This window comes from Pelophylax lessonae (genome assembly GCF_965119305.1).
Source record: "Pelophylax lessonae genome assembly, chromosome: 4".
Lineage (NCBI taxonomy): Eukaryota > Metazoa > Chordata > Amphibia > Anura > Ranidae > Pelophylax > Pelophylax lessonae.
This window is the reverse complement of record NC_138771.1, coordinates 482,535,577-482,679,755: the sequence shown is the minus strand read 5'-3', so window position 1 is coordinate 482,679,755 and position 144,179 is coordinate 482,535,577. Positions and strand designations below refer to the sequence as shown.

The window sequence follows — 144,179 nt, the reverse complement described above, 5'->3', positions numbered from 1 at the left end:
CTCAGTCTCTGACCATCACTTGTATCATGTCCTCAGTCTCTGACCATCTCCTGTATCATGTCTGCGGTCTCTGACTATCTCCTGTATCATATCCGCAGTCTCTCACCATTTCCTGTAGCATGTCTCCAATCTCTTTCTCCAACTTGAACACATTGCTTGCTAATAGTATTAGCTATCTAATCATGCCGAAGGTAGGACTGTGCAGGGGAGGCAGAGAGTGTAAAAGGGGGCACTGTGATTAGAGAGACAGAGGAGGGGGGGCACTGTGATGGGGGGCTGTGAAATTTGTGCAATAAATATTCTTGAAAAACATTACACATTTTTGTGGGTGTTTTTACATTTTAAAGTTGGGGGGGGGGTTGCCAGATATAGGATCTGCCCCGGGTGCCAAATGCTGTAGGTATGCCACCGAGGCCAACCTGTTTTGTTTAGTTCAATGTGATTTCTGCCATTAGGGGGCAGAGTTTTAAGGGGTATTCCCTTAATAAGCGGGGATTTCTTCTACCTTCCTTTTTGGCTATGGGACAAGGAAATGAAGGGAGCTCTCAGCAATGAGACACAGACGGTAAATAAAATTCTGGTGGGTTATAGCCCTCCCATGCTCTATCCAAAATGAAAAAAAAAAAAAGGTTTGCCTATAGTTCTACTTTCATTTCACTGACAGATAATGTGAATAACCTTGATTATTGTGTTACAATGGCATCTGAATGTCAGTGGGATGTATTAGGCAGCAAATAAAAAGGAAAATATAGCACCAGAATGCAGTATGGGAAGCAGGCAAGCTGGTAAAGGCAGTGCGGTGCTTTGGGGAAACCATGGTCCTGCCATTCATGTAGATGTTACTATGACATTTACCACCTACCTAAACATTGTTGTTGGCCAAGTAAACCCCTTCATTGAAACAGTATTCCCTGATAGCAGTGGCCTTTTTCAGCAGGATAAGGCACTCTGCCACACTGCAAAAATGGTTCAAGAATGGTTTGAGGAACACAACCACAAGTTTGAGATGTTGACTTGGCCTCCAAATTTTCCAGATCTCAATCCATCAAGCATCTGTGGGATGTGCTGGAAATCAGACTTGTATAAAGTACTCGAAATTTCTACTTGAGTAAAAGTACAAGTGCTCGATCAAAAAGTGACTTGAGTAGAAGTGGAAGTGCTCGCAGAAAAAGTTACTTAAGTAGAAGTACTAAAGTATTCAACATTTTTTTTACTTAAGTATTGCAAGTAGTTTTTTCAAAAAATTTGCTACTTAAGTACTAAAAGTAAAAAGTACCAGTAGTTTTGAAAAAAAATTTCTACTCAAGTACTGAAAGTAGAAGTACAAGTACTGTGTTATGTAGTTATTAAAGAAAGAAGTCAAAAGTTTGAACATCATATTGTTTTTTATTATTTCAAATGATTTATTCAAATGATTAACCTGTGTTTGTTAGTAGTTTCTTGATGCACTTTAAGCGCTGTAGCACCATTTATTTGTTTGTTTCATATTTTCTTTTTATTGGAAAGATTTGGTATAGCAGCTTTTATTATACACAGCCTTTATTTTCGTATGCGCTGATTTACAAATAACATTATACACATTTTTTTGAACTTCATGAAACCTGCCATCTACTGTTCTGGCAGTGGTAATTTTTTTAAAAGTAACGAGTAACTATGCAGCACAAAAAAAAAATACTTGAGTAGAAGTATCGAAATCATCGAAAAAATGTAGTGAAGTAAAAGTAGAAGTAGGAGAAAAAAATTCTACTCTAGGAAAGTACAGATACCGCATTTCGGTACTTAAGTACAGTACTTAAGTAGTTCTACTTCGTTACTATACATCTCTGCTGGAAATACAAGTCTGATACATGGAAGCTCCATCTTGCAACCTATAGGATCTGCTACTGACAGCTCAGTGCCAGATACCACATCATTCCTTCAGTGGTTTAGTGGCATCCATGCCACAACAGGTCAGGTCTGTTTTCCGGGCAAAAGGGAGACCAACTAAATATTAGGTGGGTCATAATGTATGCAGTAGCAGAAGATTTTAGTAGCGGGCAATAAAGTGTCATAAGCATACATTGCTTTAGGCAAAAAGCTGGACCATCACTGGATCTCTGTGCTTCTCTATGCAATGCAGGCAGATCATGGCTAGTGGAAGGGGCCAGCAGAATTCTCTACATGCCAAGGTTTACTGCAAAGATCACAGCACTCCTCTCAAGGGCCCTCATCCCTGATGCTAACAGTGTGCTGGCTCTTTTGAGGAGTTGCGCAAATATGAAAATGCCTTAACCACTTTACGACCACACACCACACATATACTGTGGCAGGGCAGCCACTCTGCGTAGGTACGTGATCCGACACATCCAGGTCTGGGGCGCACATGCGTGCCGCCAGCAACACACTCCCGATGTAATTAGATGTTACATAGGCGGTCTGCCTATGTAAAAAAGGAAGATTGCTGTCAGTAGGGAAGGCATTGATCCTGTGTTCCTGCAAAGCAGGAGCATAGATCAATGCCTTCCCCTAGTAAAAGCACCTCCCCCACAGTGAGAAAACACTGGCTAGGCACACAGTTAACCAGTGTCATTAGTACAGTGACAGTGCATATTTTAAGCACTGATCACTGTATTAGTGTCACTGGTCCCCAAAAAGTGTCAAAAGTCTCATGTCCTCTACAATACCTTCTTTGTTTCTTCTTTTCTTTTTTTCTTATGGTTTCCTGCCAGAGCCTTCTTTCTTTTTTTTTTCTGCCTTCTGGATTTGTGTTTGTATAGCTAGTTGTTATTGTCAGCATATTTTGCAAGTACTGTGCCCTCTATGGTGAGAAACATGATGGCTTCCAGTATGCGGTTTTTTCCTACTGTTTAGTTAGCACTTGATATTATGTTGGTTATTTTATATGGCTGACCATGTGTTAACTTTTCTTGATTTATTTTCTGGCCTTGTAAAATTTAAATAAACATTTTAACCACTTAAGCCCCGGAAGATTTTACCCCCTTCCTGACCAGGGCCTATTTTGCGATTCGGCACTGCGTGACTTTAACGGACAATTGCGCGGTCGTGCGACGCTGTACCTAAACGAATTTGACGTTCTTTTTTTCCCACAAACAGAGCTTTCTTTTGGTGGTATTTGATCACCTGTGCGATTTTTTTTGATCATGCGCTATAAACAAAAAAAGAGCATCAATTTTGCAAAAATAACAATATTTTTCAAATTTTTTTTATATGAAATTCCCCCAAAAAAATGTAAAAATCAAAATTTTTTAACATTTTAGGCCAATTTTTTTCTTTACCATATGTTTGGTAAAAAAATCGCAAAAAGCGTATTTTGATTGGTTTGCGCAAAAGTTATTGTGTTTACTAACAAAGGGAAAGATTTTTGTCATTTTTGTTGTTTTTTTTTTTTTAACGCGTAATGGCGGCGATCTGCGATTTTTTTTTTTTTTTTTTTTTTTTTTTTTTTTTGCGGGACTGCGACATTGGGGCGGACAGATCGGACCCTTGACTGACATTTTTTGACATTACTACAGTAATCAGTGCTATACATATGCACTGTTACTGTAAAAATGACACTGGCAGTAAAGGGGTTAACTTTTTTTGAGAGGGAGGGGTTATGTGTGTCCCTAGGGGCGTGTTTCTAACTGTGATTAGCTGTGGCTTGATGTGTAAGAACAGAGATCAACGGTCCTACATAGCAGAACTGTTTGATCACCATTCTTACACAAGGGAGAATGACAGGCGGCTTTGTTTACATTAGCCGCCTGCCTTTCTCCAGGTGTAACGGAGGATCACGAGTGCCCGGCGGACATCGGGTCCGCCGGGCACACGCATGGAAGAGTGCCTCCGGCTGCGCGCGCTCGCTCCCTAGAGCCTCACAGGCTAGCAACGTAGCCCTACGTCCCTTTGCCTGTGAGGGGCTGACCGGCGCCGTAAATAGTCATGCAGCGGTCGGCAAGTGGTTAAATGAAAAAAAAAAAAAAAGTGTCAGAAGGGTCAGTTAATGTCCCGACTGTGTGCCGCAATAAGTCTCTGATCGCTGCCATTGCTAGATAAAAAAAATCCCATAGTTTGTAGACGTGATAACTTTTGCGCAAACCAATCAATATACGCTTATTGGGATTTTTTTTAATAAAAATATGTAGCAGAATACATTTGATAAAGAAATTTGATTTTTTTTTTTTATTGGATATGTTTTATAGCCACCATTGGGGCTTTTTTTTTTTTCAAAATTGTCGGTGTTTTTTTGTTCAGGGCGCAAAAAAAAAACCACAATGGTGATCAAATACCACCAAAAGAAAGCTCTATCTGTGGGGAAAAAGGAGATACATTTTGTTTGGGTACTGCGGCACGCGACCACGCAATTAGCAGTTAAAGTAATGCCGTATTGCAAAAATGGCCTGGCCATGAAGGGGGTGGGGGGGGTAAATCTTCTAGATTAATGTGTGGATGTCAGTCTGAAAGAGGTGGAAGCTGCATTTGCAAGTAGACTATCCTAAGGCCCCTTTTCACACTGTAGATTCCAGTGAGAATAAAAATGACAAATCACATAAAGATCCTTATCCATGTTTAAGATTTTGTGAATTGAGCCTATACCCGATCTGGTATGGTGGTACCCACCTACCATACCAATTTCTACACTCAGCCATATAAAAAACTGATAGAAAACATTGATTCTGAATTCCTGGTTCCCATTGGTGAGATTTCTGAGGTTTTTTTTTGTTTAAAACAATGACTACGAGGAAGGATAGGTGACAGTGACATATATTGGAGGGGAGTTTATGTCTCAGTTGGACCCTGTAGTAGGTTTTTGCCACCGTCCCAGAAGATTCTAAAATTGTGGTGGATGTGGGTGCCTCAAACCCAGGTAAGGGGACTTTAAGGGCAAGAGTAGGTTAGAAAATAACGTTGAAAAAGAAGAAAATTTATTGATAATAATAATAACAGATTACATATTAAAGATGGGATGACCCATAGACAATTGGTGTATGGGTAAAGCCCATAGTGTGAAGTCATATAAAGTATGGAAAAATTGTGACTTGAAAACGGTGATAGAGATCCACCTATTTTACTGTTTTTATTTTCCAGGTTGGGGATAAACAGAATCCAAAGCAAAATAAGGGAAAAGGATCTTGGGTATGATCCTAGTAAGTCCTACGCGTTTCAGCCCTATGAGGGCCTTTCTCAAGGATAAATCACCAATTATGTTTTTAAGCCCAAATGTTGCATGTCAATGCACCTTTCTTTGATACTCAAACTGCAGCGGGAACCGTATGCTGCTAACAGGCGGCGTCACCCTCTTTTGCAAAGAACTGTGTGATCCTGGTGGATTTCATCAGTTTGCATAATGTGTCAGAGGCTTCAATCCGTTGACTGAGTACGTTTTTGTGTATCCAGTGTTGAAAATCCTGGTTACTTCGACTTTTTGTTACATCAGCAGAGAGATGCAAACTAGTTGTCCACAGCAGCATCTACTTCCGTGACCTCACCGCTCCCTCTGTTGGCAGCTTTACCCATACACCAATTGTCTATGGGTCATCCCATCTTTAATATGTAATATGTTATTATTATTATCAATAAATTTTCTTCTTTTTCAACGTTATTTTCTAACCTACTCTTGCCCTTAAAGTCCCCTTACCTGGGTTTGAGGCACCCACATCCACCACAAGGTGACAGTGACAAACCCTCAACAGAAGAAAAGGGAAATATGTGTGCTGAGCTCCCGATCATCAGAACCCTCGAGGAGGAAAAGATGGCGCTTCTGTCTGACGGCAGAGAGGAAAATCAGCAGCACTTATCAGCCTGGAATTAAAGACACTTTAAGGAAATGGCAGAGAAATACTGTAATTATAATTTGTATCAGATGTTTATTAAGTGCTTCAGACAAATCTTCACCTCAACTTTCTACTTCACTAATTATATACGGGCGAAATTCAGTTTGAACATTTAGAAGGTAAACACGACTCTTGAGGAATTGAAGATTTTCAACCTTTACTAGAAAATTCAAGTTTTGCCAGAGCTACAGGTCAGCGAGAGAGAGAGAGAGAGAGAGAGAGAGAGAGAGAGGGAGAAAGGGGAGGGGGGGGGGGGACAGGGAAGGATAAGAGGGGGCAAGGGGGGAGGAAGAGGGGGACAAGGAGAGAGGGTGGAGGGGGCAAGGAAGGAGGGAGGGGGGGGAGGAGAGAGAGGGGGCAAGGATGGAAAGAGACTGGGGGCTAGAAGGGAAGGAGAGGAGGGCAAGGAGGAAGGGAGAGGGACGGATGGCACAGGGGGTGGGGAGAGTAAAAGGGGGGCCAGGGAGGGATATAGGGGGGCAAGGAGGGAGGGATAGAGAGGGACAGAGAGAGAGAGAGTGGAGTGGGAGACAGAGGGAGAGGGACAGATGGCACGGGGGGGAGAGGGAAAAAAAAAGGAGGGCAGGGAGGGACATAGAGGGGGACACAGAGAGAGTAGGAGACAGGTGGAGAGGGACAGATGGGACGGGAAGAGGGTGGGAGAGAAAAAGGGGGGCAGGGAGGGATAGAGAGGGGGGCAAAGATGGAGGGAGAGGGGGGGCACAGAGAGTGGGAGACAGAGGGAAGGATGGCATGGGGGGGAGAGAGACAAAGGGGGGGGATAGAGAGGAAGGCAGAAAGATAGGGGCAGGAGGGACAGGCAGAGATAGGGAGGTGGAGACATAGGGAGAGGAAATTAGGGGAAGAGAGGGGGACAGGGAGGGATAGAGAGAGACAGGAAAGCAGATAGATTGGAACAGGGAGGGAGAGAGAAGGAAAGTTAGTGAGGGGGGAAGAGAAAGGGAGGGTTAGAGAGGAGGGTAAGGAAGTAGAGTGGTAAAGGGGAGAGAGGGAGACAAAGAAAGGGACTTGGGGAAGGAGCGAAAAAGAGGTAGATATATGGGAACAGGGAGGGGGACAGGGGGAGAGAAAAGAAGGCAGAGAAATGGAAACAAGTAGGGAGAGAGGGGAACTGGGAGAGATAGGGAGCCAGACAGATAGGAACAGGTAGGGAGAGAGGGGGGGGGGGGGCAGAAAATTGGGGATGGGGAGAGAGAAAAGGGGGCAGTAAAGAAAAAAGAAGGAAACATGGAAGGAGAAAGGTGGACAGGGAAGAAGGGAGAGGGGAGACAGGGAGTGAGAAAGAGAGTGATAGAGAGGGAGATAGGAACGGAGAGGAAAAGAGGGGGATAGAGAGAGAATAGAAGGGAGAAAAAGGTAGGCAGAGATGGGACCAGGGAGAGGGAGGGAAAGAGATGGGGACAGGGGAGAAGGGACTCAAAGAATTTATTTACAAGCAAACGTCAAATCTTAAGTCCAAACAGTTTTTATTTCAGCATGATCACATCAAAAGCTATAAAGTGCAATGTTTCCAAGTCACGCAGGACCCCTTCTTCAGGGTGGGAGGGACTGGGCACACTGAGGGAGAGAGATGAAGGGAAAGTGAGGGAGCCGAGGATAGGAGGGCCAAGGGATGCAAGCAGGGTGGGAGAAATGCAGAGGGAAGGGAACAGGATGGGATTGAGCAGTAGGCAGCGAGACAGGTAGGGAGTGAGATGGAAACAGGCAAGGAGAGAGAGGGGAGCAAATAAGGGGGCAGTGAGAGACAGAGAGTGGGGGGACAGGAAGGGAGAGAGAGACATAAGGGCAATAAGAAACAGGGAGGCAGAGAGAGTGGAGTTGGGAGAGAAAGAGAGATAGATGGTGTAACGGGGTGTTATAAGAGAGGGTGTCCATAGCAATTTCAATAGGCATTACTGGATGTTACTGTTTGCCCTGGTTTTGTCCTTGTGCAATTATATGTGGTTCCTTTTATAAATAGTCCCAACGGGGGGTTGCTAAGTAGCCTTAATGTTTTTAAACCATGCTCCATAGGAGAAGAAAATAGGGCTTGGAAGAAGGTTTCAGAGAGTCCTTGGAAAGAGAGATGTGGAAGACACAAGATCATAGGGAACTGTGTTCTAACACACTTTACCCCAAGGGAGAAAGCACTGGAGAGTGAGATCCCCTAGGAAGTGATAGAAGGTAAACAGTAGTTATTCGTCTTTGGCTGCCTGTATCTTATGAGTAGTGATGAGCTGCATATACTTGGGTTCAGTTCATCGGAGATTCACTAAACCACCCCCTTAACATCCATACCATACCCTTATCAAAGCTAACAGTCTGGTATTGATTTTGGAGGGAATGCATGCTGTATTTTGTCATTAAACAGCAATATTTTTCTAAAACATTTTTCATTGTAAAAAGAAAAAAAAAACTGGAGGTTCCCCCCAAAACCCACACCAGACTTCACCCCTGGTCTGATATGGACTTAAATGGGGTATTTAATGTGAAGAAAAAAATGTAGAGTCCCCCCAAAATCCACACCAGATTCTTATCCATGCATGCACCCCTTTTCCCCCTTTTGTAGCATTTCCCACCTGTCTTCAGCATAGGGAGGGTACCTTTCCAGGGGGTACCTCCCTGGCAAAGCATCCTTTATAGATGCCCTAAAGCCGTCTGTGAAGTGACACAAGTGACATTTATCTGTTCAGGCTGCATGCTCAGATAAGGTTCTAGTAGGGATTTTGGGTAACACCATATTTTACATTTTTTGTGGGGTCCTACTTAAAATCCACACCAGACCCTCATCAAAGATAAGGGTCTGGTATAGATTTTTGTTATTTTGTCATTTAGCAGCAATATTTTTTTCAAATATGGAAAAAGTACCTTTTCCTCACGTTGCCACAAGGATTGATGCCTGCCTACTTGCTAAAACATGCCAAAACCTTTACTCCTGATGACTGCTCTCCGCAAACCACAGCTCCCAGGACCTTTGCAGAATGTAAAGAAAGGGGTCGGGTTATGCCCATATTTGATCAATGACTTTACTAAGGATACCCCACCCTTTTGTTTACATCCTACTGTCGGCTGAGGAGCTGTCATTTACTCAGGATACCCCACCCCTTTGTTTACATCCTCCCGTTGGCTGAGGAGCTGTCATTCATTATGAGTTTCCACCAGGAATGTATGTGGTTTCTTTACTTTTCAACTTTTATCTGTGAATGAGTAACCAGGCTAACTATATGCCTCTTTCTCATTCACATGGAGGGCAGATATCTGGGGGCCTCCTTATTTTAAAGGGGGCTATCAGATTCTGATAAGCCCCCTCAAACTATCCCCACAACCACAAGGCCAGGATTGTGGGGAAGAGTCCCTTGCCCTCATCAACATGGGGACAAGACACTTTGCCAGGCGAGGTTCCCTCTGGCAAGGTGCATTCCCCATGTTAAATGCATTTGGCTTGGTATGTATAAAGAGGGGGAAGCCAGACACCACAGTGGAAAGTATTAATTTATTGACAGTAGTAATATTACTTTTTTTTTTTTTTTTTTTTTAAAGCCCGTAGCGTGTGCAACACACTCAAAAGACTCCACCCGGTGCATAAAAAAGTGCACACACACAAGGTGAGAACACAAAAAAGCACAGGGTGTGCGAAATCGAATGGTTTTCCCTCCGAAGAGGTAGGACCCGAAACCTCAATCCCCCGGGGCGCAAGACTCCTGACAGGGACATAAGGTACTCATGGTCTGTCTGGCCAAAACCAGACAGACCCCGTTCTTCAGGGGGACTGCCGAAACAGCCCCCACCGAGTACTAAGTAGGGCTCCCCCGAAGGGAGACCCCATGGGAGAGGGCGAACTAAGCCAAAAGGCCATATCCACCCCCTCCCAAGACTTAAGGCTGGGCCCGAGGACCCACACACTCCAGTCTGTGCAAATAAAGAAAACAAAGGTGACAGTGCAGGTGACGGACTCCAAAGAAAAAGACAGACAAAACAAAGAAGTGGGGAAGGGGTAGTGGGGAAAGTGCTTTGGTGCCATGTGGAGAACCAAGGCAGGCCTTCCAGCCGGAATAAAAAATTCCTCTGGTGCAAGCCAAAAGGCCTGTCCCAAGAGGCAGGTGCGAAAAAGGTGTGCATAGTGCAGTGACCAAGGTGCCGAAAAAACTCACAGCGAGCTGCCCCTCACCAGTGAGAAATTAAGGCACCCCTGGGCTGCCACCCCAGGGGCACTTACACTACGGGCTTTTTCAATCTCAGCCCCCCTCAGGACTCTGAAGTCTCAGGACTTCAGGGTCCTCAACCTAGGTACCCCCTTTCCTCAGCTAGCTGGCACTGGATCCCAGAACCTCTTCCGGAGTGGTCCCCTTTAATTATGGCAGACCCCCAGGGGCAATCCTCAGTACTCACGACCTGTGTAGGCTTTCCAGGGACTGAACCCCCCTCTCTCTCCGTAGGTTCTCGGCACACCGGATTCCTTCAGCTTAACTCGGCACTCTCTGGATTCTCAGGCGACACCTCGAGACATCCTTTTTCCTCAGACAGGAGGAGAGACAGCCACACTCTCCATCCTGGGTCTCTGCTCCCGCCAAAGACATCATGTCATGTGCCACCCCCAAACTTATACCCACTCCCAGAATCCTTTGCAGCACAATTTGCCTTCTGGGGTAGTTACAAGCCTGGATGTGTCCCCTGGTTTGGCTTCCTCCACCGCCCTATGAGAAACCTCTCACAGGAGCCAGTGGGGAGACTCCCCCTTCAGCAGGCACACCTGGAAACCATGACACCCTGACTGAATAAATCACAGCCCTGCTGTTAGGCAGACAAGGCCCACTATATCTTTACCTAGCACCTACCTGTAGGGTGCTACATACATAACAGCCAGTCATGCAGTGTGGTACCTGGTGTAGGGGACAGGTCCTCTAGTAGATAGGTGGTTGGCTCACCCAAAAGTATCTGAGACCAAACCCATGGTATCGAGACCTCATGAATCTGGCCACATGGTACTGGAGGATAAAAGTTGAGTGAGTACATGCATGAGGTCCATGCTTGGTGCTTGGTGGGATCCCATTCTGTCACTGGGAGTGAGGTGGCAGAGATACGCTGGACTGGTGGAGAGGGCATAGGCTCAGCCATGTCCCTCCTAAATGCAACATTCTACAAGCACAGTGTTTAGTGACAGTGAACAGCACCCTTACAGAAGGACGCTGTACTTTTATTTGTGCACACTGTGCACAGTTCACCTCTAAGCTGGGGAACCACCATAATGTTTCACATGTCCACACCATGGTCCCAGGTATTGATGAGTGCGTACACACATGAAAGGTACCCCCGTATGCCGGGCGAGTAGGCCCTGCCCAAATACTTCCTATCCTCTTTATATTATCTCATACCTCTGATAATTTCCCACAACTCACCTCCCTTTCCCCTTTATTATTATCCTTTACCCTGATAATATCCTGGACTCATCTCGGATTCCCTTTAAATTATTCCATACATATGATTGATTCCCTAGGCCTAGACTAACCTCATACCCCCTTTACATTATATTATCCCTTACCCTGTCCCTGGACTTATTTCTTCCACTCCCCCCCCCCCACCTTATCCAATTGCTTGGCCAATGGAAAAATGTATTTGGTCCTGCCAATAAAGATTATTTGAAGAGGAACATACACAGAAAGAGAGACACCAAGGGCTGAAGAGAAAGTGATACCAGTGCGGGCAGGGGAGGAGAGATAAAGAGGGGGCGAGAGAGAAAGATGGAGTGGGTAAGGACACACCCACACTATAGCACCCCTAATTTATCCCAACATAAGGCCTTAGGGGCATTGAAGCCCAGGACACAACCTGCACCCTGCCACAACTCACCACCAAGGATCAGGGCACACCATGTACCCTGTCACATTTCACCACTGAGACCCAATACATGCTATGCACCCTGCCACAACTCACCACAGAGACTAATGAAACACTATGCATCCTGCTACAACTTTTACCACAGAGTCCAAGGACACCCCATGCACCTTGCCGTAGCTTTCACCACCGAGTCCCAGGGTGTAGAACACCCCCTGCCACACCTCCCCAAAATCTCAAATAAGGAAGCAATCTTTAGGAAAAGTATATCAGTGAGAGGAGTCATGAAATAAACTTCCAGAGACCATTCTTTCAGACCACTTACCAGTCTCTAACCTGGAAAAAATTACTAAACCTAAAGACCAGAGTTAGGCAAACAGTTCGAGCCGAGCAAACGTTCGGCTCGAACATCGTCTTTTTTGGGCAAACACCTGAATTTGTGGGGTGCTTGGTGACATGTTCCCCCCCTGCCAAAAAGCACTCTCCTCCCCCCTCATGTTGAGGGCATGAGGCCTGATATGGTTCTGAAGGGGTGGGCTGCATGCTCGGATAAGGACGTTTTTTTTTTTTTTGTTTTTTTTAACATTTTTATATTGCCAGCAGTTTAAATATCATTTTTTTTTTCTATACACGATGCACCACTTTACAGGCAGACTAAGGAAACTCCCCAGGTACTATATTGAAAGGAATTTTTGATTTTATTGTTTCACTTTAAGCTCCTATAAAAATTATCTTTTTTTAAAAAAAAAATTGCATTGATACATGTCCCCCGGGGTAGTACCCAGGCCCCCATACTCTTTTATGGCCAATACCTTGCATATAAGTCCTATAGACTTTAATAGGGTTCGGGTTCGAACTTTTACGATGTTCGAGAGTTCTGGCGCGAACCGAACCGGAGGTGTTTGGCCCAACTATACTAAAGACATATTCTTAGCCTGTATTTGAAGGGCCATCATTCAATCTTTGTTTTTTGTAGAACTACTATTCCCAAGAAGCCCTATCAGCAAACCTATGCATGAGGTCACCAACAGAGCATTCTGGGGATTGTGGTTCTACAAAAGACAGAGATTGGATGGTGGCCCTTCAAATAGTAGAGCAGTTCTGTGATTTGTAGTTCAACTGTGACTAGAGGCTTTACGGTTAACCAGTGCATAGGGGGTGATATTCATAAGATGTCATGTGATTCTGGCTCAGGATTGTTCAGCTCCTCCTTGGTTGAGGTCACGTTGTCTCAGAGATTTTAGGTGTATATGGATCGAGGTGTGAATTGTTTCCTATGATTGTAATAATGACATTATAGAGAGCCATGGAAGTAATCTCCAAGATTTATTTTCTCCCATACAGACAAAACAACCTAATAGAAAAGAAACAACCATGATTTCTGTATGTGTGGCAATATGGGATCAGCTTTAAAAATAGGAGATTTTGCTCAGAATTGCATAAGCCATGGAAACATTGACAAGTAATCCGACGAAAAAGGTCAGTGCTCGACTTGGCTGTGGCAGTGGTGTTAGGTAGGAGATTGTGTGCAGAATGCGAGAACCGGCAAAGATGCGGAAATGTAAAAGTGCGGTAGATAATTCGGGATTACTGAGCACATAGACTAGACCAAGTCCCACAAACGGTACAATGTTCTCAATGTCGTTCAGATGACACCTGTAAACATGAAAAGAAAAGCTGTCACCTCCCTGGAAGAGCCAGATTTAAGTTCATACCAATAAAGCATCATTTTCCCTAGATATTTAGGAATCTATACAATGTGATGGATAAATCGATATGATGTTATGGCGAGGAGCTCTGTAGGATTTGTGATATTTTGGGACGCATTCTGCGTGATAAACTGGATGCAGCTTTTCCATTCTCCGCTGTCACAATGAAAGAATAGCCGCAAACACGCTGTAATGTCTTTTCAAATAAATGTCGACGTTGCCCATATAACCTGCTTAGTGGCTGTAATATTTTTACACCTTTTGCAAGTAAGCTGGGAGCAAAGCTCAAAAAGCAACGTCCTATAAATGGTGGAAATGCACTGCTTTTATTGTGGCGGGACCACCAACTACTACTGTACAAAGATCTGGGAGAAGCAAAATAATCAGACAAAACAACAGATTTTATCCGGACTCATCTGCTCTAACTGCGTGACATTAAAACACCACTATATTTTTCCTAATGGGTATAGTGCTATTCTGTGGACTGGTCAGTGGGGGTGGCACCATTCTGAGGTGCATTTAGTGGGGGTGGCACAATTAGCGGGACTAGTCAGTGGGGATGGCACCATTGTGTGGACTGGTTAATGGAGGTAGCACCTTACCTATGAACTGGTCAGTGGGGGTGGCTCTATTCTGTGATCATTAGGGGGGAATGGCACCCTTCTGTGTAATGACCAATAGGGAAGTTTTTTTCTGTATATTAGTCAGTAGGAGTGGCTCCATTCTGTTGACTGGTTTGTGAGAGTGGCAGTGGCACTGTGGACTGGTCACTGGAGGTAGATCTAATTTGTCGATCACTCTGTGGAGGTGGCTCCATTCTGTCTACTGGCCAGTGGAAATGACACCATTCTCTGTAATGGCCAGTGGGGAAAATTACATTCTGTATATTAGTCAATGAGGATGACTCCATTCTGAGCCTAGTCAAAGGGAATGGCACTATTCTCTGGCCTTATTAATGGAGGTGACACCACTATGAGGACTGGTCAGTGAGGATGGCTCTACTCTGTAGAACACTCAGTGGGGGCAACTCTTGTCTATGCAGTGGTCAGTGGAGAAGTTTAATTCTGTATATTTGTTAGTGGGGGTGGTTCCAACCTCTGGGCTGAGAGATGGTGGCACCATTCTGGGTGGTCATTGTAAAAGGTCATTTGGAGTAGTCTACTGTGCTAGTTCAATTCAGTGTAGAGGATTGGGTTCTCCCCCTTTCACCTCTCAAATATGGGTATACATGATTCAGTAGATAATAAGTTCTAACAAATTGGAAGTGGTCACATACATGTCTTGGCTGAGGAGCAGACAAGCATTCTCAATGCTGCAAACATTTCAGGACTGGGTTGCTCATACTTCATACTTGCGGTATCCGATTTGCTGACACTGGGGATGGTTACATTACCTGCGTACTCGCTCCACACGTTCATCTGTTCTGACAAACTTCTTCACATCTCCCCCCTTGGCATGACTAACAGCATCCTCTGGATTTGCAAAGACCTATACACACACAAGGGATGACAGTAGAGCGAGAGTCACCATCTTTATCGGACATCACCTTCTACTAAGTAATAAATTGGCATAAATCGATTTGGTTCAATTCATAGTGACATGCAGTCACACAGTCTGATTTTCCCCAGAGTATTAAATATCCTGTACATTTATATCACCAAATATGCCCAATTGGAGCCACTTACCCCACGTGTAATCCTGTAGTAGGCGGTGAAAGGACTCATTAGCATCATTTTCAAGAGGACAACAGCCACATATGTAGCAAAGGCTCTAAACACCTCACTGTCATCGAATTGCTCTAAGATGGACATCCTGTCTGCAGATAATAGGAGAGGTAAGCGGTATTAGACTTTCAGATTCTATATGAAGCCTATTCCATTTCCTGGTATCCATGTTCATGGAGAAAATAATCCTAGAGGCTCATTCAGATCGGTGTTACAGTTTAATCTGCTGAGTGTCATCATATATCAAAGAGTGATATAATCAAGGAATCCTGGGGGTCTACTCCCCAGAGTTCCTATATGGGACCCACTCATTTCCAGCTGCTGTGTTTAGCATATTCGGAGCTGCGGGGAGGGGTTTTACCAGTGAATTAAAAGGCCTCATGCACACAGGATGTTTTTTTTTTTTTTACTTTGCTAGAAGCCAGCAGCGTTTTTGGCAGAAAAAAAAACTCCTGATGCTTGTAAAAGTATATAAAATGCTTCTACAAGCATTTAGGCGTGTTTACAGGTGTCAAGCAGTTGGGTGTTAAAGCCCCGTACACACATACTGATCGTCAGCCGAACGATCGCCGTCTTTTTTCCAGGGCTGTCGTGTCTGTTGAAAACTGCAAAAGACTGCACACGAATTTTGTTGGCCAACAACAGCCGACTGCAGAAGTGATGTCATGTGATGGTTAACTTTCCTTGTCTTTTTTCTTCTCTGAGCATGCCCAGTCTTGCTAATCTGCTGTCTGTCGGCCGAAATCTGTACTGACTGGCGAACAATCGGCCGTTCTGGTGTTGGCCAACAAAAATTTTAATGCCTGCAGGACAGATTCTGTTCGGCCGAAAATGCGCTGTCGGCTATCGGGAGCATCATACTAACAAGCCTACAATCGGCCGATCGGTCGTCGGCCGAATATTTACGGCCGACAATCGGTACGTGTGTACGGGGCTTAACTCATTTCATTGGCCAGAATAATGTATTCTGAAAGTATCATAGTGTGTCTGCGCTGATAAAAAAAAAAAAAAAAGCGTCACAAATAACAGAAAATGATATAATATACTGTATATTGTTGCACTTTTTTTTTTTTTTTTTTTGCAGCGCAAACACACACTTTGATGTGGGAACACATTTAGTGTTTGAAGGAGCTAAGCAATTTTGCTGGATTTCTTTTTGGGGCAGCACACAATAATCATTTGCTATTCACAATAATTTATTCTGACCATTGAAATGAATTAACGCTCAAGCGTTAAATACGCCTAGTGTTAACACGCGTTTAGGCACGTTAGGACGTGTCAAGCTATTTTCTGCTGCTCCTGGACGCACTGGCTGTTTTTTTTTTTTTTTTTTCCTGCCTCAAAACGCTGCTAAAACGCTGCTAAAACTATTTTTGTACCTGAGTAGTTACCCCTCCTGGAAGGAAATAAGAGAAACCCACCTAGCTACAATTATTTTGTGCCATGTTTTCTTGAAAGTAACACTGCTGGTATTGGAGTGTGTAAACAGGAGACAGGCTCCATTCACACCAATGCGTTTTCTCGTGCTTTTTGCAGAAACGCAGGACATTATTTTAAACATGGTTTTCTATAGAACACGTTCACATCAATGCATTTTTGTGCCTCTGCATTTCTGGGAAGGGTCAGGGACTTTTTAACCAGTTGCCGACCGCCAGCAGTAAATATACTGCAGCAGATCGGCTCTATTGTGCGAATCGACGTACCTGTACGTTGTTTCGTGCAATAGCCAGTAGGGACAAGCACTGATTGGCTAGAGGGGGAGCCATTCAGCGCACTTGGTGGACACAATGTCCGCCGGCCACCCGCGATCGTTCCCCATAGAGACAGAACGACGGTCTGTAAACAAGGCAGACCGCCGTTCTGTCACAGATGAACGTAGAGATCTGTGTTCCTGCTATTTAGAAACACAGTTCATCCAGTGAGTCCATCTCCCACACAGTTAGAAAGCACCCCCTAGGGACTCATTTAACTCTTTGATCGCCCTTGGTGTTAACCCCTTCCCTGCTAGTGTCATTAGTACAGTCACAGTGCATATTTATAGCACTGATTACTGTAGTATTGTCTCTGGTCCTCTCAAAAGTGTCAGTTAGGCGCCCAATCTGTCCACCACAATGTCGCAGTCCCACTAAATACTAATAAAAAAAAATTAATAAAATGGCATAAATCTATCCCCTAGGTTGTAGACGCGATAACGTTTGTGCAAACCAATATACACTTATTGGGATTTTTTTTTTACCAAATATATGTAGCAGAATACATATTGGCCTAAAATGATGAAAAAATTTGATTTTCTAATTTTTTTTATTGGATGTGTTTTATAGCAGAAAGTTAAAAATATTGTTTTTTTTCAGAATTGTCGCTCTTTTTTTGTTTATAGCGCAAAAAATAAAAACCGCAGAGGTGATCAAATACCACCAAAAGAAAGCTCTATTTGTGGGTAAAAAAAGACAAAAATTTTCTTTGGGTACAGTGTCGCACGACCGCGCAATGGTAAGGTAAAGTAATGCATCACAAAAAATGGTCTGGTCATTAAGGGGGTAAAACCTTTCCGGTCCAGAAGTGGTTAAAATGCAAAACGGTGCTTTTTTTGTTTCAATAGACTTCAACGTCAAATTTGGCATAAAGAAAAATGCAAAATGCATCAAAAACATGTGTTCGAAAACACGGAAAGCACAGCAAAAAGCAAAGCAGAAGCGTTTAAAAGCAACATGCATAGATGGGAATGGAGCCAAAGCGAGAATGCACACAAAACAAGTTTTTCAAGCCGGTCCCGAAGTTTTTCTGTATGATACCAAACAGTACTGTAGGTTGCAAAACACTCACTATTCCTGCTAGTTGACTTGTGGATATTGCTGAAATAAAATTTCTTGACTTGGATATAAAGAATATTTTATATTAGAGATATTATGAATAGGAAGGTATCTATAATACCTTGGGGTGCTCTTCCTAAATTACATAAGACGAACGTGTTTGAGTTGGCTAAGAGCTTGATTATTTTCCTTATTACTATAGTCAGCACACCCAGAAGCCCCAAATAAGATTCAGGAGATTTTATAGCTGTAAATGTCCAAGATAAATGTGATGAATCAGACAGAGCCAGAGCACGTTTAAAAAGTAGCCAGTATCCAGTCTGGACGAGAGACCTTAGCTCTGACTTGGGAGACTTTGTGAAATACTGTAGGATAAATCTTTCCCCTTTTTTTAATAGATAGCGACCTTCCAGGCTGTTTGTGCGCTCTTAGTTACTTCTTCAGATGGAAATTGTATAAGGGCCGGTTTAGACTAGTGTGATGCCAGACATCGCATGTGATTCGCACCGCATTGGTTTGCACATCACATGCGATGTCTGTGCAATGCAAATGCTGATGAATGGCTGAATTTGCATTGCATTCGGACCAAACTCATGCAGGACCCTTTTTTTGTCTGCACCGGAATTGGATTGCATAGGTGTGAACACCAATGCGATCCGATTCTGCAAATTGCGCTACGTTTTGCAAACTGATTGCAAGGTGTTGCATACTTAACATACACTCCATAATCAGTTTGCCTGAACAGGTTGCGATTTTGATGCAGTGCAGATTTGCAGCAAATTTACACTGCATTTGGGTGAACCAGCTCTAAAGGCCCATACCCAGGATAAGAAGATCGGAAGAAAAATTTAGTATGACGAATGATTGGCAGATTATCTGATCATTAGTATGGTGCTTTTTGACAGCTGATTCCGTGCATGCCGTGACAGCCGTGCATGCTATAAAACTTTTATTATACGTGGACGCAACTTCAGATTTTTGTTTAACCGATTGCCAACCGCCGCACGACTATTTACTGCGGCGGTCAGCCCCTCACAGGCAGAGCGACGTAGTACTACGTCGCTAGCCTGTGAGGGTCTAGGGAGCGAGCGAGCGCTCCCGCCCGCGGTCGAGGACCCCCCCCCCCGCGCGTGTGACCGGCGGACCCGATGTCCGCCGGTCACTCGGCGATCGTCGGGTGGAGAGGGAGAAAGGCAGGCGGGTAAAGTAAACAAGCCGCCTGTCATTCTCCCCTGTGTAGAAACAGTGATCATACGGTTCTACTATGTAGGACCGTCGATCACTGTTCCTACAGCTCAAGCCACAGCCAATCACAGTTAGAATCACGCCCCTAGGGACACACACCACCCCTCCCTCTCAAAAAAAAGTTAACCCCTTCACTGCCAGTGTAATTTTACAGTAACAGTGCATATGTATAGCACTGATTACTGTAGAAATGTCACTGGTAACCCCAAAAGTGTCAAAAATGTCAGTCAAGGGTCCGATCTGTCCGCCGCAATGTCGCAGTACCGCAAAAAAAAAAAAAACGCAGATCGCCGCCATTACGCGTTAAAAAAAAAACAACAAAAATGACAAAAATCTTTCCCTTTGTTAGTAAACGCGATAACTTTTGCGCAAACCAATCAAAATATGCTTTTTGCGATTTTTTTTTTTTTTTTTTTACCAAACATATGTAGCATAAAACAAATTGGCCGAAAATGTTAAAAAATTTAGATTTTTACATTTTTTTTTTTGTTGAATTTCATATAAAAAAATTTGAAAAATATTGTTATTTTTGCAAAATGTACGCTCTTTTTTTGTTTATAGCGCATGATCAAAAAATCGCACAGGTGATCAAATACCACCAAAAGAAAGCTCTGTTTGTGGGGGAAAAAAAAGGATGTCAAATTCGTTTAGGTACAGCATCGCACGACCGCGCAATTGTCCGTTAAAGTCACGCAGTGCCGAAACGCAAAATACCCCCTGGTCTTTTAGCAGCCAAATCCTCCGGGGCTTAAGTGGTTAAAAGACTGCTGATGCTTTTGTGTATATATATATATATATATATATATATATATATATATATATATATATATATATATATATATATATACATACACACATACATATACACACCGTATCCTACAGAAGTGAATACACTCCTCACATTTTTGTAAATATTTTATTATATCTTTTCATGTGACAACACTGAAGAAATAACAATTTGCTACAATGTAAAGTAATGAGTGTACAGCTTGTATAACAGTGTAAATTTACTGTCACCTCAACACACAGCCATTAATGTCTAAACGGCTGACAACAAAATTGAGTACACCCCTAAGGTAAAATGTCCTAATTGGGCCCAATCAACCATTTTTCCTCCCTGGTGTCATGTGACTCATTGGTGTTACAAGGTCTCAGGTGTAAATGGGAAGCAGGTGTGTTAAATTTGATGTTATCGCTCTCACTCTCTCATACTGGTTGCTGGAAGTTCAACATGGCACCTCATGGCAAAGAACTCCCTGAGGATCTGAAAAAACAATTGTTGCTATACATAAAGATGGCCTAGGCGATGAGAAGATTGCCAAGACCCTGAAACTGAGTTGAAGCACAGTGGCCAAGACCATACAGCCGTTTAACAGGACAGGTTCCACTCAGAACAGGCCTCACCATGGTTGACCAAAGATGTTGAGTGCACATGCTCAGCATCATATCCAGAGGTTGTCTCTGGGGAAATAGAGATATGAGTGCTGCCAGCCTTGCTGCAGAGGTTGAAGGGGGGGGGGGAGGGTCAGCCTCTCAGTGCTTAGACTATATGCCTCACAGTGCATCAAATTCCAGAAGGAAGCCTCTTCTAAAGATGATGCACAAGAAAGCCCGCAAACCGTTTGCTGAAGACAAGCAGACTAAACACATGGATTACTGGAACCATGTCCTGTGTTCTGATGAGACCAAGAAAAACGTATTTGGTTCAGATGGTGTTAAGCGTATGTGGGGACAACCGGGTGAGGAGTACAAAGACAAGTGTGTCTTGCCTTCAGTCAAGCATGGTGGTGGGAGTGTCATGGTCTGGGGCTGCATGAGTGCAGCCGGCATTGGGGAGCTACAGTTCATTGGAGGGAACCATGAATGCCAACATGTACTGTGACATACTGAAGCAGAGCATGATCCCCTCCCTTCAGAGACTGGGCCGCAGGGCAGTGTTCCAACATGATAACAACCCCAAACACACCTCCAAGAAGACCACTGCCTTGCTAAAGAAGCAGAGGGTAAAGGTGATGGACTGGCCTAGCATGTCTCCAGACCTAAACCCTATTGAGTATCTGTGGGGCATCCTCAAACGGAAGTGATGTCGTCATGGAGGAGTGGACGAGGACTCCAGTGGCAACCTGTGAAACTCTGGTGAACTCCATGCCCAAGAGGGTTAAGGCAGTGCTGGAAAATAATGGTGGCCACACAAAATATTGACACTTTGGGCCCAATTTGGACATTGTCACTTAGGGGTGTACTCACTTTTGTTGCCAGCGGTTTAGACATTAATGGCTGTGTGTTGAGTTATTTTGAGGGGACAGCAAATTTACACTGTTATACGAGCTGTACACTCACTACTTTACATTGTAGCAAAGTGTCATTTCTTCAGTGTTGTCACATGAAAAGATATAATAAAATATTTACAAAAATGTGAGGGGTGTACTCTTGTGAGATACTGTGTGTGTGTGTATATATATATGTAGAACCCTACAGGTAGGTGCTAGGTAAAATATATATTGGGCAATGTCTGTCTAACAGCAGGGCTGAGATTTGTTAGGTAGGGTGTCAGGGCTTCCAGATGTGCCTCATGAGGGGAGAAGTATCCCCACTGGCTCATGTGAGAGGCTTCTCATAGGGCAGTGTGGGAAGCTCAGGGGACACATCCCAGCTTGTAACTACCACAGAAGGCAGATTAGGCTGCAAAGGATTCTGGGAGTGGGTATAAGTTTGGGGGGGGGGGCATGTGACAGTGCGTGACAGATTGTCTTTGGCGGGAGCAGAGTCCCAGGAAGGAGAGTGCGGCTGTCTCTCCTCCTGTCTGAGGAAGGTGGATGTCTCGGGGTGTCGCCTGAGAATCCAGACAGTGCTGAGTTGAGCTGAGGAGATCCGGTGTGCCGAGAGCCTGAGGAGAGAGAGGGGTCCAGTCCCAGGAAAGCCTACACAGGTCGTGAGTACTGAGGATTGCCTCTGAGGTTCGCCTGAAGTGTTAGAGGGGACCACTCCGGAAGAGGTTCTGGGATCCAGTGTCAGCTAGCAGTAAAGGGGGTGCCTAGGTAGAGGACCCTGGAGCAGTAAAGGGGGTACCGGCAGTCTGGGCCCTGAATGGTACAGAGAGTGTCAGTGAAGTGACAGTTGCACCAAGTTCTACGAGATACTACCTCAAGCTGTACTAAGCTGGGGACAGTATTCAGTGACTTCCACAGTGCAGCAGTGTCAGGAGTTCTACAGCTCAGTCTTGGGTCTACAGGACTATAAGTCGGGGATTCAACACTTTTTCAGCTACACAGAGAGTTCTCAGAGTCAGTGAGCGTTGGCTGGCGTCCAGGAAGCGCCAACGGGCATTCTTCAGCAACAAAGTTCCATGTGTAATTAGTTTGAGCCACAAGGAGTATCCCACTCATTCCCTTCTCCCATCCCCTTTAAATCAAATAAAAACCACAAACAAAGATGCCGGAGTTGTCGCTGCTTCAGTTATCACACCCAGGGTCGCAGCTCACATGGGCTGGAGAGAGAGACGGTTCTAATGGCAGACCCACATTAGGACACAGGCCTGGAAACCTTGCTACACATATATTATATTACTGGTCTGCTGCTGATATATTGGGGATCACACTGGTCCGCCCTGACCACCCCCCCATCTCTTCTTTCCTCCTTAGTCTTACTGTCTTCTCAGCTCTGTGTACAGAGGGACAGGGACTGACTGTGGCCCGCTATGTTGTGTGGGTGCGAGGAGGAAATTACATAAGGCGCGCCACACACAGCCCCTTATTGGCTGGAAGCGCTGCCTGGGTGGCACCTGTCCTGGACTTCTGGCACTGCTGGCAGCCTCTGCCTATTTGCAATCTGGATTGGTGGAGCCAGTCCAGCCCAGAAAACATCAACCCATCTGGGTGAAACTTAGGGTTGCCACCTCATCCCTTTAATTACACATGTTCTGAGGTGAAGCCTGCACAGGGACTTTCAGCAGCACTGACTGCAGTAGTATGCAGGACCGGCAGAGCTGCGGAGTCTCATGCGGTGCCAGCGGCTGGCGAACAACACATGATGTCTATCCAGCGGAGTCTTGGGAAGATGGCACAACTGCAAATCTCACGCCGATCCCCGCTGAGCAGGCGGGTGACAGGTCCATCTCTGCTCACTTTGCAGAGACAGACCTGTCAAATCCCCGCTCTCCTCTATAGGAGATCGGATGATAACAGACCGCCTGTCTATTTTCATTCGGTCCGATCCGATCCTCCAGACGAATGGAAAATAGGGTTTCCATCCGTCTGGATTTCGCAGACAGGATCAGATCGGATAGCAGTGGCTGTCAACGGACATGTCACCGCTGACATCCGCTGCTCCATAGAGGTACATGTGCAAAAGGGGCCTTTGAGAATTAGGCCTCTTTCACACGGTCCGCCTCCGTAGGCGGATCCGTGTTGCTCAGCGAGGATCGATCCGTGATCCCCGCTGAGCCGGCGGATGACAGCTCCGTCTCCGCTTGTAGAGCGGAGAGGGAGGTGTCACAGCTCCCGCTGCCCTCTATGGGGGATCCACTGTCATCCGATCCGATCACTGAACGGATGGAAAAATAGGGTTTCCATCCGTCCAGATTTCACGGACAGGATCGGACACGGATGGCAGCGGAGGTATCTCCGCTGACATCCACAGCCCCATAGAGCTGCATGGAGGATCCGATCAGATCCGCCTAAAAAACTGACAGGCGGATCTGATCGGATCGCCCGTGTGAAAGGGCCCTTACTGGTATAGCACCATAGCGTGTTAAACCTATCTTCCAGCCAGGGCTCTCTTCCAGTTCAAAAATGTAGGTCAAACCCATATTACAAAAACCCTTCTTAAAGCCCATCTCCGCTCATTCGCAACCCTCCCCCCCCCCCTCCACTGCCACATTTGGCACTGTCTTCCCACCTCCAGGTAAGATCGCAGCACGGGCATGTACGAATTCAGCCTCTCTTCCTTCCCCCTGCTGCATTCTGGGAGACACACAGATCCCAGAAGGCGGGACCATTCAGAAAGCGCAGGGCGACTCGAGCATGCTCAGTAGGAAACAGGCTGTGAAGCTGCAAGGCTTTACTTCCTGTTTCCCTTAGTGAAGATGCTGGCGCTTGCACCCAAAGCGGATTGACGAATCGGCTAGGGGTGCTGACATTGCGGTATTCCTGGACAGGTAAGTGTCCTTATATTAAGGCCTCATGCACATGTAAAAACGTGCTTTTAGTAGCTTCATTCATTGGCGTGAATGCACGTTTGGCCACGCCGGCTTTTAGCAGCATTTTTCTGCCTCTATTAAAAATCAATGGTTGCCTTTGTGCCATCCTTGATACGGCTTTAAGCCCATTGATTTAAATGGAAGTTGCATCCAAGTCGGATCAGGATGACTTGTGGTGTGACTTGAACTCTGAGGATCTTGAGGGTGAACTCCACGCCAAAGTGGAAAAAAATGGCGTGGGGATGACCCCCCCCCCCCCCCAGTTTCACTACCAGGCCCTTGAGATTTTAAAGGGAACCCCATGCAAAAAAGATGGCAAGGGGTCCCCAAAAAATCCATGCCAGACCCTTAAAAGATCTAGAATGCACAGGCAGCTGCCTGTATATAATACGCAGACATCCCTCCTGTATAAATTTATATTTTACAAACCCCCCCACCCCTCCCATATAGATCTATAATTTACAGACCCCCCCATATAGATCTATAATTTGCAGCCAGCCCCTCCCATATAGATCTATAATTTGCAGCCAGCCCCTCCCATATAGATCTATAATGTACAGGCACCCTTGACACAGATACGCTTTTGTGTAATCCCTTTCTCTAATACGGGCGGCTCTGGGTGAAATGTGTGCTGAACAAATTCCAAAGTCTGACAAGTAGTGAAGAAATCCGAGTCACGTTATATCAGCACAATCCGCATTGTATTCACACACACAGGAGATTTCTAATCACTTTCTAATTAACCCCTTGTTAACAATTGCCTCATCTTCAGCATACAGTAAGGCCTCATGCACACAGGGCATTTGAAAAAACAAGCTGCAAAGCCAGTTCCGACGCCAGGAAAAAGCCGCTGTAAAAACGTTCTTTTAGAAGCGTTTTTGTATTGGCGTTAATGCACGGTTTAGCCACATTTTAGTAGCGTTAGTGTTTAGCAGCCTTTCTCTGCCCTCTTCTATTTTCCAACCTCAAATCCAAATACTACAGTTCAAAAACGCCTGACGTGGCCTAACGCTGTATGCGGAGTTAAGCAGCCTTTAGCAGCGTCAAGCGTTTTTACAGCTTTAGGCTTGCCATACATGTTCAATTTTCTTGTACAATTTTCTGTTAGATTTACCACAAACCACATAATATGAGGTCAAAGCTAAACAACACTTTCACTATCCAATTAGGTAGGCCATTGTACTACATAGTTGAAGGTAAATTTCAAGAAAATTGTAGGAAAATTGTATAATGTATGGCCAGCCTAACGCTGCTGCTCCGGAACGCGCTGGCTCTGGGTTTTTTTTTTTACAGATTAAAAACACCTATGCCACTTACATCTCCTAAAAGCCTATGTGTGCATGAGGCCATAGAATAACATGGAGGGGCTTTTTAAGCTGCAAAAAATGCTCTTAAAAGCAGCTGTAAATAAATGCCCTGTGTACATGAGGTCTAATTGGTCGGGACATCAGGCATTTGTCAGCAAGGAATTAATCATTTCACATGAAGCTAACCCTGAGTGTGAGGACAGACATGACTACACATGTAACAAAATAAACAGACCGTGTGTTTTCAGCTGCATCACTTCACTACGGAAATAAAAGGGGACCCCTCCTTTATCTCTAAGCTATGTCAATGAAAAACTTCCCCCCTGCAATCCCATGACAGGGATTCCCCCCTACGACCGCGACACAAACCTGCAAATCTCACCTGATCTCCAGCAGTCTCTGCTTGTCACAACACTGAGGATAAAAGAAAAACTTTCTCCTACTGCCCAGAAAGACACTCCTTCTAAACCTGACACCTCCCCCTACATCTAGCCTATCTACGGCCTCCTCTCTATATCCAGGAAAAATAATTATTTTACAATATTGATCAGAACTACATAGGAAAATATTTTATTGCAATTATTTTAGATGATTGAAAAAAAAAAAAAGCAAAAAGTGTGGGCCAGACAGTGGTGAACGTGAATAGAATTCTAGGGTGTATAACTAAAAGGATCACCAGCAGAAGCAAGGAGAACCTGATTCCCCTATATACTGTATCAGGGATCCTCAAACTACATCGCTCCAGCTGTTGCAGAACTACACATCCCATGAGGCATTGTAAAACTCTGACATTTACAGACATGGCAAGGCATGATGGGAATTGTAGTTCCTGAACAACTGGAGGGCCATAGTTTGAAGATCCCAGGTGTAGATCCTCAGTTATCACTAGAGGTATCACCAGCAGGACAAAGGAGGTCCTGAGTCTCCTATTAAGATCTTTTGTTATTACGATGTAGCACCCTCCAATGTAGGTGCTAAGTAAAGTATAGTGGGCCTTGTCTGCTTATCAGCAGGGCCATGTTTTCAGTTAGGCTGGCATGTGTTCCTAGGTGTGACTTTTGAGACTGGGAAGTCTCCCCACTGTAACCCAATGAGAACTCTCATTGGGCAGTGGAGGAAACCCGGCCAATGGCACACCCGGGCTTGTATCTATCCCAGGAGGGCAGATTATTCCACCCAGCATTCTGGGAGAGGGTATAAGTCTGAGGGGAGCACATAACGCAGCGTCTTTGGCCGGAAGCAGAGTCCCAGGAGGGAGGTGACGGCTGTCTCTTCTCCTGTCAGGAAGAATCGGGTATTCCAGGCGGCTTGCCTGAGTGGACACAGGGCTGAGCTGAGCTGCAGTGAGGATCTGAGGACCAGCGGAGCGTTGGGGTCGAGTTTCAGGAAAGCATTCTAAGTCATGAGTACTGCAAACTGCCCCTGGGGGTCTGTCTAGCAGGGGGGACCACTCCGGAGAAGGTCAGAGGGATCCAGGAGGTAGCTAGCCGGTACAGGAATACAGTAAAGGTTGTGCCAGAGTTAAAGCGGAGTTCCACCCAAAAGTGGAACTTCCGCTTTAGGCAGTTCTTACCCCCTGAAATGCCACATTTGGCATGTCATTTTTTTTGGGGGGGGGGAGCGGGTACCTGTCAGCGGCGCCCTGAACGGAAGTTCTACTCTCCCCCTCCCTCCCTGCAATCTTCTGGGACATGTCAGAGGTCCCAGAAGATTGCCGGCCAATCAAGACGCGCAGCGCGACTCGCGCATGCGCAGTGGGTACCCGGCTGTGAAGCCGCAAACTGTCACAGCCGGGTGCCCACAGCAGTGATGCCGGCGCCCCCGAGACCAGAGGGAGAGGATCTAGGCTTCGGGCGGCCGCATCGCTGGACCGTTGGACAGGTGAGTGAAATGGCTGGAACTCCGCTTTAACCCTGAAGAGTAAAGGGGGTGCCAGCGGTTGGTGTAATGTGTTAAGTGTTGCAGCAGTAATTGCACGTGGCGGCCTCAGTCAGGAAGGACTGGAGGAAGCAGTGAAAGAGGAGTTTTGAGCTAACAGGAGTGTCAGAAGTCAATTGCAGTTCAGTGACCTCAAGTCAGTGTTCACAAGCGCAAGTAAGCGTTGGTTGGCATTCAGCCGGCTCCAAGATAGCGCTAGGCGGCATTTTTCTCAAGTATTCCAAGTTTGTGCCTAGTTGAGCCAGAGGAGTATCCCACTCATTCCCTTCTGCCATCCCCATATAAAATATACAAAAAAAACCAAGATGCCAGACTGTTCATTGTCTCAGATCTCACACTTGGGCAACAAGCTTAAATGTGCTGTTGGTGGTAATGGTAACCGTGGCAGACCCACATCAGGCCCAATGCCTGGAAATATTGATACAACTAGAAGAATCTCCAGCAGGAGGAAGGAATTCCTGACTAACCTACACAGTATAGATCAGCCTTTTTCAACCAGGGTGCCCAGGCACCCTGGGGTGCCTTGAGGTTTCTGTAGGGGTGCCTTGGCAAAATGCCTAAAAAATTCCCAAAAATTGTATACAGGCCGGCGTGTGGACGAAAGCTGCCTTTTGAGTTACACAAAGTCACAGATTTTCATTGTGCACCATTACGAACTTCCGGGTGCCGGTGTCCTAATGATCAATGGCATCATCTGTTGTTAAGGAGGATGTCAGTCGCCTACAGAGCATCTTTGTTTGACCCTCCCCTGCTCCTCTCCATCAGTGTTGGGTTCTCATTAGCTGAGTGATGGAGAGAAACTGAGGGAGAAGAGAAACATTGGAATACTAGTCAGTACCAGTTTGCAAAAGTATATTTGCTTTGAAAGAATAAATCACCTCTAATGTTGGGTGTCCTACTTGGACTTTTGGATGCTGCTACATTATGTAAAACTATTAGAATAGCTTTTGAATTTTAGAATGGGGCGCCTGGATACTGTCCATAATTTTTAAAGGGTGCCTCGAGACTGTCTATAATTTTTAAAGGGTGCCTTGACTAAAAAAAAGGTTGAGAAACACTGGTATAGATGATCTTTAGTTACCACTATAGGGATCACCAACAGGAGGAAGGAGGTCCTCATTACCCTATATCGTTATTTAACCACTTTTGGACGGGGAAGGTTTCCCCCCTTAATGACGAGGCCATTTTTTGCAATTCGGCACTATGTTACTTTAACGGACTATTGCGCGGTCGTGCAATGCTGTACCCAAATAAAATTGCTGTCCTTACTTTTCCCACAAATAGATCTTTCTTGGTGGTATTTTATCACCTGTGCGAATTTTATTTTTTGCACTATAAACAAAAAAAGAGCGACAGTTCTGAAAGAAAAACAACATTTTTCACTTTCTGCTATTCAATATTCCCAATAAAAAAATTAAAAATCTATTTTTTTCATCATTTTAGGCCAATTTGTATTCTGCTACATATTTTTGTTTAAAAAAAAAAAAATCCCAATAAGCATATTTTGATTGGTTTGCACAAAAGTTATCGCATCTAAAAACAAGGGGAAAGAGTCATCTCATTTTTATTCATTTATTTATTTTTTTAATAGTAATGGCAGCAATTTTTTAGCGGGACTGTGACATTGCAGCACACAGATCGGACCCCTAACTGACATTTTTGACACTTTTGGAGGGACCAGTGACATTACTAAAAATACACACTGTAACTGTATTAATGACACAGGAAAGGGGTTATCCCAGGGGCAAGCAAAGGGTTAAATGTGAGCCTAGGGGGGTTTTCTAACTGTTGGGGGGGTGGGCTTGTGAAATCAACACAGAGACCTGTGTTCCTAAATAGGAGGAACACAGGAGCTCTGTACTGATTCCAGAGAGAACAACAGTCTGCTGTGTTTAAAACAGCAGACCACCGTTCTCTCTTCACGGGGAGCAATCGCGGGTGCCCAGCTGCAATTGCGGCCACCAGCCCCATGGATCGGCTTCCCTGCTGGCGAGTGGGCATGCGTGCATGCCTCTGGTGGCCTTGCCGCCGTATAACTGTGGCGGCTGATCGGCAAGTGGTTAATTATCACTAGAGGGATCACCAACAGGAGGAAGGAGGTCCTGCTTCCTCTATATAGATCTTTATGTCACAGTGAGAGGCCAGTATATATAGCATAGTAGTATAGTATATAGCAATAGGGAGGCTCCCACTGACCAGCTGGATAAGTGAACAAGCAGGTCACCCTTTGTAGATGACGTGGGCTCATCCGAGGTGCAGGGTCTAAGTACTAACCAGTGTTAACCAGAGCTCCTGATGGGCTTTGCTGCATGTTAGTACTAGGCCGTGGTCCTCAGGAATGCCCCACCAGGAGATGAACAAGCCAGGGTCCAGTAGTAGATTTAGCAGGTAGTGATCAAACAGAAGTGTAGTCAAGGAAAAACCCGAAGGTCAGTAAGGAGTGGTAGTGAAGATACAGAGGGCAGCAGGAGTGACAAGAGTGAGATATTGGCTGTATAGTAATCTGACAACCAGGAAGTGCTGAGACATGGCTAAAATGAGGAAGTTTATCGAAGGAGAACTAAGCGAGAACACTGAGAACTGATCAATCAAACACCTCCAATCACTCGGTTCTCACAGCTACCTGAGTAGAGAGCCGTCTGTCTGCTGAAAATGAGTCACAGGAGTGCAGAACAAACTGTACTTCTCCTTTAAACTTATCCTCTACTTACCCTCTACCCTAACCTTTGCCTACCCTCTAACTATGCCTTTTCTCTGCTCCTCTCTATATCCAGCCTATCCTCTGCCTCCCATCAACACCTCCTATACTGATCCTGACTTCCTCCCCTCCACAGTCCACCTTCTTTTCTACAACCAGCCTGTCTCCCATCCACCATCTGTTCTTTGCCTATACTCTACACCAAACCTATCCTTTCTTCTGCTTCCCTTCTATACCCAGCCTATCCTTTGTTTCCTATCTATATGCTTTGTTTCCCCCCCTTTATTCAGCCTATCTTCTTCCTCCCCCTATATAACCAGCCTATTCTTTTCCTTCCTTCTATATAAAGTTTTTTCTCCTCCTACCCTTTATATGTAGCTTATATTTTTCTTCCCCTCTATATATATATATATATATATATATATATATTTATATACACAGTGGGTACGGAAAGTATTCAGACCCCCTTAAATTTTTCACTCTTTGTTGTATTGCAGCCATTTGCTAAAATCATTTAAGTTCATTCTTCTTCCTCATGAATGTACACATAGCACCCCATACTGACAGAAAAACACAGAATTGTTGACATTGTTGCAGATTTATTAAAAAAGAAAAACTGAAATATCACATGGTCCTAAGTATTCAGACCCTTTGCTCAGTATTTAGTAGAAGCCCCCTTTTGATCTAATACAGCCAGGAGTCTTTTTGGGAAAGATGCAACAAGTCTTTCACACCTGGATTTGGGGATTCTCTGCCATTCCTCCTTGCAGATCCTCTCCAGTTCTGTCAGGTTGGATGGTAAACGTTGGTGGACAGCCATTTTTAGGTCTCTCCAGAGATGCTCAATTGGGTTTAAGTCAGGGCTCTGTCTGGGCCATTCAAGAACAGTCACGGAGTTGTTGTGAAGCCACTCCTTCGTTATTTTAGCTGTGTGCTTTGGGTCATTGTCTTGTTGGAAGGTAAACCTTCGGCCCAGTCTGAGGTCCAGAGCACTCTGGAGAAGGTTTTTGTCCAGGATATCCCTGCACTTGGCCGCATTCATCTTTCCCTCGATTGCAACCAGTCGTCCTGTCCCTGCAGCTGAAAAACACCCCCACAGCATGATGCTGCCACCACCATGCTTCACTGTTGGGACTGTATTGGACAGGTGATGAGCAGTGCCTGGTTTTCTCCACACATACCGCTTAGAATTAAGGCCAAAAAGTTCTATTTTGGTCTTATCAGACCAGAGAATCTTATTTCTCACCATCATGGAGTCCTTCAGGTGTTTTTAGCAAACTCCATGCAGGCTTTCATGTGTCTTACACTGAGGAGAGGCTTCCGTCGGGCCACTCTGCCATAAAGCCCCGACTGGTGGAGGGCTGCAGTGATGGTTGACTTTCTACAACTTTCTCCCATCTCCTGACTGCATCTCTGGAGCTCAGCCACAGTGATCTTTGGGTTCTTCTTTACCTCTCTCACCAAGGCTCTTCTCCCCCGATAGCTCAGTTTGGCCGGACGGCCAGCTCTAGGAAGGGTTCTGGTCGTCCCAAACGTCTTCCATTTCAGGATTATGGAGGCCACTGTGCTCTTAGGAACCTTAAGTGCAGCAGAAATCTTTTTGTAACCTTGGCCAGATCTGTGCCTTGCCACAATTCTGTCTCTGAGCTCTTCAGGCAGTTCCTTTGACCTAATGATTCTCATTTGTTCTGACATGCATTGTGATCTGGAAGGTCTTATATAGACAGGTGTGTGGCTTTCCTAATCAAGTCCAATCAGTATAATCAAACACAGCTGGACTCAAATGAAGGTGTAGAAGCGAACACGGACTGTATTATTTGTGTTCGTACCGAATAATTGGATTTTTGCTACCCGAACACGGACCCGAAAACTTTACTGTATATTCGGGTAAAAATCCATGTTCGGTCATTTTATTTCCGGGTTTTGTATGCATTGGCGCGCTTTTCATGGCGGGCTTTCAACAGCCAATCAACAAGCGTTTAACTGGTTTGCCTTAAGCCATCCCAGCCATGCCTACAAATGTATTAGTAGCTGTGATTGGCCATCTGAAGCATGTGACCAAGTCTTTATAAGTTGGAGCCAGCGCCGCTGCGTCATTCGTCTGTGTTAGTTCAGGGACAGAGCACACATCATACGTGCTGGCTGCTGATTAGGGACAGACAGGTAAAACTCATTTGTGTCCGCATAGAATTGAGGGACAGGTCGGAGTGTGTTAGGCAGGGCGAGTTGTAGGGCATTTTAGGGAGAGGCTGCTGATTTTTAGGGTCAGTTTTCTACAATCGATTTTGCAGTGACCGATCTTATCAATCCTTTTAGGGAGAGGCTGCTGATTTTTAGGGTCAGACAGTGTGTTCTACAATCGATATTGCTGTGTGGGGTGGGGTTTGCAGTGACCGATCTTATCAATCCTTTTAGGGAGAGGCTGCTGATTTTTAGGGTCAGACAGTGTGTTCTACAATCGATATTGCTGTGTGGGGTGGGGTTTGCAGTGACCGATCTTATCAATCCTTTTAGGGAGAGGCTGCTGATTTTTAGGGTCAGACAGTGTGTTCTACAATCGATATTGCTGTGTGGGGTGGGGTTTGCAGTGACCGATCTTATCAATCCTTTTAGGGAGAGGCTGCTGATTTTTAGGGTCAGACAGAGTGTTCTACAATCGATATTGCTGTGTGGGGGGGGGGGGGGGTTTGCAGTGACCGATCTTATCAATCCTTTTAGGGAGAGGCTGGAGATAGGCAGGTGTCAGTGGTCCACATCGATTTTGCTGTTGGTGGGGTGCAGTGAACACAATCTTTTTTGCCCACTGAGGAGGAGGGAGAAAAGTCTTTTTCTATCAGTCACTGTGTGCAGCATTTTTCCTTCAGCTGTGCTGTGCTGACTCTGATCATACACTGCTGTGTTCAGTGTTCACATGTGCTATTATTGAGTGGTTTCAAAAATCATACACTTTTTTCTATTCCACTATTCAATATACAGCCTTTGGTTAAAAAAATTAAATTGTGGCCTGCAGCAGAGCTGAATGATATAAGACACTGCTGTTCACATGTGCTATTGATAAATCACACCAATTTTATATCATATTGTCTATTCCGCTATTCAATAAAAACCTTTGGGTATAAACAATTAAGTCTGTGTTGGTCTGTGTGAGATACACCTTTCCAATTTTTGGGGTTCATCTCATACTTCTGAAGATTTGAGGGTGCTGCCTGTTCCAAACTGCTCCTACTCCTCATCCTGCCTTTAGGGGTACAAAAAATAGTAATTGGGGCCTAGTGTGGTTCTGTACATGTGAGATACATACACTTTTTTTGATCATATTTTCTATTCCGCTATTCAATAAAAACCTTTGGGTATAAACAACTAAATTGCGGGATAGTCTGTGTTGGTACGTGTGAGATACACCTTTCCAATTTTTGGGGTTCATCTCCTACTTCTGAAGATTTGAGGGTGCTGCCTGTTCCAAACTCCTCCTACTCCTCATCCTGCCTTTTACGGGTACAAAAAATAGTAATTGGGGCCTAGTGTGGTTCTGTACGTGTGAGATACATACACTTTTTTTGATCATATTTTCTATTCCGCTATTCAATAAAAACCTTTGGGTATTAACAATTAAATTGCGGGATAGTCTGTGTTGGTACGTGTGAGATACACCTTTCCAATTTTTGGGGTTCATCTCATACTTCTGAAGATTTGAGAGTGCTGCCTGTTCCAAACTCCTACTACTCCTTATCCTGCCTTTTAGGGGTACAAAAAATAGTAATTGGGGCCTAGTGTGGTTCTGTATGTGTGAGATACATACACATTTTTGATCATATTTTCTATTCCGCTATTCAATAAAAACCTTTGGGTATAAACAATTAAATTGCGGGATAGTCTGTGTTGGTACGTGTGAGATACACCTTTCCAATTTTTGGGGTTCATCTCATACTTCTGAAGATTTGAGGGTGCTGCCTGTTCCAAACTCCTCCTACTCCTCATCCTGCCTTTAGGGGTACAAAAAATAGTAATTGGGGCCTAGTGTGGTTCTGTACGTTTGAGATACATACACTTTTTTTGATCATATTTTCTATTCCGCTATTCAATAAAAACCTTTGGGTATAAACAATTAAATTGCGGGATAGTCTGTGTTGGTACGTGTGAGATACACCTTTCCAATTTTTGGGGTTCATCTCATACTTCTGAAGATTTGAGGGTGCTGCCTGTTCCAAACTCCTCCTACTCCTCATCCTGCCTTTTAGGGGTACAAAAAATAGTAATTGGGGCCTAGTGTGGTTCTGTACGTGTGAGATACATACACTTTTTTTGATCATATTTTCTATTCCGCTATTCAATAAAAACATTTGGGTATAAACAATTAAATTGCGGGATAGTCTGTGTTGGTACGTGTGAGATACACCTTTCCAATTTTTGGGGTTCATCTCATACTTCTGAAGATTTGAGAGTGCTGCCTGTTCCAAACTCCTCCTACTCCTTATCCTGCCTTTTAGGGGTACAAAAAATAGTAATTGGGGCCTAGTGTGGTTCTGTACGTGTGAGATACATACACTTTTTTTGATCATATTTTCTATTCCGCTATTCAATAAAAACCTTTGGGTATAAACAATTAAATTGCGGGATAGTCTGTGTCGGTACGTGTGAGATACACCTTTCCAATTTATGGGGTTCATCTCATACTTCTGAAGATTTGAGGGTGCTGCCTGTTCCAAACTCCTCCTACTCCTCATCCTGCCTTTTAGGGGTACAAAAAATTGTAATTGGGGCCTAGTGTGGTTCTGTACGTGTGAGATACATACACTTTTTTTGATCATATTTTCTATTCCGCTATTCAATAAAAACCTTTGGGTATAAACAATTAAATTGCGGGATAGTCTGTGTTGGTACGTGTGAGATACACCTTTCCAATTTTTGAGGTTCATCTCATACTTCTGAAGATTTGAGGGTGCTGCCTGTTCCAAACTCCTCCTACTCCTCATCCTGCCTTTTAGGGGTACAAAAAATAGTAATTGGGGCCTAGTGTGGTTCTGTACGTGTGAGATACATACACTTTTTTTGATCATATTTTCTATTCCGCTATTCAATAAAAACCTTTGGGTATAAACAATTAAATTGCGGGATAGTCTGTGTTGGTACGTGTGAGATACACCTTTCCAATTTTTGGGGTTCATCTCATACTTCTGAAGATTTGAGGGTGCTGCCTGTTCCAAACTCCTCCTACTCCTCATCCTGCCTTTAGGGGTACAAAAAATAGTAATTGGGGCCTAGTGTGGTTCTGTACGTTTGAGATACATACACTTTTTTTGATCATATTTTCTATTCCGCTATTCAATAAAAACCTTTGGGTATAAACAATTAAATTGCGGGATAGTCTGTGTTGGTACGTGTGAGATACACCTTTCCAATTTTTGGGGTTCATCTCATACTTCTGAAGATTTGAGGGTGCTGCCTGTTCCAAACTCCTCCTACTCCTCATCCTGCCTTTAGGGGTACAAAAAATAGAAATTGGGGCCTAGTGTGGTTCTGTACGTTTGAGATACATACACTTTTTTTGATCATATTTTCTATTCCGCTATTCAATAAAAACCTTTGGGTATAAACAATTAAATTGCGGGATAGTCTGTGTTGGTACGTGTGAGATACACCTTTCCAATTTTTGGGGTTCATCTCATACTTCTGAAGATTTGAGGGTGCTGCCTGTTCCAAACTCCTCCTACTCCTGATCCTGCCTTTTAGGGGTACAAAAAATAGTAATTGGGGCCTAGTGTGGTTCTGTACGTGTGAGATACATACACTTTTTTTGATCATATTTTCTATTCCGCTATTCAATAAAAACCTTTGGGTATAAACAATTAAATTTCGGGATAGTTTGTGTTGGTACGTGTGAGATACACCTTTCCAATTTTTGGGGTTCATCTCATACTTCTGAAGATTTGAGGGTGCTGCCTGTTCCAAACTCCTCCTACTCCTCATCCTGCCTTTTAGGGGTACAAAAAATAGTAATTGGGGCCTAGTGTGGTTCTGTAAGTGTGAGATACATACACTTTTTTTGATCATATTTTCTATTCCGCTATTCAATAAAAACCTTTGGGTATAAACAATTAAATTGCGGGATAGTCTGTGTCGGTACGAGTGAGATACACCTTTCCAATTTTTGGGGCGCATCTCATACTGCCGAGGATTTGAGGGTGCTTCAGTCTGCCTCCTGCCTGTTCCGAACTCCTCCTACTCCTCATCCTGCCTTTAGGGGTACAAAAATAGTAATTGGGGCCTAGTGTGGTTCTGTACGTGTGAGATACATACACTTTTTTTGATCATATTTTCTATTCCGCTATTCAATAAAAACCTTTGGGTATAAACAATTAAATTGCGGGATAGTCTGTGTCGGTACGTGTGAGATACAACTTTCCAATTTATGGGGTTCATCTCATACTTCTGAAGATTTGAGGGTGCTGCCTGTTCCGTACTCCTCCTACTCCTCATCCTGCCTTAAGGGGTGCAAAAAATAGTAATTGGGGCCTAGTCAGGTTCTGTACGTGTGAGATTCATACACCTTTTTTTGATAATATTTTCTATTCCGCTATTTCATCTACACCTTTGGGTAAAAACAATTAATTTGCGGGATAGTCTGTGTCGGTACGTGTGAGATACACCTTTCCAATTTTTGGGGCGCATCTCATACTGCCGAGGATTTGAGGGTGCTTCAGTCTGCCTCCTGCCTGTACCGAACTCCTCCTACTCCTCATCCTGCCTTTAGGGTACAAAAAATTGTAATCGGGGCCTAGTTTGTGCTTGTACGTGTGAGATACACCGTTTTGTAAAATTTGTCCTATTCCGCTATTCAATATACACCCTGTTTGAGTGTAAAAAATTAAATTGCGGGATAGTCTGTATTGGTACATGTGAGATACACCTTTTTAAATTTGTTTGGCTCATCTCCTTCTACCGCCGAGGATTGCAGGGCTCTTCAGTTTGCCTCCTGTTCCCAACTCCTCCTACTCCTCTTCCTCATCCTGCCTTTAGGGTACAAAAAATTATAATCGGGGCCTAGTCTGTGTTTCTACGTGTGAGATACACCGTTTTTTATCCTATTCTGCTATTCAATATACACCCTTTTGGGGTAAAAAACATTAAATTGCGGCATAGTTTGCATATTTGACTGTGAGATACACCCGTGCGATACTGTTGTTGTTTTGTTCCGCTATTCAATAAACACCTTTCTAGGGCAAGATCTTAAATTACAGAAATATGAGGAGACCGAAACGCAGGTGCCAACTGCTGCGGCACTCAGAATTGTGGAGACCGACAAGAAGGGCAGGGGTGAAGACTGGGTGGAAGATGATGTGGAGGACGATGAGGTCCTTGACCCCACATGGAATGAAGGTCATGCAGGTGACCTGAGTAGTTTGGAGGAAAAGGCGGTGGTCGCACAGAGCCAACAGCACAGCAGAAGAGGTAGCAGGGTGCAGAAGCGGAGCGGCCGTGCCCTAGACACTACGCCTGCTACTGCCCAATGCAGCAAGGGAACGAGCGCACCAAAGCCAGCTCAAAGGAGTTCTCTAGCGTGGAAGTTCTTTAGAAAATGTGCTGATGACAGGACACGAGTGGTTTGCACCCTGTGCAATCAGAGCCTGAAGCGAGGCATAAACCTTCTCAACCTGAGCACAACCTGCATGATCAGGCATCTAAGTGCAAAGCACGAGCTGCGGTGGAGTAGACACCTTCAAAACCAAGAAATGTCTCTGGCTCATCCTGCTTCCTCTTCTGCTGCAGTCTCGGCCACTCCAGCCACATCTGTAGTGATACCGGCACCTGCCACCCCGCAAACAGACGATCTGTCAGCAACACCAAAACCTGGGTCACCAACCATCTCCACAATGTCCAGTGGAAGCGTTCAGCTTTCCATCTCCCAAACACTTGAGAGGAAGAGGAAGTACCCCCCTACCCACCCGCGATCCCTGGCCCTGAATGCCAGCATTTCAAAATTCTTGGCCTTTGAAATGCTGTCATTCCGTCTGGTGGAGACGCACAGTTTTAAAAACCTTATGTCGGTGGCTGTCCCACAGTACGTCATGCCCAGCTGCCACTACTTTTCCAGGCAAGCCATCCCTTCCCTGCACAACCATGTGGGGGAAAAAATCAGGTGTGCACTGCGCAACGCCATCTGTGCCAAGGTCCACCTAACTACCGATACGTGGACCAGTAAGCACGGTCAGGGGCGTTATATCTCCCTAACGGCATACTGGGTAAATGCAGTGGCGGATGGGCCTGAGGCGGATAGCAATTTGGCGGATGTCCTTCCACCACCGAGGATTGCAGGGCGCTTCAGTTTGCCTCCTGTTCCTAACTCCTCCTACTCCGCTTCCTCATCCTCTACCGCCTCCTCATCCGGACAGCGTAACACCTTCACCACCAACTTCAGCACGGCCAGGGGTAAACGACAGCAGGCAGTTTTAAAACTTGCCTGTTTGGGGGAAAAACCACACACCACGCAGGAGTTGTGGAGGAGCATGGAACAGCAGATAAATGAGTGGTTGCTGCCAGCGAGCCTCAAGCCCGGCCTGGTGGTGTGCGATAACGGGCGAAATCTCATAGCAGCTCTGGGCCTAGCTGGTTTGACGCACATCCCTTGCCTGGCGCATGTGCTGAATTTGGTGGTGCAGAGGTTCCTTAAAAACTACCCCGATATGTCAGAGCTGCTGCAGAAAGTGCGGGCCGTCTGTGTGCACATTCAACATTCTCACCCTGCTGCTGCTCGCCTGTCAGCGCTGCAGCGTAACTTCGGCCTTCCCGCTCACCGCCTCATATGTGACGTGCCCACAAGGTGGAACTCCACCTTGCACATGCTGGAAAGACCGTGCGAGCAGCAGCAGGCCATAGTGGAGTTTCAGCTGCAGCACGCACGCGTGAGTCGCTCTGCGGAACAGCACCACTTCACCACCAATAACTGGGCCTCCATGCGAGACCTGTGTGCCTTGTTGCGCTGTTTTAAGTACTCCACCAACATGGCCAGTGCCGATGACGCCGTTCTCAGCTTAACTATCCCACTTCTATGCCTCCTTGAAAAAACAATTCGGGCGATGATGGAAGAGGATGTGGCACAGGATGAGGAGGAGGAGGAGGAGGAGGATGAAGAGGTAACATTTCCAAGGCTTTCAGGGCAGTCATTCACAAGGGGCTCCGAGGGTGGGTTCCTGCACACACAAACGCCAGGGACACAATTGTCCAGCAGGGGCACAGTTCTGGAGGATGAGGAGCTGGAGGAGGAGATGGAACCATGTTCACAGCAGGGTGGCACCCAGGCCAGCTCATGGCCATCACTGGTGTGTGGCTGGGGGGATACAGAGGACACGGACAAAACACCTCCCACAGAGGACAGCCTTTCGTTGCCTCTGGGCAGCCTGGCACACATGAGCGATTACATGCTGCAGTGTCTCCACAACAACCGCCGAGTTGCCCACATTCTAACTTGTGCTGATTACCATGTTGAATTAGGCATGCATGGCTGCACCCTTCCTCCTCTGGGTGCATACCAAGGCACGGCCCTTAAGGCCCTTCAAAAACCTCAGCACCAAGCCCATGATGCTCTTAATCCGGCCCTGATCCTCCTCCACCGCCGCTTCCACCTACACCGCCCATAGGTGTGCGCAGCCTATTGCATTAGGGTGTGCACCCCAAAGTTTAAATACACATGCATGTGTTTGCCTACATGTACATGGCCCCGATACATTACTCTCCCTGCTGGCAAAGAGAAATAGAGCAGAGCAGGTCAGAGGGAGATCTTTCCCATCTCCTCACTGGCAAACAGAGCGATAATGCTATGTGCCCTAGGTGATTAGGGTGTGCCCAGGTACACCCGGCACACCCTGTGCGCACGCCTATGACACCGCCACATCCACCACCACCTCAACCTCCCTCCTACTCCATATGGGCCTCGTCCTTCAGAGATGAAGAACATTGTTTTATTTTTCTGTTTTTTTTTTTTTTGTTGTTGTTTTAAGTTATTTCCCTATCCACATTTGTTTGCAGAGCACTCGCCATGGTCTTAACTACGTTTTGCTGCCATTTGCAGCACTCTAGCCCTTTCCATTGGTGTTTTAGAGCCATTTTAGTGCCTGAAAGTTCGGGTCCCCATTGACTTCAATGGGGTTCGGTGTCCGGGAAAAGTTCGGCAAAAGTCCGGGACACGGACCCGGACTTTTTTTAAAGTTCGGCCGAACCCACCGAACACGGACATCCAGGTGTCCGCTCAACTCTAGTGTAGAACCATCTCAAGGATGATCAGAAGAAATGGAAAGCACCTGAGTTAAATATATGAGTGTCACAGCAAAGGGTCTGAATACTTAGGACCATGTGATATTTCAGTTTTTCTTTTTTAATAAATCTGCAACAATGTCAACAATTCTGTGTTTTTCTGTCAGTATGGGGTGCTATGTGTACATTCATGAGGAAGAAGAATGAACTTAAATGATTTTAGCAAATGGCTGCAATATAACAAAGAGTGAAAAATTTAAGGGGTCTGAATACTTTCCGTACCCACTGTATATATAGCCTATCCTTTTCCTCCCCTCTTTATCCAGTCTGTCCTTTGCCTCCCCTCTTTATCCAGCCTATCAGCCTGTGTCGTATATACCGTATCTGAAAAAGACTGCAGGAATTTTCTCTGAGTGATTTTTAGTGTTTTATGGTTATACACTGTGTGCACTAATCATTTAGTGATATCCACCTTCAGATTTCTGTGACATTTTTATATTGTTTTGCGCTACTATTTATTTACATATTTACTACTATCAAATATTTTTGTTATTTGTTTAAGTGGCAGCATCTTTGGTATATATTCTCTGCCAGCGACCAGCTGGTGCTTCCTGAAGCGCAGAGATAATTTTGCAGTGAAGGTGGGGTGCTGTGATTTATTGTTTTAGTTCTGCCTTAGGCCCCTTTCACACAGGCGGACCTGTCCGTTTTTTTGGCGGATCTGAACGGTCCCCCCATGCATTCCTATGGGGCATCGGATGTCAGCGGAGACATGTCCGCTGACATCGGACCCGATCCGATCCGTCAAATCTGGACGGATGGAAACCCTATTTTCCATCCGTCCAGCGGATCGGATCGGATGGGATCGGGTGAGAACGGACTGACGGTCCGTTGACATCCGATTTCCCCCATAGAGATGCATGGGGAACTGTCAGCTGTGTCTCCGCACACAGCGCGGAGACACAGCTGTCCTCCTGCTGCTCAGATCCCCCGCTGAGAAAAACGGACGGAGTGTGTGAAAGGAGCCTTAAGATTACCAGATTTTTAAAATTAAATTTGGGTACACCCTACTGACCATGTCTTTTAACCAGACCCACAAAGCCATGCTTCATTTGTCACTATGCCACAAAATCACACCTCCATTTTTTCTAAACCCATAAACAATTGGCATATATTCAATACCTTGAGCACAGTGAGTAGAGAACTGATGTGATGTGTTTTATATGTGCCACGGAAAATTGTGGGAAAGGCTTAAAGGAATATGTTAAATGAAAACCTGAGCCTACACTGCTCTGGGTCAAGAATGCATCACGCATAAAGCACAGGGGTCAGGATCAAGTAACACACAGAATGAAAGGGTCAGGAGCATGCAACACACAAGAGTGCAGAAGTCAGGAGTGTTGTAACACAGAGTGCAGGGATCAGGAGTGTGTATTTCACAGAGTACAGAGTACATATTGCACAGTCTGCATGGGTACAGAGTGCATGAGGGTCATGAGGACTAAACAAACAAAGTGCAGGGGTCAGGAGTGGTAAATACATAAAGTGCAGCGGTCACCAGAAAGTAATGCACAATGTACAGGGGCCAGAATTGCTTTATGCACAGGGTGCAGAAGTCAGGAATGCATATCACACAGAGGTTAGGTGTCAAGAGTGCACAACACATAGAGATCAGGGGTCAGAAGTGCCTAGAGCACAGAGTGCAGGGGTTGGGAATAATAATATACAGGCGTCAGGGGTAAGAAATGCACAGATTGCAGAAGTCAGGAGTAAGTGAAGCACAGGGTGCAGGGGTCAAGAGTAAATAGTTATAACCATATCTATGTTTGCAGTAACCTAGAAAGTAGCAGGATGTGTTTAATCCTGTAGCACCCTCCTAGGTAGATGCTAGAAAAGAGTATAGTTTTTAGGTCTTTCTGCTTACCAGGAAGATTTCCAGGTAAATTTAGAGTGCTCTCTGCCTACCAGGGACCAGAATCTATTGATAGGGTCTGCTCATGGTGCTCAGGTGCAGCTCAGCTTGTCTGAGGCCCCTTTCACACGGGCTTTCTGCCCGACGGACTCTGTTATGCTCAGCAGGGATCAATCCGCTGATCCCAGTTGAGCAGACGGATGACAGCCCCGTCTCCACTTACTTTGCAGAGACGGAGCTGTTGGAGCCCCGCTCTCCTCCGATCTTATCTGATCCGATCCTCCAGACAGATGGAAAATAGGGTTTCCATCCGTCCAAATTTCACGGACAGGATCAGATAGCAGCGGGTGTCAGTGAGATGTCAACACTGGCATCCGCTGCTCTGTAGGGGTGCATGGAGCATCCGATCAGGTCCTCCTGAAAAACTGATAGGCAGACTGGATTGGAAAGCCCTTGTGAAATGGGCCTGAATGTTTTACTCTGGTCCAAAAGGGAGGCATATTGGACAGTGGGAGGAAACCTGACAAGTGAGGGCACAGGCATTGTTACAGTTCTGGCTATTGGCAGAGGAAAGTGCCTCATTGCATGCTGGATGACTATATAAATGCCAGGGGCACATGTGCTCGGGGTCTACCGCTGCAGGGAGGGGTCCCAGGGGGAAGGAGGGGCTTCACTGCCTTTGTAGAAGTTACCATGCGGCCTTGGGTAGTTGACCTGAGGGCCTAAAAGTCAGAGAGAAGCTGAACCCAGAGGTCCTGCAGAGCTGACTAGAAGAGAGACACCAGGAAGGATCTGATTCTGCCTACTGTGAGTACAGATCTGTGTCATGGGGCCTGTCCTGTGAGGGCCATCTCTTCAAGTAGAAGAGTCAGTGGATGGGTGTCAGTCAAGGAGATGCTAGAGAGTGTCCTGAAGATAAAGTGATTGCATCAAGTCTGTTGCTAGAGAGAGCAAGAAGACTTCATTCTTCCATACAAGTGGCAGTAGGGTAAAAGCAGTGTGTCTGCTTCCACAGAAAAGCTGGTGAGGCCAAGTGAGAGTTCTCCTTATCTACTGTGAATAGTTTAGTTGGAGTATCCCACTATTAACTTCTCCCATCCAAGTTCCACAGTAAATACAAAGCCAAATACCCTGGACTGTTTATTGAGTAACGAGCAAACGGGAGTAAGGAAGGATGTGTTCCTTCAGGTAATCAGAGGGAGGCCTAAGAAGTCAACACACAGCAAGCCCTACGGGGACAGTGCTACATTAAGATGCCACTTCTCCAGCACACTAATCTTCATACTGTATTCTCGGTCTTCTACTCAGTACTGTAAGCACCTATATCTTCCATGATATCACCCAATCTTTAATGCCAAACACAATGGTATGTACCACTCCATTAGTCATCGTGAACAAGTACAAGTTCTCATCATGGACATTAATCCATTTCTGACAAGGGAACACATACAGCCAGTTGTATCCTCCCTACTGTAGAAAAAAGTAAAAGCTTTGCACTTGCCACCCCCAGTGTTACTTTACCCTAAAGCCAATTTTGCATTTGCAGCCATACTCTGGCAGCAGGCTGGCCACAACATTTTTCGCACATATGCAGCTGGCTACACATATAGGGTTGACTGCAACACATGCGCAGTGCAGATCATACTGACAGAAGACACAGCGGGGACTCTCTCGTGAGCGCTTGTTTGCCAGGGACAAAGAGATATACCCCAGCTATGTGAAAACTTGGAAGTGGTTTGCCAACATCCCTGGACTGAATAGACAAAAAATGGAGGGTCCCCCTAGGGTGTGGGACTTTAACGGCAAGCACACTTCCACAGATGTGTAAAAGTAAAAATATTTTTATTATTGACAAGTTTAAAATAGATCTCAATGGATCTGAGATATTACATAAATGATACAGAGAACACAAATAATGTGATAACACAAATGATCTATATATGGTTTAAAGAGATAATGGTGCATATACTCAAAGGTATATGTTGGTTTCTTGAAGGAAATCCTCCCACCCGACGCGTTTCAGGCACGCAGGCCTTTCTTCAGGGGTCTGGGAAGTGGGGAGTTTTTGTGATTTCCTGCATAACATGGTAGATATTGTATAAATTAATTGCATAACAAATTATGTCAGTTTCAGTATATTTCAAGTATTAGATGTTATACCTGTAGAAGAAATCTGGATATAAAAGTTTCATACCTGTAGGTTGCTTGAGATGTGACAAGAGAGTCACTACTGGTAAAAGTAAGAGAAAAGAGGGGTTCCGCTGTGCTTAGTGCCGAGGTATGCACCCCTAGGACCCTGAGGGTGTGGATCTTCACCAATGTGGCCCCAACGAGGATGCCTGAAAGAAGGCTGCACGTGTCTCTGTGTAAACGTATATGCAGGAGAATCGAATTATTTGAAGATGTATTAAAAGGGATAACTAAACTGCTCTTAGGATAGGTGTGGAAGTAAGAGGAGAGGTACCTTGTAGTAAAAGTGTTGACACTTCTGGTTAAGGGGATGTACCTGTTGTGTTGAAGGTCACGAGGTAGGGGGTGTTGTAGGTTGGTAAAGTCGGCTGAAAAATATATATTATATATACATATATATATATATATACACATATGTGTATCCTGTTATGTATTTGTTATATATTAGGGTTGGCTCGTACAGTATTCTACCAGGGAGAGTGTTTAGTACTCATACCTTAATTTAATTGTTGCGTGAGGATTTCCTGACCAGGAGTCGTATTGCTGGTTCTCAGAAATTAGCAGAGTATTGTCCCTAAATAGAATGAGTTAATCCATGTTTTGGTTCTCTTCTCTAGGTTTGAGGGGTGCATCTGGGAACCAGAGATATGGCATATATGTTACACATAGTGGGCAGATAAGGGGTAAAAGAGTGGAAATACATTCAATTAGATTAAAATAGATCCAGCTGGTAAGTTACCTGGTGATGTTTAAATAGCAAATAGTTTTCCAAGTGTCGGTTTCCTTATCAGATTCCTGAAATGACAAGTTTTTTCTCTATTGGGGTCAGCCAGTGGTAAAGAAGGTAAAAATGGCTTGTGGGGGGGTCCCAGGTGATTACCTTATATATCGCAGGTCACGTCTGTAGTCCTCGGCGGCGGATGCTGTGTCTGGCATCCACCGCCGTTTAAATGCCCATGAAGGACGCCGGAGCATGCGCAGTGCGAGCCGCGAGCACGCTCCGGCGTCATCTGTGCAGCCAATGGCATCCACCGCCGATGGAACGCAGGACACGCCCCCAGATGCGGAAGTGCGGCCTGCGTTTCAACGGCGCCGGCGCAGTAATTGGTCCCTGAGCCGCGGGCGGGGCCAGTAGATTCGGCCGTCATCCGCAGGAGGAGCCAAGGAGCGGAGGGACAGACCCCTCCAAATGGGAACTTCCCCCAGAAAATGGGGACAAATAGTAGCCTTAACTCTGTATTTCTCCTATAACCTGCATCCCCTCTGGATCCAGCCTTTCCTCTGCCTCCCATCTATACCCACTACACTGATTCTGATTTCCTACAGAGTATTTCAAGAAAGTAAGGGTCCTTTCACACGGGCGGTCCGTATGTCCGTTTTTCATCCCATCCGTTTGCGGATGAAAAACTGACACAATGCATGTCAATGGGATTGCGGATGTGAGCGGATGACCATCCTCTGACATCCGATTTGCGTCCTTTCCGTTCAGTTCCATTTTTTTGAGACGGAAGAGAACCCTATTTGTCTTCCCTTTAAAAAACGGAATGAACGCAAAAACGGATGTCAGTGGTGTTATCCGCTGACATCCGCAATCCCATAGACATACATTATGTCGGTTTATCATCTGCAAACGGATGGATGATAAACGGACAAACGGAACGGACCCTCCAAAAGTGCATCTGTGTCCGTTTAAAAAAGAAAGAAGTCACTGAGCGGATGAAAAAACTGAACGGACCGTGTGAAAGGACCCTAATTTGCTTCATTTAAGGCATTCTGCACAAAGCTCTCACACAATTTATTTCTGCTGAAATTTATTTTGTTTTTTTTATCTGGTTTTACAACTCTGTATATCATGGTGCAGTTTGCAACATTCAAGGCTTCTGCTGGTCGAGGTCAGCAGATATCTCAGAACTGTTTGACTAAACCATTTCTTTTCCAGAATAGGCACACAAAAAGGATTGTTTATCATTCACAAAAGTCATAATCACAACTCAGCCGTCGTTCTTCTTTCCCATTATTAACATGTAGGAAAAGCGTTTAAGCTGTGTTTACTACCACATTAATTGCCAATTTAATTCAGCGTTTTGTCAAATAATACCCTCCCACAGAAGGTTTGTGTGGAAGATTAATCTGCCCTCCAGTTGCACAACCTCAAAGCTCTCTTTAGCTGTGACTGAATGCGCCAGCACTTGAACTACGTCTATCAAGCCTCCACCAAAAGTCAGCCGCCAAGTTCAACTTTAAAAGAACCATGTCAAATCATGCAGGTTTCAATCTTGAATTTAAAGTCATTTCTAAATGTTTTAGACATAGAAGTTAACGTTGTTGCTGGTCAACAGGCCAAACCTACCACTGTATTCTTCAAGTCTGAGGGCCAGTTCACCATAATTTCCACATTCCGGATGTGTTTCTGCATGCACCTTTTTGATGCATTCTGGTGCATTCTCAGTTCATTTTGCCACGTTCCAGATGTGTTCCATACAGAAAATGTTTTACTTTTCTTGACTGCACTTGAATACACTGCACTGGTGTGAACTAGGCCGTTGTAAACCATGTTAAACATGTACATACATTATTTATGCAGAATAAAAATGCACAGGACTGCATCTGGTGTGAACCAGCACTGCCTCCAATCTTCGATCTATAGGATCCTTAAAGGCAACCAAGGTATAAAAAGGCAAAGCTATGTGCTGTCATCATGCACAATAATGCATGGAAATCATTTGGGAAAGTGGCAGTTGTTTTTTTTGTACCTGAATTTATCAGAACCAAAAGTGTCGCAGATGCTTCATGTGGTCATTTTGCTTCATGTGATGGTTCACGTGGACATATCTTTGGTAAAAAAATAACCCAAATTAGTGGGTATTATTTAGTCTGCGTGAAAGTTATAGAGTCTACAAGCTATGGTGCCAATCATTGAAAATTGATCACACCTGATCTACCGCGACCTATCTAATTTCTTGAGGCCCTGAAATGTCAGGACAGTACAAATACCCCCAAAATTACCCCTTTTTGGAAAGTAGACATTCCAGGGTATTTAGTAAGAGGCATGGTGAGTTTTTTGAAGTTGTAATTTTTTCCCACAATTCTTTGGAAAATTAAGAAATAATATATTTTTTTTACACAAAATTGTCATAATAACAAGTTATTTCTCACACACAGTATATGCATACTTGCAATTACACCCCAAAATACATTCTGCTACTCCTCCTGAATATGGCAATACCACATGTGTGAGACTTTTACAGAGCCTGGCCACATACAGAGGCCCAACATTCAAGGAGCACCGTCAGGTGTTCTAGGAGCATAAATTACACATATAATTTCCTAACGACCTATCACACTTTTGAAGGCCCTGGAGCACCAGGACAATGGAATTACCCACAAAATGACCCCATTTTGGAAAGCAAACACCCCAACATATATTCTATGAGGCATAATGAGTCTTTTGAACATGTCATTTTTTTCCACAAGTTTTTGGAAAATGTGGAAAGAAAATGAAAACGCATTTCTTTTTTACACAAAGTTGTCAATTTATACGATATTTCTAACACACAGCATGTACATAGCAAAAATGACACCACAAAATACATTCTACTACTCCTCCTGAGTATGGCGATACCACATGTGTGGGACTTTGTCACAGCATAGCCACATACAGAGGCCCAACATGCAAGGAGCACCGTCAGGTGTTCTAGGTGCATAAATGACACATATAATTTCATTACAACCTATAACATTTTGAAGGCCCTGGAACCCCAGGACAATTGAAACCCCCACAAAATGACCCCATTTTGGAAAGCAAACACCACAACACATAATCTAGGAGGCATGGGCTGCAGATAGGTACTCAGGTACTCTCATGGGCTGCAGACAGGTACTCAGGTACACTGATCGGCTTCAGAAAGGTACTCGGGTACTCTGATGAGCTTCAGAGAGCTACTTGGGTATTCTGATGGGCTAGAGACAGGTACTCTGGTAATCTGATGGGGTGCAGATAGGTACTCAGGCACTCTGGGCTGGAGACAGGTACTCGGGTACTCTGATGACAGGTACTCTGGTACTCTGATGACAAGTACTCAAAGTACCCGAGTACCTGTCATCAGAGTACCCGAGTACCTGTCACCAGCCCATCAGAGTACCCGAGTACCTGTCACCAGTCCATCGGAGTACCGAGTACCTGTCATCAGAGTACCCAAGTACCTGTCTTTAGAGTACCCAAATACCTGTCACCAGCCCATCAGAGTACCCGAGTACCTGTCACCAGCCCTTTAGAGTACCCGAGTACCTGTCTTTAGAGTAGAGGTACTCGGGTACTCCGATGACAGGTACTCGGGTACTCCGATGACAGGTACCCGGGTACTCCGATGACAGGTACTCAAAGTACCCAAGTACCTGTCATCAGCGTACCCGAATACCTGTCACCAGCCCATCAGAGTACCCGAGTACCTGTCACCAGCCCATCAGAGTACCCGAGTACCTGTCATCAGAGTACCTGATGGGCAGGTACTCGGGTACTTTGATGGGCTAGTGACAGGTACTTTGATGGGCTAGTGACAGGTCCTCTTTATTGGGGGGGCAATCAGTGTGTTTTGGGGTGCACTGTATTCGGTAACTAGCTGTTACCACAATCTCCTCCTCACACAGGATCAGTGTGTGAGGAGGAGAACACGGTGACAGCTAGTTACCGTGTTCTCTGTTGACATTCTGTGACCGGCTGTGATTGACAGCCGGTCACGTGATAAAAAGCCAATTTCATTGGCTCTTTACCTAGATCGGGGATGGGCTCTGTCCGAGGGACATGCCTCATCCCCGATCGCCGTGCTGCGCACCCCCGGGGGCGCGCATTGCCGAGAGAATGAGCGGCTCGTGCTGGAGTCGCTCATGTGATCGGCTGTGATTGACACAGCCGATCACGTGGATAACAGCCAATTTTCATTGGCTGTTTACCTTGATCGGGGATGGGCTATGTCCGAGGGACGAGCCTCATCCCTGAACGCTGCGCTGCGCGCCCCCGGGGGCGCGCGGTAACGGAGAGACCGGGCCGCCGATATGACGTTGGCCCGGATCGACAAAAGCTTCCTGCTGCCGTCATTTTACAATGATGCGGTATGGAAGTGGTTATATTTTGGGCCCCTCTATACATTGAGTCTTACACATGTGATATCCCCCAAAACTCTGTAGCATAATGTGTTTTTGGGTGAATTTGCAAGTATGTCTATGCTGTGTGTTATAAATAGCTTGTTAAAAAACTTTGTGAAAAAAATTATTTCTTAGATTTCCAAAAAGTTGTAACAAAAAAATGAGAACTTAAAAAAACTCACCATGCCTCTTACTAAATACCTTGGACTGTCTACTTTCCAAAAAGGGGTCGTTTGGGGGTATTTATACTGTCCTGGCATTTTCGGACCTCATAAAATGAGATAGTTCATCAGTACGTCAGGATTGATCAATTTTCAGATATGTACCTTAGTTTGTGGACTCTATTACAGACTAAATGATATACCAGATTTGGATTATTTTCACCAAAGAAATATAGCAGAATACATTTTGTCCCAAATTTATGAAGAATTATTTATTTGTAAAATTTTATAACAGAAACAAAGAAAAACATGTTTTTTTTTTTGTTTTCTAAATTTGCAGTCTATTTTCGTTTATTTAGCAAAAAAAAATAATACAAAAACCCAGTGGTGATTAAATACCACCAAAAGAAACTTCTAGTTGTGTGAACAAAATTATAAAAATTTAGTTGGGGTACAGTGTTGTATGGCCGCGCAGTTGTCATTCAAAGTGCGACAGGGCCTTGCTTTGTGCACTGGTGCACAGTCATGTTGTTAAATACACAGAGGGGGCCATCCCCAAACTGTTCCCACAAAGTTGGGAGCATGAAATTGCCTAAAATGTCTTGGTATGCTGATGCCTTAAAAATTCTCTTCACTGGAACTAAGGGGCCAAGCCCAACGCCTGAAAAACAAATCCACACCATAATCCCCCCTCCACCAAATGATTTGGACCAGTACAGAAATCAATGTCCATAAAGACATAGATGAGTGAGTTTGGGTTGGAGAGACTTGACTGGCATGCACAGAGTCTGGACCTCAACCCAATAGAAAATCTTTGGGATGAATTAGAGTGGAGACTGCGAGCCAGGCCTTCTCGTCCAACATCAGTGCCTGACATCACATATGCGCTTTCAGAAGAATGGTCAAACATTCCCATAGACACACTCCTAAACCTTGTGGACAGCCTTTCCAGAAGAGTTGAAGCTGTTATAGCTGCAAAGGGTGAGCCAACTCAATATTGAACCCTACAGACTAAGGCTGGAATGCCATTAAAGTTCACGTGCCTGTAAAGACAGGTGTCTTAAACTCAATACTTTTGGCAATATAGTGTATATACTACTTGTGTATATATAGTACCCAGTGTGAATGTACATTAGGACTTTCCATGTAAGTGATTTTTTTAAATCACTGTATGTATGTACAGTATGTACTGTATGTATTGTTATCACTTTCTATATTTATTTATATGGTGGAGTTTGTGTATTACGAATAGTTGTAAGAAAATAGCTTATTTCTGCTAATATCTACACCTTTGTTACAAATTGCTGTTTGAAAATTTTAAATTACAGTGTATTTAATTACACTTTATTGGATCATAAATCATCATATGTATTATAAAACGTTTTTGTTACGGCCTTGTCTGCTAAATGAAATTTGCAAATTCCTAACACATAGATGTCTTTACAGGACAGACATGACAGGCATGGGATGTTCCATGTTATACAGTGGCCTCCACGTCTCTTTGTCTCACTGCTCAGTGCAGCACGTTGTTCTAACCGTAGTGCTGAATTGCCATCTATGAGCGTTGGGTCAACAAACAGAACTCTAATAGAGTGGAATGGCCGTGGACTCTCCGAGTGCCAAGCAGCCTTCTTTTAACATCTTGGTGATGAAACTGTGACGTGCAAGCAATTAAACGAACTGGCCGCTGGCAGCAGCACAAAGGCCTTTCCGCTATCCGCCGTGTCCTGAGGGCTTTCACATCAAATCCTCATCTTCCAAGCTGAGCAGGAAGGTCTCATTGCAGGCTGCGGTATGATGTTTATTACATGGGCCACAGGTGATTGTTCAGGTGGATCTGCCAGAGTTTGTAGAACTTGATAAAACAAGCGGGACTAATTAGGGCTGCAATCTGTGGAGCTCTACGAGGAGGGGAGAGGCCTGAAAACCTTCTCTGTGCTGAACGAGAAGCCTGGAGATGGAGTAAATAGCACAATAGTGTTAATTGCTCCATCTCATCCTCTGCCTGTCTCCTGACCATCGCCTGACCTTTTATGTACACATTGCAGCTTCTATCACACTTCTATTGTTGAAAGGATTATTGCTTGTTAGGCCAAGCTGACAAAAGGACAGACATATTCTGAAATAATACAACTTTAAATGATCTCAGAGGGGCCAATTTAGGAACGTTGGTAAAGCTTCTTCTTGGTGAAGGTTCCCCGTTCCTTCCATGTGCTGTAATTTGGATATTTTATAGCAGTGTTGTCAGTGCTTTGTTTTGCTGAATGTAATAAAACCATAAAAGGTTATGGGTTTGTTTAGTATTCCGTTCATGTTTATTACAATAAGTTCTATCTGTGTGATGGGGGGGGGGGGGTATGATGTTGCATCCTGACCCCCGGCAGGTAACTCTGACCTTAACCTTAATAAAGGCAAGGCTCAGGGACTCTGGAACAATCCTTCCTTGCAATACAAACTCGACAGCAACTCATGTTAGCCCCCTTGAGTTGAAAGATAACTATATTAATACATGAGAGGGGAGCCAATTAAAATTTTCTTGCAGATTTATTGATTGAACTGGATGGACTTGTGTCTTTTTTCAACCAGACAAACTATGTAATTATGTAGCTATGTAAGTGTAGGATGAACTCTGGAATATAGATAGTAATGTCCCATAACACTACTGTACCAATGAATGACACCTGACCACCTGATCACCAAGCTGGAACTTATCACACCTCTCCATACCCACTGAGTGTACAGATCAGCCATAGAACAGGCAAACAAGTCCTAGATTTGGGATCTATGAGCAGCAAATCTACATCAACAAACTTGTCTTCAGCAAGTGTGAATGTCTATCCTCTCAAATATTAAGGCCCGTACACACGATAAGAAAATCTGTAGGGAAAATTCGTCCGACGACCGATCTGCCGATTTTCGGATTGTTAGTATGGTGCTTTCGACAGCCAACTCTGATTTTTCAGCTGACAAAATCCTGATGTGCAGGCTATAAAATTTTTGTTGTCCGTAATACAACGTCCAATTTTCGTCTCATTAGTACAGATTTCGACAGAAAAAAATCTTAAGAGCAAGACTAGGCATGCTCAGAGAGAAAGAATACATACAAAGCAATCCAACACATGACATCACTTCTGAAAGCGCAGTTCCAGGCACAGAAAAATGTTTTCACTGAACATACCCCCGGGACAGTCAGGGCTAGTACATTCCACAATGGCAAGCCTCTGATCTGTCCCGGTTCGCACTTACCTTTTAGAAGAAATACTCGCTTATAAAATTTCTTCCACAGCGTTGCCATCTCTCTTGTGGGCAGCTGAAGCTGGCGCGATCCTCTTCGGCGTCCTCTTCCGTGTCTTCTTCTCCCAGAATGCGCCTGCACCGGCCCCTCTCGTCACTTCCGGTGCTGCGCCGCATTCCTCCACAGCTTCTGGGCATGCCCAGAAGCTGTTTAGAAGGGAATGCGGCGTCGCCCCGGAAGTGACGAGTGGGGCCGGTGCCATCGCATTGATTCCTGGGAGCGATGACGTTCAGCTCCCAGGAATCATCGCAAGACAGGAAGTGACGGCGGAGCAGCGGCGCTGAGGGAGGAAGTGAAGGATATGTGAGTATATTCGATCTCCAATTACAAGGTAAGTATAAAAAAAAAATACCTAACTATCCAATTCCTTTTCAGGTTAAGGAGACCAAGCGGACGGGCACAAAAAAAAAGGTCGATTTTGTGCCCGGAACTCCGCTTGAAGTAGAATTCTGTCGTACGGGAAAATTTGTATGAAAATAACCTCTTCACTTTCCACATCAGACTAGCATGCCACAAAAAACGGACGATAGATCGTTCGATAATCTGATCGTGTGTACAGGGCTTTAGACCTTTCACCTTGCAGACCTTTCATGTGCCATTGTTTCCTACTTCTATACCCGCTGTGCCGCCTTCTTCCCTCTCCGATGAAGTAAACTGGTTTTCTCAGCAAAGTATTGCATGCTAGTTTCTGGTGTGCTCCGTTGTATACTGAAGACAATCATATAATTCCGTCACACGCACAAGTAAAAGGCCAGCCCTGACCGAAAAAAAATTTGATTACACAGTGAGATTGTGGCCAGCAACCTCCCATGAAATGTGAGCTTCTGTAGCCTTCCCCGTAAGGCATCATCCTTTACATTTCATTTTATTTGATCTGTGTGTAATACTGTGTAATATTGGATAAAAAGTAAATACACCTGCTATACAGAGTTCAGTACATAACACAAAATAAAGAATAACACATGTTCCTCTTATCTTTCATTTAGCAGGGTATAACTGGAAAATATTTTATAGCTTTACCAGTAAAGTTCTAGTTTGCTATCCAAGTTAATTAGACCTGTTTACCATGGTCATTAGATTGGGCAACGCAAATATTCAACATCAATGTGTGACATATGGGGGAAATATTATTATCAATGTGTGGAATTCCAGAGCTAGAAACATTTCAGAGCACTAAGAAAGAGAACACAATACTTAGAAAGGGCACTGCTGGAAGGAGCTGCACTGAAATACTTCCTACAAATTAGAACATTACCATTCTGGACCAGGAGAAATAAAACATCTCCTACAGATAAGAGAATCACCAGACCAGACCAGGAGGAATAAAACATCTCTTACAGGTCAGAGTGTCGCCATACTGGACCAGAAGGGATAAATCATCTCCTACAGATTACAGCATCACCAAAGGGGGCCCGGAGGAATAAATCATCTACAGATTAGAGCATCGCTATATGGGGCCAGGAGGAATAAAACATGTCCTACAGGTCAGATTATTGCCATACTAGACCAGAAAGAATAAAACACCTTCTAGAGATCTTAGAATTACAATATTGGACCAGGAGGAATAAAACATCTTCTAAAGGTCAGAGTATCACCATACCAGGCCAGGAGGGATAACACAGCTTCTACAGATTAAAGTATCACCATACCAGACCAGGAAGAATAAAGCATCCCCTACAGAATTATCATTATTTGAGAAAATCCCTCTGACATACCTGAGGCACCAGCAAACAAGTCAAGGAAGTATACAAATTTTGGCATAGACTTGGTTACCACCATACTGTATTATCAATATAAATAAAATACTGGTGACACCACCCTACAGATCAGATAGGACACATTTTTCTTACATACTGGAAATATATTCCTATGTGTGGAATGAAATGGATCCTCTACTTCGGGTTTCTTATTCATGATCCAGTTGGAATAAAATGCCTCTTACAGATTTTCCCTATTTCCGGCGGAGCCAGTCTTTTCACAGAGACAGTACCAGATTTTCTCTGAGAGATGCCAATTTGGAGTCATCAAGATCTCTGGCCAGGAAGAGCCTGCAGCCAATCATTTGTATGTTGTTGGTTGAGCTGTGTGAGAGATTTACCTTTTTTGCCACTGTGTGCAACATGATCCTGTTCTGCACGCTGAAGCTTGAGTATCAGTATCACCAGGCAGCCATTGCCAACCTCTGCTTTGTTGGTGCCTCCACGTTAATGCCTGTCCTTGTTGGCTGGACTGCAGAGCTGATTAATGCAAGAACAAAAATCATCTACATCTGCATATTACTACACTTTGCAGGTAGGTGACCCTGAAATCTTCTAAATACTGTGTAAATGACTGAGCCAATTTCTGTATGCTCTTGCAAAGTGACCATTGCAAATTCAATATGGGCTAGCTATAGCATTTGGTATGAAATATATGCCTGGTGCAAAATATCATCTTGTTACCAGTTAAATGTATATTTTAACTCCCTATTGGAAGTATCTGACCCTACATCATGATCCACTTCATCATGGTACAAATACACTACTTCCGGGCTTCACTTCTCTTTCTGAATAAAAATTTTCTGGGCTTTGCAGTGAATGCTTAAAAATGGTTTGCTTCACCTGTTAGTTTTTATCAGATTGATAAAAATAAGATCAGGTCTCCTAAAAATGGGTCGTGTTTAAGGATTTACCACTTTACCACCGGAGGATTTTGCTGTCTTATGTCTGGGCCACTTTTTGCGATTCGGCACTGTGCGAATTTAACTGACAATTGCGCGGTCGTGCAATGCCATACCCAAACGAAATTTACATCCTTTTTTCCCCACAAACAGAGCTTTCTTTTGGTGGTATTTGATCACCTGTGCGATTTTTACTTTTTGCGCTATAAACAAAAAAATAACGTAAATTTTGAAAAAATAACAATATTTTTCCCATTTTTTATATGAAATTCCCCTCCAAAAAAATGTAAAAATCAAATTTTTTTTTAAATTTTTGGTCAATTTGTTTTCTGCTACCTATGTTTGGTAAAAAAAAAATCGCAATAAGCGTATTTTGATTGGTTTGCGCAAAAGTTATTGCGTTTACTAACTAAGGGAAAGATTTCTGTTTTTTTTTGCGGGACTGCAACATTGCGGCGGACAGATCGGACCCTTGACTGACATTTTTGACACTTTTGGGGGTACCAGTGACATTACCACAGTAATCAGTGCTATCAATATGCACTGTTACTGTAAAAATGACACTGGCAGGGAAGGGGTTAATTTTTATTGGTGATCAAGGGGTTAATGTATGCCTGGTGCTTACTGACGTGTGTGGGGGGAGGGGACTATGTGACACAAGGACAGATCGCAGGTTCAGCTATGCTGAACCCTGCAATCTGACCCTGCCTGTCACTTAGGAGATCCGCCCTCTTGTGTTTACACATGCAGGCGGATCTCCACACTCGATTCCCCGATGATCGGGGAAGAGCAGTGGCGATCGCCACCGCTCCTCCCCTGGCCCGACTCCCGCTGTGACTGAAAACAGCGGGAGCGAGCCTCCGGCGCCGCGCGCGCGCCGCCGAGAGAGGGGAATGTCTGGTGACGTAGGTCTACGTCGCCAGACGTTATCGAGCCACTTTGCCGCAGTAGAGCTCTAGTGAGCAGTGAGGAAGTGGTTAAAGTTTAGTCACTAGATTTCTCTCTAATGTCCAGAGGAAATGTATCTCCACTTGGGTGATATAACCTTCTGTCCCTCACGTGCAGTGGATACTATAATATCCTCTTCCTTATGTCTAGCAGAATACCTGCTCATAGAATATCTGACATATACCTGTCCTCCAGCTTTCTTGTGTTGCTTTCTGGTGATAAATCTGTTGACTTAAGGAGTACTGCACATTACAGAACGTTAAGCAGTTTGGCAGCCTGTCCTGTTCTGATCTCCTCACCAGTTGAGTATGGAGGAAAGGTCAGTGAAGTTAGTCTTCTCAACAATGTAGGTCCCCAGTTGACTCCCAATATGCACAGGAATCATGGTGTGATCTGTCTACCTGAGTGAATGTCTAGAAAACATGTCTTGAACTGATGCAAGGTTTCTGAAATACTGTATTTCATTTCATTTCATTTGGGCTGCTTTTGATGTTCTTGGTGGTTATAACAATCCTGTGCAGGTGGAAGCCACCATTTCCCACTCTGGTGACCCGATCCTTATATCTGTCATATAGCAGAAAAGGATCAAAGTACTGTTCATGCATGGTCTTGATGTCCCTGAGAAATGGCAGATGGATCACCTACAGATGAAACCATAAGAAGGGTCTTATGGTAGGGTCAGTGCAGGGACAAGGCTTTTGTACTGTAGACATTCTGGTACTGGAACCAGTGAAGTGGGGATCCCTGCAACAGCATAGAGTGCCATCTCATTACCCTGCAGTTCGCCGCCCCTATACTGGAAGCCATCCTTCATTAAACCAGGCTAAGCTTAATAATACTGCTACCTTTCAATACAGTATCATTACTAACTACTAAATTGCAAACTACATCAACATCCACTGATCTGTTGCTTGAATACCAGGGCCTATGGAAACTGTCTACATTCAGCTTTGCTAACCTAAATAAAATATAAAAGATACAATACAACACCAAGGACTGTGTATAATCTCTCTCAGGTTGGGTACCCCAGTCGTAGGCCCCGCCTACATACAACTTAACAAGTCCCTCTATTTTCATTAAAAGCATTGTGGAGACCCTGTTGAATTAATTTAAATGAAAAAGTGCAGGTAATCAAACAAATGCAGTAGGAAGGATTTTCTTTCAACACTCTTCAGTATCAGAACATGGACAGTTTAGAAGCGTTTTAAAGGCTAATTTCACTTTTTTGAAAAAAATCAAAATAAAATAAATGCACATATTTCTGCAGGAAACAAATGTGCATTAATTCTTTTTTTCTGAGGAGCATGCAGAGCATTGCAACCACAATCAGTGGATCGTAGGTACAATGTCAGGCTCCTGCGCAGACTGTCTGCAGTTCTGTTGCCCAACCTCTGTATGGGCTATGTATTACAGAGGTGTAGGCAGTGTGAATGGACTAGGAGCATACGGATCAGCACACTCACGGTCCATGGAGAACTACAAGCCATCTGCTGCCGTGGCAGGCGGTAATTGTAGTTTCTCATTCACAGATTTCTGTAAATGAATGACACGGTCATTTGGGCAGAGCCCTGCACAGCCATGCTGTTTTCAAAATGTGACAGCAAGTGCGGGGAGACAATCTCCCATCCGCTGTCACAGAGAAGGTGGGTTCAAGATTGGGGGAGGGGGTGGTAGGGCAAGGCTGGGGCATGTTACACATTACACTCCAAATATGTGGTGTAATGTGTAACATGAATCAAAGGTGAGCTTATCCTTTAGGATTGGAAAATGCACCAAATGTCAGATGCAGTAAATTAGTTGCAATGCCTCCACCACCAGGTATGACTTCCCTGCAACATTGCAGCCTTCATCCTTTGCTCAGTCTTCATAATCTACCACACTGCCATATCTACACTGCATATTTTACTAAATCTTCACACTTATTCATCAAAGAAAGATAAGAATGTGAAAATGTAAGTGATCCCTTTTGTAGGTTAACAACAATCAGTCCGAGGTATCACTTGGATTTTTCTTTCCTACTACTATCTATGGCTAATACGGTACAACATTTCATCTTTGTACAGTAGAAGTTCACAATGACGCAGATGCATTGTAGGTTATTTTATACAATAGCAAACGTGCTAGTGATGGCTGTCAGCTCTGGATGAAAAATCCCTTTAGGGGACAGACCTCTCACAGAGCACACCTCCTTCTGAGCAGAACTCCTCACAGAGCACACCTCCTCCTGGGCAGGCCTCCTCACAGAGCACACCTCCTTCTGAGCAGAACTCCTCACAGAGCACACCTCCTCCTGAGCAGGCCTCCTCACAGAGCACACCTCCTCCTGAGCAGAACTCCTCACAGAGCACACCTCCTCCTGAGCAGAACTCCTCACAGAGCACACCTCCTCCTGAGCAGGCCTCCTCACAGAGCACACCTCCTCCTGAGCAGAACTCCTCACAGAGCACACCTCCTCCTGAGCAGGCCTCCTCACAGAGCACACCTCCTCCTGAGCAGAACTCCTCACAGAGCACACCTCCTCCTGGGCAGGCCTCCTCACAGAGCACACCTCCTCCTGAGCAGAACTCCTCACAAAGCACACCTCCTCCTGGGCAGACCTCCTCACAGAGCACACCTCCTCCTGAGCAGAACTCCTCACAGAGCACACCTCCTCCTGAGCAGAACTCCTCACAGAGCACACCTCCTCCTGAGCAGAACTCCTCACAGAGCACACCTCCTCCTGAGCAGAACTCCTCACAGAGCACACCTCCTCCTGGGCAGACCTCCTCACAGAGCACACCTCCTCCTGAGCAGAACTCCTCACAGAGCACACCTCCTCCTGAGCAGAACTCCTCACAGAGCACACCTCCTCCTGGGCAGGCCTCCTCACAGAGCACACCTCCTCCTGAGCAGAACTCCTCACAAAGCACACCTCCTCCTGGGCAGACCTCCTCACAGAGCACACCTCCTCCTGAGCAGAACTCCTCACAGAGCACACCTCCTCCTGAGCAGAACTCCTCACAGAGCACACCTCCTCCTGAGCAGAACTCCTCACAGAGCACACCTCCTCCTGAGCAGAACTCCTCACAGAGCACACCTCCTCCTGAGCAGGCCTCCTCACAGAGCACACCTCCTCCTGAGCAGAACTCCTCACAGAGCACACCTCCTCCTGGGCAGGCCTCCTCACAGAGCACACCTCCTCCTGAGCAGAACTCCTCACAAAGCACACCTCCTCCTGGGCAGACCTCCTCACAGAGCACACCTCCTCCTGAGCAGAACTCCTCACAGAGCACACCTCCTCCTGAGCAGAACTCCTCACAGAGCACACCTCTTCCTGAGCAGAACTCCTCACAGAGCACACCTCCTCCTGAGCAGAACTCCTCACAGAGCACACCTCCTCCTGGGCAGGCCTCCTCACAGAGCACACCTCCTCCTGAGCAGAACTCCTCACAAAGCACACCTCCTCCTGGGCAGACCTCCTCACAGAGCACACCTCCTCCTGAGCAGAACTCCTCACAGAGCACACCTCCTCCTGAGCAGAACTCCTCACAGAGCACACCTCCTCCTGAGCAGAACTCCTCACAGAGCACACCTCCTCCTGAGCAGAACTCCTCACAGAGCACACCTCCTCCTGAGCAGGCCTCCTCACAGAGCACACCTCCTCCTGAGCAGAACTCCTCACAGAGCACACCTCCTCCTGGGCAGGCCTCCTCACAGAGCACACCTCCTCCTGAGCAGAACTCCTCACAAAGCACACCTCCTCCTGGGCAGACCTCCTCACAGAGCACACCTCCTCCTGAGCAGAACTCCTCACAGAGCACACCTCCTCCTGAGCAGAACTCCTCACAGAGCACACCTCTTCCTGAGCAGAACTCCTCACAGAGCACACCTCCTCCTGAGCAGAACTCCTCACAGAGCACACCTCCTCCTGGGCAAGCCTCCTCACAAAGAACACCTACACAAAAGGACAAACTTCATTAAAGGACACTCTTCATCAGCATAGATGCCCCATCACAGGGGGTTGAAGACAATAATTCGGTTTAAAGTAGGCAGTAATAGGCTGAATCACTCCTTGGTTTTGTATATCTGTCATAGTCTCTAGTGGTGAAATGACCCCACAAGAGTATGTGCCCCATCCACAATGATCAGATTTCCCAAAGCAGTTTGTGTATCTGTAGCTCCCGCAATAGTGCATTTTTCTGCCAATGGTTTGTGTCCCTACCCCTCCAACAATGGTGAAATTTCCCTGGAGTTGTTTGTATTCGTGCCTCTCCCACAATGGTAAGATTTCTTACAGTAGTTTGTGTCACTGCCCATCCCAAAATAGAAAAATATTTACACAGTAGTTTGTTTCTCCACCACTTCCACAATAGTGAGATTTTCTATTTTAATCATTTTTATTAGTTTTACTAAAAAAAAGTATTACAATTTAGTATACGTTTTTACATTGCTGAGGCTATCAAGAAAGGAAAACAGTGGTATCAGAATCGAGGGATATCAATATAGTCCCGTATCTCAATCTGGTGGTACTCCCAACCATTGAGCTATCCAGGAACAGTCCACAGTTTCAATAACCACCTGTTTTGGCTGAAAAGATAGAAAAGCCATGCATATAAGAAAAAAAAAAGAGGGGGGACTAACGCCTAAACTACAATAAAGACCGTCTGAAGCTCTATGCAATGGAGGAAGGCCGGCTTGCACCACAGAGATTTTTTTGTAGCAGTTTGTGTCTCTGATCCTCCCCCAATGGTGAGATTTCCTCACAATAGTTTGTAACTCAGCCCCACCCACAATGGTGAGATTTCTCAGTCCCTCCCATAATGGTGAGATTTCCCCTGCAGTAATTTGTATCTTGCCCCTCCCTCAATGATAAGACAGTTATGTCTTCCCACCTCCCACCATGAAAGGCTTCAAGAGATAGAAGTCAGTGTGAGATTCCAGCTGTCAAAAACTGTAGAAAATGAAATCATTTTGGCTTGAATTGACCTAAAAGCAAACTGACTTCTTCCTTTTTAGTGTGGCTTTTCTGATCTGCACGAAGATTTGCGGCTTCCAGGTAATTTCATGTCTTCTCTCCCCAGGAACCGTCATGCTGCCTGTAGTTGCATTTCCTTTTGAAGATTTTTACATAGACAAGCATCATATCGCCCACACCTTGGTCAAGAAACACCAGACACTGCTATTCTATGCTGGATTGATAATGGCAGCCATTGGAACTGGAGGAATTCGCTCCATTGTCTGCCCCTTCAGCGCCTATGGCTTGCAAGGCTACAGACAGAAGGAAATGATGTCATTCTTTAACTGGTCAGTTACAAGCAACAAACTCTCCTCTACAGTACATACAGTAGTCTCTCCTCTGCACAGTGTTTTATACTATGTGCTGGTCTCTCCACTGTATAGACAATGAGCTGGTCTTTCTTCTGTATGGTGTGATTTACAACAGTCTCTCCTCTGTATAGTGTGATATAAAGTGTGACCATCTCTCCTCTGTATGGTCTGATATGCAATGTGCTGCACTCTCCTCTATATGGTGTAATATATAATGTGCCAGTCTAACTCTGCTAAAATCAGCTATTGGTGTAAAAATAATTGCCATAATAATATTTATGGTGATGGTAGTGACTATAATGGTGATGCCAGTAGGTATAATATCGATAATAATACCTTTGTTTATAACAGGTTTCACTGGTTGGTGAATGTGAATTGCCTTGTCGTGTTTCTGGGGATTTCTTACATCCAGCAGTCGGTGGCGAAGAACCTCGGATTCCTCATCCCGTTTATGTCAGTAGTTATGGCACTAATCACCATCCACATGGTGCGTAATGAGCTCATCTACCAGCCGGTGAAAGGTCAGTCCATCTTCCATCAACCCTTTCAGTACCTCACTATAGCCTTAGGTCAATTACACCATCCTATGTGATTCTAGTTCGAACACAGAAGCACCATAATGTATGACTTGCATATTTAAAGTTGCATTGAAAGTATTAAAACTGGTCATAATGGTGGTATTATTGGTATTATTAGTATTAGTAGAATTATAAACATTAGGAGTATTGGTAGTCTTTGCAGTGTTGCTAGTTTTAGTAGTGTAGCACCCTCCTAGGTAGGTGCGAGAGAGCGTATAGTTTTGGATCTTTTCTGCTTAACAGAAAGATTGCCAGGTAAATCTATATTGTTCTCTGCCTACCAGAGAGCAGGATCTGCTACTGAGGTCTGCTCATGGTGCTCAGGTGCAGCTTAGTTTGTCTGAAGTGTTTCACACTGGTCCAATAGGGAGACATATTGGACAGTGTGAGGAAGCCTGACAAATAAGTGCACAGGTGTTTAGTACACCCTGGTGATTGACAGAGAAAAGTGCCTCGGTGCATGCTGGGATACTGTATAAATGCCAAGGGCACATGTGCTCGGGATCTTTCAGCTGGAGAGTTGGGTCCCGGAGGGAAGGGGGCGGCTGCCCCTCATTTGTAGAAGCTGCCATGCAGCCTCAGGTGGTCGACCAGTGGGCCTGAGAGTTAGAGAGAAGCTGAACCCAGATGTCCTGCAGAGCTGACTAGAAGGGTGACACTAAAAAGGATCTGATTCTGCATACAGTGAGTACAGATCTGTGTTATGGGGCCTGTCCTGAGAGGGCCACCCCATTAGCTAGAAGAGTCAGTGGATGGGTGTCAGTCAAGGGGATGCTAGAGAATGTCCTGAAGATAATGTAGTTGCATCAAGTCTGCTGCTGGAGAGAGAAAGAATACCTAACCCATTACATACAAGTGGCAATATAGTTCAAGCAGTGTGACTGCTTCCACAAGTAACCAGGTGAGGCCAAGTGAGAGTTGTCCTTATGTTCAAGTTGGAGTATCCCTCTATTCCCTTCTCCCATCCAAGCTCCTTAAGTCCCTCCCATCCGCGCTACAGCCTATATACGGCTGCAGCGCGGACTTGAATTTTCGGGAGGCCGTTTTTAAACGGCCTCCTAGAAAGACTCTCCCCGCGCGCTCCCGCGAGCGCGCATCGGGGAGAATCTGTGTCGGCCGTGTCCCTCGGACACGGCCGATCACAGATCGTGGTGAATGGCCAATCACAGCGGCCATTCACCACGTGATCAAGCCGTCCAATGAGAGATGATCTCATATGTAAACATATGAGATCATCTCTCATCGCCGGCGCTCCTTCCTCACACAGACACTGCAGTGTGAGGAAGGAGGGGGAGCCGACAGCCGCCGGGGACACAGCAATGTAATCAGGGCACTGATCACCAGTGCCCTGATTACTAAAGGTAAAAAAAACACACAAATTGCCCCCCCATCAGTGCCCACAGTGCCCGCCATCAGTGCCCCCATCAATGCCCACAATCAGTGCCCATAGTGCTGCCAGTCAGTGCCCATCAGTGCCTGTTCATCTAGGCACTGATGAGCACTGACTGGCAGCACTATGGGCACTGAGTGTGGGCACTGATGGTGCTGCCCATCAGTGCCGCCCATCAGTGCTCATCAGTGCCATCCGCCAGTGTCCATCAGTGCCATCCGCCAGTGCCCATCAGTGCCGCCTATCAGTGCCTCTCAGTGCCGCCCGTCAGTGCCGCTTCTCAGTGCCCAGCAGTGCCACCTCTCAGTGCCACCTCTCAGTGCCCAGCAGTGCCGCCTATCAGTGCTCATCAGTGCGGCATATTAGTACCTCCTCATCAGTGCCCATAAGTGCCACCTCATCAGTGCCCATAAGTGCCACCTCATCAGTGCCCATAAGTGCCACCTCATCAGTGCCCATCAGTGCAGCCTATCAGTGCCCATCAGTGCCGCCTCATCAGCGCACATCAGTGAGGGAGAAAAATTTATTTTCAAAATTTACTCGCAGAAAATAAGAAAAACTTTTTTTTTTTTTTCAAAATTTTCTGTCTTTATTCTTTTTTTTTGTAAAAAATAAAAAACCCAGAGGTGATTACATACCACCAAAAGAAAGCTCTATTTGTGTGAAAAAAATGATAAAAATTTCATATGGGTACAGTGTAGCATGACCGCGCAATTGTCAGTCAACGTGTGCGAGCGCTGAAAGATGAAAATTGGCCTGGATGGGAAGGGTGTTTAAGTGCACAGTAGGCAAGTGGTTAATAAATACCAAAAAACCAAAACCCCAGGACTGTTATTTGAGTAACGAGCAACTGGGAGTAAGGATGGATGTGTGAACTATAAGTATTTGTTGGGTTGGTAGTATTAATAGTGTAGCACCCTCTAGCATGTGATACTAGTAGTATGAGTAGCCAAACTATACTCTGACTCATGTCACCTGGTGAGTCTGTAATTGAGTTAAGGGCTGGATGACTCATCCTGGCAGCTCTCTGGGGCCTCCCGCTGTTTCTAGATTATTGGAGAATGTTCTGGAACTAGTGGTGGAAGGCTGGCAGGGGCTGCCTTGAATGTTTATGGGCCCTCAGCCAATCCCCAGGAGTGGGACAGGCAGGGTACTGAGAAACCCATAAAAAGACATGGGCCATGCCAGCAGGGGAGTCTGTGGAAGATGGAGAGGCAGTGGTGAGGAGAGGCTGTCATGGCCCTTGAGGGGCCCCTGCCAGGGAGGGGTTTTACCTCGGGAAAGCTGGTCTGGAAGGATCCCACCACATAAGGCAGTTGGAGGGATTTATGCCTAAAGATGCAGTAGGAGAGAGCAAGCAGAGACAGTGAGTAGATCAGCATGGTGCAGGGACAAAGACAAGGGGAGAGACTGTCAGCTGTAACAGTGCTCTCTTGAAGACCACAGTGTGCCAGTTTTTCATCTAACCTTACCCTGGGGAGTCTCCATGTGTGTGTGCCAGTCAGGAGGACTGGGCGAAGTGTGTCAGTCAGGAGGACCGCGGAAAGCAAACAGCCAGGTGGGCTGGCAGTCTTCTGCAGAGAAAGAACTTGGCTCAGTGTCTCCAGGGAGGCAGAAGGAGATGCTGTTTCCTCCACAATGTGCTAAATTATCCACAAAGGGATGGATGTTCCTAGTCTGTAATTTGCTGCTGCTGATTTGACAAAATGTGCTGTACACAGTAAACCAAGTTTGTGCAGGGGGAAGGAAGAGGATTTCTGTGTAAATAGGGAGAAAGTTGTCCTCTTTTGTTTGGACGTTTTCAAGTTGGGCATCCCATAATTCCCTACCCCATCCTACCGCAACTCCCTGCGTTCCTTCATAACTGTCCAGTGCAGCTGAAGCTGCAGAGAAAGGCATGTGTCTATGACTTTGGGGTGCAATAGACTGCGCACACCTGAGCTGGTAGTGCTGATAGTAATGGTGGTAGTGTTAATGTTAGTAGTATTGTTGATACTGGCCCAGTAATAGGCAGAATGTACACACATGAGGGAAAACTGGCACATTGCTGAAGAACATATCTCACTCTGTGACGTAAATCCCTGTGGCCAAGCAGACAAGTTTTTCTCAGATGATACCAGTAGCTGCCCAGATTATTCGCCCCGTATCACACAGGTGATGGGTCCTGTAGGGAGAGAAATATATAGGATGCTATTGCTGACCTACAGAAAATGCTTGTTGCCTGGCAGTAATAGTGATCCTTTAACATTAGTACTTACTGAGATACTGACTGAACATTATAAACCACAATAAAAGTGGAATCCAATCACAAAGTCATTAGATTCTAAAAGTCACCGATGAGGATGCTGTGCCAATTTATATCTGGTGATGAGATACAATATGATGATCAGTGGGATGCTTCTGCTACTATACTCTGTTTGAGCTGCTTGCCTACTAAAATCAAGGAAAATTATAAATGACAGTGAGGAGCTTTTTCACAGTAAATGACAGCATGAAACATTTTTAGACATGTGCAGTTCGTTTCGTTCCAAATATATATTCGGATTAATTTTTAGTTATTTGGATATGTCCGATTACCAGAATTACAGCAAAAATGAAGTTTTACGAATGCTCCGTATAACGAAATTCATCCGAATTTCGAATTGAAGTTCTAATAGAATCTTACGTTGAATTCCATTCGAATTCGAACTGTAAGCATATGGCTGAAATCAAAGACTGTGTGTGTTATTAGAGTACCATTTTGAAGTAATGCTGTTTTTTGTTAAGCCAAAGATGATTTTAAGGCCCCTTTCACACGGCTCTATTCCGTCGACGGAGCCGTTCCCCGCTGAGCAGGTGGAGGACAGCTCCATTTCCGCTCTGTGTGCGGAGACGGAGGTGTCAGATCCCCGCTGTCCCCTATGGGGCAATCGGATGAGAACGGACCGGCTGTCCGTTCTCATCTGATCCGATCTGCCAGACGGATGGAAAATAGGGTTTCCATCCATCCAAATTTGACGGACAGGATCGGATCGAATGTCTCCCCTGACATCCGCTGCCTCATAGAGATGCATGGGGCATCCGTTCAGATCCACCTGAAAAACTGACAGGCGGATCTGAACGGTCCGCATGTGTGAAAGGGGCTTAAGAGTCATTGTAATCATTTGATGAAGATTTTTCTTTTGTTTGTTCACTTTGTTGCATTCTTTCGTGTATGTTCAAGGGAAAAAAAATCAGTACAAATTTGAAAAAGACATAAAACGAATTCCGAATACGAATCCCAAATACAAATTCAAATACGAATACAAACTAAACTAAATAACTAGATTAACGACTTCAGCCCCAGAAGGTTTTACCCCCTTAATGACCAGGCCATTTTTTGCGATTCGGCACTGCGTTGCTTTAACTGACAATTGCACGGTCGTGCAACGCTGTACCTAAATACAGTTGGTGTCCTTTTTTTCCCCACAACTAGAGCTTTCTTTTGGTGGTAATTGATCACCTCTGTGTTTTTTTTTTTTTTTGCGCTATAAACAAAATATTTTGAAAAAATGCCAATATTCTCTACATTTTGCTATAAAACATTTCAATAAAAAAATTTAAAACATCTAATTTTTTTTATCAGTTTAGGCCAATTTGTATTCTGCTACATATTTCTTGGTAAAAAAAAATCCCAAAAAGCGTATAATTGGTTTGCAAAAAAGTTATAGCGTTTACAAACTACGGGATAGATTTATGGACTTTTTATTTATTTTTTTATTTTTTTATTAGTAATGGCGGCGATCAGCGATTTTTATTGGGACTGCAACATTGCAGCGGACAAATCTAAGACTTGGTGACACTTTTTGGGGACCAGTGATATTAATACAGTGACCAGTGCTAAATAATATGCACTGTTACTGAATAAATGACACTGGCAGGGAAGGGATTAACACTGGGGGTGATCAAGGGGTTAAATGTGTTCCCTAGATGTGCTTTCTAACTGTTTTGGGGTTGGATTGAACAGAGGCAGAGAGATATTGGTGATTCAGCTTAGCTTAGCTGAATCACACGATCTTTCCCTGCATCTCTGACAGGAGAGCCGTCTTACATTGTTTACATTCCAGACGGCTCTCCTGTCTGTTTTGCCGAAGATTGCGGGAGGCCGGTGGCGATCGAGCCCGCTCCTCCCGCGGTCTGCCTCACGCTGTGTCTAATCACATCGGGAGGGCGACTCTAGCGATGCACACGCGCCGCCAAAACCGCATGCACATAATCACGTAGATCTACGTGATTATACGCAGCCGCGCCGCCCTGCTGCAGTAAATCTGCGTGGGGCGCTCGGCAAGTGGTTAAGGAATCGAAACGAAATAAAATTAATTTTTTCGTCATGCACATGTCTAAAAATGTTTCACAATTAATTTACAGGAGTCTCTACAGTATTCTTACATGGGAGGCTCCGCCATTTTGTTATTCAGAAGGCTGCTTATCTACTATAAATGAAGCTCCACTGTGTTATTGCACAGAAGGCTCCACAATTATATTACTTGGAAGGTGTTGCTGTATTACTACAAAGGAAGTTTTGCTGTGTTGTTATATGGAGGTTCCATCAAATTATTACTTGGAAAGCTTTGCACTATTACTACAAAAAATACTTTGCTGTATTATTATATGAAAGGGTCCACAATAATATTACTCAGAAAACTGTGCACTATTACTACAAGAGAGGCTTTGCTACCGTATATTTTTACACAGTAGGCTCCAGTCCACCGTTGTATTACAAGGCAGGTTCTACTATAGGCTCTAGTGTTTTACTTCAAGGGAGGCTCCACTGTATTATTACATGGGAGTTTACACAATATTGTTACTCAGAAGGCTCTGCTGTATTACTACAAGGAAGATTCTGTCAGTGGCCTTTGCTTGAAGACTGGAGGCCTCACTTTTCTCCATTTTTCATACAAAGAGTTTACATTAAATGGTTCTTTGTTTTCCTTTCAAACCGTGCACCATCAGAGGAATCATTTCCCAAATGCTTCAACAATACCAACAGCTAAATGACGATTTTGTTTTATGATTTTGTGACAGGATGGTCCAGACACTGCCGGCTAAAGGCTCTCGTAGCGGCATTTTGCTGCTTGTAGTAAATAATAAAGTCTGTAATCTGACAGATGAAAAGCGATGTGAAATCTCAGGAACATTCGCTGCTGTCACAGATACGCTGGAGTGCGTCCTGTCAGCTTCAGCTAATAAGAGATAAAATATCCAGATATGGTGAATGAAGACCAAAAAAACGTAATGCGATTTAAGAGAAAGAATTTACTTTAAAAGAAATCACATACACTTGTGTCAGACACAGAAGAACCCAATATATATATATGTGTACAGGGGAAGTATTTCCTCCAATACCCTTCAGAGACAGCACCATCTGCATGCAGGGCGTGTGAGACAATCTGTGGTAATACAGCAGTCAATGACAGGGCAGAATGCAGGCCTGTCACAATAACCCTGCATTACAGCTATACCCTTCCTTCTGGCATCCTTACAGGTCTGCAGGATCCTCTCTCTCTTCTATCCAAATAGTAGTATTAGGAGTAGTAGTATAGTAGGTAGAACTAGTAAGAGTGATAAGCCATAGTAATGGGAGCAGTAAGTATTAGTCATGGTAGCAAGTTGTAGTAGTCAGAAGAATGAATTGTAGTTGTAGAGGCAGCAGGCAGGGCCGGGACAAGGGGTGGGCAGGAGAGGGGCCGCTGCCCTAGGCACTGTGGTGAGGTGGAAGGGTGCTGTGAGGAAATTGAGGGGATTTGTGTCAGAAGGGGGAATTTGGGGAGCGGCAGGGGGTAAGAATTGTTCTAGGAGGGGAAATGTGGGGGGGGGGGGGTGTGCTAGGAGGGTGATTTAAAGGGAATCTGTGTTTGGAGGGGGAATAGAGGAAGAGGAGTTGTGCTAGCAGGGGGGAATAGGGGGGTGTTGTGCTAGAAGAGGTTGGGGGGAATTGTGGTAGGAGGGGAAATTTGTTCTTTTTGGGAGGGGGGATTTTTGCAAGTAGGGATGATTAGGGGCATTTGTGTTATAAGGGGAAATTGGGGAGGGGGGTATTTGTGCTAGGAGGGGGGCTTAGGGGGCAATTTGTGCTGAAAGGGGGCGATTTGGAGTGGGGGAAGAGGATGTGAACTTAGAGGGGAAATTTTAGGTGTACAGGATTTGTGCTAGGAGGGGGTAATTATTTTGGGAGGGGGGGCATTTGTACTGGGGGGGATGGGGATGGCAAAGGTTTGTACTGGGAGGGGGGAGTTCAACGGGGGTGGATTTGTACTGAGAGGAGGATGGATATTAGCAGTAAGTTGTAGTAGTAAATATTAATGTAACTACAATGGAGGGGGGCAAGTGGGACTTTAACGGTGCTAAATGATGGAGAAAAATCTGAATTCTCAAAATTTGTACATTTTATTACACATAGAAAGTGAGGACAAGACAATACATCAATATAAAATGATAAAATCAAGAAAATGCACTCGAAAATATCAACTCTACATGTTTCGCCATCTTCATAATAGCTTCTTCTTTCATAGACATTTCTCGAGAGTGAACATTTCTAGGTAACAAAAGGAAAAGACATAAAAGACATGACATGTGTATGTATATAGGGCTTATCTCAATGGTCCTAATGTTGAGTGCCCAATTGATTTACATAATTATAAAGACAATGATACCAATAAAGTACCTTAAGATGACCTGAACCCTTTCTTATGCCGAAGGTGGAGGCAATAGAGGTGACGCCACCAAAGCAAGCACAGAGGGGGAGGGGGACCGAGACCTTTAGACTCCTAGAGTTGACCCATAGAGAGGGTGACAGCCAAGCTAGAAATAATGGGTAGAGATAATAAGACCAGAGCATAGGAATACACTTCAACCCAAACTTGCTATGTCTCCAATTGGTATGGGACTAAATATCGGGTTGAAAAATTGCCAAGATAGTCACCTGATTATGAATAAATGTGCAGTTGATTCACTAGGTACCCCAATGTAACAAAGACAGGAAGGGAAAGTGAAGTTCCCTTAATATCCCCCAAATGGGAAGTATCCCTTGAAAAAAGAAATGGAATTTGTTGAAGACAGTGATAAACATAATAAGGGTCTGTCAAGTTTTGAGGGTATGAATACTTACCCAAAATTGACAAGATTAGGCACCTAAATTGTCATGCAGTATTCAAAAGGTCACCGCCATTTCAATTCAACAAATTTTCCAATAGTACACTCAAAATGAAGGAGACTGCACGGGAGGAAAAGGACAAAAGGCATAGAAGGACATAGTCAGCATTTGAATCTACCAAGGATATACGGAGAGAAGCAGGGTTTAAAAGATTTCATTTACCGCAAATGGTCTCAAAGATCATATGTCGTTCCCCGGTGGTCTAGTGTAATACTGACCATGTGGCGCCGGCATTTATACACCCTCTCAACTCCCTCGGCATCTGACGTCACCGAGGGAGTGAGAGCGAGGTACGCCCAGTGGTCCAATGGAGGCCGAAAAGGAAGTGCGTCATTAAGACGCGACCGCATCACGTTATTCCGCCGGAACCGGAAGGTCGGGGATGACAACATCCGGTCCGGACATGAATGTATGCAGAGGAAGTAACAGATTGCCAGAAAACAATCTAAGATGGATCCAAATGAAACTGACAGCATTGTTGAAGACCGGATTTCAAAAGAATATATCCACAATGCCTATATAATGGAGAAAAAATCTAAAGACACGAAAAGGTCATAAAAAGGAAGATTGCCCCAATTAATAAATCAGTCAGTGTTGTAATAAAAATGACAATTAAATAAAGGAGATTTTATGACACTCCATAGAAGGACAACTGGGAGTTTTGAAAACGGTGCTGCTACTAACCAGGTTGGACCAATTTTCCTGGAAAATAAATGTAGGGCACCGCGGGTGCCCATATGGGCAACCATAACAGAGGCTGGAAATAGGCTCGAATCCAAGGGGTCCCCCAATGTGTCCGCCCCGGGGGTCTGCCACCTACAGTCGCATCCACATGATGGCAGGGGTCAGGAAAAAATATACAATAGACAAATCACAGAATATTCTTGTTCTTTAAACGGTAAATAAACCACATCTAAAAAAATAAACAAATAGTAATTATAGGCAATTTTGCCAAAATATATGTGATGTGCCAATAGAAGGCACCTAGAAGGAAGGGACTTTGTAACAAAAGTACAAAATCCAAAATGCTGGCCAGCATCAGAAGTCCTGTGCTGAATCAGCAATAAATACAATTGACATTATCTAGCCTAGAAAGGGTTTGAAACTAATGGATTCATTTATACCAGGATACTGAATAGCTGATAGATTAAATATCCACTTGGTTTCACGTTGCAATAAATTTCTATCTACACTTCCACCTCTTTCATTGAGTGGGATGTGTTCCAAAGCAAAAAAGGTCATCATCCTATCATCAAAGCCATGGTATAAACCCATATATCGGCTAATGGGACTTTCGAACTTTTTGTTTTTGACAAGTTTGACATGGTCACGAATTCGATTGAAAAAAGGCCTTTTTGTTTTGCCTATGTAGAAGGCTTTACAACTGCAATACATTATATAGACAATTCCTACTGTTTGACAGTTCGCATAGAAATTCGGTCTATACAGTTTTCCATTAGGGAGAATGATTTCACTTAAATTGGGCAGATATCTGCAGAAATTGCATTTTCTGCAGGAATATGTGCCTGTAAGTGTTTTTTTGCATTTATTTGAAAGAGCATAGTGACTGTGAACCAATTGGTCCCTTAAAGAGCGAGACCTTTTAAAAGTTATCTGGGGGCGGACATCAATAAATTTGGATACCTTATCATCTGCCTCTAGGAGGTACCAAAATTTTTTAAGAATTGACCGTACCTGGTCATGTTGACCAGAATATCGTGTAATTAGACGTACCCCATCAGTATTGGTTTTATTCTTCTTTTTGCCAAAAATCAAATCAGTCCTGTTCCATTTTTTCGCTCTATGATAAGATTTTTTCAAACAAGCCCTACTATAGCCTCTTCCCAAGAGTCTCCTCTGTAAGTTCTTGGCTTCTCTCTCGAAATCTTCAGATTTCGTACAATTACGTCGTAGTCTTAAATACTGGCTGTATGGTATACTAGATACCAAAGGTTGAGGATGGGAGCTGTCTGCCCTCAATATAGTGTTGCCTGCAGTGGTTTTGCGGAAGAGGGTGGAACCCAAAATGCCATTTTCATCTACATAAATGGTAATATCCAAAAAGTCCAAAGACCTTTGGCTATAGGTGTAGGTAAATTTGAGATTGAAGTCATTGACTTTCAAAACCTCAAAAAATCTCAAAAGCATACTCAAAGGGCCTGTCCAAATCATAAAAATGTCATCAATAAATCTTCTCCAAAGGAGTATATAAGATAAAAAAGGACTCAAGGTTGACCCTGGAAAAAAGGTCACGCTCCCATCCCCCCAGGTGCAGGTTGGCATAAGAAGGGGCACACTTGGTCCCCATGGCCACAACCTGCACCTGGAGGTAATGGGAGCCATTGAACAAGAAGACATTGTTGGACAAAATAAATTTAAGAAGTGAGATGACAAAGGCATTATATTCCACTGAAGAACCTCCTCTTTCTGATAAGAAGCCCTCCACAACTCGAACCCCACAATGATGTGGGATGGAGTTGTAGAGGGCCTCTACATCAATGCCCACTAGCCACGCCTCCTCAGGGACCTGGATGCCATCAATGGCTTTGATGAGATCACATCTTTCCACTTAGTCTTCTGGAAAGATGTGAATTCCTCTAACCTGAATGATAGTCAGATTAGGGCTATTCAATCACTCCAAAACGACTCCTCCCTTACAATCAAACCCTCAGACAAGGGCGGAAACGTCGTTGTAATGGACACATTAGGGTATGAAGCTATGGTTTTGAATATTTTGAATAACAAAGATTGGTATAGAAAAATTTCTGAAAGCTTCCTAGCAAGAATAATCATCAAATATCGTCAGCTTATCTTTGAAGCCTATTCAAAAGCCTTGATAGACAAGAAAACTTGGGAATTTTTGAATATCAAAGACCCCAAAACCCCTACTATGTATGCCTTACCCAAGGTTCACAAAAATCTCAAAAAAACCCCTGGGAGACCAATAGTCTCGGGCAATGGCTGTCTAACGGAACGAGCGAGTCAATTGGTGGATGATTACCTGCGTCCCCATGTACTGGCTTTGCCTTCCTACATCAGGGACACCAGTGATCTCATCAAAGCCATTGATGGCATCCAGGTCCCTGAGGAGGCGTGGCTAGTGGGCATTGATGTAGAGGCCCTCTACAACTCCATCCCACATCATTGTGGGGTTCGAGTTGTGGAGGGCTTCTTATCAGAAAGAGGAGGTTCTTCAGTGGAATATAATGCCTTTGTCATCTCACTTCTTAGATTTATTTTGTCCAACAATGTCTTCTTGTTCAATGGCTCCCATTACCTCCAGGTGCAGGGTGTGGCCATGGGGACCAAGTGTGCCCCTTCTTATGCCAACCTGCACCTGGGGGGATGGGAGCGTGACCTTTTTTCCAGGGTCAACCTTGAGTCTTTTTTATCTTATATACTCCTTTGGAGAAGATTTATTGATGACATTTTTATGATTTGGACAGGCCCTTTGAGTATGCTTTTGAGATTTTTTGAGGTTTTGAAAGTCAATGACTTCAATCTCAAATTTACCTACACCTATAGCCAAAGGTCTTTGGACTTTTTGGATATTACCATTTATGTAGATGAAAATGGCATTTTGGGTTCCACCCTCTTCCGCAAAACCACTGCAGGCAACACTATATTGAGGGCAGACAGCTCCCATCCTCAACCTTTGGTATCTAGTATACCATACAGCCAGTATTTAAGACTACGACGTAATTGTACGAAATCTGAAGATTTCGAGAGAGAAGCCAAGAACTTACAGAGGAGACTCTTGGGAAGAGGCTATAGTAGGGCTTGTTTGAAAAAATCTTATCATAGAGCGAAAAAATGGAACAGGACTGATTTGATTTTTGGCAAAAAGAAGAATAAAACCAATACTGATGGGGTACGTCTAATTACACGATATTCTGGTCAACATGACCAGGTACGGTCAATTCTTAAAAAATTTTGGTACCTCCTAGAGGCAGATGATAAGGTATCCAAATTTATTGATGTCCGCCCCCAGATAACTTTTAAAAGGTCTCGCTCTTTAAGGGACCAATTGGTTCACAGTCACTATGCTCTTTCAAATAAATGCAAAAAAACACTTACAGGCACATATTCCTGCAGAAAATGCAATTTCTGCAGATATCTGCCCAATTTAAGTGAAATCATTCTCCCTAATGGAAAACTGTATAGACCGAATTTCTATGCGAACTGTCAAACAGTAGGAATTGTCTATATAATGTATTGCAGTTGTAAAGCCTTCTACATAGGCAAAACAAAAAGGCCTTTTTTCAATCGAATTCGTGACCATGTCAAACTTGTCAAAAACAAAAAGTTCGAAAGTCCCATTAGCCGATATATGGGTTTATACCATGGCTTTGATGATAGGATGATGACCTTTTTTGCTTTGGAACACATCCCACTCAATGAAAGAGGTGGAAGTGTAGATAGAAATTTATTGCAACGTGAAACCAAGTGGATATTTAATCTATCAGCTATTCAGTATCCTGGTATAAATGAATCCATTAGTTTCAAACCCTTTCTAGGCTAGATAATGTCAATTGTATTTATTGCTGATTCAGCACAGGACTTCTGATGCTGGCCAGCATTTTGGATTTTGTACTTTTGTTACAAAGTCCCTTCCTTCTAGGTGCCTTCTATTGGCACATCACATATATTTTGGCAAAATTGCCTATAATTACTATTTGTTTATTTTTTTAGATGTGGTTTATTTACCGTTTAAAGAACAAGAATATTCTGTGATTTGTCTATTGTATATTTTTTCCTGACCCCTGCCGTCATGTGGATGCGACTGTAGGTGGCAGACCCCGGGGCGGACACATTGGGGGACCCCTTGGATTCAAGCCTATTTCCAGCCTCTGTTATGGTTGCCCATATGGGCACCCGCGGTGCCCTACATTTATTTTCCAGGAAAATTGGTCCAACCTGGTTAGTAGCAGCACCGTTTTCAAAACTCCCAGTTGTCCTTCTATGGAGTGTCATAAAATCTCCTTTATTTAATTGTCATTTTTATTACAACACTGACTGATTTATTAATTGGGGCAATCTTCCTTTTTATGACCTTTTCGTGTCTTTAGATTTTTTCCCCATTATATAGGAATTGTGGATATATTCTTTTGAAATCCGGTCTTCAACAATGCTGTCAGTTTCATTTGGATCCATCTTAGATTGTTTTCTGGCAATCTGTTACTTCCTCTGCATACATTCATGTCCGGACCGGATGTTGTCATCCCCGACCTTCCGGTTCCGGCGGAATAACGTGATGCGGTCGCGTCTTAATGACGCACTTCCTTTTCGGCCTCCATTGGACCACTGGGCGTACCTCGCTCTCACTCCCTCGGTGACGTCAGACGCAGAGGGAGTGGAGAGGGTGTATAAATGCCGGCGCCACATGGTCAGTATTACACTAGACCACCGGGGAACGACATATGATCTTTGAGACCATTTGCGGTAAATGAAATCTTTTAAACCCTGCTTCTCTCCGTATATCCTTGGTAGATTCAAACGCTGACTATGTCCTTCTATGCCTTTTGTCCTTTTCCTCCCGTGCAGTCTCCTTCATTTTGAGTGTACTATTGGAAAATTTGTTGAATTGAAATGGCGGTGACCTTTTGAATACTGCATGACAATTTAGGTGCCTAATCTTGTCAATTTTGGGTAAGTATTCATACCCTCAAAACTTGACAGACCCTTATTATGTTTATCACTGTCTTCAACAAATTCCATTTCTTTTTTCAAGGGATACTTCCCATTTGGGGGATATTAAGGGAACTTCACTTTCCCTTCCTGTCTTTGTTACATTGGGGTACCTAGTGAATCAACTGCACATTTATTCATAATCAGGTGACTATCTTGGCAATTTTTCAACCTGATATTTAGTCCCATACCAATTGGAGACATAGCAATTTTGGGTTGAAGTGTATTCCTATGCTCTGGTCTTATTATCTCTACCCATTATTTCTAGCTTGGCTGTCACCCTCTCTATGAGTCAACTCTAGGAGTCTGAAGGTCTCGGTCCCCCTCCCCCTCTGTGCTTGCTTTGGTGGCGTCACCTCTATTGCCTCCACCTTCGGCATAAGAAAGGGTTCAGGTCATCTTAAGGTACTTTATTGGTATCATTGTCTTTATAATTATGTAAATCAATTGGGCACTCAACATTAGGACCATTGAGATAAGCCCTATATACATACACATGTCATGTCTTTTATGTCTTTTCCTTTTGTTACCTAGAAATGTTCACTCTCGAGAAATGTCTATGAAAACTCCTGAAGAAGCTATTATGAAGATGGCGAAACATGTAGAGTTGATATTTTCGAGTGCATTTTCTTGATTTTATCATTTTATATTGATGTATTGTCTTGTCCTCACTTTCTATGTGTAATAAAATGTACAAATGTTGAGAATTCAGATTTTTCTCCATCATTTAGCACCGTTAAAGTCCCACTTGCCCCCCTCCATTGTAGTTACTTCAAATAAAGGGATGTGGTGCTTCTTACTTCATCTCTAGCAATATCTCTTCAAAAATTAGTAAATATTAATAACAGTAGTGGAAGTAAGTTACATCAATAAGTATTAGTATTTATAAATGTAAAAAATTGGTAATAGGTTCTATGAGTAACTATTAGAAGTTGTAAATGTGGTAGTAAGTGATATTAATAATAAATAATATTAATAATATTACTAGCAGATGAGTAATAAGTATTAGTAATAATAGAAGGTTGTATCAATAAATATTAGTAACAGTGGTGATGGTAAATAATGCCTGAGTATTAGTAGTTGGTAATATAAAAAGTGATAAAAAGTAGTAAGTCTTATTAGTAACTATTAGTAGTTGCCAAAGTGGTATTAATATTATTAGTAAAAGTAGTAGTATTAGTATAATTATTAGTAGTAAATTGTTCAGTATAAAGCATGGGTGTCCAACCTGCAGCCCAAGATGACTATGAATGCGGCCCAACACAAAATCGTAACCTTGCTTAAAAATTTTGGTTTCATACGTTTTATCTTCCCAAAGAAAAATATCTCACACTTCACAATCACGCCTTAAGCCCTGTACACACGTACCGTTCGTCGGCCGAACGATCGGCCGTCTTTTGTCCAGGGCTGTCGGTGTCTGTTGAAAAGTGCAAAAGACTGCACAAGAATTTTGTCTGCCGACTACAGCCGACTGCAGAAGTGATGTCATGTAATGGTTAACTTTCCCTGTGTTTTTTCCTTTTCTGAGCATGCCCAGTCTTGCAAATCTGCGGTCTGTCGGCCGAATTCTGTACTGACTGGCGAACAATCGGCCGCTCTGGTGTCGGCATACAAAAATTTTAATGCTTGCATGACAGATTATTTTCGGCCGAATGTGCGCTGTCGGCTGTCGGAGGCATCATACTAACAAGCCTACAATCGGCAGATCGGTCGTCGGCCGAAGCTTTTCGGCCGACGATCGGTACGTGTGTACGGGCCTTTATTCATGTCATTAGTTTTCAGCAGCACCTATAGCTGTGCAACTATTTTCAAGGATGAAGCACACAAAGGGCAAAATTAGAACCAAAATATCATCTAATGAGACTCTTGAGAATTAATTGAGAATTGTGGCTACATCCATCCAACCATATATTGATGCGTTCGTTTAGCAAAAACAGTTTCAAATATCGCACTAGTTTTATGTTGCCCTCATTTACTTTTATAATGAAAAATATTACAAAAAAAAAATGAAGTTGTATTACTCAGATAGGTACATTATCTATATCAGTGATTGTTAACTTGTGACCTGCCTGACTTTTTCTGCACATCAGCTATCCTTGTTGTTAGTGTATTTTCTGTGTGGCCCAAGACTCTTCTTCATATGTGGCTCAGGAAGGTCAAAAGTTTGGACAGCCCTGGTATAAAGTGACCATAAAATGTTCTGTTCCTCACAGGTGGCTCTTTGCTCACGACAGCTGGCGTCTTCCTGAACGCAGTAAGAATGTGCTGTGTGCACTATCGTCATGTAGGTGGCCGTGTCTCCTCCTGGCTGGATCGTGCTAAGGAACATAATGGCGGTCGCTACAGCGAGTACCATGTGGAGAACGCAAAGGCACTGATGAAGCTTCTGCCCCTCTTTACCCTACAGATTGTTTACCGAATTTGTGTCACGCAGGTGGGCAATCCTCAGTGATATTGGGGGAGGTGGGCAAGCTGCAATGATATCAGTGGAGATAAGCAAGCCACGGTGATAATGGGGGAGTTGAGCAAGCTACAGTGATATTGGATGAGGTGAGCAAGCTGTGGTGATATCAAAGAAGGTGAGTGAGCCACGGTGAAATTGGGGTATGTGAGTGAGGTGAGCATGATTGTGGTGAGCTTTGAAAATCACGCGGCGCTGTTTTCACACCACCATTTCCTCACCGCTAGTGTCCCACAACACACATTTGTGTTTTATAAAGACTTATATTTTTGGGCAGTTTTACAGCACTGAAATGGGTAAATGCCTGTGAAAATAAATGTGCAAAGTAGTGTCTGTGGAAGTTTGACTGGATATGCCAGATAAGTCTGTGACTACATGGGTCCTGCAACTGCCATTTTCCAGCACAGGTGGTGGGTTCCTCATATACGGGGCTGGGTATAAAAGTCATGACTGTTGGATTTATCAATTTTGTCCTTATTGAACCCTAATAAATACAAGGGCTGTTCAACATGGGTTTGAAATGGTCACAGCGGCCATTAATTTAACCACAATGAAACCAATTAACAATTGCATAAATAACCAAAACAGAATTATCATACCGACAAACAACATGACAACTGTTGGATTCTGTGAGGGGGTCTTTGGTGTCCGCTAGCCTAAAGGCTTGTCTATGGTCCAACCTTGTCCCAGTTGCACCCTTTGCCCAAAGACAGCTCCAAATTGACAATAAAGTATTCTGACTTCCCAAAATACTGAACTGGTAAAGAAAACAAATACAAAAAGGGGAAGCACCATACCACTGTATAGATCAGTGATGGCGAACCTTGGCACCCCAGATGTTTTGGAACTGCATTTCCCATGATGCTCAGGTATGCTACAGTGTAGATGAGCATCATGGGAAAAGTAGTTCCAAAACATCTGGGGTGCCAAGGTTCGCCATCACTGGTATAGATTCTACATTTTGCGACCATCCCATTATATCACAGACACCCAAAAAGCCCCCTACCCACCAAGCTCCTGTGACAAATCTATGATCTGACCTAGTTAACATATGGGGAAGAAAGGGTTAGACAGGTTTTTGCTTTTGTCCATGCTTCATTAGCCTGTTGAAGTTTTAATCATGGGTGGAAATAAATTGACAGATTGGTGCAAAAACGAAATAGGCTCTGCAAAGGTATGTTATTTCCACTTCCCTCTGGTTAATACAATACATTGTACCTCGCTTTATATATGCAACTTTTTCAGAAAAAAACATCAGAAGCCCAGGAAACAGATTTCTCTAGACCGTGTTCATCTTCGTCCCAATTTGGGGAAGTGATCAATAATGCAAGAACTGGTTTTAGGAACAGGTGACACTGTCAGATGATTGATTACTGAAAATGATTGATCTCTTCCTTTCCCCAATACATAGCTGGTAATATCACTTGATGTCTAATCTGTTTGTGTTCCCCTAGGTAACGATGGTGTCTCCCTTTATTCAGGTCCCTTCTGGATTTTTCATTCAGTCAATGAATTCAAACTTGAGTGTGAGCGGAGTTCTTTTGCCAATTGCAGCAATGAAAATTGTTAGCATTATCCCTCTGATAATAATGGCCCCCTGTCTAGAGAGTGCCAATGCATATCTGTCTTCTAGACGTGGCTGTGGACTTCGACCTTCAACATCAATTGGTAAGGAAAACACACTCCGGCTTCTCTGCGATAACACAGGTACAATATTATTAAACTGTGAATCAGACATTCACTTGCTCCAAGTGAAATAATAAATTACTAATTCATTCACTGCTGGTGAATGCCTGGTGAAAATTACATTCGCTGCTTTTTAAATTTGACTCTTAGTATTATGATGTATGCTAGTTCCACACATAAACAGATGCTTAGAAACAAGTCCCTCCAAACATGAAAATGTTGTTTGGGCTGGAGGTAAAAGGCTAGAACACTTTAAAGGATAAGTTCACCTTTGGGAACGTGTTCCATTCATTTTTTAGGGTAGAACATGTAACATGTTCCCACTGCTGCAGCCGCTCGCCGATCCCCTGTCTCCCTGTGACAGCAGTACGGGGAGAAGTTCTCCGTAAAAGCTGTTACTTTTTGAAAAGACCGCAGCTCACGCGGTCATTCACTCACAGAGTTCTTTAAATGAATGAACTACAAGTATCGACAGCCTTTGTGGCTGCCGGCTTGTAATTCTCAATGAACTACTACTAGCACTGTTGAGCGCACTGGTAGTTCATTAATTTGTCAGTGTGAAACTGCCTGCCCATATGATGTACGGGCAGACAGCTTACACTCACAGTCTGCAGGACACCTGCATGGCACCAGCAATCTGCTGATCCAATTTTTTTACCTGCAAAAAAATTTGCATTCAATTTTATTTTTTTTTAAAGATGAACTTATCCGTTCACACCCTATGGGTATCTGGGATACCAGAAAGGTGTTACTTAAGGACTGTGACTGCTAGCATTGGGTTACAGATTTACTGGTTGTTCCCTCTAATATCAGTATAATTTCTGAGACTGCTTCTACAGGGCCTAAGGGTGGATTCATACCTGCGAATGCAGCCAATGTTGATTACATGTGAGAACCCCAGTGGGAGTTCTCGGTGATTGGCTGCAGGAAGCAGCCCCGTTGAAAGCAATTGGAGGCTGCCAGTTCCGGCATGTGATTGCTGATTACCTCTCATTGATATCAATAGGGCTGTCTCCTGCAGCTAATCAATGAGAACCCTTGCTGCCGTTCTCGCATGTAATCGGCGTATGTACCATTACAGCTGGAACAAGATACTGTATTCAGGAAGCTGTCCTTCAAGATTTGTGAGTGCCTTGGGTATTCTGCACCCTCAATCCTCCTCCCTGCATGTATGGCTTGGAGCAGGAAAATGTGAAAGCTAATTGGGTTTGCTCCAGTTGACACAAAGTTTGTTCCAGACACTTTTAATTGATCCCCCCCCCCCCCTGTTTAAATAAAAGTAACTTAATCAAACTTGGTCACTTGGTCATAGCTTTGTCTCAACTGCCGCATAGCCAATCAGCTTTTAAATGGTAGTGTACCCCAAGGTTCAGTGTTGGGACCCTTACTTTTTAATATATTTATAAATGATATAGGGTCTGGGATTAAAAGTACAGTGTCAGTGTCAGTCTTTGCAGATGACACCAAGCTATGTAGTGGAATAACATCCTTACAGGACGTCTCAAACGTACAAGCCGATCTCAATGCACTGTTTTTTTTTTTGGCAATTATGTGGCAAATGAGGTTTAATGTTAATAAATGTAAAGTTATGCACTTGGGGGCTAAGAATATGAAAGCATCCTACATACAACTGGGGATATCAATGGTGGAGAAGGATCTGGGTGTTCTGGTAGATCATAAGCTTAATAATAGCATGCAATTTCAAGCTGTGGTTTCCAAAGCGAGCAAAGTCCTTTCTTGTATTAAGAGAGGTATGTATTTTAGAAAGAAAGATATAATTTTGCCCCTATACAAATCATTAGTAAGACCTCATCTGAAATATGCAGTTTAGTTTTGGGCACCAGTTCTCAAAAATAATATTGGGGAACTGGAGAAAGTGCAGAGAAGGGCAACCAAACTGATAAGAGGCATGGAGGAGCTCAGCTATGAGGAAAGATTAGAGGAACTGAATTTATTCTCTCTTGAGAAGAGGAGTTGAAGGGTGGATATGATCAACATGTATAAATAGTGGTGGTCCATATAGTGAACTTGCTGGTCAGTTATTCACTTAAAGGTCATCACAAAAGACAAGGGGGCACTCTTTATGTCTGGAGGAAAATAGATAAAATCTCCAAGTACGGAAAGGTTTCTTTAAAAAAAGGCCTGGATTCTTTTCTAAATATACATAATATAACTGGTTACTAACATTTATAGGTAAAGTTGATCCAGGGAATATCCAATTGCCTCTTGGGGGAATCAAGAAGGATTTTTTCCCCTAGTGGAGCAAGTTGGATCATGCTTTGCTGGGGTTTCCTCTGAATCAACTGCGGGAATAGGATTGTGTATATAGGATTGTATGATTTTTTTTCTCCTTTTATTGGTTGAACTAGATAGACTTTTGTCTTTCTTCAACCAGACTAACTATGTAACTATGTAAATGTTCATATTCTAGGCTGCATTGAAAAAAGATAGAAGCTGATTGGTTGCTATGGGCTATGGCATGAGTTGCAATAGGTGCATTGCATTGAGGTGTGTGTTGTTGTAACGCCATCTACAATTCTTACCAACTGGGTAACAAACCGAGAATATATTTTGGTGTCACCACCTATAGACTGAGATAATAGGAAACCAACAAACACCACAGTGTGTCCAGAAGGCAGGGGAGGAAAATATCAACATAAAATGTCAGATACCTAAAAAGAGAACCCCCCTCTAAAACAATTTCCACACCACAAAAATAATACAAGTTCGTTTAGACCTTGGATAGCTCTTCAGAGAGCATTAGACAGGCAGTAAGGAGGCATTGTATCCCCTCCTTACCACCTGCTTTAACTCCTAACCCCTACAACAGGGGTATCGTTTTTGCAAAGAAAGTATCACTGCAACAATTTATAATATCAAAAATACTAAACATTAGACGTACAGTATAAATGATGTCCCCTGAATGAATCCCACAATTTTAAATAATTTTAAAAAATCCAAAACCATACTACCAGTCCTTAATAAATTGTTGCAATTAATATTTAGCACTGAATTGAACAAGTCATTTCAAAAAATCTGCTGGTATTCCTTTTATGCGAGAAAAATATGATCTATATACAGGTATACCCCAATTACAAAAGTTAGTGTAAAAAGGAAGTACTGTGATAATAAACCCAAACCCAAAAGTGGATTACAGGTAAGAAAAGATATACATCAACATCCACATATAGATAAGCCATACCTGTAGATAAAAGAGAGATGGTATATCCCTAATCTGTCCACTGTATAGAGGAGTCAAGTCAGACAGTGGTGTGAGAAACACTCTTTTCATGTTGTGGGATTGGCCACTTCATCAGCAGCCACTGCCGTGAGACACATAGAGCTGTCTGTTTGTACTGATACACAGTTTTGGGGGTTTTTATGTATTTAAATGCAGGGTTTCATCAGAAGGACATCATTTTTATGTGTATTGTTTGGTACAAGCAATGAAGCTTTTAAATTGTATTATTTTTGTGGTGTGGACATTGTTTAACTGCTTAAGGCCCGCCCAAAATATATATATACTGTGGACGGGTGGCTCTACTGCATCAGATCACGTAAGCTGGCATTAACAGATATAGGGCGCACCCCTGCCCAATCAGTGCTGTCATTTTGGTACAACATAAGTCGGTCAACAGGTCCCTGACATTGATTTATAGGCCAGGACCTGCTGACTGGCTTAGCGAATCACAGCACAAAGCTTTACTAGCAACACAGGGCTCTTTACAGAGAGCAGCAATGTGGCTGTTTTTTCTCCCTGCAAAGCAGGGAGAAAAATCAGCCACCTCTATTAGTAAAAGCAGCGCATATTGCACACAATACACTTGTTAGGCACACAGTTAACCCTTTCATTGCTCCTAGATGTTAACCCCTTGCCAGCAAGTGTCATTAGTACAGTTCCAGTGCATAGTACCAGTACTGATATCTGTATAAGTGTCATTAGTGATGTCTGTGTCAGTTAGTCAGTTCACAGCCAGTGTCAGTTTGCCCACTGCACCATCAAAGCCCCACTATAATTGCCATTTGTTTAAATAATTTCAGTATATATACCATAGTTTGTAGACTATAACTTTTGCACAAACCAATTAACATACACTCATTGGGATTTTGTTTTACCAAAGACATGAAGCAGAATACACTTTGGCTTAAATTTATGAAGAAATTTGATTTTTTTGATTTCTGTATTGGTTATGTTTTATAACAGAAAGTAGAAAATATATATATATATATATATATATATATATATATATATATATATATATATATATTTTTTTTTTTTTTTTTTTGGTCGTTTTCCTTTTTTTAATAAAATATAAAAACCCAGTGATGATCAAATACCACCAAAAGAAAGTTATATTTGTTATATTTGTGTGAAAAAAAATGATTTAAATCTCATTTGTGTACAGTGCTGCAATTGCCAGTTAAAATAGCGCAGTGCCAAATAGCAAAAAATGCTCTGGTCATGAAGGGGATAAAACTTTCCAGGGCTTAAGTGGTTAAGAGATATTTTTGTTTTAGGTGTCTACTGTCAATATACAATCTGGTTATCTTTGTGCAGTGATGGTTGTGGCATGCTATGGTGTCACCTCAATCTCCACCCCTAATTCCTAAAAGTTGGGGACGATGTGTAAAATCTACATAAAAACAGAATGCAATGATTTGTAAATCCCATAAACCAATATTTTATTCATAATAGAAAATAGAAAACATATTAAATGTTTAAATTGAGAAATCGAATAATTGTAAGAAAAAAAAAGGGAATTTGACATGGCAACAACACATCTCAAAAAAAAGTTGGTACAGCGCAACAAAAACTGACAAAGTAAGTGGTACTAACATGGAAGAGCTGGAAGAACATTTTGCAACTAATTAGGTTAATTGGTAACAGGTCAGTAACATGATTGGGTATAAAAAGGGCATGTTACTCAAAAGTAAAGATAGGCAGATGCTCACCAATCTGTGAAAATATGAATTTAAAAATTGTCAAACAATTTCAGAATAAAGTTCCTCAATGTAAAATTGCAAAGACTTTAAATATATCATCATCTACAGTACATAATATCAAAGATTCTGAGAATCTGGAGAAATCTCTGTGTGCAAGGGACAAGGCCCGAAACGCAATATTGGATGCCCATGATTTTCGGGCCCTCAGACGGCTCTGCATTAAAAACAGGCATGATTATGTGATGGACATCACTGCATGGACTTAGGAATACTTCAAAATCTCACTATCTGACATCCAAAAATGCAAGCTAAAGTTCTAGCATGCAAAAAATAATTAATATCTGAACATGATCCAGAAATGCTACCCTTTTCTCTGGGCCAAAGCTTATCTAAAATGGGCTGTTACACAGTGGAAAACTGTTCTGTGGATAGACAATTTCTTTTTGGCAACCATGGGGGCCACATCCTCCAGACTAAAGAGGAGAGGGACCTTATGGCTTGCTTTCAGCGCTCAGTTCGAAAAGCCTGCATCTCTGATGTTATCGAGGTGCACTAATGCCTATACAATGGGCAGCTTGCATATCTGGAAAGTCACCATCAATGCTGAAATATATATCCAGGTTTTAGAGCAGCATATGCTCTCATCCAGGCAATGTCTTTTTCAGGAAAAGCCTTGCATAGTTCAGGACGACAGAAAGAAAGATTCTGGGTGTTTAACAGGTCTGCCTGCAATCCAGACCTTTCACCAATTTAAAATATTTGATCTTGAAACAAAATAGAACAAAGAAGACCCAGGACTGTTCAGCAGCAGTTTGAATCCTATATCAGGTAAGAATGGGACAAGATTCCTCTCCTAAAACTCCAGCAACTGGTCTCCTCAGTTCCCAGAGTGTTGTTTAAGGAAGAAGGGATGTTAAGCCCCGTACACACGTACCGATCGTCGGCCGAACGATCGGCCGTCTTTTGTCCGAGGGCTGTCTTGTCTGTTGAAAAGTGCAAAAGACTGCGCACGAATTTTGTCGGGCCAACAACAGCCGACTGCAGAAGTGATGTCATGTGATGGTTAACTTTCCTTGTCTTTTTTCTTTTCTGAGCATGCTCAGTCTTGCAAATCTGCTGTCTGTCGGCCGAAATCTGTACTGACTGGCGAACAATCGGCCGTTCTGGTGTCGGCATACAAAAATTTTAATGCTTGCACGACAGATTCTGTTCGGCCGAAAGTGCGCTGTCGGCTGTCGGAAGCATCATACTAACAAGCCGAAAATCGGCCGATCATTCGGAGGCCGAACATTTTCGGCCGACAATCGGTACGTGTGTACGGGGCTTTACACCATGATAAACATGGCCCTGCTCCAACTTTTTTAAGAGGTGTTGCTGCCATCTATTTTAAAATTACCCTATTTATTTTTTAAATGGTAGATTTCCTGTTATGAATAAAATATGGGTTTGTGAGATTTGCAAATCATTGCATTCTGATTTTATGTAGATTTTACAGTCCCAACTTTTTTGGAATGGGATTGTATATACAATTTGGTTATCTCTGCATAGTAATGGTTGTGACCAATTATGTTTCCACCTCTATCTTTATACAGTCTGGTTATGTTTATCCAGTGATAGTCTAATGCATTATGGTGTCACCTCCATCTATATACAGTCCGGTTATCTCCACGCAGTGATGGTTGTGCCACACTATGGTGTCACCTCCATATACCTATATACAGTCTAGCATTCTCTGCACAGTGATGGTTGCAGTGCACTATATACAGATTTGGTGCATCTATATACAGTTCTGATATCTCTGCTCAGTGATTGTTGTGGCACCACTATGGTGTCACCTCTGTCTATATACAGGCTAGTTATCTCTGCCAATATTCGGTCTTTAAAGAGATCTGTCAATATCTGTCCATTCCTATGCCAAACTATCATACTTATGACAAACTTTTCTTTTATCTAGTTTGTGGCCAGATTGGAGCCGCCATGTCACTGCTGGTCGCAGGGGTCTATGAGATCCATCGAAAGTGGTTTCCCATGGTGGAGCAGACGCTGTCAGGGAAAGTTTTATTGGTGTCATCCATGTCCTGCCTCCAACTGGCCCCTCAGTATGTCCTGCTGGGACTGGCAGAAGCCCTGGTGGCCCCAGCCTGTAAGTAGTGGTGGTTATTTGTGATTGGGAAATTCTATGTGTAAAGCTATGTGCCAGAATAGAAGAGATTTTTTTGTGATGAGTCATGTGATCAGCAAAGTCCTAAAATGATCAGATTCTCTTTAGGTTCCATGATAACCTTTGGCCTGGCGCCCAAACGTATCCGCGGCATCAGCATGGCAGTCATGACACTATTTCAGGCGCTCGGCTGCTTCGCAGGAGCGATGCTAGTTGCAGCTACATTTCTATCATCTGGAGGTAAGTAGGCAGGTGTTCAATCAAAAAAAAGCACCCCTGACTCCCTGCAATCCAGTAAAGGACAGCGACTTTTTTGCCACATTCTATAGGCTACTGTGTCCCTGCTGCTCTCTAAAGGACACTAGTTCCCTGCCACCCTCTGGAAGCCAGTGACTACTGGCCATCCGCTAGAAGTCCCTAGGCTGGACTTGCACTAAGCTGACACTTCTGGGGCATTTTCAAGGGTTTTTCAGAGCAGTTATGGCAGTTTCCTAAGACATGCCTTCCTTTTTAGTATTTCCACAACAGTTTGAAATTCTAGCGAATAAATATTACATAACAAACACTGTAAGTGTTTTGTCTGGATTGCATGGAAAATATTTTTTACCCAGTCATGATGCTGTACCAAGGACAATCCCTCTACTGGTTTTCATGATGCATTTACCCCTCTTGCTGGAGGCTTGTTCATAGAGTCAATGGAAGAGCAGCTTACAATTTACACATACAATTTCTTCCATATGTAATTATAGTTATAGACAAATTGTCATCCTGTAATAGGCCCCATTATATTCAATCAAGGTATAAAGGTCTTGGCATGTGATTTAAATAAAGCTGGATTGTTTGAATAAGATAACAGGATCTTGATTAAATATAATGGGGCACGTTATAGTTTGTCTAAGGTCCGGTTCACACTTATGCGATGCGGGAAGGCTGCGAATCCGCAGCCTGTTCCTGCATCGCACACGCACCCCCGGCAGTTCACACTGCCATATGCGATACGCTGGGGGTGTCAATGTAATCTTAACGACACCCCCAGTTTGATCGCATATCGCAGTGCGATCGTGCAGTTCGCACAGGATCGGATCCAAGTGTGAACCGCTGTGCGATCCGATCCTGATGCGGCTCCCAAAAAGGGTCCCTGTGCGTGTTTGCTGCGGCTGCGGTGCGAATTTAGCCATACAAAGTGTATGGCTAAACTCGCACCGCACAGCCGATCGCATGTAATGAAGGAGAAGTGCGCTTCGACATTACATGCAAACCCCACACACGCATCAGTGTGAACCGGGGCTAAGAGTCAGTAGGGTTGATTTACTGAATCCATATTCGATGTGATGTAGTATGGTCTTCCCAATTTATATCTATGGTAAATATGCATGTTCAGTTTTTGTTTACTGCTCATATTTTTATGACTTTTTATGTAACATATTACCTTAAGAGAAATATTAAATGTATTTAAGCATTCTCTCTTCTTCCAATGACTTTATTATTAAGCCCCAGTAGGATGGGTGAAATGTGTCAGAGGAAACCTCTTGCCACTAATAAACATTTTTTATCTCTTCCATCACTCTAGGGTTTGTAGATTTATTTTCCTGAATTCCAAAGATGCCATCCAAAACATGCAATCTTACTCACTGTTTTCCCCTATGCAGACACTAACATCAGTGATTTGTTGTGCCCTAACATTGGTGTGTCTGTCCTCAGGTGATTGGTACCCGGGAATCTTATCAGATGGTCACCTGGAAAGATTCTTCTTTATGTTGGGCTCTGCAACACTCCTGAATTCTTTGCTGTTCTGGCATATTTCTCACAGGTAACACCAACCAGTATTGTGCATGGGTGACATCACCTACCCAGGGATAGTGCTATACTATTTTGCACCCTAGGCAAGACTAGCTACTTGCCCCCCCCCCCAAAAAAAACACATTGCTCCCCCTTCCTGTACATAATGCCCCCCTTTTAACCCCACTCTCCCCCTCCTGTACACACTGCCCCCCCTTCCTGCACACACCGCCCACCTTTAACCCTACACCCCCCCTTCATTTACACACTGCCTCTCTTTAACCCTACACCCCCCTTTATATACACACTGCCTCTCTTTAACCCTACACTCCCCTTCATATACACACTGCCCCCATTTGATCCTACACCCCCCTTTATATACACACTGCCCCCTTTAACCCTACACTCCCCTTCATATACACACTGCCCCCTTTAACCCTACACATCCCTTCATAAGCAAAGTGCCCCCTTTAACCCTTCACATCCCTTCTTGTACACACTGCCCCTCCCCTTCCTGTACACACTGCCCTTCTTTAATGCTACACCCCCTTTCTGCACACACACTGCCCCTCTATAACCCTACACCCCCTTCCTACACACACTGCCCCCCTTTAACCCTACACCCCCATTCTATACACACTGCCCCCTTTAACCCTACACCCCCTTCATATACACACTGCCCCCCTTTAACCCTGCACACCCCTTCATATAAAACGTGCCCCCCTCTCTAGAGGTGACATCCATTGGGGATTAGGAGGTGACAGGAGAGGAATGTGTCACCGGCCTTGGCTGCGCCCTAGGTAGGAGTGCGCCCTAGGCGGCTGCCTAGTTTGCCTAGTGGTAGCACCGGCCCTGCATCTTCCTCCCTGTGCACTGTGAGTAAATAACCTACAATTAGACTTACACTATAAGCTGCCTATCTTCCCATACAGTGCAATACACTTTCCTCCTCTTACATTCCTCCCCAAACAGTAACCTTTTGCAGCCTGTGGTTTTCTACATGTTGTGGTATTACAGGTCCCATTATGCCATAAAAGCATATTGTGGTGCTAACCCAAGTGTGGAGCACGGGGCAAACAGTAGTGGAACACACAGGTCATCATTAATTCCACAACCAAGTCAAACTCTCCTCTATTGGTTATGTGTAATCGAAGCTGTGATTTCCACTTGTGTTTGTTCTGATATGTTCAATCCTTGAAATAGAGAACCAGATAACATTGGACATTTGCAATAATCAAATTCTTTATAAAAGTACATCCTCTGGATTGGTGTGTTTACTGTTATTCACTTCTCTCTCTATCAACCCAGCAGCAATCTGTAAGGACCTCATTGAAGCCACCCTGTCTCCTGCCTGATAATTAAATTTCTGTGTGAGCTGCTGGAGAAGTTAAAACTATCCATTAACAAACCTTTTACTTTTCATTCGTGTAATCCTGGCAGCACCTTTATTATATGACAATCTATTTGCAGCACTGGGCTCAGAAAAATTACCTTATTGTCTGACATTTCAGTGCTGACAGAAAGAGAATACAAGAAAATAACACAAAAACTAGGTTCTCCTTAAGGTAAGACTAAACTATTAAAACAATTTGAAAATTGTCATGGTGCAGTCGTGGTGGTTTATTATAGTGTATGGAGGAGGATGGACAGATCTTATCATTCTCTGACAGATCTGCCTGTATAAGGGCAATCTAAGCAGACAGTTTGAGGTTTCGGGTCAGAGGAGGGCTGGCCAGCCATGTTCATATACAAGTGGTGATGAGAAATGTTAAATGTTATTGACATCTCAGTCAAACATTTCTTTTCGATTTTTGGATTTTTACGGCATAGTAGGAGTGAACATAAATAGCTGTAAAGCTTCTGCCTGTAATCTCAATGAAGTGTCAGAAGTGCAAAGATCAGGGTGTTCTATAAGAGCTGTAGATAAAAACAATAAACTTGGCGTCATCTGATAACTTTGGTGAGTTCAAAGCCTCACATGGCCAGAAACACCCACAAATGTTTAGATGCTCCCCCAAGAATTTGACTTTCATTCAATTATTGTTTTTTCAAAATCATCAGAGACATCATACAATCTGCAGGTCACTAATGGCACTTTTCCACTGCAAGTACGGGCTCGGCTCTACTCGGCCCTGCTTGGCCCGGTTTGCTTTTCCACTGCTGGTACCGCATGGTACGGTGTTGGAACGGTTCGGTACGGTTTGGTACGGTTTGCTTTTCCACTAAAGTAGTACTAAAGTTAAGTGGGTGGGATAACAACGATTCTCTGACCAATCAGTGGCTAGTAGTGACTGCATGCAAAGGATTGTGGGATATGGTACCGATATGGTACCTCTTGGAACCACAATCGAGGTGGTACTGTTTTAGAGAGCCGTACCGTTCGGTTCCATGTAGTGGAAAAGCGCCACCGTGCCGAAACGTTCCTACACCATACCATGCGGTACCAGCAGTGGAAAAGCACAAAAGCGAGCCGAACCGTTCGGTTCCATGCAGTGGAAAAGCCCCATCAGATCCCACATAACATCTCTTTCATGACAGTTTCTCTTGTCCCTCAGGTATGATCAACTGGAGGAAACAAATGATCCCGGATTGTGTCCGAGCCTTTTGGAGGAGAAGTTGCTACTTCATGAAAAGTCACTTCGCTATTATGAAACTTTCCTGGATTGGCCGTCTGCATTCTCTCCTGTGGAGACGACATTATAAATTACCCATCCCAGGAATCATGGCTGTAGCAAACCCTGGGCAGTGAAATTACAAACTATGGGGACTTTAGTGGCTTAGAAACAATGAAACCATCTCTAGGTTAATGTACTGCCACCCTCATCATCACCTCCGCAGAGAAGGAATAACAGGAGTGGTACATGTGGGAGGGTGGAACTTCCATCTTATTGTGTGACCAGCTGGTTTCTGATGTTTGAGGATCATCAGAAATTTGCACAGACTGATAAAAATGTGTGTTGACCCTACAGGAGTCTGTTCACATGATCAGATCTTTTTGTAAATGGCCAGCTGTAATTTTCATCACTAACAAGATCTGACTGAAACTTAAATGGGAGAAAGAAAAACAAAATTCACAACATCTACTGACTTAGATTTAGCTGTGAAATAATTTTATTCATGCTAAATCATTCTATAAGTCTGTTAACAAGCTGAATTTACAGCCAAGTAGCTAAATATTGTTGAAGTTGGAGTGGTCTCCAACCAATGTCTGAAAATATAGGAGCTGAGCACTGACTGCCACCACCACTATCCCCACTACTTTTACCTCCATTATCATGATTACCATCTCTGACACTTTCTCCACCATCCCCACCACCACTATTCCTGCTCTGCTACTTCTACCAGCATCATCACAATCTTCACCACCATCTCCACAGCTTGCACCTCCATTATCATGATTAACACCGTCTGTGATACTTCTACCACCATCCACACCACTGTTATCTCCAGGGGTGGACTGACAACTCATGGGGCCCCCGGGCAATCAGAGATCATGGGGCCCCCTGTGTCCACACTCAATCCACACAAAGCCCCACCTACAAATTGCAGCTCAGCCACATAGTGGGCATTTAAATATCTACCACAGCATAGTCTGCATGGAAGTTCCTGGCTTCTTTCTGTAATGTGTAGCCTCTCATGGGGCCCCCTACTGACCCTGGGCCCTCGGGCAGTGCCCTAACCCCCGAATGGTCAGTCCGCCCCTGGTTATCTCCATTAGTTCCACCAGCATCATCACCATCCCCATCACTTCCACATCATCACCAGGATTATCACCATCTTTGCTAATTCCACCAGTGTCTGTACTATTTGAAACAGCATCATCACCATCTTCACCACTGCCATCTCCAGCTAATCTCTCCTACTATCATCACTATTTAAAACACATAATCTATGGCACCACTTCTACTATCAGCTAATCTCCACTATTTCCTTGGCTTTGTCTTCACCACTTCCATAACCACTATCATTTTCACATTTGTACCACTTAAGCCACCATTTTCAGCAGTCTGAGCACTATCCCCAACAACAGCACCACCACTACTATCACCACAGGTATATCGTTACACCCTTCAGGCTCTCGAAATATTTTGTGTTGTCAATCACAGTGAACCCAGATGTTTTTTCAGCACATAATCATTGCAATGAATTTTAGATTTTTTCTTGTGCAAGCTAGAAAATTTAACTTAAAAAAAACATGTGAAGGCAGAAACAAAAAATTGCCATTTGACTTTATTTTTCAAAGTTAAAAGCTCAAGGCCTGTCATCATCAGTACCTAGTTAGAAATAACTTGAGATGAGCATGCAACCAGTCAAGTCTACAACACCGGAACTCCCATCATATAGTCTTGTTCCAGGCCAGTGGAATTCAGAGTAACTAGTCAATGGCAGCTCTATACTTCTGTCCTCACAGTAAAAGTCATTTATGTTACAGTGACAAACAATAAACATTTTCAAAATGTGATACAGTAAATGACAAACATTGAACTTGTATGATAATGTATTGTAAATATCAACAAAAATAGGTAACAAATGTCCCCTAAGACCCCGTTCACACTGGGGCCTGACAGGTCGCCGTAGGTCGCTTGCCATAGAGAAGCCGTGGACCCGTTCTAATAGGAGCGACACAAGTCGCTCCGACATAGAAAAAGGGTCCGGAGTTTCTTTGGGGCGACCTGGAGCGACCTGCATTGACTTCAATGATATGAAGTCTGTGCCGGCCGCTCCGAGGTCGCCCCGGCAAGTAGCGTCGCCCCCCCCGGCAAGTAGCGTCGCCCCAGTGTGAACGGGGTCTAACCCCCAGCGCTTATATTGCAAAGGATTTTTAAACCTAAGGCCCCTTTCACACTTGTGTGACTTGTGCTGCGATTTGGGACTGCAAAGTCGCATGATGAATGGTTCTCCATGATTTCCAATGAGTACCGTTCATATCTGTACGACTTCAAGTCGCAAAGACTTCAAAGTAGTCCCTGCACTACTTCTGGCCAATTTTAATGCATTTTGAGGTCCAAAGACATAGGCATTGCTTCAAGTTCAATCAAAATCGCGGCAACAAAATTGTGACAAAATCACGGTAAAATCGCGTGACTTTTAAGTGTGGAAGGGGCCTTAATGTTTTGCAGTTTGTGCTGCTGCTATATAATCACATAAAAATAAAAAAAAAAACATTTAAATTAATATATGTGGGTGTGACTTCTGGGTGTGACCACGCGACACCTACGCCGCCGGCTGCTTTGTCTCCACCCAGGATCGCCACTTTCAGATTGAGGACAGGTGACTGAGACTGAGCAAAAGGAGCAGGTTACTTTACTATAACCATTGAATCCGTTGAGCCTTTATGCTATTTGTCATGCTGTGATATATCGGATCTATTGTGAGTGCATACAAAGAGGTGCAAATATGTGGATAGATCTAATGTCTTCTCTGACTCTAGTGGTCCAAATAGTTTTGAGATAAAGCAATTTATTAACTGTGCCACTTCAAGGGTACTCTGTATTCTAAAGTGCCCTTGTAAAAAAACTGTATGTTGGCAAAACTAAATGCCAGCTGCGTGTGCGATTAGGTGAACATTTAAAGAGTATTAGACTCAAAGAGGAAACCCCTATTGGTCTACACTTTGCTGCAGTACATGGGGGAAATCCTAGGGGCCTAAAAGTAAAAGGCTTCTTTGCCCTACATTTGTCTAGTTGCAGGGGGTGACTATGACACGGTCCTGCTTAAAAAGGAAAAATCATGGATTTTCAGACTTGATACTTTGACCCCAAAGGGGTTAAATAATGAAATGAGTCTAAAGATCTTTTTGGAACCCTGATATGCATTACTCCCCTTAAATTTAAAATATTTGGGAATCTGTTGAACTTTGAATAGCATGTCCCTTTAAGCCATTGTGTTTGGTAAATGAATGCACCTGCTGTGAATGAGATAAGTCTGCCATGAATCTTTACAAGGTATTATCTCCAACTATTTTGTAGTTTTTATTCTTTACCACTAGATGGCGCTGTGTAACGTGGTAATTATTTGATTTGATAAATGTGGGCCCTTTACTATAAAAGAAGCGAAGGAATAACGTCATCACGTCCTGACGAAGCGTACGTGACATATGCGAAACGTGTTGACGTAAGCAGCGCAGAGGACCCTGCGCTCCAATCTGCGTTCCACCGGCCGCCCCAGCCAGTCCTGCATCACGTCAAGCGACGGCAGCGGATTTCAAACCAGCAGTGGTAAATCCATATAGGACAGCATTGTCATCGCCACTTATGGGCCACTTGTCCTAACCTGTATAAACGCATAGGCCGGTACCAGAGTGGGATCTGGATTTCCAGGTAGAGGTAGGAGATTGGTCAGGTGCGGAAGACTGGTGAGAAAACCCCTAGACACCTTTGACTGCTTATTAGATGTGGTTTTGGTTTTTACACACAATTTGATATATGTATGTATAGTTTTATAAATTCTTGATATTATATATACATATTTTTTTTTAGATTTATGATAGAGTGTCTCTATTAATTTATGACAGTTCCAGGTTTGGTAAATGTGCGGCTCTATTGAGTCTTATGAACATGTACAGTACACAGGTTAAAGTGGAGTTCCACCCATTTTAATACGTTTAGATGTACGTAATCCCCTTTAAAAATGCTTTTACCAATGTAAACTATTTTTTTGCAAGGAAATACCTTTTTTTCTTCTTTATTCATCCGCATTTCGGGTCCGGCCGCCTATAGGCGATTACGTCACTCGGCGATTCTCAAGGGCTCCTGGGATAGTGGCGTCATGTATCCCAGCATACCTTGCAAATCACCTAGTGACGAAATCTCGCATTATTACACCGGCACCAGCTGTACTGAAATTGTCCGCTCCGCCTCCTCTCAGTGAACGTGGAACGGAAAGCATTACATCCCATAGAGCTCACTGAGAGGAGGCGGAGCGGAGGCGGAGCGCAGACTCAAAGCAATACATCCCTGAGTACAGCTGGTGCCGGTGTAATAATGCGAGATTTTGTCACTAGGCGATTCGCAAGGTATGCTGGGATACATGACGCCGCTATCCCAGGAGCTCTTGAGAATCGCCGAGTTACGTAATCGCCTATAGGTAGCCGGACCCGGAAGTGCGGATGAATAAAGAAGAAAAAAAGGTATTTCCTTGCAAAAAAAAAATAAATAGTTTACATTGGTAAAAGCATTTTTAAAGGGGATTACGTACATTTAAACTTATTAAAATGGGTGGAACTCCGCTTTAAAATATGCTGTATATATTGTGATTTTAATTACAATGTTTGTAAGGTGTCAATGCAATATAGAGTGAAGAGTTAGATGCATTTGGACCTAAGAAAAAGTACTATGGACCAATGATCGAGCTGTGGGGCTTTGTTTGGCTGCCGTTCTGACCCCGTGTTGGTCCCATGAGTTTTAAACACGTAAGGGTGGATATGGGGTTAAAAAGTCCAAAAGGGTTCGCCTGGCTGTCTTGTGTAGTCATTGGTTGCAGTTACTTATAAGTAAGGGTGTTCGCGTTGTGTGGCCACCCTTGCCACTCTCAGATTGAGGACAGGTGACAGAGACCGAGCAGAAGGAGCAGGTTACTTTCCTATGAGCATTGAATCCGTTGAGCCTTTGTGCTATTTGTCATGCTGTGATATTTTGGATCTATTGTGAGTGCATACAAAGAGGGGGGTTTTTACTAATAAACCTTGTTTTAACAATATTACGCTATGTAGCACCCTCTTTTTCTTTCCATATATTTTGAGTTTATTACTCTGCGTCTATCTCTATTTAATGATGAAGTGTCAACATAAGGCGATATCCCCACTGCAAAGTTGATTTGTGATCTCCCGAGTGTTCCCTATGAGTAGTGGTTGATAATGAGGCTTTATTAACCAGTTATCTGGTGAGTGCAATCTTTATTGGGAAGTAGAGCAAGGCACTTTCATTCATTCTTTGGAGAAAAGCAATAGGAGATGGACTGATGAACTTTGTTAGCATTACACTGTTTGCATAGACACATGGTGTTATTTAGTTAACATTAAGTGCCGGTTCACACTGAAGCGGCACGACTTCGGGGGCGACCTGTGAAGTCGCGTGCACCGCGACTTCGGTGCGACTTCACAGAATGAATGTCTATGCAAGTTGCTCCAGGTCGCCCCAAAGTAGTACAGGAACCTTTTTCTAAAGCCTCGTACACACGCACTAATTGTTGGCCGACCGATCGGCCGTCTTTTGTCCAGTTTTGTTGTGTTGGTTGAAATGTGCTCTAGACTGCGCACGGCCAACAACAACCAACTTCAGAAGTGCTGGTTTACTTTCCGTGTGTTTTTTCTTCTCTGAGCATGCCCAGTCTTGCTCATCTGACTTTTGTCGGCCGAAATCTGTACTGACTGACGAACAATCGGCCGTTCTGGTGACGGCCAACAAAAATTTTATAGCATGCACACCAGATTTTGTTCGGCCAAAAAGTCGCAGTCGGTTGTCGGAAGCATCATACTAACAAGCCGACAATCGGCCGATCGGACGTTGGCTGAAAATTTACGGCCAACAATCGGTGCGTGTGTACGGGGCTTAAGTCGGAGCGACTTGTGTCGTTCCTATTAGAACGGTTCCTGTAGCACACAATGGACCGCGACTTGTCAGGCTGACAAGTCATCTGACAAGTCGTACTAGTGTGAACCGGCACTAAGGAGCGCTGCTAAATGTTTTGATTGTTTTTTATATATTTTTGTTTTATATTGTAAATATCAATATCATTTAGAAATAATAATGTAAAATAGTATAACTAATGCAAATTGACATCTGGTGATAGCCATGATTATTGATGTGACACATGTGGCCTTGGTAGGGTAGGGACAATGATTGATAGTTGGGTCTGGTCTGGGGGTGTTTGGCTTGCCCAGGGCTCAGGAGACATTACAACAATTGGAGGGGGGCTAAGAGACCTGAAAAAGGGTTTTTCTCTCTCGGAGGACCTTAGAAAATTAGATAATTCTGGATCTGATTGTGGATCTGGCAGAAGAAGGCTGTGATTTAGGCTATTTGGATGCTTCCTTCCCAGTTTCTTGTTCTCAGGTTGAAGATTAGTAGAAACTTCTCGTAGTTTTAAGCCATCTGGCTTTTCCATTATCAAATTTGAATCCTCATTTTCCTGTGCGTTGGGTATTTGTGCTTTGGTGGTCTGTGTGGCTGCATCTGCAAAAAGAGGCTTTATATTGTTTTTTGGACGATTAGGTTTTTTGTAACCAGATGAAATCTCTTTTCTTTGCACACAATGAAAATTGCGGGCACCAGTAGTGCTGTGTCCATCAGTCCTATTGAATGAATCTCCTGACTGTGGGAGGTTCTTGGATAAAATAGTGTAAGATGCAAATTGATAATTGCACCAAGACTGGGACACAGCTGGTGGCAACCTTTTTCCACAGCATTGGACAAACTCTTTGGCCTGTGGGTTGGATCTGTTGAGTGTATGACCATTAAGGTTTACTTTTAATGGCCTGCTGTAAGTGTGAATAACAGGGACGTTTTGTACTGGAATGTATTTTAGCTTCCAGCCAGAGGTTTGCGCTGAAGTCACATGACTGCTACGGGCATATTGTACTGTAAGAAATCCATTCCTGCCACCATCTGCCATGGCAGGATTGCCGAGTTTAGTGATGGAGATTCCAGTTACATAAAGGTTCTTGTCTCCACATGGCAGGCCTGGGAGCTGTGCTGGTTTCCGGACAGTTATAGGATGATGTACAGTCTGCTTGCATGATGAATTCTTATAGGAAATGTGTCTTCTGGTGTGCTGTGGAGGGGGTGACCTCTGCAACTCCATTTCTGCAAAGAAGACATGAGAACTTACTATACCAGGGATGCCGTGTAGAGAAGGTACATATGTGTATATGGCAGCCTTCATTTTGACATCAAATTTATTTTTAGTTTTAGTTATAGTCTTTTGACTACATTTCTATTTTAGTTTTAGTCATATTTCAAGCTTTTGACTAAAATGCCGTTTTAGTCATATTTTAGTCACCTGAATTGTTTGCGTTTTAGCTGTATTTTAGTTGACTAAAATCTCCAGTACATTTTAGTCTACTAAAATCTAATTGGTCTAGTAAAATTGTAATGCATTTGAATTTCCAAACTCATTATATACTCCTGGAGTAAAAATCTGATAACATGTTATTTTTTATGGTAAAGTTGGACCATGCACTACAGACACAGATTAAGTGCCGGTTCACACTATTGCGATGACAGACATCGCATGTAATTCGGAGCGCACTGCTCCTAAAATCACATGCAATGTCTGTGCGGTGCTAATTCAGCCATACAGTTTGTATGGCTGAATTTGCACCGCAATCGCAGTGAACTCGCACAGGACCCTTTTTTTGGTCCGCAGCAGAATCGGATCGCATGGTGGTTGACACCAGAGCGATCTGATTCCTGTGCGAACTGTCAGATCGCACTGCAATATGCGATCTGATCTGGGGGTGTCAACTTTGAATCAACACCCCCAGCGTATCGCATATGGCAGTGTGAACTGCCTGTGCTGCAGATGCAATGTGGGAACACGTAGTAGATTCACAGTGTTCCCGCATCGCAATAGTGTGAAGCGGCACTTAGTCGTTGTGATATAGAATGTCTTTATAAATAAAACCAAGTTTCATAAACTAAAATATTGCTTTTTGACAAACAGAAGTACAACTTTAAAATATTTAAAAAAAACTGCAAACTCTATTGTCTGTAATGCCATTGCACATATTACCAACATTAAATATTAAGAAAAAAAAAGAAAAGCCTTTCTTCCTACTTTTTTTTTTTTTCATTTAGCAGCTTGGTAGGGGCCCCCTATTTATTCTTATGTGGTAGCGCAGTGTTAATTTTGATTTCGTTTTGGTCTTTTTGACTAAAATGCCATTTTAGCTTTATTCGTATTCTGGTCATCTAAATTGTTTTCATTTTAGTCGTATTTTAGTCAACTAAAATAGTGTTAATTTAGTCTACGAAATGAACGCTGATATACGGAGGAGCTTGGATCTATAGGTAGGTACATGTGTGAATACTGAGGGCCTGGAATAAATGCAAATGGAAAAGGTACATGTATGTATCAAAGGATAAGTTCACCTTTTCAAAAAAAAAAAAACAGAAGAAATGCATTTTTGTTGCAGGTAAAAAATGTGCATTTATTATTTTTTTGTTGCAGGAGCCTGTAAAGCATTGCACCAGTGATCAGATTGCTGATGCCATGCAGGTCTCTTGCAGACCCGTCAGTGTACGTGTTTCTTCGTACCTCATACGAAGTAGCCGATACATGCTGACAGGAAGAATGAATCAACCACCACAGCGCTCACAACACAGTGGTAGTTCATTGAAAACTACAAGCCGACAGCCGCAAAGGCTACCAGACCTTGTAGTTTTCCATTCACGGAGTGCTGTGAATAATTGACGTAGCAGAACACGCCTTGTGACAGCTAGCGGGTGAAGAAAAACCCCTGCTAGCTGGCACAGCGGTGCATGGGGAGTTGTGGGAGCCAGTGCATTCATAACATGTTACATGGTACACCCCGAATATGTGTATAACATGTTATTAAAAGTGAACTTATCCTTTAAGAGAAAGTACATATGTGTATCTGGAGACAGCATGTGTGTATATGAAGTAGGCAGAGCCATGTATATGTTAGAGGTACATGTATGAACAGTATTTCACAAAAGTGAGTACACCCCTCACATCTTTGTAAATATTATATTATATCATTTCATGTGAAAACACAGAAGAAATTACACTTTTCTACAATGTAAAGTAATGTGTACAGTTTTTTTAACAGTGTAAATTTGCTGTCCCCTCAAAATAACTCAACACACAGCCATTAATGTCTAAACTGTTGGCAACAAAAATGAGTACACCCCTAAGTGAAAATGTCAAAATTGGGCCCAATTACCCATTTTCCCTCCCCAGTGTCATTTGACTCGTTAGTGTTACAAGGTCTCAGGTGTGAATGGGGAGCAGGTGTGTTAAATTTGGTGTTATCGCTCTCACTCCCTCATACTGGTCACTGGAAGTTCAACATTGCCCCTCATGGCAAAGAACTCTCTGAGGATCTGAAAAAAACAATTGTTTCTCTACATAAAGATGGCCTAGGCTATTAGATGATTGCCAAGACCCTGAAACTGAGCTGCAGCACGGTGGCCAAGATCATACAGTGGTTTAACTGGGCAGGTTCCACTCAGAACAGGCCTTGCCATGGTCAACCAAAGATGTTGAGTGGACGTGCTCAGCGTCATATCCAGAGGTTGTCTTTGGGAAATAGACGTATGAGCGCTGCCAGCCTTGCTGCAGAGGTTGAAGGGGTGGGAGGTCACCCTGTCAATGCTCAGACCATACACAGCACACTGCATCAAATTGGTCTGCATTGCTGTCATCCCAGAAGGAAGCCTCTTCTGAAGATGATGCACAAGAAAGCCCACAAACAGTTTGCTGAAGAGAAGCAGACTAAGGACATGAATTACTGGAACCATGTCCTGTGGTCTGATGAGACCAAGACAAACCTATTTTGTTCAGATGGTGTCAAGCGTGTGTGGCTGCAACCAGGTGAGGGGTACAAAGACAAGTGTGTCTTGCCTACAGTCAAGCATGGTGGTGGGAGTGTCATGGTCTGGTGCTGCATGAGTGCTGCTGGCACTGGGGAGCTACAGTTCATTGAGGGAACCATGAATGCCAACATGTACTGTGACAAACTGAAGCAGAGCATGATCCCCTCCCTTCAGGGACTGGGCTGCAGGGCAGTATGCCAAAATGATAACGACCTCAAACACACCTCCAAGATAACCACTGCCTTGCTAAAGGAGCTGAGGGTAAAGGTGATGTACTGGCCAGGCATGTCTCTGGATCTAATCCCTATTGAGCATCTGTGGGACATCCTCAAACAGAAGGTGGAGGACCCCAAGGTCTCTAACATCCTCCAGCTCCGTGATGTCCTCATGGAGGAGTGGGAGAGGACTCCAGTGGCAACCTGTGCAGCTCTGGTGAACTCCATGGCCAAGAGGGTTAAGGCAGTGCTGGAAAATAATGGTGGCCATACAAATCTATTGACATAGATGTATATAGATAGGGTATATGTATGCATATGGAGAAAGTAGAGCTAAGTTAATAAAGAAGGTACATGTATGCATAGGTGTGCGCAGCCTATTGCATTAGGGTGGGCACTATATATATATATATATATATATATATATATATATATATATATATATATAATGGACAGTGTCAGTAGAGCAGTGGACAATGGCAGCAGGGCAGAGATTGGTGTCAGTAGAGCACTGGATGGTGTCAGTAGGGCAGAGATTGATGTTAGTAGTTTATTTTTAAAATTATTACATTTTTTTTTTTAATAATGTATTATGATTTTTTTTTTTTTTTTTACAATTTTTGGGAGCCCCACAGACCCCTGATGTCTCACATTTGGGACAGAGAGAGGGACAGAGGACAGAGATTTCCCAGTCCCTTTCTCTGCAACCAAGCAGCAGGGGAAATCTGAGCAGCACAGGGTGATTAGGGTGTGCCTAGGCACACCTGGCACACCCTGTGCGCACACCTATGCATGTATGTACTGTATATGGAGAATGTAAATTTTTGTATAAAGAGAAGGTATGTTTGGGTATATGGAGATGATATACACTACTGAAAACACTTTGAAAACACATCAGATCTTAATGGGGAAAAATATCATGCTGGATATCTATACTGATATGGACTGGGTAATGTGTTGGGAACGAAAGGATGGTACATTGTGGGCTGAATTCAAAGACATCCTGAAAATCAAAGCGAAAAATGATACAGCAGGCTAGTCCATTTTGCTTAAATTTCATTGCAGCAACACAAAATGGTACTGAGTAGTTTGTATGGCCCCCATGTGCTTTAATGCATGCCTGAAATTCGGAAAAAAAATTCCCCTGGGGGTGGGACTTTAAAGGCACTGAAAATAATATATAACTTGAAACAATGTATACAATTAAATAAATTTATTAGAGAACATGAATACAAAAATTGTATGTTAAAAACATGTAGCAAGCTGTGTACAAGTCATGATGTCATGGGGCAAAAACAGGTACCGCTGTGTTGAAGGTGAGTGCCACAGGGCACTCACCTTCAACACAGCGGTACCTGTTTTTGCCCCATGACATCATGACTTGTACACAGCTTGCTACATGTTTTTAACATACAATTTTTGTATTCATGTTCTCTAATAAATTTATTTAATTGTATACATTGTTTCAAGTTATATATTATTTTCAGTGCCTTTAAAGTCCCACCCCCAGGGGAATTTTTTTTCCGAATTTCTGATTACGGGATGTGGCACACTTTGGGGTGATCTCACATGAGCATACTATATGTAATGCATGCCTGACAACATCGGGGCATGCTCCTAATGACAGACGGTGCCCTAGGGTATTTCCTCCTAGATCTGGACCAGGGCATCACTGAGCTCCTAAACACACAATTTTTATGTTATTTTTACAATTGTATTTATTTGTTTTTTCATAATGCTTGTGGGGTGAAATATCAGGGGTCTAAACAGACCTGTACAGAGGCTTCCTGTTCATTAACAAACTGAAGCAGAGTAAACACGGTTTGCTCTGCTTCAGTTACGAATGAACACAATGAGTGATCGGTACCGATTACTCATTGTGTTCATTCACAAAAAGAAGGGGCTGGTAAATATGACATACATACTGGCCCCTTCTCTGCTCTCAGAAAGGATGATCGTTGAGGCGGGGGAGCAATTACAGGAACCGATGCTCTGTGTGTCTCTCCCTGCAGCAACTAAAAGCTGGAAAGGAAGTGGAGGAGAAGACAGCTTTCAGCTGTTGTAGGGAGAGACACACAATAGATCGGTTCCTATATTTGCCGTCCCGCTGCACTGATCACCCCCTCTTCCTGCCCACACCTGATTCCCCAGCTTGCCAGGGCCTTGTACAGGAGGACCTTAATAGCAGCCCTGTGCACTTCTATGAATTTGTAGATGGTACTGTACATACTGTATATACAGAGGCCAGGACCTATGTATATGTAAAAGGTGCAGTTGTGCTCAAAAGTTTGCATTCCCTTGGAGAATTGGTAATATATAGTATGTACCATTTTAAAGTAAAACTTGAGTGAGCAGGCAAAACGGTCCGCCTGTGTGAAAGGGGCCTTAAATAGGAGCCACCCCACCCATCACAGGTGCTAGGTGATTTGATCAGTTCCCTATGTGTCCTCATAAACAAATAGAAACATTTGACATACAAAAGTGAATCACCTGGGAACATAAATGAACACAAATACAAATATTTATGATATGAAATGAATTAAAAATTTAACGAATTACAAATAATGCAAGTGATAAAGCAGGAGGAAAAAAAAATTTAATTGGGAAAAAAGGAAGGGGGATGAACATAGGTTCCAATGCATGACCCTCTAGGACAAAATCTAAAATAATTTTTATTTTTTTAATTGTATATAAACAGAATCTGCCTACTTAAGACCATAGTCGTAAGACCATACTAGGCCTCACGCCCTCAACATGGGGGGTGTGGGTGCTTTGGGGCAAGGGGGGCTCTGCACTCCCCCACCACAAAGCACCTTGTCCCCATGTTGATGAGGACAAGGGCCTCTTCCTGACAACCCTGGGCAGTGATTGTAGGGGTCTGCGGGCAGGGGGCTTATCGGAATCTGGAAGCCCCCTTTAACTAGACCGGATGAAGATTTTTAATAAACTTTTCAAAACGTCTCCTGTCGTTATTCACATACACTGACTTTTATTGGGTGAATGGGTAGGGGTACAATGTACCCCATACCCATTCACATAGGGAGGGGGTCCAGGATCTGGGGGGCCCCCTTGTTGTCCAGATTTTGATAAGCCCCCTGCCCCAGACCCCCACAACCATCGCCCAGGGTTGTCGGGAAGAGGCCCTTGTCCTCATCAACATGGGGACAAGGTGCTTTGGGGTGGGGAAGTGCAGAGCCCCCCTCGCCCCAAAGCACCCACACCCCCCATGTTGAGGGCGTGAGGCCTGGTATGGTCCGGGGGGGGGGGCGATCGCTCGTCCCCTCCCCTTTCCTGGCCTGCATGCTCGGATAAGGGTCTGGTATGGATATAGGGCTCCCCTCAAAATCCATACCAGACCCAAAGAGCCTGGTTTGGAACCTGGGGGGGGGGGCGTCTTTTTTTTCCCCAGTTTTGGTGTGGAGTTCCCCCTCAAGATTTTCAGAGCACAAGTCTCATCCTGATCCGACTTGCGATGCGCCTTCCATTCAAATCAGTAGGCTCCCATAGGGAACAATTTTGAATGGAGGCAGAAAAAACGCTGCTAAAAGCAACGTGGCCAAATGTGCAATAACGCCAATGGAAAAAAGCTACTAAAAGCACGTTTTTACAGATGCTTTTTTCTGGTGTTAAGCCTCGTACACACGCAACGATTGTTGGCCGTGAATTTTCGTTGCGTGTGTATGAGGCTTTAGAAGTGGCTCTGCAGCTCGTTTTTTCTGACGCCCTGTGTGCATGGGGCTTCAGGCTCAGTTCACACTTATGCGATGCGGGAAGGCTGCAAATTCGCAGCCTGTTCCCGCATCGCAAACGCACCCTTGGCAGTTCACACTGCCATATGCGATACGCTGGGGGTGTCAATGTAATCTTAAGGACACCCCCAGTTTGATCGCATATCGCAGTGCGATCTTACAGTTCGCACAGGATCGGATCGCACAAGTGTGAACCACTGTGCGATCCGATCCTGATGCGGCTCAAAAAAAGGGTCATGTGCGACTTTACTGCGGGTGCAGTGCGAATTTAGCCATACAAAGTGTATGGCTGAATTTGCACCGCACACCCGATTGCATATAATGAAGGAGCAGTGCGCTCCGATATTATATGCGATCGCCGCAGCCGCACATATGTGAACCGGCACTAAGAGTGTATACAATAACAATACTAATAAATACACTTTGTTTTGATTTCTATAGAAAAAGGGGCTATCTCTACAAATTTTTAACAGATATAAAGCACCACGTCCCTAAAAAGTATTATAACGTGAAAGATTCATTGGGGGTGCCACAAGGGGGGACTTTTCAATTGGGGTGCTTAAGTATTCCTTAATATATGGAGTAAGACTAAAGAGAATTTATTTTTAGTAAAAAAACATGAAAAAGATTTTATTCTGAAACAACAGTAAAAAGTATACTGTAATTATAAGGATTACAATATACTGTACAAAACTGAATTGTGTTAAAAACATATACAGTAAACAGCCATACAGTATCATACAAATATATATATATACTCTCCTAACACAAGGGTAGATGGTATATATACTTTATACCCAGTTGCATCCACAATGGATGGTCTTTGTGCAGGAGGCGTAGTGGCCCACAGCCATTAACCCAACATGTTTCGCGGCACTGCCGCCGCTTCTTCAGGGGTATCTTTGAGGGTGTCACATAGATATATTTGTCATGAAAATAACGACTTAAGTGGAAAAAAAAAAAAAAAAAAATAAAAATAAAAAAGAAAAAAGAGAAATCAATACAAAATCATTTATAGTGACTTATGCAGTTAATGATATAATATTACAACATATAGAGGTCATAACTATAGTAAACAGATATTGCATGGTGTCCATGATAGAGAGGCAGCAAAAATAATACACATCGTCATACCTGTTAAACATGCATTAGAGCACGCTGCAATGGGAAATACGACCACAAGGCTTAGGGGGAAACCCCCGGGGGGCGAACACGGGAGACCGACCACAAATAGGGCACAAAAAGTACTGCTGAAGAAAGATGAGGTCTGGAAATTCAAAGTAAAAAGGATATATTTTCAGTTCCATATACATCCATCTGGAGTCTCACCTGACAAGGGGAAAGGGAAATGGCATCTGATAATGTCAGATTGAGCCAAAGCCCTTGGAACTAAAATATTCAAAAAAGAAGAGAAGACTGAAGAGATAACTCTTACCTCAATATTGCCCAGCCATGAAAAAAGGGACGGGGACTGGGTGAGATGATGTTGCTATGTGTGGTAGATCAAAAATAAAGGATCCACAAGAGTGCTTCCTAAAAAAAGGGCAGAGATACAATAGTATATATATATAGTATATATCAACCAATGGGGTTAATGTGAGGTGTTCAATCAATATATGTATCGTATCACCAAAAGAGTAAAGCTGGTGAATTTGACCCTAGGGTCAACACCTCTTAAGTCAATATATATAAATATGTGAGCGTTGCCCAATAGCACATACATCTAAGAATCCATAAGTACATTGAATAATAGACCATAGGGGAGATCAATAGTGAAGTAAGGTATGTGCGATAAATGTACATAGTCAATGAGGAAATAAGCCAATACAATAGGCTCACCCATCGTTGATAGTACTGCAGATTAGGAGGTACAATGATCGGAGCAAAAATCCCCAGCGTTACCTGATAAGAAGACACGGGTCACATCCAGTCCCCGCAGATCGCGGTGGTGGACGCCGAGTTGCCGCTATTTGTATAGACAGGTAACTCCACCCGGATGACGTATAGGACGTGCGTCCTGACGAACATCCGGGCTGACGTCAGGGATGCGCGCGCAACTCGCGCATGCGCATCAGCCGAGGGCCCGCCAACATCCCCGAACCGCTTGCCGAAGCCATAGAAACGGCTATGTGGGCAAGGGAAGGAGGGGCAAGCCAAATCGGCATATCGACTCCAACCCCCCAAAAGAGGGGGAGGGGCAACACCTGATGTCACGTGTCCGCCATCGGGGGAGCCCAAAGTGATCGCATCCCAATATGTGTGGATCAAGAATAAGCAGACTGCATGCCGAAATTGAACCAAAATGAACAGGAGCAAAAAGAGGAATGTGATATAATGCTGGACACTGTATCATGGACATAATAAACACTAAAAATATAATCATAACAAATGTAAATAATATAGGAAGCCAAAATGTTCATTGTGCCATCAATAATGAAAGAACAACAGGCAAAATATAAATCAAAGGGTTACAATATATGTATGGCATATTGAAAGAAAACAAATGATACACATGAAGTGAGACGATATACGTCCACAACCCGGCTATCCATAAAGGTAGTACAACTCCCCAGGATGCTAGGGTTCATATATAAATCTACTGACCGTATCGCATGGATAATGTTGGTGATGCTGGACCGGGAGAGAAAAATGGTTTCTAGCAGCAACAGAAAAGGGACAGTAGGAATAAGCTAGGGGGGGAAAAGAATAAGAGAATGAGGTAAACAAATACTATACAAAATAGTAATAGAGGAAAAGACAAAAGGGGGGGAGGGGGAGGGGGGGGGGGGGAAAGGGGGGGCGGGGGGAAAAAAGGAAAAGGGGGACGGAAAAAGGGGGGAAAAAGACATAAAAGCGGAATAAGCACAAAACAGTATATAAGACCTATAGAAACGCTTTGTAAGAGTGAGCCTCATTCAATCCTGGAGGTATAGTAGCGTTTAGCCTCTCTATCCAGAGGGTTTCACGCTGTAGTATTCTCTGATCCCAGTTGCCTCCTCTAGGATCAGGGGGAATGATTTCCAGTACTCTAAATTTAACAACTGAGTTATCAAACCTATGATGTAACCCTATATGTCGGGTGACCGGGGTAAGGATTTTCCCCCCTCCCGAATGGTATATGTGGTCCCCCACTCGTTGGCCTAGTTGTCTGATCGTTTTGCCAACGTAAAAGGCGGAGCACTGGCAAGTCATAAGGTATATCACACCCCGGGTCGCACAGTCTGCGGATCCCCGCAGTCTGTGGGAGGAGCCATTAGGTAACTGTGTAATCGGACCCTCCTCGATCCAAGGGCAGCGGGAACAGCCACCACATTGGTAAGTGCCCAGTCTGCCCCCGGGTCGAGGTCGGTCCTCGGTATAATGGCTTTTAATCAACAAGTCTCTAAGAGATGTACCTCGTCTAAACACGATTTCAGGATATTCCTTGACATATTTGCCAAGGGTATTTTCCTCTTTTAATAGATGCCAGTGTCTTTGGAATATGGTTCTGAGTTGCTCATGATTATTGGAAAACTGGGTGATTATTTTTATCGTGGGGTTGGAATCCACTTTCTTTTTACGCTGTAATAGGTCCTCTCTTGTCAGTGCCTTAGCCTTATTAAAGGCTTTTCTTAGGGTTGTACGAGAGTATCCCCTTAGAAGTAATCTCTGTTGTAATTTTTTAGCTTCCCGAAGGAAATCCGGTTCCAAGGAGCAGTTTCTTCTTATGCGCAAATATTGCGCAAAGGGAATACTGTTCTTTAATGGAACTGGATGTGCACTAGAGGCGTGCAATAACATATTTCCTGCACTAGGTTTCCTGTACAGGCTCGTAGTGATATAACCGTTCATGTCCTTCCTGATTTCGATGTCTAAAAAAATAATACATTCTGGATGAAAATTGTAGGTAAACTTTAAATTAAAGTCATTCACATTGAGTGAAGATAGCATTTCTTCTAATTCGACTTGGGGGCCTGTCCAGATTAGGAACAAGTCGTCGATGTACCGAAACCAGTGTGTTACGTTTGTCAACCAAGATGCATAGGTGTCGCAAGAGGAAACGTGCCTCTCCCACCCCCCCAGGAATAGATTTGCATAGGAGGGGGCACAGCACGTTCCCATTGCGACACCCTGCTGTTGTAAATAAGTGATATTCATAAAAGTAAAAAAATTATGAGTTAGAATAAATCTAAGGAGGGACAGAACGAAATCACTATGAGGCCATGTACGTTGATGTTGGCCATAGAGGAATGATCCAACCTGCCGGATGCCCTCCTCGTGCGGTATACTCGAGTAAAGGGCCTCGATGTCCACCGCTACGAGGAGGGCATCCGGGGGTACTTGGATACCATCAATACGTCTAAGTAGGTCAGGGGTATCCTGAATGAAAGACGGTAGAGATTGAACAAAGGGACGCAAGAAAAAGTCAACGTATTTGCTTGCGTTTTCCGAAATTGAACCAATCCCAGAGACAATGGGTCTGCCAGGGGGTTTTTTGGGGTTCTTATGTATTTTTGGCAGAGAGTACATTGTAGGGATCCTAGGATGTTTGATTATGATGAAATCATGTACATCTTTATCTATGATCCCGGATGAAAAAGCTTCAAAGCATAGATTTTTTAAGACATTTTGAAAGTTTATAGTTAGATCGGGGTGGATGGGGATATACCATCGACGGTTACTTAGAATATCAAGACACATATTCTGGTATTGGTCGTGCGTCATTATGACCACATTCCCCCCCTTGTCAGAGGGTTTTATGACATAATGCGGATTTTTCTGTAGATGCTGGAGAGCCAATCTTTGTGATGCCGTGAGGTTTTCGGACGTGGGTAACCAGCGAGTTCGTTTCAAATCTCTTATTGTCTCACAGACAAAGGACCAAATTTGAGGACAAATGGTCAAATCAGGGAATCTCTGTGATTTCAATTTGAATGATTTCCGAGGGAGGTCCATTGGGACCCCAGGACCCTCAGAGGGGGGTCGGGGATCCACCGGATCAACCGACCCCTCCTCATAGAGGAGCATGAGGTCCCTCAGGGCCCGAAATTCCTCCATAGTGTAGTTTTTTAGTTGTTCCGTGAGTTCGAGTTCAAGTCTCTTTTGTTGTCTATTGTCATCAAACATAAATTTATAGGTCAGGTTACGAGCAAACAGTTGTTTTGATTTCTCTCATCCATTGTGGATTTGATAATAATTTTTTTCTTTACAATGTGTTAAAAGTACATAGATCGCCAGAGGGCCAATATTTAATCCACATGTAGAATATGAATGAATACTACAAAATCTAAATGTGGCTGAACCTCCTGCCCAAACATACACCTCAAAACAGTGGTACTGGGGAGAAAAGGAGAAATAGATAAGCAGAAGACGGAGTATGTATGTTGGAGAGTGGCAAAAAGGATAGGATGATAGAAATTAACCAATATAGACAATCACCATGGATAACCTAATTATAATAGTGACTCACGTCCCATTCAAAACTGAGTCTGGATGGAATGCGAGTCTGGAGTCGAAATATCCAAAATACCTCTCTCCGACATAGTAGACGAAAGATATCACCTACCCTCTTAGGGGCACATATTTTTTCAATAACCTGGACTTTCATAGCAGAGATATCGCTAGAATGACATCCATGGCTTTAATTGTTGTTTTTGATTTTCTCCACCCTGAACGCATGTTCATAGAAACGATCTCTAAGACGTCTCGTAGTCCTACATACGTATTGCATATGGCATAGGCCACAAGAAATCAAATATATAACATAACTGGTATTACAGTTATAGAACAATTGAATCTCAAACTCTTTTTGGTTGGCAGAAGATCGAAATGTATTGTCCCCTAAGATGTGACTACAACATGGACATCCTGGTGTCCCACATTTAAAATTACCTTTAAAGTGCAGCCAGGTAAGTGACTGCACTTTGTTATCTCCAGAGCTAGCACTCAGTCCCACCTGTCCTCAAGATTACACTTCTCACCTGGAGCAGCGAATTAGCCTCTCTGTTTTCCATGGCAACAAATAAACAAATGAATCGAACCCTGTTCAAAAGTCTATATACCCTCAGTTCTTAATACTGTATATTGTGCCCTTTAGCATCAATGACAGCGTGCAGTCTTTTGTAATAGTTGTCTTTGAGTCCCCAAATTCTTGCAGGTGGTATAGTTGCCCATTCGTCTTGGCAAAATGCTTTCAGATCATGCAAAGTCTTGTCGTCCTGAATAAACCACACGTTTGAGATCTCCCCAGAGTGGCTTGATGATTTTAACCACATCCAGACCTCCCTATAGCAGATTTACTGCTAGAGGGCGGCCCTCCTGTGCAGAATCACGTGTATATACATGGATGGGGGAAATTTGGTCCATTGTTTGGCTTAAACCACTGATGGAAAAAAAAAAAAAAACGAACCCATGCATGGCCAGTCTAAAACCTGACAGGGGTTCTAATTCTTCCCTACTCTATCTAAGGCTAAAATGAAAAGTTTTGATTGTACTTACACTTTAAATCCATGGGACAGGACATGAGAAATGTGTGCTGGTATTGCACTATGGGCACCATATTGTACCCTGAGGGTTGTCTCCAGTCCATGGGAAAACATGGAGAAAAAGACTGGGAGAGACAGGAATTTGTTAATTATAATTAGAATAATTGCTCTTCTCCTCACTCTGTCCATCTGTTGTTGGAATTGCCAGCAATTAATCTGCCAAAGTTTGCATTAATGTGAAAAAAATCTTTGAATCCTCTTTTAATGACTTAATTCTTATTCATCATACAGCTTCTCCCCATTTACTGCATCTTCAATAAGAAGAAATATTATATTTTAGGGACGAGAATTCGCTGAATGCCAATGAAATTACCTGTCATTGTTCTTATAATGTCCAAAGTGGTGGAGCATCACTGGTGGATAAAGATAGGGAATCAGCTATTTATTATTTTAGGAAAAAATATAAAAGCTTGTCTCACTTTTTTTTCTTTTTCTTTTTAGGGGATCATTTACCAAGTTTTCTATAGACAGTTAAAAAAATGCAAGATTTCCCCCTCTGTTAAAGGCCTGTACACACGATAAGAAAATCTGTAGGGAAAATTCGTCCGACGACCGATCTGCCGATTTTCGGATTGTTAGTATGGTGCTTTCGACAGCCAACTCCGACTTTTCGGCTGACAAAATCCTGATGTGCAGGCTATAAAATTTTTGTTGTCCGTAATACAACGTCCGATTTTCGTCTCATTAGTACAGATTTTGACTGAAAGAAATCTTAAGAGCAAGACTAGGCATGCTCAGAGAGAAAGAACACATACAAAGCAATCCAAAACATGACATCACTTCTGAAGTAGAATTCTGTCATACGGGAAAATTCGTATGAAAATAACCTCTTCACTTTCCACATCAGACTAGCATGCCACAAAAAAAGGTCGACAGATCGTTCGATAATCTGATCGTGTGTACGGGCCTTTAGAACAGCCTCATTTATTCCCGATGTGCCCAGATAATATACGAATGAATACTGAACCAAGGAGAGAAAATACAAAAGGGGAAATGGATAAACACTATGTCAAGTATACATACCAACTGCCCTAGATTTACCAGGGCGGTCCCATTTCTTGACCCTCCCACTTTTGCTGTGTCCTGGGATCACAGCATCAACCTTATTTGCATTACTGCACATGTGCATATATAAATATCTTTTTCTGTTGTATGTTATAGTCAATTAAGACTTTAAAGTGGAGTTCCACCCTAAAAAAAAAAAAAAAAAAAAAAAACTTTGCAGCATCAGGTAGAGTGAAAAAACCTGAAAAATAATTGGATAGTTTATACTTTTTTTTGTTTCCCTTACCTTGTTTTTAATGAAAATGAACTTACCTTCCTTCCTCTTCCTCCTTTTGCGGCCCCCGACGTCACTTCCTCCTTTGCATTGCGTCCTGGGAGATGAGCATCATCAATCCCAGGATGCAATGGGAATGGCCGGCCGCTACTCTGATTGCCGATCGCAATCTACAGCACATGCGCGAGATTGCGATCGGCATTCTGGGTAGCTGAAACAAGGAAGAAGGACACAGCGGGGGACACAGCGGCTTCAGATGCCCACACCGGAGATGGCCGCACTCTTTAATCAATTTTAAAGGTAAGATTTTATCTATATTCATTTACTGTAATGTGGGGTTAGTGTTAGTGTAATTGGGGTTAGCTTAGGATTAGGGGGGGTATTTTTAGCTAAAAAATGTGTATGTGGTTGGAACTCCGCTTTATATTTGATTTAGTATACTACCTTCTCGGATTTTGTATTATAGACTGACAAATGGGGAAAACAGGACAAAAAAGTCAAAACTTTTTTTTTTTTCATTTAACCACTTACTACCCGCCCATCGTAAAATGACGGCGGAGTGGTGTAGCTATTATCCTGGGACGCCGTCATATGACAGCGCACCAGAACAGCCTCCGGGGGGCGGCGATCGTGACCGCGCCGTGTTGCTAAGACACGGTGCGATCCCGATCTCGGTAAAGAGTCAATGACATCACTCTTTGTCCAATCACAGCCGGTCACATGTAAATGAGGAAGTGCCATTATTCGGCTCTCCTCGGCTCACACTGTCAGTGTGTGAGGGGAGGAGAGCCGATCAGCGGCTCCTCCTCATAGGGGACACAGGGAAATGTAATCAGGGCACTGATCACCAGTGCCCTGATTACACAAGAGTGAAATAAAGTGCCATAACTGCCCGCCATCAGTGCCCACAATCAGTGCCCATAGTGCTGCCAGTCAGTGCCTGCTCACCTAGGCACTGATGGGCACTGACTGGCAGCACTGTGGGCACTGATGGTGCTGCCCATCGGTGTCCATCAGTGCCGCCCCCATCAGTGCTCATCAGTACCACCCGTCCGTGTCCATCAGTGCCACCCGTCAGTGTCCATCAGAGTCGCCTGTCAGTGCTGCCTCTCAGTGCCCATCAGTGCCACCTCTCAGTGCCCATTAGTGCCGCCTATCAGTGCTGCCTATCAGTGCTCATCAGTGTGGCATATTAATACCTCCTCATCAGTGCCACCTCATGAGTGCCCATAAGTGCCACCTCATCAGTGCCTATCAGTGCAGCCTATCAGTGCCCCCTCATCAGCGCACATCAGTGAAGGAGAAAAATGTATTTATTTTCAAAATTTACTCACAGAAAATAAGAAAAACTTTTTTTTTTTCAAAATTGTCTGCCTTTTTTCTTTTTGTAAGAAATAAAAAACCCAGAGGTGATTAAATACCACCAAAAGAAAGCTGTATTTGCATGAAAAAAATTATAAAAATGTCATATGGGTACAGTGTAGCATGACCACGCAATTGTCATTCAAAGTGTGAGAGCGCTGAAAGCTGAAAATTGGCCTGGGCACGAAGGGGGTGAAAGTGCACTGTAGGCAAGTGGTTAAACTTTATTATTTTGAATACTGTACTGCCTCCTTTAAAAATGATTGTTTGTTGTTTTTCCCTCCAGAAATTTAAAAAAAAAACTGGCACCTCTCATTAACAGCTGTTTACAAACAAAGCCATGTGATCATTGTACAATAACTTCCAGGGTGATCACATGATCTGTTCTGATTGGTTCCTGTTTGTTAGTGGACAGTGTAGTTGTCACAGGTAGGGGAAAACAGCGATTAGTGCTCCTAGATGTCATAATAAATGTGATTAGTAAAACAAAGATTGCTTTAAAAATGCCTACATTATAGAATTATTAAAAAAAAACTATAAAATACAACTGACCCCAAACAAATCATATTTACGTTAATGTGGAGAAATGGTAAACTAGACAAAAGAAATGTGGACACAAGGAGGAAAAAGTAAAAAAAAAGCTGGAAAGACTATAAACAGCTTAAACAAAACTGCAAAATCCCTAGAACAAGTTGGTGAAATTTCAATTTCCAAGCCTTATGAAGAAATTCTGCAATCCTAGGTCTGCTACAACAGCGCCACCTGATGGAGAGAGGCATCATGTCTTTATATTGTCCACAGTTGTGCAGTGTTCATATACCAAGTACATAACTGGGCATTAAACTCAATTCATGACAGGATTAGGACTGTTACTTCCAAAAAGTGATTACAAAATGAGTGTAAGTCACGTGTCTAAACATAAAGATAATTACTTTGTGTTAAATCTTTGTGAATTGAGCCTATTGCCTGTGACCACACAGCACATACTGCAAATGTGCTGTGCGGATAAATGTGGTCAGTAGAGTCAATACTGGGGCATTCGGTTTATGTAAATTCTGAGTTACATTATATTTGTAGTGAGAAATTATTAGGTTCTTACAGGAAACGTGTCATGAAACAGAGCCACCACTGTCATTCCAATCCACTGGATTCAGTAGTTAAATTTGGAATGTGCATGCAAATCAGGATTTGTGATTCGACTTGCTGCATACTGGTCCCTTCTTAGAAGCGAATAAAGTGCTGAATATAGAGCAGGGGTTTTCCAAAACTTTCTAAACAAAGGGCAAGTTTACTGTCCTAGGGGCGGACTATGTCCATTGGGAGTAGAAAAGGTCCCAACGTCAGTTGAGAAACAATATTGCCCCATCTTTTGATTGAGTGGGGGTAAATGTGCCCCATCATTGGTGTCAGTGGGTGAAGTTGTGCCCATCGTTGGTGTCATGGAAAGAAATTGTGCCCTATCATTAGGGTCATTGGGCCCCATTGTTAGTGTCACTGGGTAGATTTGTGCCCCATCATTGGTGTCATTGAGGAAGAATAGTGCCCCATCATTGGGAGAAATTGTGTCCCTTCATTGGTGTCAATGGGGGCAATTATGCCCTGTTGTTGGTATCAGTGGATGAAACAGTGCCCCAAGGGCCAGTTAAAAGCAAGTAGAGGGCCACAGTTTGGAGACCACTGATCTAGAGGAACAGTATTGTGACAACAGTGAAAAATACAGAAAGATCGTCCTGGGAGTTGTGGTTCAGTTTAAGGTAGTGCATCCTTTTCCCATCTCCCCTCATGAGATCATTTGATTGGAAACCTCCATCGTTAATAATTGACCAGAATGTCTTTCTATCCAGTTTGTCCAATATGCGAGTCTGTTGGCCACTGTGCAATCTTTTATCTATTTATTATGAAAGTTATCAAATCTTCGTTACATTTGGCAATTAATCATCCTATCTATAGCCAGTGATATTGCCAGTATCTAGTGACTCAGACTTTCAATGTATAGGACTCCTGCACATGTCAATGGCATTGCACAGCTGCTCAGAGGCTGTCTCTGCACATCTGGGTGGAGTTGGACACCTGAACACCAATGAATTACTAATACATATTTGTGCTGATACAAAACTCCACCCGCTTTCTGCCCCACCCAAATCCTTCCCCACTCTATCACAGCTGCTGCAAAAAACTATTCTACAGCTTCACCAACATGCAGAAAGGGCACCAACTGCCACGGGGGGCACACCTCACATATGTGATGATAAAAATTATTTTCTGACCTTGAGTTTGAGAGAAACTTTTCACTTGCACGGACACAAAAATGCTCACAGAAAACGTTTTCTTTTCAGTGCCAATTAAAAAATATCATCTGAGCTTAAAGAGCCTGAACGGTATCAAGAGGCTTCTCTGGTTAATTACAAGCTGGCGAGTGCAGCAATGTTATCAGGATCTGCAATTTGCATCAGGGTGGAGAGGATGGCGATTCACTCTGCTACCGGCTCACATTAACCAGGAGACAAATAATGGATATATTTGCTTCTAAAATGGTTCCATTCCACCTTCACAGATCAAACCAAAAACTGAATCAGCAATGGATTACCTTCTCCCATGATCGATAATCTGATGTCAGTCAGCCAGGTCGGTCATTATAAAATACGAGAAGGACGCTGTGCTGCTCTGATGCTCCGCCTTTAATTAACTCGATATTGAAAGGGAATCAGAGTCTAATCCTGACAAGGCTTATTCCCAGGAGATGCCTCCTTCAAAGCCCAATCGATTCTTCTCATGCTAATTATTATTACATCAATTTCCATGAAAGAGCATCAACTCCACAATTATTTTATATTTTATGGCCTGTGGAGTCTCAGGAAAGTGTAACAATAAACACTAAAAAAGAGGAAAAATAAAGACCTAAGGATGGTCAAGGAGAGTGGAGTGCCATCTGCAAGAAAATACAGGTCGTTCATTTTCTCTGCTCCATTTGCAGTCAGTTTTCATCCTATATTGGTTCGCCTTTAATTGAGATTTTAGCTTTTGTGCTTAATCCTCATTTATTTGTCAGTCCTGTTTTTCAAGATGTTTTTAGGATTATAACAACGTAAAAATAAAATATACTTAACTTCAAAACTGAGTTTTTGTAAAATGTATCCAATTGATGGAAACCAGCAAAATCAAAGCACAGAAAAATAACAGGAGGCAGACACAGCCAAATAACAGGAGGTACTGTAGTTTTCTGCTTGTTCTTATACAGTTCCATTCACACATGCAGTGGCGTACCTAGAGCATTTGGCACCCCCCCCCCCCCCTTTAAAATGTAAAAACACCCACAAAAATTTGTAATGTTTTCAAGAGTATTTATTGCACATATTTCACAGCCCCCCATCACAGTGCCCCTTGCAGTCTGCCCCCCCCTCCCTGCAGACATGATACAAGAGATGGTCAGACTGCAGACATGATACCAGAGATTGTCAGAGACTGAAGATGTGATACAGGAGATGGTCAGAGACTGCAGACATGATACAAGAGATGGTCAGAGACTGCAGACATGATACAAGAGATGGTTAGAGACTGCAGACATGATACAAGAGATGGTTAGAGACTGCAGACATGATACAAGAGATTGTCAGAGACTGCAGACATGATACAAGAGATGGTCAGAGACTGCAGACATGATACAAGAGATGGTCAGAGACTGCATACATGATACAGGAGATGGTCAGAGACTGCAGACATGATACAAGAGATGGTCAGAGACTGCAGACATGATACAAGAGATGGTCAGAGACTGCAGACATGATACAAGAGATGGTCAGAGACTGCAGACATGAAGATAGAACAGCACTAGGAGGGCCAGAGAGCACAGAGGAAGCAGAGAGCACTGGAGAGAATTAAGGGGGGGGTGGAAAGCATTGCAGGGGGGTTGGAAAGTGTGAGGGGTGGAGAGCACTGGGGGGGGGGTGCTGGAGAGCACGGGGGGACTGGAGAGTACTGGGGGGAGAACTGGAGATCGCTGAGGGGGGTGGATAGCACTGGGAGGGGGGGACTTCAGATCACTGAGGGGGGGCAGGGTGCACAGGGGGGTGGAGAGCACTGGGGGGGACTGTAGATCACTGAGGGGGGAGCCAGGATGCACAGGGGGTACAGAGAACTGGGGGGGACGACTGGAGATCACTGAGGGGGGAGCCAGAATGCACAGGGGGTGGAGAGCACTGGGGGGGGAACTGGAGATCACTGAGGGGGGGAGCACAGGGGGGGTGGAGAGCACTGGGGAGAACTGGAGATCACTGAGGGGGGGAGCCAGGATGCACAGGGGGGTGGAGAGCACTGGGGGGGAAACTGGAGATCACTAATGGGGGGGAGCCAGGGTGCACAGGAGGGTGGAGAGCACTGGGGGGAACTGGAGATCACTAAAGGGGGGGCAGGGTGCACAGGGGGGTGGAGAGCACTGGGGGGGGGAACTGGAGATCACTAAAGGGGGGCAGGGTGCACAGGGGGGTGGAGAGCACTGGGGGGAACTGGAGATCACTAAAGAGGGGGCAGGGTGCACAGGGGGGTAGAGAGCACTGGGGGAACTGGAGATCACTGAGGGGGGGAGCCATGGTGCACAGGGGGGTGAAGAGCACTGGGGGAACTGGAGATCACTGAGGGGGGGGGCAGGGTGCACAGGGGGGTGGAAAGCACTGGGGGAGCCAGGGAGCATTGGGGGGAGCTGCAAAGCACTGTGGGGAGCTGAAGAGAACAGGGAGGAGGGGGGCTAAAGAGCACTGGGGGGGCTGGAGAGGGGGGGTTGAAGAGCACTGGGGTGGGGGGGGGGTGCTGGATAGCACTGGGGGGCCAGCAAAGGAATTTGTATATTAGGGGCGGTGGGACAGCTGCATAATGAGGAATTGATGTTTCCATATATCTCCTGCGTCTGTTGAATGCCTGCAGGAGGGAGAGGAGGAGACTCAGTCTTTCAACGGACGCAGGAGATATATGAAAAGATCAGTTCCTCATTATGTAGCTGTCCTGGCCGCTTCTCCTATCCAGCACAGTGAGCACAAAACACTTACCTTCTTTCTTCCCGCCTCCTGTGACTGAAGGAGCTGTTATTGCAGCTGCCTTCACAGGGAGATGCACACCGGCCCCACAGCGCCGGGCACCCCTGAGCGGCCTGACACCCCCCCCCCCGTGCGTGGCACCCGGGGCGGTCCGCACCCCTGCCCCCCCATTGGTACGCCACTGCACACATGTGAAACTTACCATGCGACTTTGGACACTAAAGCTGCATGACAAGTCGCACCCCATGTTTTTCAATGGCAGCAGTTCAAATATTTGCAACCTAAAGTTGCATCAACTTTAAAAAGGCCAGTAGAGGCCTACATGCTGACTTCATCGCCGCCGCATCCTTGTGGTAAGGGCGGTGGCCATTTCTGTAAGTTTTGTTTTTATGCTGGAGCAAATGTGTTTAATTTTAACACTAATAAAATACGACACTATATGAGCATAATTTGGGCTCCCGCTAGTGAGCTTTTTTTGCACAGTGCTTGATCCCACTGGAGTCCACCATTCAACCAATATACCTGAGCAGGATGTTACTTTGCTTCATAGCAACAGTCCAAGGCATATCATTGTTTGCTATCTGGTGAGTGTTTAGATTGGTGGAGGTGCACGGTCGTGGAAGGCCATTTCCAAATATAGTGGGTGAAGTGTGTTTATTTGACACCTATTATTGGAACAACTTTTGAGTACACAGATTTCTTTAAGTCACATCACGGATTTCTTTATATATTGGGACTATATCTAGTAGGACTTTTGTTTATTTATTATTCACAGTGAAGCGCTGCACACCACTTAGTGTTATATTAAAAGGGTTCCTGCACTACTGACTTTCATGTGCCTTTAGTGCCATAGGCTGCAATGTAAACCCTCTAAAGTCACAAGTCACACCTAAATGTTATAGATGCAACAGTTATCCATTTTCATTGGTCAAAGCCAAAGTTGCTGTCAAGTCGCACCCATCCAAAGTTGCATCAAAGTTGCATCCCAAAGTTGAGCCGTACAAGTGTGAATGGAGCCTCTTCGGTCAAGGAAGACAGTAAAAGATGTCTAGGAATGTACACCGTAGAAGACAGTAAACACTGAAGTAACCGGTTCTACGAATAACAAACTGCAATGTAAAACATACCAGAGAACCTAGTAACAGAGCCAAACATCTACCCTATAAAACACAAGATAACAGACTTCACTTTTTACTAGAGCAGGGGTCTCCAACTTTATTAGTAAAAGGGCCACATAGTAAATTTTACAAAAATTTGCAGGCAGAAAAAAATCAGTTCTATAAATGATCCCCCACACTTGCATCAGGGACCCCATCAGTGTCCCTCTTTACATCAGTATCCCCCTTAATCAGGGTCCCCATCAAAATCCCCCCTTACATCAGGGTCCCTATCAGAGTCCCCATTACATCAGGGTTCTCTTAAGAGTCCCCCTTAAATCAGGATGAAGCAGAGACCATAGGCAGCCTCTGCTGATCTGAATCCTTAGTATGTGCCACTGACCCTAGTCGCTGACTGGATAAAATCCTGTAGTGAGCTGGATCTAGCCCATGGGGCCTAGTTTGGAGACCCCTGTACTTGAGCAGAAAGATCCACCCTACACTGTAACATACACCTCATCACTACTTATAAATCCTTATCCACTTGACGACTGGGATGTGCTTGTTATCGCATAATCTCTCAATAATATTCCTCAATTTACTATCCATGACTACAGTGGAATAAACTCCATATAACGCAGTTTATAGAGTTTGGATGAAACCATCAAAAACCTATTCAGAACTGTTGCTTGGCATCTTTCTATTTTGGATGCAGAACCTAGCCAGAGGAGCTTACAGTCTAATGCAGCGTTTTTCAACCTGTGTGCCGCGGCACACCGGTGTGCCGTGAAGAGTCCCCAGGTGTGCCGTGGCAAAATTACCCCATCTGATCTACAAACTGTGTTGGCCACTCAGTTAAGCCTTGTTGTTACAGCGGTTCTGGTCCGCTGTCTAAAGGTCACTTTCCGCTGCCACAGGCATTTTGGAAGCTGTGCGGGCCGTCCGATCGCATCTTGCCAATCTATGAGGTCATCGGTTGCTAGGGGCGGGTCAAGCGTACGCACAGCTTTCTGGGATGTGCGAGACGCAGGTCCCAGGAGACGCTGGCTGGCGCGCTTTTGCCAGAGGGGAGGTGAAGCAGAGCATGAGGAGAGGAGGAAGAACAGGGAGGAGGCTTTTCAGTGGCTGCATATGAGCTCCTCTGAGCTCCATGAGGTACAGCAATTGTACCTGTAATTTACCTGCATGTTTTTGTTTTATGTATAATTGAAGGCATGGTGATTGTTTTTTTTTTTTTAATGCAATATAAATATACATAAGATATGTTGGTTATTATTATTATTGGTAATAGTAACTATATTTCTTTAATGGTAACTGCACTTCTTTTTATTTTGTCTTCCGCTTGCACATTGCTCTGCTGCAGTTTGGCCGCAGTGCAAGTGTAGCGCAGGGTACCCGCGGTTTTCATGTGCATTACCTGCAGTTTCCTATAGACTTCTATTATATCCCTCATTTTTGGTGTGCTTTCAGAAAATGTAGGACATAATAGAAGTTGATGAGAAACAGCAGGTAACGCACATGAAAAGTGCAGGTACCCTGCGCTAAACCTGCACTGCAGCGAGTCATAGTTAAATATACGTTCTGGCTCTGAAATAGTTTATCGGGGTTATGGCTGAAGATATCAGCCATAACCTCAGTATTGTTTTTTACAGCCCACGGCTGGCTTTCTAATAAAAGGGTTCCAAGCAGCACATGAGCCACTGGAATGGTTTCAGAAGCAGCGGGAGGGGATATACCCCCCTCCCCCCGGCTCACCCGAGAAGCAATCCAATAGTGCAGCCGGCTAGTCCCAGGGGGCGATGAAAGAGTATATCCTCTTTACTAGCCTCTATGGCCTTGGAGGGCCAGAGCGACGTCATGTTGTTCCGTCCTGTCCAGGCTGCATTTTTGGTTGGTGTGCCTTGAGATTCTTCCAGATTTTAAAGTGTGCCTTGGGTGAAAAAAGGTTGAAAAACACTGGTCTAATGGACCTTCTATGGCAAACACATTCAGCATCAGGATATTTTTGTGTGTTAGGAGAAAGATGGCGCTCACACACACACAGCTAGAACATACAACCTCCATGCAGATGACGAGAGAGAAACAGGAGACCCCAGTACTGAAAACACATATACTACATAATGTGCTCAGGCCCACCACACCCATGTGCTGCGCCTCACCCAGTGGCATAACTAACACCACACAGCTGCTGTGGGGCCTGGGGGGTACCAGAGGTTCCATTCTGGGTAAATTGCTGCAAAAGGTACTTACTATTAAGTGGACCTTACTTCATAAAGGGTGATCCATTTTTTATGGGAATAGATTCACTTGCTAGGTCCAACATACTACCAGCCAATAGGGAGATATGAAGTGCCTTCTTCAAAGGAGACCCTTAAGCTGTTCTGACACTGCTAGGACTGCATCCCACCATTTTGCAGATCAAGACTTTAAAGGTGAGCAACTTGTGCCGATGCCTATCAGTATAAGAACTTTCCCTGACACCAAGATACAGGGGGAATCTTTCCACTGACAACCAAGGTAAAGGGGTGAATTTCCTGCATCATTATTATGAGATGGAGCTTACCTTGACCACCAGTGTGTATGTGCTGGTGGAGGGGGGCTTTCCATGACCACCAATATAGAGGAGGGGTCCCACTAACTAATGTAAAGCGGGTGGACCTACCACTGACCGCCATGTAATAATAGGGCTTTCCAGTGATCCAATTAGTAAGGGGCACATTCCCTGATCACCAGTAAAAGGTTATGGAGGTGGGGATTCACTGACCACTAATATACAGAGGGGGCTTTCCCTGGCCACCACTGTAAGGAGGATACTTTTTACTGACCTGTAATGTATGGGGCTTTCCTTGACTACCAATGGAAGGGGGAAAGGCATTCCTTGACTTAAGCCTAGTACACACGCAACGATTATTGGCCGACCGATCATCCGTCTTTTGTCCAGAGTGGTGTTTTGTTGGTTGGAATGTGCCTAGACTGCACACAAATTTTCTCGCCTGACAAAATTCTACTTCAGAAGTGATGTAATGTGTTGGTTAGCTTTCTTTGTATTCTTTCTTCTCTGAGCATGCCCAGTCTTGCTCATAAGATTTTTCCCTGTCGAAATCTGTACTGACTGCACGAAAATCAGACATGTTTTGACGGCGGACAAAAATTTTATAGCCTGCACACCAGATTTTTTTCGGCCGAAAAGTCGGAGTCGGTTGTCGGAAGCATCATACTAACAAGCCGAAAATCGGCAGATCGGTTGTCAGACGAAAATTCCCTGCCGATTTTCGACGCGTGTGTACGAGGCTTAACAGTACTAAAGTAGGTGGGTCTTTTCACTAACCACTTATGTAAAGGGAGGCTTTGCAATGACTGTGAGGGGAAGCTTGTCCTGACTAATAATTTAAGAAATCCAAAAGGGAGCTTTCCAATATACAAGGAGGCTTTTCAAAGATCACTAGTTTAAGGCGGTGGGGTCTCTCTGCTACAGGTTCTTTTCATTTCTAGTTCCTTCCCTAAATCGAACAATAAATTCTCCCACATTTGTTCATTGGCCATATAATTAAACCTGTGATTCTGCAGATGCTGATTTTGCGTTAATTTAGGTTTTTGGGTATTTTGGATAGCAGATATAAACCCACTATTGCCAGGTCTAATGAGATTAGATTGTGAAAGAGTTTGGTGTCAGGTGCAGCAATCTGACAATTCCTATCACATCTACCTCTGTGACAACCTAACATCCTGGCCCTGCCATGATAACAGGCACACAGGACTAGAGTGGGTCGTAAATAACACAACCCCACAATAAACCGACTTAGAATAAAACAATGGTTGGAAAAAACAATTACAGGCTGTGACTCCCTCTTCTATATTATGTTTATCATTAGGGAGCAGGTAGCAAGCCTCAGACATCTCACCTCCCCATGTGTCACTTCCACAGTCCTAAGGTCTCTGGTGCCCCCTACTCGTCCTCCATACAGAGCCGGCAATGATACATCTGTGTCTCCACCACAGTCCTTATAGTACTGATAATACATAACTGCACATTCAGAGTGCCGAGGGCGTCTTAACACTCATTATCCTGCGACTGGTGACACTGCGACCGGCCCAAGGGAGATGAGCCATAATCTCTCCGGAGAGATCTCTATTTTTACTGTTACTAATGGAGCCACTTCTACCTCTGGAAAATAATGATGAAATATTCTCCAAAACAACCACAAACATGTGCTGCTATTTCTCTCATTTCATTGAAATAACCTACAACCTGTTGCTTTCTTGAACTGTATTTTACGTCAGTGTCATTAGTGATGGGACTTTAATATTATTAAATAATACTTCAGAGTGAACAGTTTTAGTAAAATTTCACAACCTCCATATCTGAGAGAAATAAATGTTAACTTGTTTTATTATGGCTCATAAACAGCGACCAGCCATAACATTATGACCACTGATGCGTAAAATCAACAACACTGATTATTTCAATACAATGACATCTAAGTGTCCATTCACACTGGTACGACTTGTCAGGCGACTTGGTCAGCCTGACAAGTCGTGCACCGTCGCTCCCACTGTGTAGTACAGGAGCCGTTCTAACAGGAGCGACACAAGTCGCTCCGACTTAGAAAAAGGGTCCTGTACTACTTCGGGGCGACCTGGAGGTGACTTGCATTGACTTCCATTATGTGAAGTCCGTGCAAGTCGCGCTGCACGCGACTTCACAGGTCGGCCCCTAAGTCGGAGCGACCTAATGTGAACGGGGACTAAAGGTTGATGGGATAGATTAGGCAACAAGTAAACTTGTCCCTAAACTTGATGTGTTGACGACAGAAAAAAATGGGCAAGCATAAGGATTTGAGCAACTTTGACAGGAGCCAAACTGTGATGGATAGAAGACTGGTTCAGAGCATCTCCAAGACTGCAGCTCTTGTGTTCTCCTGGTCTGCAGTGGTTAGGACCTACCAAAAGAGGTCCAAGCAAAGAGAACCAGCAAACCGGTGACAGGGTCATGGATGGCCAAGACTCACTGATGCACATGGAGAGAGAAAGTTGGACCCTGTAGTTTGATCCAAGAAGAGATACCGTAGCTCAAATTACTAAAAATGTTTAAGTGATTGTAAAACTTTTTTTTTTTTAAATAAAAAACATACTTACCTTTATGATGCAATGGTTTTGCATAGAGCAGCCCCGATTCTCCTCCTCTCGGTTCCCCCACCAGCACTCCTGGCTACTCCCCACTGCTGAGTGCTCCCATAGCAAGGCCCTGGCTATGGGGTCACTTGTGCATGCTCGCTCCCGAGCCCCACTCTGTATTCTCTATAAGACACACAGTGGGGCTCTGCACCATCCCCCACTCCCTCATCACTGGCTGTGGTTAACAGCAGTGGAAACAAATTACTCCCACTGCTGTATCTGAGCCAATGCACATCGCTGGATTGAGATTAGCTCAGGTATATGTTTAATGCAATAAGGTAAAAAAACCTTTTGCCTTTACAACCAATTTAATGCAGGTACCGAAGGAAAGGTGTCAGAACACACAGTGCATCATAGTTTGGTTCGTTTGGAGCCATAGACTGGTCAGGGTGCCCAGACTGACCCACATTGGTAACCAAAAGCACCTACGGTTGGCACATGAGCTTTAGAAATGAACAATGGAGCAATAGAAGCCTGGTCGGATGAACTTAAGAATAGTTTGAGGAACACGAGTTTGAGGTGTAGACTCAAAATTCTCCAGATCTCAATCCAATCAAGTATCTGTGCCCTTGAGAAAATGAATATGACCACTACATCGGAGAGCTGGTAACCTGCAATATATTTCATTTTTGTTCTTGTGTTTAGTAATCCTTTAATACAGGCATCACTAAATGGCAGACTGTGGTCCTAGTAACCAATCACTTGCTGGTTAATATGAAAAGTTTGGCCGCCAGCAGATCCCACTCCCATCCTCCATCCAATGCCGTGCTGTGCCTCATGCACTCAGTTCATTACTATTCTGCCTCCTGCTCTCTGCTCTAAGGAGATTAAAGAGGCAGGACACCACTGTGGGGGAGGGGAGGGGGGAGATATAAAAGGGGGCAGTGCTGGAGGTTGGGGGACTGGATGTCAAGAGGGCAGAGCACACTACTGTGGAGGAGGGAGTTATGTGAAACAGTGGCAATGCTGTGTGGGGGGGGGGGGGGGTGTGAAGGTACTATAGGAGGGTGATATAAAGAGGGGGCGATGTGAAGAGGGCAGAGCACACTACTATGAGGGGTCTGTGATGTGAGAGGGGACAGTGCTTTAAGGGGGTGGGCAGTGCTGTAGGGGGGGGGGGGTGATGTAAAGGGAGGCAGTGCTGTGAGGAGGGAGCAGAGGACTGTATTTGGGGGTGAAAATTTGAAGGGGGAGCTGGAGGACACTGCTTTGAGTGAAGGGGGTGTGTGATGTGATGGGGGTTCACTACACCACTGTGAAGGGGGTGGGGGTAATGTGAATGGGACTTGAGAACACTACTCTGAAGTGAAAACTGTAATGTGAAGTGGAGGACTGAAATTGGGGGGGGGGGACCAGCTGAGGACACTGATGTAAGAACAGGATTGCAATATAAGGAAAGAGCTGTAATGTAAGGGATCTGAGTCATCGCACAGAAATACAATTCAGACCTCTGCTGGAAGGAAAATTTCAGGCCAGAGTTTCTATAAACACAGGGACTGCAAAGTCCACATTTCTGCCTATAATAGCATTGCATTCAATAAATAGGAGACATAAGGACATCTATATTAATAAAATGGAAGTGTCCCTGCGTCCGTCCCTGTGTCCGTGGAAATGCGCTACTGCGCATGTGCCGCACGAACAGCGGAACGCAGAGAGACTTCGGGCGGGCGGGTGGCAGGCGCTGGGTGGGCGTGTTAGACAGCAGCGGATCCCCGCCCACTTAACTTCCTCCTCAGAAGAGCGCGGCTCCGGAGGAAGAGGCCTGTCGGATGATGCCTCGAAGGCATTATCCGACATGACAGAGGCATTATCCGACAGCAGAAGGTACATCATAGCGAGCAGTCTCTCCGATCTGTCCCGGCTCCTCCGATCACCTCCCCGCCATAGGTTCCAGCAAGTCACCGGAGTCCCACACACCTGCAGTAAATCCACACTGACAGCCCCGGGATCTCACCGATCACACACCGCACTCCGCTACGATACATGCCGACCTCATGAATATTTATACAGGGACCGGACAGGCCCGCCCCCCGACCAATCCGATTATCCCCCCTGGAGGGAGGCGGCAGTTGAAAATTTGGTGTGTGTGTGTGTGTATATATATATATATATATATATATATATATGTGTGTATATATATATATATATATATATATATATATACATATACATACACACACACACACACACACACACACGTGCATATTATATATATATATACATACACACACGTGTATATATATATATATTATATACACACACACACATGTAGATAGATATATATATATATATATATATATATCTACATGTGTGTGTGAATTTTCACCGCCTCCCTCCAGGGGGGATAATCGGATTGGTCGAGGGGGCGGGCCTGTCCGGTCCCTCTATAAATATTCATGAGGTCGGCATGTATCGTAGCAGAGTGCAGCGCTGGGAGTGCGGTGTGTGATCGGTGAGATACCGGGGCTGTCAGTGTGGATTTACCGCAGGTGTGTGGGAAGTTTGGTGGACTCCGGTGACTTGCTGGAACTTATGGCGGGGAGGTGATCGGAGGACCTGGGACAGTTCGGAGAGACTGCTCGCTATGATGTACCTTCTGCTGTCGGATGATGCCTCTGTCATGTCGGATAATGCCTTCGAGGCATCATCCGACAGGCCTCTTCCTCCGGAGCCGCGCTCTTCTGAGGAGGAAGTGAAGTGGGCGGGGATCCGCTCCTGTCTAATACGCCCACCCAGCGCCGGCCGCCCGCCCGCCCGAAGTCTCTCTGCGTCCCAACGGCTGTTCGTGCGGCACATGCGCAGTAGCGCATTTCCACGGACACAGAGACACTTCCATTTTATTAATATATATTATATATATATATATATATATATATATATACACACACACACACATACACACACATATTATATATATATATATATATATATATATATATATATATATATATATATATATATATATATATATATATATATACACACACACACACACACACACACACATATATATATATACGTATATATACATACATATATACATACATTCTAGCGCCCGTTAATTTAACGGGCTTAATGTCTAGTAAACATATAATATGACTGAGTGAATATTTACAATCTGTATGGAGTTAAAAAAATATGAACCACACTGGAAAAATCATATGGGGCTTCTGCCAGAACAGGGGGTAAATCATCATATTGGGGCCCACACTGGAGCAGGAGGCAATATATCATACAGGACCCACACTGGATCAGGGGCTAATGTATTATATGGGGTCCACCCAGAGCAGAGGGGAATGTATCAAGCAGGAACCACATGAGAGCAGGGAGTAAGATCATAGTGGTAATATAACAGTGGGTAATATATCAAAAGGGGCACATATTAGATCCCCAGAAAATAAGATTAATATGGGGAGCAGACAACAGAAGCAGGGGGTAGCAGGCAACATATTTTAGGCCACATAGTGGAGCAGGAGGTAGTTTTAGATTCATATGGAGGCAGAGATACCGTAGAAGGGGGGGGGGAGGGGAGTATGAAATTCATATTCGGCAGATTGCAAAGCAAGTGGTAGAATAAGATTCATATAGAGCAGACAGTGGAGGAGAGGGCAGTCTAAGATTCACATGGTGTAGACAGTGGAACAGAGGATAGTATAAGTTTTAGCAGAAGGTAGCATAAGATTCATATGACGGGTAAACCCCAAAGAAAGGAGTATGAGAAGATTCTTATGGTGGAAAGTACCAGAGGAGGGGATTTGAGAGATACTAATGTTGAAAGACACCGGAAGAGGGAGTATGAAAAGATACTTATAGGGGGTAAGCATTATAAGAAGTGGTATGAGAACACACTTACTAGGGTAGATACTGCATGAGAGGGGTATGAGAAAATTCCCATGGGGAAGATGCCAGAGGAAGGGATATAATTCATAGGGGGAAAATATGAAACTTAAAGTGGGGCAGATAACACAACAGATGGTAGCACATGATTTTTATGGGGTAAACCACAAAGGAAAAAGTATGGGAAGATTCTTATGGGGAAAGACACTGGAAGAGGGGGTATAAAAATATAGTTATAGGAAGTAGACACCATAGAAAGGGTTATGAGAAGACACTACCTGGGGTAGATACAAGAGGAAGGGGTATTAGTAGACCTCAAAGGATGGGGGTATGAGAAAATTCTCATGGGGGTAGACACCAGAGGAGGGGGAATGAGAAGGTTCTTTCGGGGAGTAAACACCAGAGAAGTGGGTATGAGAAAACTTTAATGGGGGTAGATACTGAAAGAGTCGGTATGAGAAGATTGTTATGGCGGTGGACAAAGGAGGTATAAAAGGATTCTCATGGATATAGTCTCCAGAAGAGTGGGTATAAGAAGATTCATGTGAGAGTAGACACTGGAGGAGGGGGTATGAGAATATTCTTATGGGGGGGTACACTAGAGGGGGGAGCCCAAAAGCCCCAGTTAGAGGAGACAGGCCTGTGATCCGCTTCAGCCTATTGGCTATTAGTAGAAAATATCAGTCAGCCTTTCCCGGCGGATCCGTTCGCTGCCTCTTTCTCTTGTTTGGAAGCTGAAATATTTATCAGGCGAAAGGCTCGTTTTTCTGCACCTGATGTTACAAAGTTGAACGCTGCGCTCTCCGGCTGGCAATTAGCCAACGTGAGCTCCTGTGTCAGCGCTGGGACAGAGGAGACATGAAAGAAGATTTCTGCTTCTCTTCTAGAAATACATTATTAAACAAAGGAGTCTTCTCAGAAAGGAAAACAAAGCCGGAGTAATCTGCCCGGCATACCTTGTTATTGTGCTCATGGAGCTCCTCAGAATCGCCGGCGTGTCACCGCGCCACCCGGCACTAAGAGGAGAGATAAATATACTTTGTTTACAATTAAGAGCCAGATGTATATGCCGAGTGCCTAGTAACAGTAGCCAGTCGGAATTTCTCCCAGCGGGGACGGCTCTCCGCAAACTGAATTATGTAGGAACTCATCAGCTTCGCCAATGTTCTGTGACTGCAAGAAAACATTGTATCCATAAAGGAACAACATGAAACACGTTTGTTTTCTTTAGAACAACATTCATTAAAGAGCAAGAAAGAGATTGCCGAACATCAATGTGACTGAACCTTTGTATCGCCAGGTACTGAGAAAAATGTTCAGAAAATCTTCAATACTGGAAAACATTTTGCAGAAAACATTTTCTGGATGGAGACCTTACAGGGTGGAGCTTCTCTGCTTAGATTAGACTTGATTAGTATAGAGGCATTGCAGACTTCTAGGTAACAGTGAGTTAAATGCTGTAATCAGCTATACATGCATACAAATCTAGCTCTAATTCCCCCAACCACAACGGAATCCTATCCCTGACCCCTATGTGCTGCATAATTGTAATCTGACCCTTAAACCTCTCCCAAACCCAACTGAATCTCACTCATGACTCCTATGCACAGTCAAACCCTAATCTGAGCAAAAAATGCATCCCTAACCTGCCCCTTACCCCTAATCTAAACCTAGTGGTAAACCTCTCCTATTTGGAGAAAAAAATGTATTCCTAACCCAGTCATGACCCCAAGTCCCCCAACTTCAACTGGATTCCACCCCTGACCACTGCGCACAACCTAGCCCCAATCTGCAATGTAAACTTTTCCCTAAACTGCCTCTAACCACACATAAATCTCACACCTGACTCCTGAGCCCAGCCTAACACTAATCTGAGCCCGAAACTTTACCTAACCTAACCATAATCTTAATCTCCTAGCTAAAACTGACTTTTTCCCCTGACCCCTAGGCACAGCATGCCCCTCAATCTGATTCTGAAACCTTTCATTAACACTAAGCCATCCATACCCAAAACCTTAAAACCCCAGGTACAACTGAACCACAATCGCTATACTGTATACAGTCTAACCCTAACTTGAGTTTGAAACCTTAACCCAACCTCCCCCAACCCTAAAACAGCCATAACCCTAATCCCCCCCTAACCACAACCGAATCTCACCCCTTGACCCATATGCACTGTCTAAAGCCTCATACAAACGATCAGATTATCAGACGCATTTTCTTTAGTTTTTTTGCATGCTAGTCTTATATGGAAAGTGAAGAGGTTAAATTCTCCTACGACAGAATTCAACTTCAGAAGTGATGTCATGTGTTTAATTGTTTTGTATGTATTCTTTAGTTTCCGAGCATGGGTAGTCTTGCTCTTATGATTTTTTTGGGACAAAAACTATTCAAATAAAAAACGAAAATCGGACGTTGTGTTGACGTACGATAAAAATTTTATGGCCTACACATCCAGTTTTTGACGCACGAAAATCCCTAATCGGCTGTCGAAAGCACTATACATACTAACAATCTGAAAATCGGACAAAATTTTACTTCTGATTTTTTGTGTGTACAGGCTTTAACTCTTATGTATACCTGCCCTAAACCTATTGTGCTTTGTATAATACCTCTAATATATGCAATGCAAAATGAATGCAACTTCTGGAAAATAAACTTTATCTTTACCAAATGGAAAAAAGGCCCTGCAGGGAACAGAAGCGGACAACTTGCACAGTGATACCAACTCGTATCTCTTAAGCCTCGTACACACGTACCGATCGTCGGCCGAATGATCGGCCGTCTTTTGTCCAGGGCTGTCGTGTCTGTTGAAAACTGCAAAAGACTGCACACGCATTTTGTCGGCCAACAACAGCCGACTGCAGAAGTGATGTCATGTGATGGTTAACTTTCCTTGTCTTTTTTCTTTTCTGAGCATGCCCAGTCTTGCTAATCTGCTGTCTGTCGGCCGAAATCTGTACTGACTGGCGAACAATCGGCCGTTCTGGTGTTGGCCAACAAAAATTTTAATGCCTGCACGACAGATTCTGTTCGGCCGAAAATGCGCTGTCGGCTGTCGGAAGCATCATATTAACAAGCCTACAATCGGTCGTCGGCCGAATATTTACGGCCGACAATCGGTACGTGTGTACGGGGCTTTACAGGGACTCTTCCAAATTCATTCTACACTCTAGAAGCTTATGATCAACCAAACAACTGGGCCTTCTATGTCGAAGGGGCAACACAAGTCGCTGGGATAAAGAATAGAAAGAAAAGAGGAAAAAAAAAATAAATAGCTGGGTAGGGAGCTCCAGGATTGGTGTCTGTGGACAGTTATCTGTCACCCAAGATAAAGGACCTCATCATCCTCTATGTATGAAGGATTGTAGTCGTTTACCTACTCTTTCCCACCACTTTTTGTTCCTCTGTTGCTATTCCTGTGTGGTGACCTTGGGTATTATCCTCGTCATCGACGTCTCCATCCATCCATCCACTCTACATGTGGGAAGATGGTGAAGCAATGGAGGCTCTTTGGTAACGGTCTTCTAGGAGAAATACACTGAATGCCCAGCATTCGCAGACTCAGTAGGCCCCGTAATTGGGGCATCCCCAAGTGAGCACTGAACAAAAATATATCCTGCTGCTCAATTGTTTTACTTTACTGATATTTACTGTAAATGTGTGGAAATAATAGCAGCCCCTGCCAGAACAAGTTAGGAATGGTACATGCATCCATCGCTTTATATACCAAATCAGAAGGGAGAGGTTGAACACAAAACACCATAACATGGATGTACTGCACACACAGTGTACAACATCAGACATACCACACCCACAGTATTTAACATCCTGATCTACCATACCGACAGCATATAACATCCAAACATACAGCGCCCACAGTGTATAACATCCCAAGGTACCAAACCCACAGTATAACATCCTGATGTACCATACCCACATTGTTTAACATCCTGAGGTACTGTACCCACAGTGTATAAGATGGTGATGTACTGTAACCACAGCGTATAGCATTTCGACTTACCACACCCACAGTATATAACATCCCAACATACTGGACCCACAGCATATACAACATCCCAAGGTACCTCACCCATAGATTATACCATCCAAACACAACGCACCCACAGTATTTAATACCTTAACATACTACACCCACAGTATATAACTCCCCAATGTACCACATCCACAGTATACAACATTCCAACATACCACATCTACAGTAAACAACATCCCAATGTGCTGCACCCTCAAGATATAGAATTGTACATACACTCATATACTGCACCCATCACATACTATGACACACTCGCATGAACCATATGTACCATACCAATGTAACACACCCATCTTACATGACACATCTACATAGCACACACACTGTGTAAGGAACACATCAACATAGCGAACACACTGGGGTTGATTTACTAAAACTGGAGAGTACAAAATCTGGTACAGCTGTGCATGATAGCCAATCAGCTTCTAACTTCAGCTTGTTAGGTAATTTACGCTTTGACAATAAAACCTGCAAGCTGATTGGTTTCTATGCAGAGCTGCACCAGATTTTGCACTCTCTTTTAGTAAGGCTGGGTTCACAAATATGTGGCCGCGGTTTCAGTGCAGCAGTCGGGTTCTGTTCACCGGTTCAGGTGTGATTCAGGTGCGAATTTTACCTGAAATTGGGCCTGAACCAGACCCAAAATCGCACAGGACCCTTTTTAAAACCACATCGCGGCCGCCCTGCACATTTGTGAACCGGCTCCGATTCACAGGTTTATGAATCATTTGCTGTTAAAAGCACATCGTATTCGCATATATGTGAACCGAGCCACAATCAACCCCACTGCATACTGCACAGGAATTACGTTAGAAGTCATTTTACTGACAAAATCAATGCATGAACTGAGTTTGGCTCAGCGAAACTGCTACAAGTCACAATTTGATGCATATGTTTTATAAAACATTCTGCTGAAGATATAATAATATCAGAACAGATCAGAAGAGGTAGAAGAAAATCAGTTTACTGATTAATGTTCAGATTTAGAATGACAACAGTTACAAGTGCTAAATGTCCTTTACAAGCTAACAAATGAAAGAAGGAAGCCCCTACTAAATGCTGTACATCCCATGAACACCACAGTGGAAACCAGCCAATGACAGTTTTTCTTGGAAACCATACTGATAGGAGTTGTCATTCCAGCAGGATGGGAATCAGGTTAATTTCAAATTCAAGGTTGTTTATCACATCAGTCACACCCCTCTCTGTGTGAGAGCTAAAGCCTGAGCACAGGCAGCTCTCTCTCATCAGAGCGATGGCGGAAAGGAGCGCCATCTCATCAGAGCAAAAGGTAGAGGGAAGCACAGTATCCTTAGAATGAAGGTGAAAAGGAGGGAGTGCCTTCCCATCAGAATTAAGGTAGGAAAGAGTACCCTATGCTTCAGGGTGAAGGAATGTAGACAACGCTATCTCTGAAGACACTGCTGCCTCTCCTATGGCCCGGATGGGGAGAATGGCAAACACAGGAGGGAGGGGCCATCCCAGAATAGTCCAATTAAGTCCTGAGGATAAACATTTCTTATGAGGTATTCATTAAGTCTCTAATTTCTTCCTTCAGCTTCTTCTTCTGCCCACTCGTACCTCGGCCACTCAAGCCATTGGGAGGTCATGGTACGCTGCGTACCTGCCTGTCACGTGATGGTAGATCTGTCCCAAAAGTCAAAACAGCCGTGTTAACAATGAATACTATAAAATAAATTACAAAAAAACAAATACATTTTAAAAAATACTTTTGCTTTAGACTAAAGACAAATGCAATTATGTTAATTCTGATTTGAGCTGATTTGAGCTGGGATCAAAGTTCACAAATATGTGGAGTTCAAACAAATCATGCAGCACTCTACTGTACCTGTCTTTCAATATCCGCCAACAGTGTACTGGCTCCAATACGGAAAAGTCCGGGCATTAGCCACTCATCGCCAAGCTCTTCCTTGATCAGTGACAGCCAGACCAAAGCCTCCTTCGCACTGCGAATGCCTCCAGCGGGCTTAAACCCTACCTAACAGAAGACAAAATAATCCTCAAATAAAATAGCAAACAGGATCATCACTTTCCCTCATACTGTATCTGACACAACCACCAACCCCATCTGACACAAATGTAGCCCCAACCTCCAAGTGACAGGACCATCATACCTGCCTTCCCTCATATCTGACAACAATATCACTCTCCTCTTATTAGGCATGATTGCCATCTACCCTCACACTTCTAATACACCCCCCCCCCCCACTGTGTAAAAGTGCACTCACTACACTGTAGGGCAGGACCCTCATTTCCATCCTGTGTGTTCTTCCTCTGCAACATACTTACCACACCCTTGAATGCCACAGAATTACCATTACTGCTGTCTAACCTATACAACTCCTCTGCTATGGAACTGCTTGCTCTATCCAGTGTAAAAGAAGCATCACTCTGTTCCATGTTACACAACCACTACCCCTTCCCAAATGGCCAGACTACCATTCCCCTCCTGAGTAACTGGACCGACATTCTCTTCCAGAATTACTGGAAGGAGCCATGTGGCCAACTAGCTCCTAAGCTACTGGACCCACATTCCCCTTCTAAGGGACCAGATGCCCATCCCCATCCTGAGGGACTGGACAGTCATTTCCTTAGTCCCTTAGAACCACCACTGTGTCTTCCCCATCTGCAGTACTACAGTACACCTCACTCCTGTGTGACAGGAGCGTCACTATCTCGCCTGTTTTACATTTTGGTGAAAACCACAGCTTTTAACAGCATGAACCTTCCTCCCCTGAACCAGATTTACCTTTATGCCAGTCTTCCAGTAATAATCCCGAATTGCTCGAACCATGACTAAGGCGACAGGGTAAGTAGCATTTACAGATTCCTTCCCAGTGGAAGTTTTGATGAAATCAGAACCTGCAATGAGATGGACAGAGAGCGTTATGATGGCATGATGGCATCAGTCAGTAATTCTGGCCATTTCTGTGTCTTCAGAGTTAGAACAACTACAGGTGGTTTTATCTCACTTTGCTTAAAAAAAAAAAAAGTGGCAAAATAGAATGTTACTTTGGTAGTTTCTTCTACGATTTTATTCTTTTATATTTATGGGAAAAATCTAAAAGAATAGTTTTGCCCAGTTTTTTTGGATTACACCATTTTAAAAGGCAAAATCCATTTCCCTAATATGGTTCACCTATTCATAAACAAGATCAGTTATGTCCCCTCTTTTTCCCTCCAAAATTTCATTTTTATTAAGCACATTCTTCTTCAGCTGAAGTTCAATATTTTTACATTTTGAAGAAAAACAGTAAAAAGGCATTTCCCCAAGGTTGGTTCATTGTTCTTTTTGCTGTTTTTGTGCAGTTTTCTCCACTTGAAGGCTTTTTTCATAGAAGTAAAACAGCAAAATACAATATCTGTAAAAGTGGAATACTGTGATCAGTAAAAAGATTGTTCCTGAAATGATGTAAACATTAAAGATAACACACCAAATAATACGCTGTTGTAAAAAAAAAAAAAAAAAAAAGGCAGGCAAATAGAGAAGATCAAAACACAAATTTCCCTTAATCCACTTCACCCGAAGCACACATGAATTCAAGGATCAAAAACCCCTCTTCACCCAGAACATGGAGGAGACCAAACACCAGTCAGCTCAACCCTCATCACCCAGAACAGAGGAGACCAGACATCAATCAACTATGACTGATCATTATCCAAACATGAACAAGGCCCTATACCACTTCATCAACCAAAAAGGTGGAAGAGACCAGACACCAATCACTTACCATCACCTGGAACACAGAGGAGACCAAACACCAATCACCCCTCATCAGCTAGTAAATTGAAAAGATCAGACATCAATCACTTCTCACTGTTTAGCACCCAGTACATACAGGAGACCGGAAACACAACACACCTGTCATGACCTATTACTAGGAAGAGATCATACACCAATCATCTGTTTCCTCATCACCAGGAAAATGGAAGACGCCCTACACCAATCATCTCTAACTCCTCATCAACCAGGACACGAAGAAGAAGCCAGGATCCAATCACTTTTCACTCCTCGTGACCCTGTACTTGATAAAATGAGTCACCAATCACCTTTGGCCCCTTGTGATCTGGTACGTAGAAGAGACCAGATACCATTCACCTCCCAATCATCATCAACCAATACTTAGAAGAAACCCTATAACAATCACCCTTCATCACTTGGAACATAGAGAAGACCAAACACTAATCATCTCTCACTTCTCATCATCCACAACACAAAGGAGATCCTACACTACTCATCTCTCACTCCTCATCACTGGAACAAAACATGGAAGAGATCAGACACCAATGTCTTACCATCACCCGGAACAAAGAGGAAACCAGACACCAATCACCCCTCATCACCTTGTACTGTACACAGAATAGACCAGACACCAATTCCTTCTCGCTCATCACCCAGTACATACAGGAGACCAGACATACCTCTCATCTCTCATGACCTATAGCTAAGAAGCCTTTTCTATTTACCAGGTGATAAGTTGTGAAAAGTTATTGGTGTCTGGTCTAAATGGTGTACCAGGTTATTGGGGTGAGAAGTGATTGGTGTACAGTAGGGATCGACCGATTATCGGAGGGCCGATATTCACTTCTCCCGATATATTGGTATCGGAACTTGCCGATATTACTAATATTGTCGTGACGACATTGCGTATATTGCGCCTCCGCGCACTGGGCCTAACCGTCAGGACTAGTCGGGAGTGTAACACAGCCATACGGTCACCCACCCACAGCAGCCCGGTGCCATCCAGCGTTTATCTCATTCATGAATGAGAGTGAATTGCCAGCATTCTCTGGTTTCAGCATAGCCTTTACTTTCTCAACGACCTTTTGGTGAATCTTTCCCAGAATTTCAGTTCGATAATACTTGTCACTCTTCAGTGTGTAACTTGGCTCAACTATGGAAATCAACTGCTTAAATTCAGAGTCAGACACCATTGTAAATGGCTGGTTATCAGTGACCATCATCTCTGTGATTACTCTGTCCAGCAGTTGGAATCTTCCATCCGAATATAGCCACCTGTTTTTTTTCTGAAACATATCTGTTATTGTTGCCTGGGATACTGGCATTTCACCTTGTGATTCATTGTGTTTTTTCTATGCTGCATTATATAATTTAACATAATGAACTCTTCGATTTGACGTATTTTTGATTTTTGCAATTGCTGATCCCATGCTTACATTGTTTGTGCACGTGTTGCACACTGCTGCTTTTCCTGGAGATGGAGACGAGAAATAGTCCCGGATCACACTTTTACTTTTTCTATCTGTATCCATTTCCACTGAAATTTGAAAGACACTACTAAAATTTAATATAGGGTTAAAAAAAAAAACTGGCTGGCTGGCATCCTGTGGTAAGGAGTGTCTGGCACCCTGTGGTGATTGGCTGGCTGGCACCCTGTGGTGGGTGGCTGGCTGGCACAGGGGCTGTGGGTGGCTGGCTAGTACAGGGCCTGTGGCTGGCTGGCTGGTACAGGGCCTGTGGCTGGCTGGCTGGTACAGGGCCTGTGGCTGGCTGGCTGGTACAGGGCCTGTGGCTGGCTGGTACAGGGCCTGTGGCTGGCTGGCACCCTGTGGCGGGTGGCTGGCTTGCTGGGACCCTGTGGTGGGTGGCTGGCTGGCACAGGGGCTGTGGGTGGCTGGTACCCTGTGGCGGGTGGTTGGCTTGCTGGGACCCTGTGGTGGGTGGCTGGCTGGTACAGGGCCTGTGGGTGGCTGGCTGGTATAGGGCCTGTGGGTGGCTGGCTGGCACCCTGTGGCGGGTGGCTGGCTTGCTGGCATTCTGTGGTGGGTGGGTGGCTGGCTGGCACAGGGGCTGTGGGTGGCTGTCTGGTACAGTGCCTGTAGCTGGCTGTCTGGCACCCTGTGGCGGGTGGCTGGCTGTCTGGTACCCTGTGGTGGGTGGCTGGCTGGCACAGGGGCTGTGGGTGGCTGGCTGGTACAGGGCCTGTGGGTGGCTGGCTGGTACAGGGCCTGTGGGTGGCTGGCTGGTTTGCTGGCACTCTGTGGTGGGTGGGTGCTGGCTGGCACCCTGTGGTGGGTGGCTGTCTGGTACAGGGACTGTGGGTGGCTGGCTGGTACAGGGCATGTGGGTGTGGGTGGCTGGATGGCACCGGGCTGCCGTGGGTGGGTGACTGTATGGCTGTGTTACCCTCTGACTAGTCCTGACGGTTAGGCCCAGTGCGCGGAGGCGCAATATACGCAATGACGTCACAACAATATCAGTAATACAGTAATATCGGCAAGTTCCGGGGCCGATACCAATATATCGGGAGAAGTGAATATCGGCCCTCCGATAATCGGTCGATCCCTACTGTACACCAATCACTTCTCACCCCAATAATCTGGTACACAATTTAGACCAGACACCAATCACTTTTCACAACTTATCACCTGGTAAATAGAAAAGGCCAAGCCAGATACCAATCATCTCTCAATCATCATCACCCAGAACATAGGAGGACGCTAGGCACCAATCACTTCTCAATCACCCATTACATATATAAATACATAGTTAGTCAGGTTGAAAAAAGACAAGTCCATCTGGCTCAACCAATAAAAAAAAAAAACAAAAAAAAAACAAAACGGTAATGAAAATCCAACCATACAATCCCATATACACAATCCTATACATGCAGTTACTTCAGAAACTAATCACCTTTCGCCCCTCTTCATCTGGTACACAGAATAGACCAGACCTGGTACTGGAAGAAACCCTACAGCAATCACCTTTCACTCATCACTTGGACATCACTTGAACATAGAGAAGGCCAAGCACTAATCGCTTCCCGCGCCTCATCACCCAGAACATGAAGGACATCCTACACCACTAACTTCTCCCCCTCATCACCTAAAACATGGATAAGGCCAGACCCCAAACACATATCATCTCTCACCCAGAACACAAAGGAGACCAGTCACCAATCACCTCTCATTCCTCATCACCTGAATCATGGAACAGACACTACACCAATCATCACCCAGTATACAGAAGAGACCAAATACTAATCATCTCTTATCCTTCACCAACTGATACCCAGAGGAAGCAAGACATCAATTATCTCTCACTCCTCAACACCCAGTACCTAGAAGAGACCAGATACCAATTACCTCTCACTTGGTACATAGAAGAGACCAGATACCAATCATCTCTCATCCATAATCACTCGGTACATAGAAGAGGCCAGACACAAATCACCTCTCACCACTCCCATCACCTGGAACAGGGAACAGACCAGACACCAATTAGCTCTCTCTTCATCACCAGTAACATGGAATACTTGTAGGAAAAGAATTAGCCGCACATCCAGGGATTCCAATAGGTTTCAAATACCTTTATTTCCAAAAGTTGCAAATGATGACACCAAAGACACCAGCATGAAGTCTCGTAGACGCGTTTCACACATACATCTTGTGCTTAATCATTACATGGAATAGATCCTACACCAGTGATGGCAAACCTTGGCACCCCAGATGTTTTGGAACTACATTGCCCATGATGCTCATGCACTTTGTAGCGTAGTGGAGCATCATGGGAAATGTAGTTTCCAAACATCTGGGGTGCCAAGGTTCACCATCACTGCTCTACACCATTCACCTCTCATCACCCAGTACAAAGAAGAGACCAGACACTAATCACCACCTACCCTTATTAAGCTGGTACATAGAAGAAGCCAGACACCAATCACTTCTCACTCTTCATCACTAGGTGCAAAGATCAGATCAGACACCGCTCACCTGTAACCCTTTATCAGCCGGTACAAAGACACCTGATATCAAGCCCCTCATACCCCAGTCCATAGAGAAGTCCAGGCACCAGTCACCTCTCACTTCTAATACCCTATTATATAGGGAAGACCAGACAGAATCACCTCTCACCCCTCATCACCCAGTACATGGAGGAGACCAGACACAAAAACTGACCTCTCACCCCCCCCATTACATAGAGAAGACCAGAAACTGAGCATCTCTCATCCATCACCCAATACGTAGAGGTGACTAGACACCAATCACCTCAAAGACGTGACCAGACCACATACATGCTTGGCTAGGTTTCCCCTTACACACCTAACCACCTGTCTGAAGGGCAAACAAGAAGCTCTCTGCCTTGACCATTATACAGAAGTCACTGAGCTATGTGGCATATTGAGGGGCAAGCTGATATCAGGCGCCCCACCCCCACACTGCGTTAAATCATCAGGCGCACAATGAACGTTCTATGCTGGCTGAGTAGTTCCAGCTTTTATAAGGCCTATAATTACCAGTCTCCCTGGTACAGTTTCATTAAAAACTTTCATTAAACAACAGCTGCCCCTGTATATGGTCTTCTAATCAATTTGGTCAAACAGAATGACTTTTAATCAGCTGTTGATAAAAATAGAAGATGAAATTTTAATTCTAATAGATTAAGCACAAGCTGAAGACAGTCTTTAGAATCCATCTCATCCTGTTCTCCAGTGGCTTTAATGACTATTCAGCAACTCATTACTAAATAGAACAAGATGAACATTTTCCAGTTCATTAAAGAAATGTACTATGTATTTTTGCATTGTCCTCATGATTCGTTACAGGGAGTCTTAATTACATGATAATGGATAATGGTTATTAAATGCAGTCTGCTATAATGAAGCACTATTCATTTGTGTGCCGCAGAGACAGAAGAGAGGGCACAATAAAATTACTACCTTCAAAAGATTAACGGATCAAATTATTATTCAATTCGCAAAATCTTTTTTAGACTTTGTGGAAAGAAGAAGAGATTAAAAAGTCGCATTATGACTGAACAGTCCATTCTGTCTCTCTGCAATATCTTAAAAAGGTATTACTAACATAAATAGCTTAAAGCCGCGTGATTAGCAAAACACTATAGCTATAATACTCAACACCAGGGATGTTAGAAATGGTGGAGTACACAGTAATAATCCTGCTAGCCTTTTTACCAAGAACTTGCCATTCTTGGTACATGTGATCATCAAATTCTCTGCAGCTTAAAAAACTGAAAAAAGCAGTTTCTGTATCTGACTGCACAGCCTATAAATACAAGACATTCACTGATAAATTAAACAATCATCCAGAATATAACCTAATAACCCTTAACCCATAAAAAAGGGAATTTTTTTGGTCAATTTCAATATTTAAATTGTTTAAATTAAAGTTTATTGTTTAAATCGAGTTAAACTTAAACAGTTTGATGTTTTGTAGCTACTCTATAGCACATTTTAATTTATATCTATATCATATGTTACAGCCTACCAATCCTATGTAGTAACTGCATTCGTTTTCTTTTAAG

At 43.9% G+C, this 144,179-nt stretch overlaps 4 protein-coding genes across 4 annotated transcripts in view; 1 reads left to right on the top strand and 3 right to left on the bottom strand.

Moving 5' to 3' along the window:
- Window positions 1-12,958: 12,958 nt before the first annotated feature.
- On the bottom strand, window positions 12,959-26,151 carry MGST1 (microsomal glutathione S-transferase 1). The gene is made up of 4 exons (XM_082252739.1): window positions 26,020-26,151; window positions 15,040-15,170; window positions 14,748-14,842; window positions 12,959-13,301 (listed from the first exon to the last, which is right to left on the bottom strand). Exons 2-4 carry the CDS (start codon window positions 15,163-15,165, stop codon window positions 13,055-13,057), a joined length of 468 nt encoding a protein of 155 aa, XP_082108865.1. The 5' UTR covers window positions 15,166-15,170; window positions 26,020-26,151; the 3' UTR covers window positions 12,959-13,054.
- A 25,497-nt stretch (window positions 26,152-51,648) lies between these two features.
- SLC15A5 (solute carrier family 15 member 5) lies at window positions 51,649-92,966 on the top strand. Its single transcript, XM_082256871.1, has 9 exons — window positions 51,649-51,745; window positions 61,889-62,111; window positions 62,487-62,656; window positions 79,176-79,396; window positions 80,905-81,091; window positions 88,008-88,196; window positions 88,323-88,454; window positions 89,916-90,024; window positions 92,549-92,966. Exons 1-9 carry the CDS (start codon window positions 51,721-51,723, stop codon window positions 92,694-92,696), a joined length of 1,404 nt encoding a protein of 467 aa, XP_082112997.1. The 5' UTR covers window positions 51,649-51,720; the 3' UTR covers window positions 92,697-92,966.
- Window positions 92,967-98,779: 5,813 nt separating this feature from the next.
- On the bottom strand, window positions 98,780-99,794 carry LOC309554483 (uncharacterized protein; the record flags this gene model as incomplete). Its single annotated transcript, XM_082256232.1, has 1 exon — window positions 98,780-99,794. The coding sequence occupies one exon, from the start codon at window positions 99,792-99,794 to the stop codon at window positions 98,790-98,792; it is 1,005 nt and encodes a 334-aa protein (XP_082112358.1). The 3' UTR covers window positions 98,780-98,789.
- Window positions 99,795-136,152: 36,358 nt separating this feature from the next.
- DERA (deoxyribose-phosphate aldolase) overlaps window positions 136,153-144,179 on the bottom strand; it is a 69,502-nt gene continuing 61,475 nt past the window's right edge. Inside the window, exons 7-9 of the mRNA XM_082255449.1 lie at window positions 137,643-137,755; window positions 136,722-136,871; window positions 136,153-136,519 (exon numbers count right to left, since the gene is read on the bottom strand). Coding sequence (XP_082111575.1) covers window positions 136,463-136,519; window positions 136,722-136,871; window positions 137,643-137,755 — 320 coding nt within the window. The 3' untranslated portion in view covers window positions 136,153-136,462. The remainder of the gene's footprint in view (window positions 136,520-136,721; window positions 136,872-137,642; window positions 137,756-144,179) is intronic.

Excerpts from the sequence above, each read along its gene's own strand:
- SLC15A5 (XM_082256871.1), top strand. The coding sequence starts at position 51,721 with ATGATGTTTATTACATGGGCCACAG. Across the intron at positions 62,657-79,175 it reads CATCTACCAGCCGGTGAAAG|GTGGCTCTTTGCTCACGACA; the intron begins GTCAGTCCATCT and ends TGTTCCTCACAG. Across the intron at positions 88,197-88,322 it reads AGCCCTGGTGGCCCCAGCCT|GTTCCATGATAACCTTTGGC; the intron begins GTAAGTAGTGGT and ends GATTCTCTTTAG.
- MGST1 (XM_082252739.1), bottom strand. The coding sequence starts at position 15,165 with ATGTCCATCTTAGAGCAATTCGATGACAGTGAGGTGTTTAGAGCCTTT. Across the intron at positions 14,843-15,039 it reads ACTACAGGATTACACGTGGG|GTCTTTGCAAATCCAGAGGA; the intron begins GTAAGTGGCTCC and ends GTGTGTGTATAG. Across the intron at positions 13,302-14,747 it reads CGTGTGGAGCGAGTACGCAG|GTGTCATCTGAACGACATTG; the intron begins GTAATGTAACCA and ends TCATGTTTACAG.